The sequence below is a fragment of the Pleuronectes platessa genome, chromosome 20 (assembly GCF_947347685.1).
Source record: "Pleuronectes platessa chromosome 20, fPlePla1.1, whole genome shotgun sequence".
Classification (NCBI taxonomy): Eukaryota; Metazoa; Chordata; class Actinopteri; order Pleuronectiformes; family Pleuronectidae; genus Pleuronectes; species Pleuronectes platessa.
Window position 1 is genome coordinate 9,841,892 of NC_070645.1, and position 144,179 is coordinate 9,986,070.

The 144,179-nt window shown below is 42.6% G+C and overlaps 4 protein-coding genes across 6 annotated transcripts in view; all 4 read left to right on the forward strand.

The window, feature by feature from the left end:
* The first annotated feature begins 36,379 nt into the window (after nt 1-36,379).
* Nucleotides 36,380-100,758, forward strand: neto1l (neuropilin (NRP) and tolloid (TLL)-like 1, like). 2 transcript variants are annotated; one of them, XM_053412673.1, is made up of 11 exons: nt 36,380-36,465; nt 37,186-37,242; nt 37,344-37,478; nt 37,907-38,155; nt 79,994-80,035; nt 80,237-80,364; nt 87,829-87,911; nt 88,600-88,745; nt 95,231-95,344; nt 98,207-98,828; nt 100,671-100,758. In XM_053412673.1, exons 1-11 carry the CDS (start codon nt 36,438-36,440, stop codon nt 100,756-100,758), a joined length of 1,692 nt encoding a protein of 563 aa, XP_053268648.1. In that variant the 5' UTR covers nt 36,380-36,437. The 2 variants fall into 2 exon arrangements, with proteins under 2 accessions (XP_053268648.1, XP_053268649.1); XM_053412674.1 differs by lacking the exon at nt 100,671-100,758 and adding an exon at nt 99,655-99,715.
* Nucleotides 100,759-104,318: 3,560 nt separating this feature from the next.
* On the forward strand, nt 104,319-106,884 carry timm21 (translocase of inner mitochondrial membrane 21). The gene is made up of 6 exons (XM_053412342.1): nt 104,319-104,878; nt 105,361-105,423; nt 105,544-105,641; nt 105,749-105,822; nt 106,026-106,131; nt 106,297-106,884. The coding sequence occupies exons 1-6, from the start codon at nt 104,563-104,565 to the stop codon at nt 106,387-106,389; spliced, it is 750 nt and encodes a 249-aa protein (XP_053268317.1). The 5' UTR covers nt 104,319-104,562; the 3' UTR covers nt 106,390-106,884.
* A 794-nt stretch (nt 106,885-107,678) lies between these two features.
* Nucleotides 107,679-118,088, forward strand: si:dkey-118j18.2 (uncharacterized). 2 transcript variants are annotated; one of them, XM_053412208.1, is made up of 5 exons: nt 107,679-108,076; nt 108,324-108,428; nt 108,543-108,702; nt 112,720-112,852; nt 115,372-118,088. In XM_053412208.1, the coding sequence occupies exons 2-5, from the start codon at nt 108,409-108,411 to the stop codon at nt 115,590-115,592; spliced, it is 534 nt and encodes a 177-aa protein (XP_053268183.1). In that variant the 5' UTR covers nt 107,679-108,076; nt 108,324-108,408; the 3' UTR covers nt 115,593-118,088. The 2 variants fall into 2 exon arrangements, with proteins under 2 accessions (XP_053268183.1, XP_053268184.1); XM_053412209.1 differs by having other exon boundaries at nt 108,352-108,428.
* An 18,353-nt stretch (nt 118,089-136,441) lies between these two features.
* Nucleotides 136,442-144,179, forward strand: part of sema5a (sema domain, seven thrombospondin repeats (type 1 and type 1-like), transmembrane domain (TM) and short cytoplasmic domain, (semaphorin) 5A) — a 127,124-nt gene continuing 119,386 nt past the window's right edge. The window contains exon 1 of the mRNA XM_053412535.1: nt 136,442-136,705. The gene's annotated coding sequence lies outside the window, so the exon portion shown is untranslated. The remainder of the gene's footprint in view (nt 136,706-144,179) is intronic.

Here is a 144,179-nt window from a genome sequence, read left to right on the forward strand (position 1 = left end):
CGAAGGGGAAGCTATTACTCTCCCTCCATCCTGTGAGGGCCAGCCGAGCAGGATTAGGTGATAAAGTGTTTTAACCTTCAGTCATAAATAAAATCAGTCAAATGCGATTGCCTCCAATGATGAATGTATTCCATAATAACTCCATAATAATAATATCTGACAGGAATAAAGGAGAATGGCAGAGAAAACGCAAGAAAAAGCCTTGAGAGCGGGTGAAACGCTGGTTAAAGCTAGGGTTGGTGATCCTGGACAAATCTAGCCAGAGCAGGCTGCATGTAAAATATGCAACAGATACATCGAGACCACATCCATCTCTTCACGGCCGTGACCCCAAAACTCATGAGCGTGCACCGCATGACAACTTCTAGAGGCCGACTTTTCCGTGAATCGCTTGCTAACGTCTGGCATCATCATCTATCTGCTTCCTTGAGCTGTGAAATCAAGCAGGCAGGTTGGTTAGTGACTGATGATGAACACATTGGTCGTGTTTACCAGCTTATTTTATTTATTTATTCAGATTGGCCTCCATTCGGTATGGAATCACCTAAAGTCCAGTTCTTCAGTTCCACAGTGAGGCGAAGTGAACGAGTCAGATTTTAGGAGAATAAGTGTTGACGGGAACTAACGGACATTTAAACAATCAAAAGCAGGAGTCACCTCATTAAACCTGACTTCAACTGGATTATAATGAGAGGACATGCTGCAGACTGAGCCTATAACAGTTTCACTCCTGCATGTGTAAAGGACAATGGGGATGATTTCCTCTCGTTAATCTGCCATTCACCTTCATCTCCATCTCATGGTGGAGGGGTGGAGTTGTTTCTCTAGAAGATGTTATTGAATTTTATTCCCTCCAAATTCAACCCATTTTCTCTTTTATTTTTCAATGTGACAAAATTTGTTATAAGGTTTCAAATATTCAAATAATATTGATTCGTTGTGCTTGAATACATTAGGCCAAATTCAGATCCCCCCAAAAAATAAAAAAAATCTGATTACATCCGTGACACCAAAGGTTGAGCAAAAACATTCAGCTGATTGTGTTACGCCTCATTGTTCTTTGGGCGGTGATGGTTGAAATTCCAAGAAGGAGTCAACTATGTCACACTGGATGGAGGTACTTGAATTCAAGGATATAACTGAGTTTTTTTAAATACACAGTTATAAAAATGTACTTATAGTAAGAAGAGAGCAAACATATCTGGTTGAAATGGTCCAGTTACGGTTAACGCGTCCTGCAACCATGTGTGTATCGGTGTGTGTGTGTTAGTTGTCGGTGCAGCAGCAGCAGTGGTTTGCTCAACATTTCCCCGACTGAATATTTGATCGTTTTTGTGATACACCAACAAATAAATGGAATGGTTTGCCGACCCCTCCCTGACAGCAGCAGGCTGGTGAAGCTGTGAGAATTCCAGTCAGCAAAATCAGCCGGCTCTGAATCCGTCAGCTTCCTCTGGGAGGATGCAGCCTGCAGTGGTGGTGATATTCAAATAGTGCAGAGAAGGAGGTGGAGAGACTTCCCGCTCTTCTGAAGTTCAGAGCAGCGCATGCTCAGCAAAGTCCTGACACGGAATCCGGATGAATTCGACATATATTCGATCGGCTTCGCCCGCGTGAAATCTGACCAAGTTGATTTGTATCAAAAGAGGAGTGCTGGTGCTACCGCTTCGCCGACTGATTACCTTTAACGCCTGACTAAGCTATGGGCCCAAACATTTGCCGGCGCCTCTGGGGCGCTCTTTGAATTTCAGAGTGAAATTGAACTGTTTGAAAACATAAACAGGATTAGATGATTTTTCTCTTCTTCAAAACGGAGAGCGCAGATAACCCCCCTGTCCATTCTCCTCTGCTGGTTCTGTAATGATAAAGTGGGATTGATGTCGATCGTCTGATGATTTAATAATGTTACCTTGCCGGTTCTGACGTGGTTAAAATGAAGAGGGCAGCTCGCAGGCCTTGCATCATGGATAAACGAGTAAAAAATAAATATCGAAAATAGTCAATATCTGTAATATACATTCTCTATGTTGAAATGCATAACGTGGTGTGTGCATGCGCTGTGAAAAAAGTAAGTTCAAAAAAGTCTTCTGAATTATTTGACAGCTTTTCTTATTTCAAAATTAATATTAAATGCCCAAAAATACATTTATTACTTTTATAAAAAATATTGATCATAAAATATTAAATGTAATCCATAAATGATCAAAATCACATATTTTTTATAGGATTATTCAATTGCCCAAAGGTATTGAATATTTAATTAAAAAAAATATATATTGCTGAATGTGTGTGTTTGTATCTCTATTTTTGAAAAATAATGCTTATCCTCTGTTTATCAGAGGTTAATTAAATGTTAATGTGGACAAGCAGTTTTCTTTTAAGATACAGTGAATACAAATATTTATTCATTAATTATTTAGATTTAATATTGTGAAGGTAAGGGCCCAGAGATGAAGATTAATGCTGCACTCTTATCATAATACTCACAAAAACATGTGTTTTTAATGCTGTGAGTAATGCTGAACTATCGCAGACCGCAGAGCGTTTTAATGTAGGGATTAATTCAGGCCTTATCGTGAATTCATGATGGAGTCAGTATGAGTTTTTGTGATGAGTAAACCCTCAACGGATCCTGAATTAATGAATGTTAATTCACAGTTACCCGATAGGACTACGACCATTTATATTCCATCAGTTTAGCCGCAGATCAGTTCAATAAAAATGGGAAATACAGCTACAAGCGTTTGATCACACTCTGCTCATGAAAGCACAATATGACAGATTAGTATTTAAAATCTACAGGATGATGCATTTTCTAGCAGTCTGAATTCTACGAGCTACAGGCTGGAGTTTCTCTATCAAGAACGTATACACAGAAAATCATGTTGAAGCTCAAAGTACAATATTACCCCAGTAAAGCACGGCGCTCCCAGAATTCAGGCTGACTTAACGTTCCTGAAGTCTCCGAAAGTAGTTGTGCAGTCTCCCTTAAGAGTCGCCTTAAATCGTCCTTTTTGATGAAGGGTGTGTAGAACCATCTCAGGTCTTTGTTGGACCAGCTTGTGGATGTGCCGCTAAAGGCCCAGAGTGTCTGGGGACACATGAAGCTAACTGGACTTCTTCCCCTGGAGTTCTTCTGCTGTATCCTGCATAAATGGAAATGTTGAAGAATGCAGAATCTCGCAGTGTTAGAGAAAGTGAAAAAAAATGTAACCCTCGGATCCAGGATCGGCACCAAGATGTTGTGGGATCTTCCCTGACCCATATTACATCCTTCCAGCAAGTTTCATGGTAATCCATCCAGTAGTTTCTGCATAATCCTGCTATCTAACAGAAAGGCAAAGAAACGCAGACAAGAACATAAACTCAAGTGTGTGCAATCTGGTGAAGATCTCAACAAAAATAATGATCTAGTGAATTTAAAAGTTATAACTAAGGGCCATTCACGATCTTCAAGCACGTTTCATCCTCTTATCCTAAGGGTGATGCCTAAATATCAGATTTTCTTCAAAACAAAGCCTCACTACTTTTCCCCGTATTGCACTCTCCCTCCCAACAGAAGGGGGCTGAGCAGCACCGGCACGCTGAGCCTTCTCTTGGTTCAGTGGAGCTGAGTCTCCAGCGGAGGAGACGCCTCCTCACCGAAAACTCTTCTGGAGATTCAGCATTCAGCGAGGACTTTGTCTCAAAGCCAGCCTTTGTTTGTGTATTTGCTTTTCCGGTCGGTGACTAAACATGATGATTCAGTGCTGTCACTCGTCTGCTCGTCTGTTGTTACAATTTATCTGGTTCAACACGGAAAAAACAAATGAGTGAATAATTGTGTCTTTTCTCCCTCAAAGCTCTGCAGGATGCCGAGTTTACTCTGACGGGCACGTTATGCATCAAACGTTTCTGTAATATTTACAACATTACCACTACAATTCATGTAAAGATGCTTCACATGCACCCCCCCGCTTTAAATCCACTGATCTCTCTCTCATGACCTCCCTCGTAGCGGTTTGTGCTTATCTTAACTGACAAGCTCGACTGTTTTGCATGCAGGGTGGAAACATTAAAGACTGAATTAATCCTCCCTGATTCCTGCTGCTGTCACTCACACAGTCTGACGGGAAGCCACAAAATGTCCCCGAATCGAGCGGCACAGCGATCTGAGACTAAAAATATACGGAAATGCTCCGTCATCTGGGACCGTAATTGTTTTTTTTGTGGTAGCTGAGAGATTAAAAAGGGGTGGGAGGGGGTAAAATGTATTTATAAATAATTTAGGGAGCAGCATTACGGGAATTATATCAGTCAGTTCTACTCAGATCTTTAGAAATAGTTTATTTATTTAGTATGATATCCACAAGTTGGTCTCGTGGAAGGAAAAAGAAGCAGAAAGTTGAGTCATAACTCAGACAGAGTGGGTTCCTGCCCCTCAATAAACACCGGATGTTATGTGATCGAGCTTTAGCCTGATTATCGTGTCGATCATTCATCTAACTAAAAGATCAATTTCAAAATGGATTCCGCTGACATCGGTCCGTGGCCTCTCATTCGCATATTATGTTCTATTGCATTGCCAATAGAACGCTAACTAGCTCCGTGCATATGCAAATGTAATTTTGGCAGCGATTGGAACTGTGGAATCATTAAATCATTTGTGCTATGACCATAAGAAAAAAATCTTTTGCTACATTGTTTGTTGTAACTTGATTTACTGTCTATATAGGTGTTTTTATTTCTATTTAATAGTTTAGATCGTGATAAAAACTGAACTTTAGCCTGAAATGGCTGCAAAAATCGTTGATATATAAAAATGAAAAACTTGCTGTGCTTACAGTACAATGCAAAATGTCTCTTTCTCCCTTTTTGAACGAGGGCTCCACCCAACACCGCCTTAATGTATTGACCCGTCCATAACCTGTGCACAAAGTCTGCTCAAAGTCACACATTTAATGATGTGTCAGATCAAAAGGCTAAACCCACGCCGCCTTGACGTGTTTACAAATCCCCTGCTTGTGGATGTGGAAAAAAATCAAAGTGAGAGATAATGTCAAAGTGATGTGCGCGGCGCTCTGCTCGATACATCTTTGAAACTTGTTTATTCAGCATTCAGATTAGAAAGGGACACAGGTAGTATGAGGAAGTGAAGCGTCTTAACAGCAGCGTGGGTCACGAAAGCGTAACAAAATGTTTTTTTTGTCCACTTATCCCATAAAGTGAAAGAATTGAAGCCGGTGTTTGGTATTTTTGTCATCGTGATGTCCTTTACACTTGGATTAACTCGCTGCTTAACTAAAGGTTCTGAAGAATAACATCGTGAACGCATTTTGAGACTTGGTTTTGAAAAAAAAAGCTCTTTCCAAACCCATCAATTTCCACGTTGACAAAACCATCAAATCCAACTGTTACGAGAAGCTTTTCACTTTTTGGTGCTGAACATGATTTTCCTATCCATTGGATGGATAAACTCTCAGATCAATGTTTTCTACATCAGAACAAAACCACGCTGCTCTTCAGGCTGACAACGTGAAAACACCTCAAGCTGGCGTGAAAGGTTGAAATGAAGAGCTTAATATATTATAAGTAATTGAAAGAGGCGTCCGAAAGCAGCATTCAAGTTTAAGCTCAGTTATTACACCTGGCATTTGTTTTGCCGTGGTCAGATTTGTATTTTAATGAGCTTTCTTAATTTAAGTTCCATGTATATGTCAGTGAAAGGGCAGGCTTTAATTGGCAAGAGATATGTACAGAGCTCTGCCCAGGTACCAGCGTTCATTACTGGAACATCATGGACGATGGAGCATCTCCCAGCTCTAATTTCCTGATGCACTGATGATTGAAGGAGAAAAAATGCATGCCAGGCGTGATCGTGATGTAATATGACATCATGACCTCCCCCAGAGGTATCGGTCGGACTGCTGACAAGGTGTTTCAGGAGCGTCTGTGAAGGAGAGAAGGTCCTTTTACGTTTAGGCTTATTCACTACGCATACATTTAACATGCAAAACCTATATAAGGTAAAAATGTATAAATCCTAATGTCTCCTTCACGAATCTTCTCAATCCATAAGAAAATGGAAAGTCTAAATTTCCACCTTATCAAACATATTAAAGAGATTTGGTGAAGATTTAACATTTAACTTCATTTAGATGGAGCAGGAAAAAAAAACAGGGAAGCTATAGATATATAACTGACTAGCATGTGGCCACCATTTCAATTCTCTTCCTGTTTAATTATCTCTTGCTCTTTTCCATGATGTCTTAACTTGATCCAAACTTTAGAATAACTCTTTGAAATGCCTCAATTCGGACTCAATTAAGCAGGCGTCATCTTCATTGACCTTTGAAGACAAATCCTCCAGCGTCTCCGAGTGGCTCGATAGCCGCTCTGAGAGCGTCTCTGGTGATGGGCCAAATCAATAACCAGTTCTCGCACAACATTCATCTTGGTGTTTGCCTAATCAGCTCTAGAAAAATCACTGACACACTTCTCAACCCTCACGGGCCCCTTTCAGTAGCAACGCTGTGTACTAACGCTAATCTGTTACCTTGTGCTGATGTCTGCTATTTAAAACTACAGCTTTGTTTAGGGGAAATACATGAGCGTGTGCAAATGTTTTTTTGGGGAATTTAATTGGGGTTCACCTTTGGGCCCTTGCGGAGGTATGGACTTTACTAATTCCCATGCTAGTTATATTTTTGTAAATATTTAGTTAACAAAATAATTTTATTTACCTCCATTGAGCTCAAGTCATGTATTTGTGAATTACTATGTGTAGTGTATGAGAAGTGGAGTGGAAACATACTTCCACCTGCTTTCTAGGAACATCTGCATAGCACCCATTCAGTATAACACAGAAGACAAATCTTGTTCTTAATTTTCCCTCGTGCTTGTCGTCAATGCAGCTCAAGCTTGCAATTTGAGGGGGAAGTATCAGAGGAGCCATCTTCACCGGGACTTGTTGATGAGCGGCGAAATTGAACAAGGATGGAAACATGATGGGAAGCATCAATGCCGCAGACAGTAAAACAAAAACACATTATCGAGAGTGATTCTGCAGGAAGTGTCTGTGCAGCTGAGTATGGAAAAAGCTACACCGTCACTGACACATCTGTGAGTTACCTCGTGAAGTATGATTTGCATTTTTGCCCTGCTGATCCATTCGTATGTATATCAACGTCCTCTTCTGATCCGTTTGTCATCAGCATCAAGCCTTTCAACGCCAGGAGCCACTCGAGTTCAGTTTTCAATCAGCTCTTAATCATGGAAGTTAGCAGACGACCACTGATCTGTCTGCCAGAGCATCTCGAATGGCTCCTGCCGTCACGGAGCTCCACATGATCGATGCCTCCCGCTCTGTGCCTGTCGCAGCGGCTGAGCAAAGGTAATAACCAGACCATGACCCTCTCAAAGACGTTTCCCTTTGTCTTGAACACCTCCTAATCCCACAAACACTCAGGCTGCAACACAATGACAGCTGCACACACGCACAGGAGAGATATGCAGTGCACTCACGAGCACACGCCCCTGTCCTCCGGCGAATCAGAGCCGTGAGTCAGCTATTGGAAAAGTGGCAACTAAGGCAAGCACTTGATATGCAGGCATCTGCTTTGTGGCTTATCTCTACTGCTCAACTGTGCAGAGCAATTGCTGCTTGGCTGGCCCTGTGAAAAGCTTTCTCTTCTCTTTCTCTCTCCTTCTCCCCCTCATCATTTTCTCTGCCTTCCTCCTGATTTTCTTTTCTCTGGAGTTTCCCGTGGCTTTGCTACTCTTAATTTGCAATTTTGGAGAGACATTATACGAATCATCTACACTCGTGTCGGTCGCAATCCAATGGAAGATTTAACCCTAATGTGAAAGATGGCCCAGTGCCATTTCAAATTATGTTGGTGATGAAGCAGGGCAACTGATTGAGGGAGGGGAGAGGAGCTTCAGAGAACAACAATGATAGGAGGACTAAATCTCCAAGGTAATCTAGACACAATAACGCTGTAAGTGCTCCCATTGGACGGCACTAGCTGTTGATGACAGGGTATCCATGCCCCTCTGCTTTACCATCTATTTAACTCTAACTGAAAATGATGAAGACTTGAAACTAACGATTGAGACCATGACCACTTTCTGGACCCGCAGGTTATGTTCAATTTTATTTACAGTCTATACATATGCAGAGTCTGGTTTCCCTTTATTATTCATCCAGGTATCATGTCTGCATCAATCTCCCTCTCTGCTCTGTTTGGGATCTTTCATTCCTGTACCTGTGACAAAAAGCATCAAATGGCGATTGCTAAAAAAAATTGCATAAAAGAAATGGTCTCAAACCTTGAGTTTTAACATAAATGACTAAATAATTCCTCATGTAATCCAAATGAGAGGATTACATGATCATTGTGCCTTAGAGTGTTGGATTTCATTTGCTTTGCCGCGTCACATCGTTAATAGTCAAGGTTTTACTCATGAGGACGGGAGCATGACACAGTGCTCTGCATGTCGTCTTTGGCTGACTGGCTCTTCTTTGATTCTACAACCATTAGAGCAGCGGTTCTTTGATGTCATTGTGCGAGGAGCAGATCTGAATTCTCCCTGGGAGTGTAGGAAATGATACAACTCCGGCACGGGCTCAAATGAGACTCAACAATACTGAAGTGAAGACAAAAAGTTCCCGGTTTCCTCAGTATGAATGAGAAATGCAGAGTGCCCTGAATCTATTGACTTCTTGATCACTTCTCTGTAACACATTCAATCTGTTCATCATCATCATCATACGATATCAATTATAACAAAATGTACTCAGGCTCCATTGAGACAGAAATAAAGGAGTTAAAATTATAAACGGGGCAAAAATAACAGAGGATCCCCGTCTCTGACAGAATGAAAGGCGATGAAGAGCTGCTCCTGACAGCTCTTTTAATGTTTCCTGCTGAATGTCTTTGCTAGTGAAGAATCTTTGCTGTGGTTCATTAACTCGCCCTAAAGTGAAGAGTGCCTGCATTTAGTCTGATCAAACTGAACAGTAGTGAATAGTGCTGATTATTATAGTTAAATAACTCCACCTGTATTTCCAAACTAAACCTCAGGCAGGATTCGCTTCTATTTGCCTGTGCACTTCTTTGTATAACCTCTGAATATCTTTGTTTTTATATTCCCACAACAGCATAAGAAGGAGAGAGACTGTTTGTCAGTTATTCCCAGTTCACAACCATCCTGTTATTATGCTTTGTTTTATGACGGCTGCTGACACTATACCTGGTGCCCATATCTATCACTCCAGCAATAATCAGGTTGCTTGCACTGTCTATATTTGGTTTGTTCAATGTGACGTAAGAACAGGAGGAGATATAGATAGGTGTAAATCTAAAAGGGCTGTTAAAGCTGTGGTGTCTCCTTTGTAACTCTACACTCACTGATCGCTTTATTAGGAACACAATTTTACTGGACGGCCTATGTCTTTTCACTTTTTAGGTACTTATTTACTATTTATTGATTTATAATGATTGATTTATCTTTTGGTCGATTGATCTCTTTGTGGCTCTGTTTGTTGGAACTCCTGTTCGGACATTGACTTCTTGAATGTACCAAGAAAAAGATGAGGGGCTAATGCATGCTCCTTTAATTAACCTCTCTGCTTTGTAGAGCTTTTGATCAATGTTCGAGTGTGTGTGTGTGTGTGTGGTTGTTTGACGGATATGTTGTCTATACTTTGTGCTGCTTTGTTATTATCATTATTAATACGCCACTGTGTGACATGTTTTATTTTTCCTGTCTCCTTTGATGTAAAACTCATTGGATTTCTGTCATGAAAAGTGCTCAGTTAATAAAGTTGCCTTCCTTGCATTTGTTTTTTGGGATTTGAATCCGTTGTTTGGTCTTTATGTTTAGTTTCTTCCCTTTTTTTGCATATTTAATTATTTCCTGTTATTTCATGCCAGTGCACTTTACTTCCTGTGTGTTCTCCCGCCTTCACTGAATCCCTGTCTTGCCTTGATTGTTTTCCACCTGTGCCTTGTTACCTCCTCTATTTAAACCCTGTGCTCCTCACTCTTGTCAGAGTTACAGCATTTTCCTTGTGTTTTTCCCTCTAAGTTTCCGTCCAAGCTTTGTTTATTGACCTTTCCTTCCTTCAATGTTTGTGGATGCCTCAGCCTGTCCATGCACCAAACCTTCTTTGTCTCATTTAAGCTTCTTTTTGTATCTGTTCTCAAGTGTATCATCTAAGCTTCTTCCTCTGGACATAACAGGTAAGAGCCTCAATTCTCCGGTTATGGATTCTACAAGATGCTGGTACACTTCTTGATCGCTCTAATTTCTGCAGCTTTTGTCAGATGCACGTTCATGAATGGATCAAGTCGTGGTGACTTGGTGAAACCAGGTTGGGATCATTTTTGCTTGGTGATATTATTCTGCTGGAAGTTTAGCCATTGGGAAATAAGCAGTGTGTCCATAAAGCGATGCAGATGAGTTAGAAAGGCATATTAATTGGTATTAAGGGACCAAAAAGGAGCCAAGAAAAAGAACTCACACTATTAGTACACCACCAGCAGCAGCTTGGACTGTTTACAAAAGGCTGGTTAGGTCAATGGATTCATGCTGTTGACACCACATTCTGCCCCGGCCATCTGCATCCTCAGAGGAGATCTGGATTCATCTGTCTTCTGTCTTTAACAGTCTAGTATTGTTGAGCCTGTGTGCACTGCAGCCTCACATTTTTGGCATTTGCCGACAGGAGGGGAACCCGGCGTGGTCTGTTGTCATCTATCCACCTCAAACACCCCCCGCAACCAGCTATGAAGTCCTATGCACACACCACCGCATGAGGTGTGTGTATATAGATGGTGGAATAATTTCCTAGAAATAACTCTACTGTGGTCGTACTAGAGTAAGATCAACAACTTTGTCATCCGATCAGCAGCATCATTGTTTGTGTTTGGCTCAGTGGAGTGAACTCTTTGCTCAGCACGGATTCTTTGATTATGTCCACAAAGCAGACAGGCAGCGGATTCTGCCAAAGCATAGAAACAAAGTGCTCGTGTTTCCGTGCCTTTCATTTCCAGTGGACGTCCATTATGATGCCAACTATATAGTGTCCCTCGTTAGCCAACTTTAATTCCAACCTTCTAAAACGAGAACGGAAATGTTTTTGTGTTCAGTTCAGTTTGTTCAAAGGGTTTAAATTCATGTCAAAATCAGGCACCCTTAGCCTTTTCTGTTGTCATTCTGAGCTCCTCCAAGCAGAGGCTGGAAACATTTTGCACATCGTTACCATCTGACCCTTTGTTTACATTCTTCACTGATGTAGACGAGAATGAAAAGACTGCGTCAGTCAAAGCTCAGTGTTGTGAGGGAAAGACGTATGAGACAAGATGTGGAGGGTGAGATAGAAGGAGAGAGAGATGATGGAGATAAAAGAGGAGGAGCAGGCGCTGTCCAATGTGCCCAGGATAGGCATAATTACCCTCTTGTTATTATAATGGGCCAATTAAATATTAATTAAACCCAAATCTAGCATAATAATTATAGTGGCATAAAATGGTATTGTATAAAACATATTTTGCTTATAGTTGGAAAAATCTATAATTCACATCCACAATCAAACACAACAGTGAATTTAAGAAAGGGTTGCTATAGTTACAGATCAAAGTCTGGTTTTAATGCACAACAGCTTGAAAGGTAATATTATGCTACTTCTCATTGACCTGGTTTGAGGTTGCCATACAATCTTTGTACCCTTCACATCTTGAAATGCTAGTATGTAATTCATGTCCATGGCCCTGTAACCCTCTAGCAACCCCGGTTGTAAATGGTATTTCTAAAATGCGGTCTACTGTCATGAATTTTCCACTGGCTGATGTTGCTGTTGTACCTCTTAATCCTGTGACCATGACTTAAGTATTGGCTTCTTTTTCCCGATCTCCGTATGTAGTGAAGTGTTCATATTAGATTTCCAACTTTGCTTTCAGAGCAACTTTTCTGTAGGACACCTGGTAACAGCCCTCCCTCCCTCCCTCCCTCCCCCTGTACCTGCTCCGTCTCGCTCTCTCGTTTGACGTCAGTTATACTTTGAACCGTTTTTCCCAACGTCCCCTCTGATCGCTCACTCTGCCTTCATTATGCATGTTAAAGTCACTTTATCACTCTTTATTCTCCCATGCACACCGACATGAAACTAACTGAAACGACGCTCGGATTACCCTAAGTGAAGGTGGCAATTTACCCCCAAATATTGGCCCCTCTCACTGCTTGTATTGTACTGTAACGTGGTCATCCTCTGTCTGCCAGACTTAATGTTTGGAGCCGGGCAGAGAAAAAGGACATTGAGTTCCTTACTGCAGTCAGAGGGCCTAGGGAAGGCTAAGTGTTGGTCCAGTGAAGTGGCTGGTTGATAAATTGTCTGGCGAGCGGGGGTCAATATACCTGATGCTATCATACTTAAACGGACCACCCACATTTTAAACACCCAGAGGAGGTTGTTTTAAATGAAAAACTGACGGCAGAGATTTCTGTCCGAAGATGAATAAGACAATCAGCGCAGGTTTTTCACTGCATATCAATCCAACCTGCCTGACATCCATCCCGTTTGACAATGGCGGCGTGAAAAATGAGCCGCGGCCCAGCAGCGTGTGTGATTGATAATTGCTGTACTGTGGCCGCCCCGTCTGCCGTCCTCACCGCGGCCCGCCAATTCATCAGGCATCCCAGGCAGATTGGATTGGGTCTGCGTCTGTCTGTGACAAGCCACAGCTTCATGGGCTTTCTTGTTTCAGAGCCCCGACAGCGCGCCACTCGCAAATCTGGCTTATTAGTGAGCTGACAGTCCAGCCTCTTGGAAATAACCATATAAAAGGGAAAGAAGCAGTTTGAAGTGCCGAACGCTTATGACACTTATAGGGAGTCAAAGTAGCTCGGATCAGAGTCTTAAAGTTTGGGCTTCTCTGTGTGAACTTCACCCAAACTTCCAACCACGCCTCTTCAAAACTGTTCCTAAACATTGACTGCATCTATCGCCATAAATTAGCAGGTGCTGCCAGCCCCCCTTCTCCACACACCATCCCCTGTGTTAATTAGACAAGGATATGCTCTCTCTCTCTCTCTCTCTTCTGTTCTCCGCTGATTGGCTTCCTCTCTCCGTCCTTCCTTCCCAGATAGAGTCTGTTATTAAGCAAATGAGTTGCTGCTCCGGCGGGCTTTGCCATCAGATAGCCGTGACTGAAGGTTAATGACAGTGTTGTTCAGTGGGGAAGTCGGGGTGCAGAGGGGGGCTCGCCAAGCGCCCCGCCCCCCCCCCCCCGCTATGTACATGTGCCCCCCTGACCCGCCGTCACCCGTCCCATGATCTGGGTGCCGACTCCCCGCGGGCTCACATGTGGGGGGGAAAAGGCGCTGGCAGATGCTCGATGCTAAACAGCATCGACCTCATTAATCATGGCAGGGAAAGGTGTCCTTATAGTTTGCTTTTCACCTCCATGCTGTGTGTGTGTTGTTTATTACAGTAATGCGCAGCGAGCAGTTGTCGTACAGTAGAATTATCTGCGGCAGTCGAGGAGAGACGGGCCGACTCAGGGTTGTTTTTAAAACGGAACACCTTGCTAGACTGTAATTTACAACACAATCTCACGCTCAGGTGAGCACACTCCAGGATTGTACCTCACGTTTTTTTTTTTTTTATTACGATGTTAGCCGTGATATTTGCCTGTAAAGATGATGAAAATCAAGTGGCTGTTAAGTACGCAGTGACAGAAGAGTATATGACCTCGGAGCGGCTCTTGATATATCTTTCAAATTAATTGCTCTCCCTTTTTTGATTTACCGTTACCGCTCAGCATAACACTCCCTCTTGTCCTAATGTGTTGTTTGACGTCAATTCAGCTGTATGTGTCGTCAAAGCCATTTTTATCTGCTCTATAATAGTTTTTTCTGCCTTTTCGCCGTCAAAGAAAACAAAGCAACTAAGCAGCTAAGGAGTTCAGCTTTTTTCTTTTTTGACAAGTCCCCCCCCAAAAAAAGAAAAAAATCTTTTGCCGTAGGTTAATTGCCGCGTTTGAAAAGTCGACCCCCTTTGACTGAATCCTTTCCGTGTCTCCTGTGTGCCAAACCATAAAAAAGAAGGAAAAATAAATAAGTCGAATCCTTAGGGCTGGCAGTGCCAACAGACATTGTGCTTGGCTCGGTGCCTGGATTAAAGAAAAGATTCTTTCATTTCGCAGCAGGCTTTCCTCCCTTAGCAGGGGGATACGGGGGGGATAGAGGTGGATTTTCCCGTATTACACCAGAAAATCACTCTTTTAGGTTGAAATCTGTTTTTTTTTCTTATTTTTTTGTATCACTTTTGACTTCACTGGAGAAATATGGCAGTTATTCTCAGATGAATTGCAGTTTATACAGTTTATTTAATTTGGTATCCGAGCAGTTATAAGTAATGTTATTCCAGGAACAGCACACAAAAGTATGAAGTAGCCACATTAGGAGATTTGTGGGACTGTTACATGTCCAACTCTGTTTGTTTGTGATGTCAACAGCTCATGGTAAGAAATGGCTCATGTTTAAAAGCAGAGATTAACAGTTGCTCTCAGATAATCACTGCAAAACTTTTGGCCACAATTCTGTTCAGCCTTTTGTTGGCTTATACCTTTTAAAGGCTCATTTACGCTGCCTTCACATACAAACAAATATCTGTCAATGCACTGGTACTTCAATGTGTCCTTTATGTTGTATGCAGGGCAGTCCAGAGTATCTGACAACAAACACAACAATGGTGGAGGATTGTTGTGTTAACGTACCTGGTAAGAAAGAGTTTGTCCCTGTGCCATTCTCCTTTTCCTATTAATCAATGTTTGATTGTGTGGAAGACAGTCGTACGCATCACAGCTGCCTCGTGTATCCTGTGTCCATTTGCTGCATGTGGATGAAAGGGCAGATGCTCGCCATTGTCATGACATGATGAAAGGGCTGAACATACCATCTTTCTTGCAATTACTGCTCTCGGTGCCCTGATGGTAGAAGTAACCATTGGCTAACCTGAATCGAGAATACTCCAGTAATAGCGAGTTTATGAACGAAGTATGCTCACGATGCAGCTGGTTCTCTGCCCCCCCGAAGGCAAGTTTATCTCTGGAATTTCAAAATGCCTTGATTAACAGGAAAGAGTTTGAATGATGGTATGTACCTATATTGAGTTGTAGGGTTGTGATCAGGTTTTTGACGTGAGTGCTCCCCTGAGAATGGACAAAAGTGTGTGTGTGTGTGTGTCACATAGAGAGTGGCTTTTTCCTCCCCAGGGTTTGGAGGTTTAGTGTCTAAGAGCTGCTGGTTCATGAGGCTGAGTGCTGCTGTTGAACTCGTAGGTGGCTCTGTTGACACTAAAGCACCGGAGATGGCTGCTGTGTCAAACAGGCGTTTTTTTCCAGATGAAAGAGGTTTTAAAGGAATCCGCGCTCTCTTTCTGCTCGTTTTGACACCAAACACAGGCCGACGGCCAACAACCGTCACAGCTATTCAAATAAGATGTGGTGGGGGATTTTTCTCTTGCAGTGGGAGGAGGTTGACGAGAAAGAACATCTTGACAAAAAGTGTTTTGTTCCAAGAGCAATCACTATGATTGCAGGTGGAGCCCGTCGGTCAGTCCTCATCTTCATGATGGGAGCTTTTGCTAATTTTTCACCTTCAATCGCTGTTTTACATCTGCAGACCACTGCCTTCACGGAGCGTGCAGGGTCGGGTGTGCCCGCCACATAATTAACGACTTCCTCAGCGGGTTAATTAAAACAGATTAATAGGCATTATAAATTTACAATGTGATTAAGAGCATATTTACGTAGCACAATCAATAAGGCGGTTAATAAACAAATGAGAAAAAAGGTCAATTAATTAACCATTCAATCAATTATTCATTAATCTGGCTTTGGATCTGAATAAATTTCACAATTTGTGAAGTGGAAGTTTCAAATTCGTTTTGGAGCCGAACTTTGGTATTTGAATTCAACCATGTGAAGCACAATGAGCAGCCGCCTGTTCAAAGCTGACTTTATTGGACGAATTAAAAAGCGTGTTTTCTGTGTTGTTGTGTTTAATAGGAATAAATGGACGTGAACTGGCTTCAGGCTCTTTTCATTGCTCTGTTTAAAAACTCTAGCGTCATAATAGAGACTCATCATCAGTTCTGAAATATGTAAATGTACCTCTGGTCTCTTTCAGTAATGCATCTCATTATGTAAATGAGATGGACATTTATTTTGATGTAGGTCTCCTGTCTGAAATAAGTACCTGAGACACTTTTACATTAAAAGTCACAGCGGCAATGATCCCAGGTCAAACCTCATAACGTTTTCATTATGATTTCCCAGAACGTCGAGTGTTGAACCAAAGCAGCGCAAGGTTACGCAGAAAGAAATGAGACACACCTCTTGTTCACCTGCACACAGATCATTGTAATGACTGTCACACAAGCTATTTTTTTGCATCATGTCAGATTTGTCAGATTCTCTTGTACGATCTCGGTCATAGTGAGACTGTTTATCTCACTTCCTCTATCTCCAAACTTGAAACCCTGTCAACTGCACCCATGAATAAATGAATATCCAGCAAAACTCCTCACAGATGCTACAGCGTGTTTGAAGAAAGGAATTCAAGAAACACCATAAAACGACAAAAAGTTAAATTTCTTGCAGCCAACTAGTGACCATTGTCTCAGTCCAATCTAAAACTGAATGTCATGTAAATATTGTTGTCCACTCATTTCCAGGTCAGCATCAACTGCTGATGTGGATCATATAACCATAGACCATTAAATACTTTCATGGAAATTTGGTGCTTGATATAATATGCTCTAAACTAAACAAGACAAAGCCCGTTCTAAACCCTGTGTGGAATGGGCTGTTTGTTTGGCCTGTGGCGACGCTGCTTGCAGCTCAGCAACTGAAAAAAAGTGACCTGCAGAAATTGAGCCCCGGCAACAAAAGACCATCTGCAGGACTCGGTCCTAAGAACCTTGAAGCTGCACCACCGCTACTGAACAAATATCAGTTCACCTGGTTATTCACAGTTCAGTTAAAGCTCGACTCAGTAGGCAGAGCTCTGACCTGGGGAATCAGTTGTCTTTCTCGTGACAGACAATGTCCCTTTTGTTGATGAGTCCCAGCCGCCGCTGCTACAAAGCCCCGGTCGCCTGTTAATTCAAAGGTTAATGACACATGCCAAGCGTGAAGCCGAGGAGATGAACAGTTCTTGGATATGCGAGCCACAGACAGATTTCTGGAATTCTTGCATGGACTGATAGAGAGATAGTTAGATAAATAGATAGATAATAGTTTGAGGAATGAGTGTCAGGTCTTTGGGCAATGACTTAAGCTTTGTTGATTGATTTCTCATCATCGTACCTGATTTTACTCTTACATTTTGTTATTTTATCACAGGCCCATGATTACTACCTTTCTCACAGGGGATGGCTCCAATTATATCCACCTTTTTCAATTAGAAATTAATTATTCAGGAGGCTGATCTCAGTTAAATGCTAAACCTCGCCTGTCAGATAGTTTTTATTGCCCATCTGATTTGTGGTCGTTTGTTCATCGGCTTGATACTGAGTGATCACAGACAGCTGAGTCTGCGATTCAGAAGTTCGCCCACTGAGAGAGAGAGAAGCCCCGGGGCAACGATCATGTCACCAGTCATTGCACTTGTCTTCTTTCTCTCATTTCTTCTGCCCCTTCTCCAGCTGAGTCGAGCTCTCCAGCGCAACATTAGGGATTTGGCCCAGAGGTTCACATATTTTGTTTTCGCAGTGAGGAAGAGGAGCAAACAATTAAACCCCTTGATAAGAGAGAAGCTCAGAACCGAGGAGAGCGAGGCGGCCAGTTTCCTCATCGCACTGGGTTTACGAAAAGGTCCAGAGTTCAAAATGATCCTTCATCCCAGAAACAAAGTGTCCAGAGGTTTACCCACCAAACAATATGGACAGAATACACGTGTCACCCTCTGCAAGTATAACTTAATCAATTCAGTTTAAGGTCCCATGACAGCATGTTTCTTGCTGTTTGAGGTGACCTATTAATCACTCCTACTTTGGGCATTGAATAATGTCTCGTGTTATTAACGTTGTCTCCGGCAGGACAGTCGTTGCCCGTTGTTACCCATCATGAAGCGTTGTTCCCAATGCATCATTTATGCTGTACAAATGAAGTGAGATCAAGCAAACTAGCAGGGATTTCCAAATGTCGGTGTTATGTGGGTCTGCCTCATCCACAGAGACCATATCAGTATCAGATATGATAATCTGGGATAAGACTTTTACTCCGAAACATCACATTTCCATCCCAGAATCCAGTGTCCACTTTAAAAAACGAAGAAAAAAAAAGAACGTCTGTATCTAAATTAAGTCTCCACACTGCTCATACCAAAACCAATTTATTTCACAACTTCCAAGACAAATCAATTGAACTTCTCCTTTGTGACTCTCTTCCATGTCTCCTGAACCAAATCACTTTCAGCGCTTACAACTCCCATCCCCTGCACGGACTCAGAGCGGTATGACAGCCCGAGATGGGACATTAACAGAGACTCAAGAGTAAAGCAAAGAAAGTTAACACCAACGACGGGTGTAGCTTCAGCTCGACCTCCTTCCGCCTGACCCTTATTGCCAGTGTGTGGTGTGTAACCGTGCAGCATGTGCTCGACTCTGAGGGGGACACAGATACATGAGGGGTCACAGTAACAACATCAAGTTTTTATTAGCAGGGACGGGAAAGGACAGGCGGGGGGGCAGTTACGAGGCATAAAGCCTTGGTTTTCTATGTCTCTTCTGCAAATAGCCTCTCGTCTCTTTTTCTATTATGTAGTATTAATTCCAAGATTTACTCCTGCTGCAGTGAAGCCTGAGTGTTATCTCTCAGCTGTGAATAAAAGCATCTGCTAGATGACTTCATCTGCTCTATAACTGTGGCTGCGTGTTGGTTTCATATTTTTGACCGAGAACGATGATTGGGGATTCTGTGGGCCTGAAAGAAAGTAAGAGCTAATAATATATATAAGTATTTTTGTCGGAGGCACTGAAAATAACGTTACACTAGACGGACATCACCTTTTAATGTGAAAATCAAGGGTTCTGAGATGTTTGTAGGCCAGAGAGCTTCTTAACTACATCAACCAACATAGTCAGGGATATGAGTCAGATTCTCCTCTTAGCTTCCCCCTCCCAGAAGGTTCATGAACGACATGTCACTGTGGCAAGAAGCTTTACTCTCTCACTAACTTTAAAACTCAAAACTCAACATACATTGTCAGAAGTCTGCAAAAAAACATTTTCATGGATGATGCACTTTCTTTGAAGCCATATTTAATCCGAATGCTATTCAGTAGAGTGCAAACAAGGCATCATTCTCTGGGAAATGTTAGAACATATTAAATCTATCAAACCCATCCTGCCACTAAGTTGTGAGTTGTCCATGCAGTAGTTTGTGAGTAATTCTGCTGCAAATAAATGGACGAAGGAGAAAACCTACGTAATTGGAAATCATTTGAAAGTGAGCTATATTAAAAAGGTCATTAGAGGCTTACAAATTACATTTTAAATTGAAAATGTCCAAATAAAAATAATTGTGTCCTTTCTTCCACGGTCATTTTTAGCAATCTGAGAAAAGAATCGTCATATTTCCAGTATTGATGTGTACCTCATCTCAGACTATTTTTAGCAACCAGGAACCGCATTAGCCGCGAGACACAGGATTAGTGGGGAAGTAACGGGGGAGGGGGGGGATGTAAAGTTTAAAGTGTGGTTAAGAGCGAGTGGCTTGATGCTTGGAGCCTATTGACTGATGACTTCTATTAGTAAGTCAATTACAGGAACATTTGAATGAACAGCATAAAGTCTAGAGAGCTATTCATCATTTAGAGCTACAACGGCTCTGCAGGTAATAATGAAAATACCCATTCATCTTGAAACTCGCAGAGGAATAGGATGGTGTCCGGCCCACTCCAGCCTGCCACCATCCCGGCCGTCTCCAGTTTAACGGCTGTTTCGACAACGAGGTGGTTGTGGTTTAAAGATGGATCGAGTAGGTGAATTCTATAGTAATAATGTGGTGTCGTACGATGTGGGAGGGGACTGGGATTCATCGTGCAAGTATCGGCACAACCCATCTCTTCTGGCCATCTGATCAGGAGCTCTTTCTGTGCAACCTATTTACCCCATTGATTTCTCATTAGACATTAAATTATAGTGCTTCCACATTGTTTTTCTCATTTTCTTTGTTTGCAGTCTGATATTCTCTGGGGAGTTTGGTTCGTATTAATGAGCTCCAACTTCAGGGCACGATGGTGACTCACCAGGAAAAGCTGTACATCTGCATTGTGTGTCTGTGTGTGTGTGTGTGTGCGTGTTGAGGAGGAAGTAAGTAGTTGAAAGAGGGCTGACAGGAAGAAGATGTTGACGGTAACCACACACAGATATTTGTGTCTTGTGTTTAGCGGACAGGTCCAGCATCAGCCGTGACTCAGCCCTCATCATGATTTCAGACGTTCAATCCTCCACTGCTCAGAGGTGGTTTGCTCTGTAACCTAGTTACTAACGGCGGCATGGAGAGTGTTGCTTGTCTTAAAGAGCTGAATGGCTTACTGAGAAAAAGACAAACATTGTTGCACTGTCAGGGGAAATTCAAAGCACCATTGATCTGTAATCTGTTCGGCCTGTGGGCGCACTTCTCGGGAAATCTGGCATTTAACTATTTTGAAAATCCAAACGCATAAAAAAACATGTGTGAGCAATACAAGAAAACAGTTCAGTGTCCACAAGAAGAAAACCATCCTCAGGACCTTGTATGTAGTAAATGATCAATGTTACGATAACTCTACAAGTTGTTAAGGACTAAAAACTGTGTTTTAATTAGTTTGAACAAATCCTGTAAGCTTATTATTTGCAAAAATGGTAGTTTACCTCAAACCAGAAACACAATTAAGGTTTGCCCAGATGATGATCCTCAACTAATGTTGTAAAAACAGCCACTCTATAAGCAAGATGTTTTTTTTGCTAGCATTGCTCTTAAAAGATCAACAGAAAATTAAATCTACTTCTACTATTCCTAAAAATACAAATCCAGTTGTCATGTTTACCCATATATCTATGATATATGATATTCTGTATATTACCATAGTGCTTGTTGCATGTGTAACATTGTTTTTCTTCTCCAGGTAGCCACCATATGAAAATGTAGCCCAGCTGAGCTGCAGTAACACACTCACAGTAAATATGAATCATTTTATTTTAGTTGGTCGTGTGGTCACAATTCTAAGAGTAATAGCTGACTTAAAAAGTCACTTAGTTTCTTGTTGTGTTGTGTGTGTTTATGATGCTTGAATACGCAATTATCACATGGATCAACAAATACAGATACATTTGCAAACGGGACTTCTGTGAAAAAGTCAAATTATTTATGTCATAACTGATGCAGGAAACCACACATCCTGACACTAAAGTAAACATGGAGTGCAAATGAAAACAGAGAAAAGCAATTACTGCTCTAAAAATCTCTGTAAAGTCCTCGACAACCCCAACGCAGTTTAATGTGTCAGTTAATGTGTATGAGATAAGACCGTGTGTGTGTGTATGTGTACATGTGTGTTATAAGTACATGTAATTTACAACTGCCCCCACTCTGGGTCCTTTGGCCCCAATAATTTGAGTTTGATTGTGCGGCTGCTTCACTCAACACAGAGGTCTGCAGGGGTAATAAATATGGAGAGGAAATGTGGGAGGGGCAGCCACTCGGCAGCTCGGTGTCAGCTTTAATTTGTCTCCGGCATGTACACAACTATCGCACAAAGCTTTTCTTTAATCCTTTCCTTTCTCTCCTGTAGTCAAGCACCTTTTTAAATGGTGAGCCACTTGTCACTTTGTCATTTGAGAGACAGCAAATCAAAAGTGGAGCCTCTCTGTCCCTGTTGTGTTTAGTGAAGCTGCAGACGGGAAAAAACAGATGGATGTACCTCCGTCGCAACCTGACAGCCGCCTTCTGATTCCTGTCTGAGCCGCCATATCTCCGCTTTTGCTCAGATAGCCCTCAACGCTGCTATCAAAGGCCTCTGTTCCCTTCTCTTTTAATCTGCCTGTAATCGGATATTCCACATCACACATAAAGGGTGGAGGGCAAATGGAAGAATCCCTGACGACCGACTCGGGGTGGCTAATCACGCGCGGCGCTCTGGGAAACCTTCTGGACATGACCAGCGGCTCATACTGGCTGCAGGGGACAGCAGAGTGCTGGTTTCTGCTTTTTTTGGGGGGGGCTGGTGGGTCTGGAGATGCAGGGTGCTGTTTAATATGCGTGGACTCACTAATTACAGCCCCCTTACTCTAATGATGTGGCCTTGAGAGGAATGGGCTCAAATAAAAATGCACACACACACACATTCTTTCGTTTTCCCACACACGCGCACGCACACACACACAAGTAAGTAAAACACACGACACCAAATTCTGGCTGAGTTTGAATCAGTCTGTGGAAACCCTTTAGCAAATCAGCATGGTGGAAATTTGAGATAGTGGTGCGTAGGTTTGCATCGCACATATGCAGAGACAGCAGACAAATATAATACAAGCCTATAACTGAAATTAACACAATGACTTAATTGATGAAATAGTCAAGATTGTGTCACGTTATTAACAAATGTCAGCGAGTGATATCCAAACAGCAGATTTAAAGATTAGACCTGTGTTATATAATTGATTAATTCTTAATTAATCTCTTGAATTCCCTCCAGGGCAAATGATGAATGACAAATTAAAAACACAAGGCTAGCCAGTTAGCGAATTGGCTTTTTTTTTTTTTTATTGGTCACTCCAATGGATCCCGATTTGCCTTTTGCCTCAGCGACCTAAGTATGACACAAGAAATGGGGGTGAAGGAACCCCTCCATGACCCCACACTGCTCCTGGACATCATCAAATAAGATTGTCTCTCATACAGCTCAGTAACAAAATGCACACTTTCTCTCTCAGCAGTGTCCACAGGCACCGGGGGGAGCTCGCTGTGGTGGAGACATTAAACACACGGAAACAAACTATCCCGTTTGAGGCAGGGCGGACTGACACAACCCTGTCTGCAGCTCCGCTCTTTGATGAGTGCCCAGATGAAATTCAAAAAAATATTTTCCAGGAAAAAAACACACTGCACATTCAGGAGCTGATCACACAGCGAATTCGTAATTCGCACAGAAGCAAAACATGTTGTAAAATTTAAACGCCGCGTCAGTTAATCATGGAACCAGCTTCTTTTTTTGGTGGGGGTCTGGTATGGAGATACACAGGCAGTTCCCTGTTAGAGACCTCAGGCTGCAATTGGAAGCCAGGCCTCCTAATTGTCCCTCAGCCCTCAGCGGGGCTTCTGCTGCTACACGGCGAAAATAAAAAAGTCCAGAGCTCTGCGCTGCACCGCGGCGAGCAGTGGGGGAGATTACAGCCTTGTGAATCCTCACCCTGCTCGGCGAGTGGCTTTCACACCCACAAAATGGGTAAATTACCCAGTCACAGACACCCACCCACAGCACTCTTGCACAATTAACTCCGCCCGACACATGACAAGAGGACCGCATGATTCTTCAGCCGTGACAAACTATCTAAATGCACACCCTCTCTGTGTGTTTACCGACAAAACGCCAAAGCCGCCTTTTTATTTTCCGCTTTACTCGCACTCCCCTTCCATCACAACAGAGCCCATCTGTGACGGCCTCGTGTTTTAACAGTGCGGGGAGCGCTCTCTTAACTCTGGCGTATGTAGGAGTTTGACAGCCAAACTGTTTGGACTTAATTAGACGTGAGTAAAGCTCCAAGACTGAGAAGCACAGTTGTTTGCACAGTCTCCAGCGATGACCCAATTGCCAAAGTCACATTCATTATAAATGCTCCGAATGCCCCCTGTGGTTCTTCTCATGTGGTTGACAGAGAACACGATGTTGCTTTAATTGCTCTTTTGTTCTGCGCTGAGAGGCAGAGGACACACGGAGGCAGGTGGGGAGAGATTTCATAGATCAATGCTCAGTGTAAAAATGTGTGACACGTTGAACTTGTCCTGCTTGGAGTTAAACTGTGTTCACACGAGGGTTTCTGGTAAGCAAACAGAAAAGCATGATCAGCATATTCTAGTATAGCTTTTTTTACTTGGCTTCAAACATTTTAAATCCTTTACATGCACATCACATATTCTGTAATTCACATATTTAGAAATAGAAACAACAGCTGATTCAGCAAGTGTTTAGAAACCTTCTGTAAAGTAATACATAGTCATGTACTTTTTTCACTAATTTCAAGTTCAATTTCAAGGGGGGGGGAAGCAGCTAGCCTCGACCAAAAGAGCCGAAACACCTGCATTAACTTTGAAGTTGTTGAACTTGTCATTATACTGTTTGTTGTGCGTTTGCTCACTTGTCCGCCTTCCTTCAGGAGTTTGTGTAGAGCTCCAGGACGAATTCACCTGACCTGGGCCGAATGAATGCTGACTACTGGTTTATAAGCTGCCTGCAAATGTAACTTGTGAGCTTGTTGTTGCACAATAGGGAGTTGTGTACACAGTATGCTTTGCATGTATGTGATTGAGTCATGAGAGCACAACGCTATGAAATGATTTATTTCAATGTAGCATGCTCAGCAGCAAACGCAAAAAGGCATGACAGAGAGAAATTCGATTTTTCCTCGGACGTGTTAAAATATTCTCTGGAAACACTTTTACTTCGGGAAATTACTATATATTAAACTATCATCTGACAAAAGGTGCTTTTTGCTTTTTCAGAGAGTAAATAGGGAGAATGCGCACACCCATCCACGGACACAAAGTTCCCTCTGACGCACGGCTGCACCTTTCAACTCTGATTTTGCAGGTAAGGGTAGAACAGCGTGAAAGGAGGAGGAAGTGTTGGAGGAGAGGGAAAGAAGTTTACGCATTGAAGGACAAAGCTTGCTCAGCACTGTAGCTCCAACGACTATAGGTAACCTCATCCAGCTTTCAGGGTGATAGTCACACCACGACAACTTCTTTGGGGACAAACCTTCCAGAACAACTCACATTACTTGAAATTGACTTTTTATTGCCTGCCTGGATGTTTTTTTTTTTTTGTATTCATCCAGCAGATGTTGCAGAGGCTATCATCAAAGAGATTTATGCAAGCTGATTACAGCCAAAGAGTCGCCAGAACTGAATAAACATATTCCAGCCGGAAACAGACCCGGGCTCCTTCTGTAGTCGCAGAAGGTCTGGTCGCCTTTGGTCTGTAGATTAACCTGCATGTGCATGGAGAGAGGAAAAAGGTGGAAAGTCTGACGTGTAGAAAATAAGAAAATGTTGTGAAACTTGCTCAATCCATAACAAATCTTAAAATCAATCATGATACACAAACAGTCAAGTCTTGCTCTGCGTCTCTCCTTTTTCATTTTCTCTCCCGTGTAATAGTCTTCAACAGCACCACCCTAAAACCCTAAATTTGTCATCATGTCATCCCGAGGACTGCACTGTGTGGAAAGTTTGCAGTTTTACTCTCTCCGTGAAATGTTACTGATACACGCTCACGTTGTTCGGAAGATTTTACCTATTCCAGCGGCCCTATACACAGAATAACCAAATGCGACACCGCCATAAGGAGCTCAGGTCAAATAACGTCAATGGTGACGTCAACAAACCAACTTCCCGGCGTTGTAGTCAAATTCAGTTCTTAATTTCTCAGACAGCAGGCCTCTTGCTGTGTTTACTCACCCCAAGCAAGCTCCCCGCAATTAAAATGTCTGAAAATTAAATGTATTCCCAAAATACCTACACCGTAACTCCAGAATAACATCGTAAACTCCCCTATTTTTTATTAATAGAGATTATTGGGAGCAGCACAAAGTCTGGAAACTTGAACTACCCCATAAGCTTGATTGAGTTCAGGGCCAAAAAAGTCACACATTGACAATATCTAATAAAATGAGAAAAGTAGTGGGACCAAGAGTAGCACCACACAATGTAATGTGATTGTAACGCACTGATAGGTCAACAGGTTGTTTGTCTTTGCCTAAACACAATATAAGAAACTTCTGACTCGATGCCTCCAAATAATCTCCCAATGTCCCCCCCCCCCCCCCCCCCCCCCCCCTCTGGACAGACCAGTGACCTGACCTGTCTATCAGTATTCAGCCATCGGAAACATTCAGTCTGAACTGACACCAATTCATTACAGACAGGCGTCACCGCGGGGACCACCAACACCTCCTCTGTTGTCTCCTGGGTCCTGGGTTGTCCCCATAGAAACAGCAGCAGTGAGCCCAAACAGTAATTATTAACAAATAGTAAACATCTTACACAACCTATTTCTTTATGTGTGAACATTACTGTTACTCGCAGCAAGAACTGAAATCTTCTCCTACAATCGTTGGATCGTCAGTATAGTAATAAAGGAAAGAAAGACATTTGTATAATGACATGTTTTTAATTTCACTGAACTAAGCAGAGGTTCATTATCGTTCATTTGAGCACAACCTCTGACCAACTGAATGTCTCCTATCTGTGAGCTAATCTCTTGTGTCGGTCACTGAGACAACAGCGTCCTCCTCCAGTCCATTTGCCATGAGCTCTCACCCGGTGCCGAAGAGATTTACGTAAACAGCTGAATTGTTTGTCCCAGAGCACAATTAAAAACATTGATTTTCCTGAGGGCCGCTAAAAGGGATTTCTGTCCTCATTGACTGTTTGTCCGTTCCAATTTGTTGATTATTTCAATTGATTTGAAGCGTTGGTGTAATGATACCTCAGCAAGTGAAGTGCGGTTTGTGCATTAGGCTCATCAAATATTCACATGGGGAACTTAATCGGGTTTTTTGTAGGATGATGGTGATATATGGATTTGTTTCCAATACTGAAAGTACCAGGTAGTTGGTGTAAGGAATGGAAGAATCTGTCTTTTTTTCTGCTCTAAAGTATAAGCTAAAAATGCACTTTTTTGAAAATAACGTATCAAAATGTTTTCAATAATGTTCAGACTTAGGGAAACCCACAATTTTATTCAAGGTATACTTTAATTGAATCATATCCTCTTTACTTTACCCGTGGCTTTGTCCATCTCTGCTATAACTTCTAGGGCAAACGATATATGATGAGGGAAAAACCCATTGTCAGCCAGTTTGTTTTTGTCCTACCATTTTTTTTATATTGGTCACTCGTAATGAATCGCGATCATTCTTTGCCATTTGCTGCTTAACGTGAATAATACCTCAGCGGGGAAAATGATTCACGCCTAAGGGCCAATTCCTTTGTTTACTTCAGAACACTGCTTGGAGCTGGAGCTGATAGATGTTGAAGAGCAATTACTTTTTGATAAAGAACTGCAACGATGAAAAGAAAGACGTCGTGAATGTTCGTTGCTTCAGCTCAATTCGAAAAATGACGGCGAGTCTGTCGGACCAAGTCAGTTTCGGTTGAGAGACCCCTAGTGGCTGAAATTGGCTCAGTGGTTTGTCCTAATAAGGTAACTATTTCACATTGAATTATATGAATGCATGTAAGGGCTAAATAGACGACTCAAAACATCTGTAAAGAATATATGAAACTGCTTAAAATGAACTGAATATGTATTGTGTGATTGTGTTGCTGATCATTTTGCCGTATTTCACACAGTTAGTCTATTTTTCTGTGCGTATTTGCATCCAACGTGTGTCAAAACCACATGCATATGCTGTTTCCACACACACAAAAAGACACAAACACGCACGCACACACAACCACACACTCACTCACTCACTCACTCACTCACACAAACAGTAGTTGGATCTGAGTTGGTGCGGGTCTGTGAAGCGCCTGCTGCTCCCTGTGGTCTGCTGCTGGCTAAGCCTCTGTTAATTTCACTAACCACCTTGGCCATCTTCTCTCCAGTCATCATTAATCATCTCTCCTCTCCTCTCGTCCCTTCCCCCACATCATCTCGTTTATTTTCCTCTCCTCCAGTATTTTCCTCCCCTCCTCTGCTGCCTGGTGCTCCACTATGTGTGTGTAAGAGCTGCAGTGATGAGATAACACCAGCAGGCCTAATGGCAAGAATGCAAGAAGCTAGTACATAAAAAAATATACAGATAATGTTGTGCCTCACTGTTGTGGAACACTGTTGACTAGAAAGTGCTATAAACCATCTATAGCCAGAATATAAATCTTATTTTGTATCATTTTTATCGTGCGGGCTGTTAAAATTGTGCCACAGACTGAATGTTGAGTGGAACACATACAATCTCCACCAGTTCCAACCCTTTTATATTATTCACCAACATACAGTACAATGGTTTTTCTCATTTAATGGTCTTCAGCTGTCGTGGTCAGCATCTGCATGAAAACCTTTAAAAAAGATATTATGAGCAATTCACCGTCTACTCTTTATGACATCATACTGATCAGATGAATCATCCTTTAAACATTCACAGGCCATTATTCACACGCGCTACAGGCCAGGGAAATGGAAAAAGATCATTCAAATGAGAGGTCGCAGAGAAACTATTTGAACAGGATCTCTGGAAGTGTTGGTGGTATGAGATTAGGGCAATATGGCACAAGCCCACCACTCAGATTAATTATTGATCCGCCATATTGCAGCATTTGGGCAGGACTGTGAATCCATATGCTGTGAGTCCTTATTTTTTTTTTGTTGAAAATAACTGCATTCTAAGAAGTGGAAACATTTGCAAACATCAAAAACTCCAAAATTAACCGGATAATACAACTGTGTCCAAGAAGTGGATACTGATTGTGTGTTTGGACAAAACGGGGTTTAATGTCCTTGACAAAATGAAGTAGTCTCATTTAGCCACTTGCTAGCAACTGTCTATTTATCACCTCCTTCAAAGAGATTATGTTTCCATGTTTCATCCTCTTCTCCCATTAGAATCATTAGCTGCCACCCTGTGCCCCAGGAAGACAAATTTGTCAAACATCGATGGCCTGAAGGAGGTTTTGGACATTTTCAAATTATGGAGCTTCTACTGCAGAAGGTTTTCCGGAGAAAAGCTCTGGTTGAAAAATTAAGTTGTGTTACATTAGTAAAAAAATTACAAAATATAGTGTGTATGTTAGAAATTAACCACACTCTACTATCTTTTTTTACGTGATATTTATTCTTCAAAATCCAACATCTCCTATTTAATCGAAGCGTATTTGCCCAAGGTGGACAAACACTGTGACATTTTCCAAAGCAACATCAGAGACTGCAGGTTCAACTGAATGAAATGGACCGTGGACAAACATGGAGGTGGCGGACAACGTGGAGGCACAGCGGGGACGTTTCAGGTTGAGAGGCTCTGCCCAGCCGGGTTCTGTCTTCAAACATCGGTGGCACTTTAAAGGGTCACCCCCCCCCCCCCCCCCTCCCACAACAAAGAGCCCACCTGACATTTCAACAGAAATCCCCTCCCTCCCTGGCGGTGTAGCCAGCAGCGGATCTTTGGGCACGGGACAAGGAGGAATAGAATTTTTACAACTTAAAAAAGGGATGCGAACGTAAGGAAAATATATTATTAATGTAATTACCTCAAGATTTTGATTTGATTTTGTATTTCCCAGTTCTTCAGGTTATTTTGACATTGGGGTTTAGAGTCTTGACCAAGGGTACTTAAGACTGGAGGAGCTTGACCTTCTGATTGGTGGACATATCGCTCAATCCCCTGGGCCACAGAAAACAGCGCCTAAAGTTCTTAAGGGTTTTCATTATTTATAGACTTCCGTTGAGCCTCTCAATGGGGACCACTGGGATTCAAACCCAGGATTTCCTGTTTAGGAAACAGCCGCTTTAACCAGCTAGGCCACAGCACCACATACTTGTGAAGGTATATCATCTGAACTACATTCTGATGCGTCTTTTTAAATATTTTTATCATAAAGCACAAAAAAAAATATGGTTTGTGCGAGATGTGCATACAGCTTGAAAATTCACATTAAAAGCTACAATTTAGAGCAGATTGTCAGGAACTCTTATTTTCTTAATATGCTAACACTATATAAATGCACTATAAGAAAGAACATTATTTACTGAAATTTGGCTCCTGAAATTTCTACTATCTCTGACAGTTAGTGTAAACGCTAATGATTCAATGCATCTCCAAATGATTTTTTTTATAATTATTTAATCATCAAATGCTTAATTTAAAATAAATCCATCTAGTGGAAGGATTTTAAATAGGCTCTTTTTGGCTACAACACGACACTAAATCATTAATCGTGTTTCTGCAAAGGAAGTGTGAAGGTTTCTAAGTCAACTGCTTCATGTCTAGTCTGAACAGATAATGTTAATCAATATGTAAATAGGACACAGGTCATGTAACGGCTGGCAGTATTCTTCCCCCCCCCCCCCCCCGAGCTCTCTCAACGTGCTGCTTCCACTAAACTGCTCGTGTGGACACGGTGTAAGGTCAAAGATTCCTTTGCTCTCATGCATCCTCACCAGATGGCGAAGATGCAAACGACGGGGGGAAACTTGGCCTAGAAAAACATACTCAAATCCTGAAACATTAATATTCCTAAACTCTATGCTTCAATATTACAAGCAGAGATTGATCAGAATGAAGAATTGTTGATGGGGCTCCAGATTCTGGTGCAGTAACATTTCAGCTTCCCTCTGGTGGGTACACTGGTCCTGAAACAGTATTTTCCAAACACAACCTGGAACCCGACACTATAGATATACATAATAATCTAGTTAGCCTGGTTTACAGCTTACATTACAGCAGCCAAACTCTCATTTAAATCAATTTCGCACAACTTAAAACTCTTTAAATGAAGACCATTAATCCTCTTTAAGCTCCACGCAAACCGTTACAGCTCACAGTGAAGTCCAAAGCTTGACAGACCGGACACGCCTACAGTTACTGCTGGTGAAGTATCGGACGTTCGCTGTAGACACAGATATTTCTAATGAATGCAAATAAAATGCATGCAGCAGTCTCACCATTGTTTCCTACTGCATCTGATTTGAGCTGTATTTTCTTGGACGCCCCGAATAAACACAGGCTCGATCTATAACAAAACTGGGTTTCAGTGGCACTGTGACATTGGCGACAAACTCCCCCATCTAGTGGTGTCATGGCCCACAGAGTGTCACTCCGCAGTGTCCGGGGCACACCCCCCCCCCCCCCCCCACACACCCACGCACCAAGTGGCTAATGAGGTCAAATGACGAATTACACAGTCAGTTTAACCCAGAGGCTTGGGACTGCAGGTACAGAACAGATTGCTCTGTTCGCTGATATCCAGGGCACCTGTGATGCAGTGGATCGCGCGGACAGGAAGGCCGAGTGACAGGCCTGCGGAGGAAAAACATGAAAACAAAAGAGCAGCTGGAAAATGCTGGAGGGAAAAAATAGCCCTCTAACGTAACCTCTCTCTCTGTGTCTCTATGCTACAACTGTGGCAGAAATGTGCAGACCAGGCGCCGCAATTCAGCAGACGTTTAGGTTCATAGACAGTGCAGCTGCCTCTCTTGGGCTGAGATTAATTGCTGGATGGATAAAGCCACAGTGATTGACAGATGAGTTGCAGCATTGAGGAGACATGAGAGAGATGAATGTGCAGCAGTTCAAAGTGGAAACAGCATTGAGTGCTTTTGGATTTCCTCAAAAGAAAGTTTGCTGATGAAAATGTTGATTTTCTTTAGCTCCTGAGAAGTCGACCCACATCAGGGGGTGAGTTATGGATGTCACAGGTGCTCAGGCCTTTTTCTCGAACTGCAGACATCGATAACCAAACATCGAGAAATGTGTCATGTCGTGACTTACACCCCTGGAAACGGAAACAGATAGCTTTTCATTCATGCCCTTTTAAATATTCTATTGACGTTTATGCTCTAACTTTTACATCTAAGTGTAGCTGAAGAAAGTGTTTGATGACTTCAATAGTCAATCTTTTTAAAAGAAAGATTATTGATAATCTTTCTTTAGATTTTTTCTCAAGCATTAGTACCAAAAAGGAATTTCTAACTAGTCTTTTAGATTAGATTCCACTTTATTGTCATTGCACAGTACAAGTACATATACAACGAAATGCAGTTTAGCATCTAACCAGAAGTGCAAAAAAAGGCAGTTAAAGTGCAGAGTATTGTGCATAGTGGAATATGAAAAATAAATAGGAAGTACAGTTAGAAATATAAGTGGAATATGAACAGTATTAAGAGGTAAGGTATGATATAAGAATGATGAATACACTATGAGCAAGATAAATATAAATATGAATACACTATAGGCGGGATAGGTGGGATAATACAGTAGTATACAAAATAAAAATAATAATAACTCTAGTGCAAATGTACAAATGTTCAAATGTTCTAATGTTCAAATGTGCAAATGTTCAAATGTTCAGTGGCTGGAGGAGGGTGAGTGGCAGTCCAAGCCGGGGTGGAGAGGGGAAGTATAGTCACTGGATAAGGTGTGTGTGGGTGTGGGGGTGCGGCTGCTATCACTGTGGTGCAGAGTTCAGCAGGGTGACAGCCGCAGGGATGAAGCTAGTCTAACTAGTCTTTGATGATATATTGGAGATATTTATCTGTACGATGTATGATCGATAATGCCAACATTTCCATGCTGTATGATAATTTGATCATTTTATGGCATTTAGTATGATCAGTTGTAATCTGGATGGCAAAATATGGATTACGTCTATGCAGTTACCCTATATAATGGATTTTCTTGTACATAATCGGTCCACAAGTGGCAAATATATTTTATCTATTTGTTTTTTACTGTCATTTCCTCTTCGACGTGTGTATCTGACTTCTCTGTTTCCCCCCATTTGCATGGTCGAGTATTCTCTCTAAGACCACAGGGCTTAAAAGCACAGGCTGCATTGCAAACTAACTGAGGCACCTGGGTAAAGAAATGATACCACATGTGGCTCTCATTTGACGGAATTGTTCTCCCGCTGGCTGCAGGAGCAAGGTGCCAGGATGCAGGCAGCCTCGGAGACCCAGACACCTAATGTGGCATAAAGAGCAGCTCAAAATGTGCCTGTGGTCAGAGAAAGACATTCTGGTAACTGGGTCTCGCTTAATGAACTGCAAGGCGCCATGAATGACAAATAAATTGTTATATTTTTTATTTTTTAGGCCAACGAAATGCTCAATGCATCACTAATAAGGTTAATTTGAGTCCCAGTGGACATGAGGCATTAGCCTAAGTGTTTATCCGCCGGAGCGCTGTCCCCTGTTAGACTGACAAACAGGAACAGTGCTTGCAGTGTCATTACAATGGCACTAAGTAGAAGGTGAATGCCCAATTTACCCATCGGGTTTGAGCCAAATGAACAAGATTCAATCATTAATTACTCGTTGCTTCGTACATGCAAGTTAAAGTCTAGAGCATCCGTGTTTGAGAAAAGCGGCTGGAGAATACACATGCAGGAGTAGTAGTAGTAGTAGTGGTGGATATCCTCCTCTCTGTGTGTGGTGTATAGTTATGTATGTAAAATGCATGGTTCTCTGCCTGCATGTCCCATTTCCCTAAACTGATTACAAATTCAAGTGAGGCCAACGCGGCACAATAGTTATCTACGGCCAAACGATAGACTTCCTTAATTGCAAATGGCAGACCAGGAGGCTGCTGTGGAATGAATTATTTCTCTGCAATGCTCCCACCGCCTCACTGCTATTCAGTCAGACAGTTTGAACATGCCAGGGAGCTCAACTAGAGGCTGCTGCTAAATTCACCAGGGCTACTGTTGCATACCGTGGGCTAGATAAGACTCATTTGAATAATTCCCATACAGCCGTGCCGCTTTATCTCGGAGTTTACCCATCAGAAATGTTCGGTGCTTTGCTTATAAAGTGGTCAGACGAACGCAGCACCACTGTTGATCAATAACAAGCTCTGAGCACTACGTCCCGTTTTGGCTCCGATGCTATTGACATCCCCCTCAGACTTTGAGTTCTATAATAGGCTTTGCTTACGCAGGGAAATTGACATTTTGAATTTCTTTTCAGCCCATGTCTTTGTTGTGTTTGTGAAATTTTTGGGAGAGAGAAAGCCGAGGGAGAGGCAGCGCACCGCTGTGTGTTTCATGCTTCGTGGGAGTTGTGTGTATACAGTGGCGAGAAAGTGACTGCCTAAGCTTCAGTCCTTCGGTTGGGATGTGGATGGGGAGGAGGGAGTCTAAATCCCAAGCCCATTAAATCACTGTACAACAGATTAGCAGAAGCCTAGTAGTTGAAAAGAGTTCGGAGATTTCCTACTCCCGCATGTGCTCCCTGAGTCAGCGTGGCACCTTCACAGTTGTTGGAATCACCTGATAGGAAACCACACACTTCTCGAGTCCTGAGTTACAGCCCAGTCTGTGGGACAGGATGTAATTAAGAGGAGGTCGTGAGGGACGACAGTAAGTCTTTGAGTAAATCGTTGACATCTCCAGAGGGCTCGTGCACTGAGCACACAGAGTTCCCTCTGCGAGACACAGACGAGAGAGAACAGACAGTCATTGTGTATCGAGTCTGTCACTGCACTACAAAGGCGTTTACACAAGCATCTGCTATCAGGACCAGGTTATTTCAAGCTGTTTCGGAAGCGTCCAGTGGACTCGAGCTTGCGACATTTACTTACGCATTCACACGGACCCGGTCCAAGATTGCCTCTGCAGCGCGAGCATCTGAAGATGGATATTGTCTTGTGGGTGCCAAGACTATTTTGGGAGCCCCTGACTTGTCCCTGAGCACCCTCTGATCAGCTTTGTCATCAGGTGTGACAGCAGCTACACACACTCCCTGGATGCATCCCGACACTCAGAAACTAATAGGTCTCTGTCAGTTCTCTGTAAGGGAAAAAAAAAAGTGACAAGAGCAAAGAAAAAATAATAAGCACGCCTCTCTGCCGACTTTAACTTCTTCAATTCCTGTAGAAATTGGAAACAAAGAGTGGTAAGGAGAAAAACCTGCAGATGCCATTAATGATAACCTTGAAGTAGACGGCAGCTATAGAGACTTTACTGTGGCATCTCTATCACTATAATAACATGAGGAAGGTTTATGTGATAACCTTAAGCTGCAGACCATTGGCTATACCCCCATCACTAAAGGAACATCCTCAATGTTCTTCAATGAGTGAAAGTGTTTTAGATGTATTTAACCAACAGCACCAAACACCCCGTGGAAAGCATGATTTAATGGTTATTGGAGTTTATGCATGACAGTGATGCAACTCTCCATTTTACTATGCATGTTTTCCATGTTGGCTTCGTAGAAATTGGAGACAAAGACATAAATGGGGCAAATCTGGTGGAGCTTTTACTGTAGGACATTATAAAGGTTATTTTTAATACCTAAAACCAAGTTTTTCTTGGAACAAAGTTGTGCCTGGTGACCAAACGCCTGATGAAAGGCATGATGTGATGGTTATGCTGCGATTCTCCAGCCTATTTCATTCTGCAGACACTCTCGTTGACTCTTTGACGTGTCGTCTGTGCGTTTATTGATTGTTAGTTTATTCCGTTTCCTATCTCATTGCCTGTTTCTGCTTACCTTTCCATTTCCTTTGCGCGAATGATGCGCGTGCTGAGCCTGAGATGGATTCTGCAGGACGTGGTTATTGTTCAAACACGCCAGAGCACGCGCATCCACGTGCATATTAGCGCTTCCTTTCTCTACTTTTCTTTGTTCTTTGCCGGTGCGTAATGGCGAGTGGATGAAGTCGCGTCCTGGAGAAGTTTCCGATGCGTGCGTCAGGACAGTGGCGCATTGGACGGCAGTAGCAGAGCTGGATGCGCGGCAAGAGGAGGAGGAGGAGGAGGAGGAGGAGGAGAAGGAGGGGGATCATACATTAACTCCTGCTGGCTGCGGGGGACTCTCCACTTGATAGAAGGCAACGCGGAGAGGATGCTCTCAGAACAACACGGAGGAACCAAACAAATGAATCGCAGCGGAGATCTCACTTAATTTCTCTTCTTGTGGCTTCTTCTTGTTTTCCAGGGGGATTGTTTGTTTTACGCAGCGCAAAGAGAGTGGGAAGCAAACGCTGCGGAGATGAGTGTCTTGTGGTTTTACATGCTCCTGAAGGATCCCCTCTCCTGATACAGGGACCAAAGAGGACGAAACAAGGCTGCCCATGACATTCCCCAAAAGAAGAACGCAAAGGTGGAGCGATTAGAGAAGGGCTGATGACGGGACTATTAATCCTTTCAGTGCATCCAAAGCACCAACGGGTATTGGAATCGTTTGGATGGAAATCGGGCGAGTGTTTAGAACTGTTTCTGGCTTTATATGAAACTGGTGATTAATTGTTGTGGCACATCTGCAAGGATTTTTTATTTTTTTTAATTCTCACTGCCTCTTTTCTTTTTGTCCTCTTCCAACGATTGGTTTTCATGGTATGAGCGGCTCCCCGCTGTGATTTTCCAGAAACTCATCTCAATCTTTATTTATTTTTTCTCCTTTCCAGTATTCCTAAATCTAAATGGAATTAGTTGAGCCTGAAGCCGTTTGTGAAAGGAACAGACATGGTACATGGGCACAGCTTCCATCACGGTAAGTCATCCGTATTCATCAGCTGAAGCACACATGGTCACAGCCTCTTATTGCGTATGCTCATGCGCTACCGAGGAAGAAGTATGGTAATCCTTGAATCAGACTCTTAAATATCAGAGCAACAGATTAATCAGGGATTTCTTGGGGTAAAAATAAAAGGCACCACGAGGTGATGTAGAAACACTGCAACCTGTAAACTCATCCTTGAAGGTCACACTGCGAGTTCTTAGTTTTTCTTTGAATTCGTCATCACTTGGTTTTTGGAAAGTGATTTGAAACAACTTGCCTGTGTCTTTGAATGCATTTTAAAATAATTTGAATGTCATTTTTTTATTCTTTTTTTCAAGATTTATTGTTTTTAAGGGGTGTGGTGAAGATTTATGGCTGAAACACCAAAGTATGTGCTTGCACAAAGTTCTCTATTCACAGCCATGCCGGTTTTCATTTGTTCTTTAAATTGCAGAATATTTTATCCCAATTGCTTGTTGCCATCTTTATTTTCTGTGTTATTTGCTGTTTTGAGATTCTTCAGGTTATAAGGTTGCACAAAGGTCAGGTTTTAGCATATTAGCACAATGCTGATGTACAGTGCATGACATCCAAAACCTGAAATGTGTCCCTCGCTGACTCAGCTGAAGTCAAGCCGTGCAACACAGATAATCCTTTCCATGGCACAGTCTTCAACCCAGGATGTGTTTGTGTCTCCTTCTGCTCTTCCAGTAGTTGCAAGTCTTCTCATACTTGGGTTGTCTGGGGCAACAAAGAAGGATACAGCAGGTACTCTCCATCATCACAACCGCCTCGTCTTCTCTGCACAGATATGGCTTCTCCTCCACGCTTTAATCCCTGACTCTTCTCTTTTGCTTCGTGCTACTTAGCAAAGAACAATTCTGGAGTGAAGCCTGCAGGTCAATGTGGAACTTGGGTGAAAGAACCAGACGGAGGGATCTTCACTTCTCCCAACTACCCGAACAAGTACCCCCCAGACACCGAGTGTGTTTACATCCTTGAAGGTAAATATTCTATAGAAGCAGTATAGGAGAAAAAAAACAAAGGGATCAAGCATATTTATTCCTGTGGTCGTCCTTGGTGGGGGTGAGGGGGGTGGATCACAGTAACAGCTCAAACAATGATGAGATGGTTTATTAAACAGCAAGTGGCTATTTCAGGCTGTTATTTTTTTTTTACCACATACGGAGATGATGCTCGATTTATCGCCAAAGCTAATCAGGTTAGAATATTAGCAAAGTGAACACGGGAACTGAAGACACAGCTCCACTGCTTTAGAGATTAATTGACCAGCAGCCAGGACTGCTGGGGTGTATTGAGCGTGTGGGTGTGCTTAAATTGAAACACGGCGAACATTCATCAGCGAAAGCATGGCTAATATTTTACTCCCCGCTTTGTGCTCAGTGGTAATTATTTTCATTGTGTCTTCCAGCACCCCCGAGGCAGTGTATCGATCTGCATTTTGAGGAGAATTACTCCATCGAGTCCTCTTGGGAATGTAAATTTGACAACATCGAGGTTCGGGATGGACCCTTTGGCTTCTCCCCAATACTCGGACGCTACTGCGGTCAGAACAGCCCGCCCGACATCAGGAGTAGCGGCCGATATCTGTGGATAAAATTTGTTACCGATGGAGAACTGGAAGCGGTGGGATTTTCAGCAAGTTACAACTTCACTCCAGGTACATTTTCTTGGAATTGTTTTGTCCTACTGCATCGGTCAAAGCATTTCTTTCTTTGTAAGCATGTCTATCTATGCTTTATAGCTCCAACGGCACGGCTCCAAATGAATAACAAACGTCATCCAGGGAACTCGGCCTTGAGGGAGCCTCTTGCAGTTTTATTGATTGTCTGTCTGCAAACACTCAGCATTTCCATTGGCGATATACTGTCACTGGCTGGGCCACTCTTGTGACTGGTTGTTATTTCTTCTCCCCCTGTATCCGGAGTGATGGAGAACAGTGTCAGATTTTAATTCTCCTCAGTGGCACCTCTCCTCGGTTTACAGGGCTGGGAGAAGCCGGGAGAAGCTGAGAGAGCGTGGCAAAGTAATCTGTATTGTCGAACACAATCAGGGCAATTATGGTCATGTGTAAAACCTTGGCTTTCTTAATTTGCCTCATCTTCGGTTGAGATCCCATTACTGGAGCTCTGTGAGGGTTGATGACAAGGAATCAGAGCATAACCATGATTTAATATTCTTTCACCTACACTTGACTGGGTTTAATAACACTGTCAACTTCTTTAGTGTGTTTGAGGCTTGAAAGGCACCGTGCCAGGAGGTACGAACACTATGCCAGTTTGTTTCCACAACCCATGGACCTTCAGGGCCATTTTACCATTGGAGAAACACAGTAAGAGTGTCATTGTTTAGACAATAAACACTTATGCAGTACATTTCCCATGAAAAACTAAGGCTACTAGCTACAGGCATTTGGAAACAAAGGAATTGAGGTCGAGAGGGGTCATACATTTAGCTGTGCTGTCTGTGTGTGAGCTGTTATCAAGAAATCCGAACGATAAAGCCGTTCATTGGAAATTATGGTAAAAGAAAAATTGCAGACTGTAGCAATGAAATGTACTGAGCGATAGACCAAAGGATTTGATACCAAGGGCTGTTAAGCTGTAGTGCTTCTGCAGAAGATTTCTGGGACGTAAAAAATGTACTGAAAAAAACAAGAGACATCTGCTGTAGCTCAAATGCATTTCCTTCTAATCACATTGAAAGTTACAGTGTCAAATGTGATTTGGGTTATACAGTTCTAAAAAAGAACTTGGAAAGGGGAAAAAAGTGCAAGAAGAGACACAAAAGTGAAGAGCGTCAGGCGCTGTTGCGTTCTTTGCTGCAGGGATTGCTTTCAGCTGAGATGTGAGGCTCGTAACCTGCAGCTGAGTTTTACACATCAATTGTTCTGTCAGATTTGATAGAAGTTTCCATCTTCAGAAATGCACTCGTGATACCGGAAGTGTGTATTTCAGTAAGGCTAGTTGAGAAACTTAACTTTTATGAGTCACAAGATGGCATTCAGCTCAATGTTAACTATGCTAGCTATCAAAGGAATGAACCATTCATTCGATGGTTAGCATAGTGAAATTATGTATTTGCTTTTTTCCCAGTATTTATTTAGCCTTGTATTATTCATACAAATTTGACCATTTGATAGTTTCTGCAGGTTTTTTTTTGTTGGTCATGTAAAAAGTACACAGATCTTGGCTTGAAGCTGTTAGCTACACACTAGCATGACAATGTCTGTACGTTAGCTCAGCCTGATCTCAGAACTCCAGTTGATTTTGGTATTTACCTCCAGTTTCTGTTCTCTTTCTTCTCATTAATGTCAGATCATGAAGTAGACCTCAGTAAGTACAAAATGTTTTGGTCAATTTTGCCCTTAACGTCTTTCCATATACATTAATTTCCTCAAATTTTTGGGGGGGTTTTCATGACCTTGTGCATGGTTTAGATACACAGAGGTCCCAGAACTGGGCTAAGCTAATAGTGGTTGCATTTAGCTGCAGTCAGTGAAGTCCAGCTTGTCAAGGTTTGATACCAATTGAGCTCTAATTTCCTGAGTCTACAAAATAGTCCTTCCTACTGGATTAGGTACAGCACAAAACACCTTAAAATCTACATCTAGAAAAATACACACGAAAGAAAATATATGTTTCCAGCTTTTATACTTATAAAGGTAAAAACCAAGACTATATCTTCTCAAATATGTAAATTTCTCATATTCTTCCTCCTGCTTCTCTTTGGAGCTTCATTGACATTTTGCTGCGAGAAAAGAAAAAAAAACCTCATGCCTCTTGACTTGATAGGAAATATCTGCGGCGTATGATTTGCATAATTAAAGAGGATAAAAGTCCTGAATTCACTCGACTTGATAATGTGAAATCTGACAGTATGAATAGGGTCTCACATTTGCATCTGCTCTGTGAACCGAGCTAATTCACACAGTCCTCCACTGATGAATGAGAGTGACGGAGAAGAGGCATATGAGGCTGACGTGAATGAGCTCCTTTCACTTTCCCTCCTCAGTCATTTTCGGAGCCAAGTGATAAAAACTCTTACGTCTCTCCCTCGCATTCTGACACTGTTCGCTCACAGCCCTTGATGACTAACGCGAGTAGCATTAGTGAATGAAGCAGCAGTAACTGGAATCTCGCAACATCTAGTGCCATATTATACGTTGAGGTACTTCAGTGAAGCACATAAAGTCTGCAGGTGCTACGTATTCAGTTGATATGTGGGGGAGGAAGTAGGAGTCTGCGGGTGTAACAGACACTTGAGATTCACTCAGAACAGTGACTAAACGACTTTGGCTGCCACAGTGATGTGATGCGCAATTTATTTGTCAAACTAATTACACCCAGATGCCTCGTGCAAGGTCTCCTCTTACGTCAAAGCACAAAGACAGCAGTCTTTTTCCGGCACTGCAAAATATATTGCAGCTTTAGTTTTTTTTGAGGGTATAGAAAGTAAGAGGAATGTGACAAAACACGGAGAATCATACGTATCATTTCCTGTTTAACTAACTCAGCTACAAAGTCAAACTGCCAGTGATGAGACATGTGTAGCACCTGGATAGAGATCAGTAAACACAAGCTAACCAGGCCGTGGAGCCCATGTGATAAGCGGCAGGTGTGACTCTTAGGTTAACCTACTGAATGAGCAGGAAGCACCTCTGCCCACCTCAAGGTTCATCTATGCAGCCTTCACGTATGAAAAGAAATCTGCTCGTCCGATAGAGGGGGTTAGTGCTCCTGCAGCAGTCTCGCCCGGTTCTCCACTTTTCATCACTACCGTCCAACTGGCATTCAATCCCTGTGCACTCTCAGTCCAGCTGTTCTGCGGGAACAGGTTGCCCTTGTGCTTTGGCAAATTAAGTAAATGTGTCCTATAGATGCCTTTAGTTTCTTACCCGCTCCAAAGTCTTTTCTCAGAATTGTTTCATGGTTGAAATTTCTTCCTCCCGTGCCCCCAGTGATTTCCGGTGCTGCTCTATTTTTGTCTGTAGCTAACAAACCCTATTTTATACTGTAGATCCTGACTCAATACTAATTTATAGTATTCAGTTCTACATTCTGGGGAATAAAGTTATTCAAAGGTCAACATCACTTTTGATTTGCCTTTACGGTGAATCTGAAGGTACAGCCATCAGCCACTAGCTTAGCTTAGCCAAAAGACTGGAAACGAGGGAAAAGCTAACCTCACTTTGACTGAAGGTAAGAATGTCAGCCAGCAGCAACTCAAAATCTCACAAAACACCAAGTTTTGTCATTTATGCATTCCGTAAAAAAAAACTTAGAGTAAAAATAGAACGTTAGAGGAGGGTTATTTCTCCATGGGTGTCATGGCATTGTCACAATGGCTTGAAACCCGGTCTAGAAATAGTTTTACCCAAAAAAGGTCTTTTAATATTCTTTGTATCTATTAAACCAAGAAAGTATAGGGTTTTAAATAGGGACTCTTTCAACAGAGCTGGGCTACTTGTTTAAGCCTGTTTCCAGTATTTGTGCTAAGCTAACCGGCAGGCGGTTGTGCTCGCAGGAGCCTCCCATGTTACGTCTTCTGATCTAACTCCCAAATAGAAACCAGGCATTATGGGTGTAAGGTGCTGTAGATTTAACCTTGACATATTATCCTTGAACAACTTTGAGGCAGCATGCAGAGCTCTTCTGTGAGTGTATCACAGAAGTCATCACGTTCTACTGCTCAACTTTTGTGTCCACAAATAAAAAGGCAGTTCAGTCATTCTTCATTAAGATAGGGAAGCCCGAGACAGAGGAGTAAAGCTGTAAACCACCCACGACAGCAGTGTTGACTGAGAGCCCCGGGCCACAGAGGAAAGACTGTGTTTGCAGAAGAATTCCTTAGATCATTTTTATATCGTTTTTTTTTATTTTCTTTGTTTCATCCTCTCTCGCTTCCTGGTTATTTTTGCGCAAAGATATTCACAGTGAAGCAAGGATTGTGTTTTGAATTTGTTGCAGCTGTGTGGTGGTGTCATGTCTTAACAGCCCAAAGCTCCATAAATACATGTATATACTATATATATATATATAGACACACATACAAAGTTGCCTGCCCTAGATTCACCTCATCTCTGGAGGTCAGCAACAAAGCAGAACAGTTGGACTGTGACATTGTGATATATGCAGCCATGTACCGTAGTAATGACACGATATAAAATAGCAAGTGTTATTTCACGTGGATAATGTATATGCACAGCAGGGAAACATATAGAGTAGAGATCCACGGTGTGTTAATTTCTCTGCAAGGCTGTTTGAGCAGACTTGTGGGGTTCAGGTTGTCCTCGGGCGCCACGACCTCGGGAACCCTGTGGACTGGTAGATTAAGTGGTGTTTCAGCACCTTAAGCCAAAGCCAGAGCAAATAGAAGCTGCAAGTTCTCCCCCCCATCTTGCTCCCTGCACTCTGATCATTGAACATGCTGTTTGCAGAGCCAAGACCTGGTCCTGAGGCAGATGCTCTCACATGAAAAAAAAAGTACATCCTATATTAGATATGTGTCGATTTATACCTCTTGTGTATTAAGTTTAAATGCGGATTTTTCCTAAATTCAAAGTCATATTTACTGCTATGGAAAGATGGATCCCTGGAACAGTTACACAGATAAGATTAATGCCATAAGGCGACTCTATGTTTTCTACTCTAAGAATTTAGGCCATGACTAATGAATCTATAATGAAGACGACTCTGATTGTCCTTAACGCCTTTTCGCCGCTCCAAGCTCCAACCGCATTGAGAATCGCTTTGGAATGAAATGAGTCAAATGGTATTTATGATTATGGCTTGAATAGGATATATGGGCCTTTCATAAAGGAGGCAGAGTCACGCGATTGAACCGAGATGGGCTCAAACTGGAAGATTGAAAATTGAACCGAAAGAGATTGACTCGTCGCTCTTGGAGGGAACTGACTGCACGGCGGCACCACCGCAGATCTGGACAGAAAGTGCAGTGACTCCCCAGTTTCACCTCCGTCTCCAAAGCCTGTCCCCGGCTGCAGCCCGACATTTAATTGTTGGATTGCTGTTTGCATCCACCAAACACTGACATTCACGTGGTTGCCAAAGACAGACATAGGGTATCACAACATAGGATCGTTGCCAATCACTGAATCATGAGTTCAAATTGACAATTCTGTAAACCTAAAAAATACAATAAGACATATGTCAGAGGGAATTTGTCAAAACATGGGCAGTAGCATGCAAACAGCCGAATCTTAATGATCCTTAAGTGTGAAAAATGCCATGCGGCTGCAAAATTCATGACACGCAGTTAAACGACATTTCATGTTCGTAGACACAACAAAGCTCACGAGATTCGATCTGGATTTTTTTCTATTGCGTTACCTTTCAACTCAAATCCAATAAAAACACTGTCAAAACATTGTCCCATGCTGCGATCACACCTACGGCACTGGGAGTAAAAATTCATTTTCTGCGCCCCAACACTGGTAGGGGCTCGGATTCACCGCGGAGCACAGAGAGAAGATGAAATTCATGGGCAGACATGGAGAGCGAATTGTCCCGCGGTGCGTTTTCTTGTATTATCCCCAGATCTCTGTGAGGAGTTTGTTTGCCCGGAATGAGCGACTTGCATGTAGTCAATCATAATAAATCTTAAAAGGACAAAAGAGATTCTCTTTCCAATGTTTTGCTCTAATGCTTCTTGTCATTAGTGCTCCTTATAGTGCCGGTGACATTCCCTGGGCGTTTTCTCCCTGATTGTTTAGCACTGCCTTCTGTTTGTGTGATTGTTATGGGTCACTCTTTTATTTTTTCCACCGGGGAAGATGTGTAGGGGCATATTTATCACAGCACAGGGGTGCTTTTATGCAATTTCCCCAGTGTGACGCTATCAATTGAATTACTTTGGCACAGGGGGAAATAGCTGCATCTCTGCTTGTGTTTATTTTTCAGATCACTCATTTCAATGTTACAAAAGGTCATGGTTTAGAGAAATCCGACGTGGGTTTAGAGATCTGGTCGTCTCTTTTGGAGTCCCTCACCTTGCCTGGTGGGTTTGAGATCCGACTGCCCGCACCAATCTCCTTTCAGAGAGAATTCTTTTGCTCGAACGTGGTGAGGAAGACTAACAGTTGTTGCGTTTGAGCTCAGGCGGCACCCTTCCCCTCACTCTGCCTCTGTTTTAGCAAAACGAGATGGATGAAGCGAGTTAGCATTGCAGGCACACCACTTGCAGCTGTGGAAGAGGTCGGTCACACCCTCGCTCTCCTCGCCCATCTCCCCGTCTCTCTCTGTCTTCATCTAACACTACCGTTTTTCTTCTCTGCTCCCCTCTCTCGCCGCCGTGGCCGAGTGCATGCTTCCTATGTGTGTCACACCCGATATATATGGAGGCTGAGGTGTCATTTGTTTCCCTTGGATAACCCAGTTTTTTTACAACCTGGTCATAGATTCTATTGGGAATAATGACATGCACAAAAAAGGCAAGAAACACAACCAATCAGATGATCACACAGGTTTTAGACAAAAAGACAAACAAAGATAACAGCATAACCGAAACAGCACACCTTCCACATCCAACACAAAAAGAGACACAAATCTCTTGAAACTTAAAAATCCCACTTGAAAGTACAGTGTGATAAGAATTACACAGAAAAGACGGAAACCATCTATAAGAAAATGTATATAACGTGTACTTTGACTTTTTAGTTTGGTCCATGTCCCATCTGCTAACACTTCAGCCAGCCACCAGGGGATAAGATGTTTTGGCTTCAATCCTCGGAGCTGGCGAGCTGTCATTTTGTCCACCATAGTCAGCACATTAAGTTTTCCGGTACACACACATCACTTAAACATGGAAGCTTTTCGTTGTTTTTTGTTGTGCCACCAGCTTGTGTGACTGACCTCCCCCTCTCCGTCTCTTTCGGTCCCACTTGTACTCCACTCCTCCCATCACCGCACCTCACTCCCTCCCGCTCGGCACAGAATGTTCTCCAGCTTATCAGACAAAGAGCCTTCGCTCGGGGGACACCCAGTCAGAGTTTATCGTCCGGTGCAACTTAACTCACTATTCAGCAGGATGGCTGATATTTACGTCCATTGGTTGACTCAGCCGCTCCTAGCCAATTACCCTGCAGATCAATCAGAGGCTCAGTCTGCCTCCTGCTTCCATCCTCCGTGGCGGTTTGTTAGCCAGGCCTGCTGTTCAGCTACAGATGCTGCGCAGGTCAGGGTACCTCTCTGCCGCAGCTGCAAGCCTGCAGTAATATAAACCGTGGTGGGTGTGGGGTTATTTTTGTTGCCTGTTTTGGGGATTGTGAATGTGTGTCGACTGTATACACGCACCATATGTGTGCATGCAAGTGGCTGGTACATCTGTGCATGGGTTTGTCTACATCATCTTGGCTGCTTGCCTATTCAAACCTCGGAGTCCTTTCCTGCGCTGCACACACACACAACAGATCGACCCATTGTGTATTCCCAGTGTTTAGTGTACACATGATGCATAGGGTCTACGCTCTCTGAACTGCATTGCAAATTAGCTGGGCTGTTGCTACTGCACTCTTTTCCCTGCAGCTCCCGTTCTCTGCGGGCACAACAGCTCGCCCTGGGCTCTTTGTTTCATTAGCGTATCATCGTGGTGGATCCTTGGCTGTCATGCCGAGCGCCTGACTCTCTCCATTATGCTGTATTAGGCAGCGATGGGATTGAGCTGTGTGCGTTATCTCCACACACATTAAGGCCTCAACCCATTGAAAGTGTCTCAGAGAATTATTCTCCGCAGGGTTGATTGAAAAGGTCTCTTTGGTTTTTTTGGGAAGGTGAATGAGTTTTGTTTGCGAGTCGCTGCCGATCTGTGTTCCTCTGATTTTGAAGGACATCACAGAGCAGATTGCTCGCCATGCTTGACGAGTTTTGTTTTTGTTTTCATCATCCCATCAGTGGGATACTTCCTGCGGGGGGGGCTGGCGTATTAACATACCGGGATAAAAAGTCTTCAAAAGGAGTACAAATGATGAATGTTGTGTTTTCATTACCCAACAGTCGCTCCCCCTGTTTACTTACATCCTTTGTGGCCTCGGATTGGGCTCTTATCTGATCATCTCAGAGCAAATGATTCCAAAAGAATCCAAATCACAGTCGGCATCACGGTTATCCAATAGGTAATGGCAGTTTTTTTTTGTTTTGCCGCTGGGAGAGTGATGTCAACGTTCAGCGATGAAGCCGGGCAGGACGATGATGGGATTATGAAATGCAGAGTTTGAGTAATCCTTCCGACATCTCGGAATGATAAAGCAGTTGTGAATTTAAGCGGACACCCACAACAATCTATAATACTCTCTTGTACGAACCGACAGTGAAATTTGTTGATAAGGCATTTCATGCAAAGAAAGAGCAGCCGGGGTCATATAATGCCTGTCCCTTCATATATACTGCTGGGACCATGTTGGAGGGTTAATGCATATCATTACCATTTTATTGGCTTATGGGATCACCAAGACAAGTGGTTTATGGTTTGCAGCTGACTGTAATTCTCCAGCTTCCCTCAGTCCATCATATTTTATTTATTCAAGGGTTCCCCAGGTTCAACGGAGGAAGAAATATCCAATGTAATAATAATGCAACCAAAATTGTGTACAGAGCAGAACAAAATGGCCAATATGGGTCTGTATCTGTGCTGGATTTGAAGTGATGCCTTGTTTTGCAGCTTATTTATGACAATAACAGCAGAATCTCCATGTAGACCGACCAAGACCTAATTTTGCACATAAAGACCTGCTTGGTTCGTCTTCATTTCCCCTCTGTGTGTGTAAATGAGCTCCACCACACCCAGAGGATCCATTAGGTGAGCTTGCACGCTGCTAAACTGTTTCTAAAGAAAAAAAACAAGTCAAATGTGAATGTTTACTGTTCAACGTCCTAATGTTGTGTGTGACATGTGGTGTCCTGGAGGTGTGAAACAGTTTGTGCACTCGTTTCAGTACATGTTGAGCCATTTCGCTGGAGGTGTCGAGCATTTTCTTGGCTCCGAGACCTTGAGACTCAAAGGCTGAAAATGTCAGGACGCCCGCACAACTGACATAAACACACTCTTAGCGAGGTGTTGGTTTCCAACAGCTTTTTCTCTTTTTTTTTGTCGTCTGTCCAGCTTGTCAAAGCTCAAATCGCTCATCCATCTGTGCTTATGGAAGGAAAGGAGGGTGCGAGGGGACAACTTTAATTTCCCACTCAAACCACTAGACTGTACACCAGTGATGTCCAGCGAGTCAATCAGGACCATCTACTCCTATTGGACCGAAGTCTTGCTGGTAGATTGCCAAGAGCAAGGACCTGGAAAAGTTCGAAAGTCGATCATGTGTGTTCATCTCAAACCAACACTAACAGGCTGCTGGACAGCGTGGCCTCGCTGGCATTTCATTTTCCACTTGGCAAGCTCGATTAATCACAGCGCTCCTATACAATGCGACGCACATGGCCACCCACTAGTGCTGGCTCTCATTATTCCCCTATGCAGGGAACTGTACAGCAAGGGGAAAGTGAGGCAGGGAAAAAGCAAGAGGAGCACCACACTGCTACATAACTGCATCTACTGTATATATATATATGAGCAATGAATGTGACATGAAAAAATGAATGAGAGGCAAAGACTGACGAAAAGAACACAGGATTCGGAAATGGAGAAACAGATTTTGATTGCTGTGAGTAGGTTATAGCCATGCTGTGAGGAAGACTGATAAAAGATTGGGACTGCTCCATGTCCCCTCAAGGCTCGGCTTCGATCTGAATATTCAGCGAGCTGACACTGGCTTTTCTCGCCACCGTCTGTAAGAAGGACGCCAATTGGCTTTTACCTTGTGGCTTCTAATAAGCCGCTGTGCCTAACATGCATACAATCGACTCCTCATAATACCCAGATGCGCCGAGTGCTTCTTGCGCTTCTATATAAACAGCCTTAAAAAGCTTAAAGAGCTTCAGCTGTTTGCTTTCTGTATGTTGAAATTGCCGTGCATGAAAAAAGGCTTTACGAGATAACAGTTTTTTCTGTGACAGTTGTTTGGCTTCATATCTTCAAGACTGAAATTGAGACTTCCTGACTTTATCTCCCTCCGTGCATGCACCGTGATTGTTTATTCATTCCGTATAATGAAATATCTGATCTGCTGCAGGGGGAGATTTTTTTTTTTGAAAAATCCTCCTGTTTGACATAAAGCTGATTATTAATCAATTTCAGCACATTTTATATAACTTGCATTAACTGATGTTGTGGATTGTCAGGTTTTACAGTAAAGTAACTGTTAGAAAATTATTATATTGCACAGACAACTGAGGCCGAATCTGTTTTCTGTAAACATCTGCAAATTAAACATCCCTCAATGATCGCGCATACTGAGAGTGTCTGTAAACAAGAGAGCTAACAGTTGTGTATGTGTGGGGGGGATTAGTTTTGTTTAATGCATGCTCACTGTTCACATACACCGAGCAGCAAACATGCAAACACACAAAGCGCGAGTCAAGCTGGATTTGTGGAAAAACACTCACATGTGTATGTTTTCTCCTAATCCCTACGCACAAACACAGACGTGCACACTGCACCTCCAGCTCCTGCATCTGAACCCTCACATCAAAAAATCCATTTCATTTTGTTCTCCGGTTTGTTTGCAGGGGTCACGTTTGTTCTCCAGTTTGTGTGGCAGGAGTTAAAACTGGCCTGTCAGTAGAAGGGAGAGAAATAACGTCAACTTTCCACATTCATGTCGAAAGATTCACAGCACATACTTCATATTCAGAACCACCCGCACCATGTACAGCAATCTTACATATTCAGGCTTAATCCTTCTGGGCCTCTTCTGGTGAGATGTAGAATTCAAGTGAGATTAAAATCACCCTCCCTTCCCTCGATAGCCGTGTGCCACGGGGACATAATTTTCTTTTTCTTAAATTAGAAAAGATTAGGTTGAATCTGGGAGGCTGGGCTGAGAATTCTGTCGCCCTCTGGGTAACACTTTATTTTCTAGTATTCCAAAGTCTTCCAGCTTCACCTTCTGATTAAGTCCCTATTTCACAGTTTCTCTCCGACCCTCCGTCTCTTTGTTATAGAACAGGCAAAGTGGGAAGTGGACTGATTCATATACCCGGGGATTTTTTTTTTTTTTTTTATACTTCCCTGTGTTTCTAATCACACATCTGTGAGTTAATGTCCAGACAAACACCAGACAGGGGAATAAAGACAAGTGGGAGGTGGGTGATGCTGTTGCATGATTAAGTTTAAAACCCCTTTTAAAAAAACCTCATCGTGTGTTTGGAGTTTATAGGAGAGATTGACTGATCAAGAGCGGAGTCTGACTCATTGATTTTTATCGTGAGGAAACTTGTGGCTGAAGGAGCTCAGTGGAAATGCTTAAACTGAGTGTGTGCGTGTGTGTGTGTGTGTGTGTGTGATTGTGTGTGTGTGTGTGTGGGGGGGGGGGGGTAGAGAGGAAGGGCTTTGGTGTGGCTTAAATATTAATTTGATGGCGGCGCTCGCTCTGGAGTGAGGTTTTAGCTCCGAGCTCTTTTGACACACAACTTGTGAAACATCTGTGGTTCTTTGGCCCAAACAAAGCTGTTATAAAAATAATTTGACAGTTTAGAGTTAGTGTTTTCCTGTGAAGAACGAGGACTGTGCCGCTGCTGCCACGCTCCGAGGGAGAACTGAAACACACGCGACATATTCCTCTATTGCCTCTCACGAGCCTGAAGTTTGTGAGAGGCCATAAGGAGCCTGTTTAGTCGAGCCCGTTGTTTATATACTCAGTTCTGAGTGGACAGTAATTCAAGTAGTTTATTTCCCCGGTGATGCATTTTCATTCATTACATTCAAGTCACGAGCGCTCAGTATAGTTCTGTTTACAGAATACTGAATGGGTAAGCTGTGGACTGTCTTTTTCGTCTCTTGTTTAAAAAACGCTTTTACATTGAGATGCAGCAAAAACAGCTGGGGATGTAAAAACTACAAAATTAGCTGACACCTTCTCCATGTCGCACCAGAGAACATTATTTGACAGCTCCATACACAATGGATGGCATTTTGTCGCTCCATCTGCATGTGTGCCGGCTGGGGTAGTATTTCGCCAATTTGTGTTTAGGGAAAATGCACGCCTCGCAGATTCTACAGTGAATCAAAGAAATGTAAAGTGAACTTAGTACTGAGCGGGTCGTAACAACTTCTGATTAATGTCGGTGTTTATTGGTTGAGTGCAATATGAGCGTAAGTCAGCGAGGGAGTGAGCAGGGAGGATTCAAGGCTTCTGCCCTAATCCTGAAGTGGTTATTTGTGATAAAATGTACATGACCTTATATGTGAATATGTGTTTCTGTGAATGGATACGTTTGATTGTGTGTGTACATGTGTGTATTCCGATTAGTTGTACTGCTGCACAAGGTTAACAAATACATTTTATATTCCAATTCTGATGTTTTATGTCTGTTGCATTGGGAATTAGCAGTTGTTTCAGATGCTGCGATGCATTGCAGTTGAATATTGCTGTGATTATCTTGTCTATGTTCCTGTCAAACAAGTAACGAGGGTTAATGCATGGTAGCTTTACACTAATCACCCCTACTACAAGGAAGAACCGCAACTAAAGCACTTGAAATCACAAGTACAATCTCAAGGATCCCTCGCTGGCTTCCCGAACTGTGAGCACTTCCAGTCGTCTTTGTTTAAATGCGAAACCGTGACTGAATTACAGTTTGTCTCAGGCTCTGTAGTGGAGGTAATAACCTTTTCCTGTACATGCAGCCCTTATAAAGCTTTACTTAAAGGTGAAACCCATAACTTCCCAGTCATTGCTGCTGTGTACGGCAGCGGGGGGGTAATTGCGGTGATGCTGTGCAGTCGTTGTGATAGCCAGGTGAGGTGTTGCTATGGTTTACTACTTCAGGCGTCAGCTATGAATGGAGAATGTGCCAGCGAGGGAAGTGTGTTCCAACTATTCTTAGCACAGCAGAGGAAATGTACTCGGAGCTCTCTGCCGCTTCATCATACAAGGTGAAGTTGTCCTGCCTAATCCTGTATTTGGGGGTTTGTCCCTCAGATGAAACCTGTAGGAGTGGCAGGTGTACTGTACTTCCATCGCCATGGCAACACTAATCGGCATGAAGTCAATGTTGTGAAATGGTCATGGTGTGGTGAGGCACGACTGGGACATGTGCATGTGCAGGGCGTGACGGCCGCTTCGCCGATCCGCTGCATCTTGTGTCTGCTGCAGATGTGATTGATGAGGTTTCTGGTATGATCGCTGTACTTCCTCTAATAAAAGTAGGACTGTGTACTTAGATGCCAGGGCTCTAATGAGGACATACATCTTCCAGTCCTGCAATAAAAATAAAAACCTTGCAAAACAAATGAGTGGATTTAGTGGACAGAAACCCTGGAGGCCTTTTTACTTTGAAACAGGGACAGGAAGTGTTTGTGTTTTTTTTTGTGTTATATTTGTGTAAGCTGCATATTTGACAGATCGCCCTTGAAACTGGTGAGACACAATTTTCATTGTCTACTTTACTGTGCACGGAAAAATAACGTGGCTGTCTAAATGAAGTCCAAAATGTTCTACGTTGCACATTCAGTGCAGCCAGGGCATTCGGGTTAGGACGAGTACTTCCTTAAAGTTTTAGAACCTTTGTCGTGATACGGGTGTAGAGCGGCTGTGGATATCGCGGGAATCAAACGCTCTCCCATGTCGAAGTCCTGTGTTCTGTCAGCTCACTGGGCCGTCCTGACCTTCTCCCACTGCAGACTCTGTCATTCTTCCTCATCTAAATTACTACGGCTGCTAGAAGTCGTCTAAAAATAAAACCTAACTGTGTGTCGTAATAAAACATTTGTCCAGACGCCCTTTGGGATTGTTTTTCTTTCACAGGACGTTCTCATTAACCAACATTTCAGATACAGGTTATTGTGGGACATTGCTTTTTTTCATCAGTGAGTGTAATGTTAATTTCCACTCCAAGCTCCAGAATCTCTTTGGGGGTGTTTGCAGTGCAATCCTGATTGGGATTGGATTTATTCATTTCATTAAATGGGAGAAGGATTTCATCAGCTTGAGGCAGAAGTTTGCCTGGGGTTCAGATTTGCGAAGCAACACAGATGATCGTACTTTCCTCTAAACTAACAGATGGGATTATGGAGCTTTAGACACTGAGCGACAAAGGAGTTTACATGAGGGCAGAGCAGGAGGAACCATCAGTCCTTCTTCTGTGCCAGAATGTTCATTACATGTGTTATAACAGTGAGTTCTTAATGACTTTCCCAGTGCCGTCATCGCGCCTTTTTCTCTTTTTTTTCTTTGAGCAATACTGTACCGCAACTTGGCCAACGTGATTAGCCGGCACACCATAGAGCGGCGTTTCATTCCATTGGAGAGAGATCCTTATTTGATCCTACTCCTGTAGCTTATTTCCCTGTTAATACCCCTTCTGATGTCTGATTAAAACTCTCACATGCATACAGCACCCCCACCCCCCCCCCCCACCCCACACACACACACAGACACACACTCACGCACACATATCCCCTCCATCAGGCACAAAAAGCCAATTTGAGAAAATTAAAAGTCTTTTAAAAGGACGTAGTTATCTCGCCCTTTTTCAAACGGACATTTTTATGTAACTCAATTGATGCATGACTGCCTCCATTAACTCCTGATCCCTCAGTTGGTATAAATACTCTTTTCAATTTAGATAGTGGCGAGTGGTGAGTGGGGCGTTGCGGCGGCGTGCATGTAGAGTGCCGACCTCCGCGGACTTCTTGACGAATCATTCATTCTTTGGTGATCACGCTGATACTCACCTACTGCTGCACATCCCGAGACCCAGATACTCATCTCTCAATCTGTTCCGGTGACTAAAGCCTGAAATTGCAATATCTGAATCTTTTGTAACACTACCCTGTGCCGCCATCTTGATTTTTAGTTTTTTTTCATCCAGTCGCAGTCACCGCAATCAATTTGCCTTCAAGAGGCAAACTGTGGTTATTCCTCTCCTCCGTCATCAACTTCCTCACTCACTCACTGACTCGCCCGGCAGCGTCCGAGCCGCCTTGTGTTTTTCCTCACTCCCATTCCTCTGATGCTCGTACTCGCACCCGAGGGAAGAGGGGAAAGAGAAGGAAATAAAAGAGAGAAGGGGAGAGATAGGGACACTGTAATGGGGGTTTATCAAAGTCAACCTGAATTGTCTCACAGTGTGAGGCTGGACTTCAAAGCCTCCTCTCCACTCCACTGCCAGCTACTCCGGACATCCATCCACCCCCCCGCGCAGGGTCGAGAGCCTAAATAGACTAAATTGGACGAGGGAAATGTTTGTATTGTAAAGACAGATACTCTGATGAAGGTCTAATCCCGCGCGTGGCGGCGTGACTGAACGAAGCTGACGTTATGGGGAGTTGAACTCGAAGGTGTCACATGAAAGAAAGAAAAGAAGAAAAAAGCGAAGAGGCAGTAGTCGTCCTCACTGGTAGATTATGCCAGAGCGCTGCGAGGGCCGCTCCAACATACTTGACATGCTATCGATTCGAGAGAAGATGAAAGGAAATTCTGTGTGATTTGATTTCTCATTCTGGGGTCTTAATTCCCCCTGATACGCGTCGACGAAACAGACTGTCTTTTTGATTGCAGTGAATCTGACCAACAGGGTTATTCTCACTGGGAGATCAGAGTGTTTCTCCCATTTTTATTAGACTTCAAAGGTTATGCGCAGAAATACATGCAGTGTATATACAGTGTATGTAGTCGTATTTTTTTAGAAAGCTGCGGACACACTTAAATCCATCATGCATCTGTGTCCGTTCGGATGCAGAGCAATGTTTCTATACTTTCCTGGCAGTGATGAATAAAGCTCTATTTTAATAATGATCATTTTAAAGGAGCGTTGGCGCTTTGCATGGTAAACCCATGTTGGGGATGAAAATTCATTATGTGAAATGCACTTTGCATCCTCCACACGTCACAGAGGCAGATATATTTGCATAAAGCTGATCATGCTTCACTTTGAACTGCACGGTGACAGATCATCCTCTGAGAAGCCATATTGCCCCAGTCTTGAATGGAGCTCCCTCGTTAAGTCCAGGCACCAAATAACAAAGGCTGTCGGTGTCGTGCCGCTGCCGAGTGAGATTGCAGTCCCACGTCTTTGGTGTATTTGTGGCTGTGATATTGTGAAAGGAGAAGTTAGATGTGAGATAAAGGGGATATATTGACCTTGTGCTTCAGTTTGTAGCTGCTGAGTTCAACAGGAAGCTGCACTATTTGCAGTCATAGACTGTATATAAACATGGACATCTGCTAATTGTTTGTTGCTGGATACGTAACGTTTTTTTAACCTGCATTTGCCCAATTGAAACAATTAGCTAAGCAATTGCCTTGAATATAAAGATGGCTGTTATTGGTCATAATTCCTGCCTCCTCCATGTTAGCAGATTACATCAAATGCATTTTTCTCAAAGATGGCATCTATCGTGTCAGGTAACTCCTGTTCAAGTGCTTTTTTTGTCAGGCAAATTTGGTTGTAATTAGTTATTTGGTGCAATGAAACTGAATAAAATGTCATGATAGCATCGACCATCTTTATAAACATTCTATGATATATATATATATATAGTGCTTACAAGTCAATATATTCGGATAGTAAGCATGGCATCAAAGCCTCATACGTCTCTAAAGTTTGTGATCAATAACAAGATCGATTTTATAAAAATTCCCGAATCAATGTCGGTGTCTGTAACATGCCGATCTCCACACAACATTTACGATCCACTGAGCCGGGCAGCTAGCGTCGCTAAAAGTTACAAACAAATCTCCTTGTGCACAGACCCTCCCAGAATTCACATACTATATATTTGTTCCCTCTTCCACATAGATGCAGTGCAAGAAAGCCGCAATGGCCAATGCACCAGTGTCACACACACATGCACACAAGCAGACACACACACCTCAACTGTGTAGTTATTGATTGCTTCTCTCTCTTTTGCTGAGACCGATGCTGTTCCTTCGAGGATGGTGCTGGACCACTTGGCTCACTCTCCCCCTCTCTCGCTAGATAGTTATCCTTCATCACCACACACTCCCGGCCACTCCCACACAGACACACAAACACACACACACATTACCCCGAGTCGCCACATCACTTGCTTCTGACTCGCAGTCCTCTCCGCTTGTCTTTTTTCCCATCCTTGTCTGCGTCTGTCAGGCTCGGTTTTGACCCACTCACCATCACTTGCTTTTCCCATTTATCACCACCCTTTAACAGCATGTATTCTTTCACTTCCCTCCTTCCTTCCTTTATACCGCTCCAGAACCTCTCTGTGTCTCTCCTTCTCTCACCTCACCAACACTCAGGGCCAGTTTTCTGTTTCCCACGTCAGTCTCTGTTTCACCCCTGTTCCTGGCATTTGTCAGTGGATATGTTGTGACCTGACTCAAGATGCTGGACATGTTCTCGGCTACACTCACCTTCCTTTGTCACCGTCTGTCACTTCAGATGATTCACTACGCTGATGCACACAGTGTCTTCTTTTTTTTAATTGCTTCATTGCCGATCTTCATGACAGTTTTAGCAGTTATGTAGTCGTTATTATGTTATGGCTTCTAGGAACATCATCTTCTTTATTGAGGAATCGGTTGTCCTGTCTAAATTCCTAAATTTAAGTGATACATTAAACTGTCTGACTGCTGTCTAAAATCCAATTACATTCAGTTTACAACATATATAACGGAAACAGGAGAAAATCCTCACTTTGACACATTTGAATAATGGAATTTGGGGAATTTTTTACCTATCAAATGAATTAAACTCACAGAGTTTTTCCCAATTATTTTTACTAGATATTAAGTAACACATTAATACAAATTAATCAACTCTTTTCAATTGCAATGTATATATTTCTTCCTATTGATCAAACAAATAAATCCAATTATTACGTACATAGACCCCTTGTAATTATCTTATGTTTAAACTTTGTCATTCACTTAAGTTACACGTATGAACAGCCACAGTCTATTTTTAGCTAATAACACAACATGTTTTGTCAACTGCCACCAAATAAGGATTTGAGCAGTAATTAAATCCAAGATTCACTTACCTTTTCCACCAGCACTCAAATTAATTAACCAATGTTTAATGGATGAGTTCATAGAGAAGAAATAGTGTAACTATGTGTGTTATTAGCATAAACACATTATGTTTGTTTGTACATGAGATCATTTTATCACAAATGAATTTAGAAAACTAGGTCAGTACAAAGGCTTCTCAAAAGTGTTCTTCCAAGTGCGTCCGCTATATTCAGACAAATTGTCTTTCTCAGCATTAAAAACATATTCTCGTATGATTTTGGATTGAAATAATTATATTGAGCTTTATCCCTGTCACGGACCATGGCACTATACAGAATGCAACCTGTTTTTTTGTACAGTAGGATACAACTTCTTTTCTAATCCAAAGTTACAGTGAGAACATCTTCACATACCGTATGTCACAGTAGTTCCCGGCTTAGTATCTTTCCTTGAGAGTTACTCCACCAGCATGTGAATCGCTGATTGCTTGTGACAGGTATATCCAGACCTAGCTGCAGCTCTCACTTGGTTCAGCACGGGGGTTACAGAGCACTGCTGTGTCTTTGACACATCCCCTGTTAACAGTCAACTCAACCAGCCCTGTGAGTTAAGGCAGCTATATGGCATATGTAGCTTTTTGCAGTAGTTATTTGGGGTGCTTGGTCTAATTTATGACCCAAATTGCTGCCAGCCACCAGGGGGCTATTGAGTATGGGCTTTATTTTTGGGAGCAGTTATATATTGTCCATCCTCGACACAGACCAGGCTGCGTTAGTGTTTGACTGCAAGTACAATCTTTTTATCCACACTTCTTATCGTTGCTGTGGCTCAGGAGACCGAGTGGGTCGTCCACTGATCAGCATGTCTGAAGCTCGATCACCAGCTCCTTGATTGTCCTTGGAGACAACCCCAAATTGCCTCTGGGAGCATAAAGTCACCCTGCATGAATGCTGTGTGAATGGCTGAACGTGACTTTGTATGGTCGATAAGACAAGAAAAGCAATTTATTAACCCAGTCTATTCACCATTTACTTTTGCTTTCAGAGAAATAAACAGGGGAGGCAGTGGGGACTCAAATTAATATTGAATTTGGCAGCTTGACCACTGTCCTTCACAAACTACTATTTGATGCTGCAAAGTTGTTTCAAAGTCGGTGCTTTCGAAAAAACTCTGACCAGTTATGCAGCAGGAGATGATGTCGGCGGCATCCGCCTTGTCCCCAGAAAGCTTCCTTGTTTTTCGAACTGTGACCTGTTGAGTAATTTGGTTGTGGGAATCACAGTTGGAACAGATTAACCAGCACTAATCTCCTCATCTGCTGTGTCAAGCACAAGTGGGCTTTCTCTCACTTATTCGTTGGCACCCATCAAAAATAGATATAGACTATTTTTAACTCGGCACCCGTGAAATAATGCATGCGAGGGGAGGATAATGAATGATCATAGCAGGTGTCAGAAGTATTCTGGTTTAAAGCCTAAGGGCTGGGGGGGAAATTGGACAGATCTTGCTCTGTTTATTTATTCATGCCCAAATCTGGCAGACAAGTAGCAAAAGCTATGTTGTGCTACAGCCTCCCTGCTGCTTAGACCCCTACAGCTAGTGCTGAGAGCTAGTGCTTTGGCTAGTGTCCTTATTCCTGCTTATTGTAGTGGGTGCAGGCGAGGGTCCCCCCGCCAAGTAGGCCTTATCCTGACTTAAAGCTGCAAGTATTACGTGGGAAAAAAGAATCATCACTGCTTTAAATGAGGTTGGAGCAAATTTTAACTCCTTCAAACTCCAAAATCCTGACTTTCAAAAGGAGGACAGAGGAAGAGTTTGAATAGTAATCTCCTGTAATATTGCTGTAGCTTTAAATGAGGAGTATGCATCAAGCATATTTTTGACACAATTTAAGCGTTTCACTTACCACTGAAAGGCAGATAGCAGAGAAACACATGGATTTTTGCCTCGCACTAGTATTCACAAAATGAGTTTAATTAACAGCCTAGTACGTCGTTACTGATTAGGGTTGTCAGTCTTTATTTAAATTTAAACATGAGGGGGAAAGCTCCTGTTAAAACTGTAGAAGCGCATAGGACCATCTGAAGTGGTTTGCCTGGTACTCCAGCAGAGGGCGGTAACTATGAGTTTAACCTATTTTGTGCCTTCTCGACCAATTGGTAAAGTAAGTCAGTCAAGTTATCTAGCTAAGAAAATGGAAGACGCTAGCAAGAAAGACACCGAAGCATCTGAAGCTGTGTGTTTTGAATTCAACATCGTAGACAGCAAAGTAGCAAATAGATTTGTTCGAACTTGATGTTCGGAGAAGGATTAGCATCAAGTTTGGGTGATCCATGCTGGTGGGTGATTGGCTGAATCTGGATCAACTGTGAACTCAAGTGAGGGATACGACAATAAGAAATGTGAATACACCCACGATAAGACAGCTTTCATTGGTCCATGTTTCTCATGATATTCTATTGGCTGGGTAATTTCCACAGGGTAATTTCACAAAATCTAAAAGCGAGAGTCTGACCATCTCAAACGGAAGCTCAGGACATTTGTGTGGTGATATCGGAGCTTCTATTGGTGCTCCAGCAGAGGTTGTTTGAGCGAGAGGGCAGAGCTTTGAGGGAACGCTTTACAAAAATCCGAACATGAAATGAAGAAATAATGCTCTCAAAATGAAAGACCACGCTCTCGAGTAGAAAAACAAGCTCCATATGCTTTCACATGCGCCCTCATAAAGCTCTTGATGTAAACTCATAAACTAAGACTAATATAAAGTTGTTGGCCTACACTCGGCACTGTGATGAAAATTTTATGAAATCAAAGTGCACTCACATCTTTGTCACATTTGCATGACTTGTTGGACTTTATTGGTCTGTGAGACTCATTTGGAGCTGCACTATTGGCTCTATACACCTTAACACTGTACGCTGTAACATATGCATTTGAATGTAAATGTACAGTAAATAATATCCAGGTTTTGGCCATTTTTAGATGTATTTTGTGTTTATGATCATAATATCATAGTCACAAACAAATGCCTGAGATTCATCCATTTGGCGTAAGGAAACCATTTTAACTGACTGACATGATTTAAGGGAAGTTATCATGTGGATTTTATTCAAATTCTGCCATTGCCAGAGTTTGTGGCAGTAACCTGGAATCAAATGCTACTAAAAAATAACTTTGCACAGTTTAAATATGCAGAAAAATCTGCTCTGCAAATAATTTATGAAAAAGGGAAATATTGTTGAGATGTCTTTAAAAGATCAAGGACACAGCAAATGAGTTTTGGTGAGTAACACTGACTAAAAATAAAACTTTTTGTTTGTTGACAAGGTAGCTTAAGTCGTACATCTGGAGTTAGAGTTTTTCGTTTATTACTTTGAAAAAGAGAAATAGTTTCGGAGTGGGAAAATATTTGGGATGAAAATGAAAATTGCAAACAAACTTTTAAAACACTTAACTTCAGTTTGTGGCTAAATCTATTTGCTACGCGGGATGCTAGACAAATAATGTTTATTATTATATCGTTCTTATAATTATTATTATGTTAATATGCAAAAAAGGGACATTGCAGTTATTTACACTGTACATTTGCCCAGGCCCTGTTGAAAATAACATCTGATGTGTGAGTGATAGTGTGACTGTGCTTTTGCACCCCTGTGCATCACACTGACACTGCTGCCCATCATGTTGGGCGTCTTGACGCAGTTGTCACATTACTAACAGCACGAAGCTCGACATCCCCGATGCACAGTGATGCTCGAAATGTGTGTGACATGTTGAGATGATGCGAACCTCAGGGTCCGTGCATGGTGTCTATGTTTGTGGGCCGCTCTCACGAGTCCTTAAGGCTGGTGACCTTAGACCCTGCCAGTGACAGCGGAGCGCAGAGACCACAGCCCCTGACACCTACGCTGAAACTTCTTATGTCAAACACGTTGAACTCCAGCATTTGGAGCTTGGATGTTAAACAGAAAGCAGTGGAATGCATGCATCGGGGCAGTACATTTGACGGGTGACAATGTTGACAGCGTGACATACAGTGGTACAATGACTGTCTGTTTGACATTTCCATCTCGAGAATGATGGGCAAAGGCAGAGAGATGAAAGAGGACGAGGGAGACTTTTCTAACCCCTCTCTGTTCTGCACCATGGGATGGAGAGCACAAGTAGAGAGAGGTTGACAGCACAGGAGAGAGAAAGAGAGGCATGTTGACAGCTGCAATCTCTCACTCGCTCTCTTTCTCCATCACACACACACAAGTACAAATAAGTGCAGTATAAAAACATAGGCAGAATAGGGGCTACTTTTAAAGGAATATATGTATGCACCCTAACTCAATTTGTACCATCTAACTCTTTTCAGAGTTATGGCGTGTAGCGGTTTAAAAAGTAGCCTGGATGAGCACTACCCCCTTGAAAGTGAACATTAAAGTTAGGTTTTAGGAAGCAAAAGTGTGCCAGCAGCTCCCCGAAGAGCACTGGGAACATATTTTAGAGAGATAATATTAAAAGTGTACCGCAGGAGCTGATAGAGGACAAAGCTATCAAAACTGCCCAGAGAGGATATATTGCAAGAATCATTATAGTCTTTTCTTTTTTTCATTGTTTTCCAGATTAAAATCAAACTGAGAATGGATGACAGAGAGGTTTTAAAGAAACCCCAAAAAAACACAGGCTGAAGACTTACACTTATGACGTATTTCTCTAATTTAAATTGCAGTGTAGGCTGCAGTAAAAAAGCTGAAATCTAGATGGCTTTATTAATAACCATATCCAACTCTTTTTTTCCCTTTCATCATTACAAAAAGATGACGAAGAGATGAACTAATGAATCGGTTTATTCATTTACTCCACTCAAATAAAGTCTAAAACATTAAGAATTGACATCAGAGGCTCGCCCTTCACATCACAAGATGTCAGCAGACGCAGCCAATGAAGGTGTCCTTATTATGAAACCAACACGATCTGGATCAAATGTCAACAACGTAACAAAGACCGAGCCCAATGTTAATGTTAACAGTTAACAATGGTCTGGTGTGAAATAGTCTTCCAGGCTGACAAATTGCCTACAAACGGATACTGATAAAGAGGTAGATCAAGGCAAAGACAAACAGGATGTGAATAAGATCCAGAAGAAGCAGCAGATCAATTCAGTCGTTAGACCTTTGCCCCTAACTCTCAAGCCCCTAAGTCCTCTGAGTATCCAGACTCTGCGATGCTACATCCCAGGGACATCCTCAGCACCAGGGACACATATAGATTAGTCCTCAAGGGCAGTCTCACACTGAGCCCTTGGTTCTGACTGATTATAGATTCAGTCCGACTGTTCTGCTCCTGCTACCGCTGACGATGAAAGGAGACAATTCTCAATGACACTTGATACCTGGCTTCCTAAAGTCACAGTCAAGTGTGCTGGTAAATATTTCACCGAATGATGTCACGAGTGTCCTACCTTCACAAGTCTGCCAGTGTGCCAAAAGCTTTTCCTTTGCTACAATTTATTTTACATTCAAAGCCGGTTTTCTTGCTGCCGGCAGTTGGTGGAGTGGAGAGGGTGTTAGCTTCTCTAACCTGTAGCCCACTAGCAACTCTTATTTTAATTCATGTCATCCCATATGGAAACATGACAATAATCTACACTTATTTGGTAGGCTAACATTTAGCTACAAACACAGCTAATGCACACGTCATTAGTTTTGCAATAATTAAATCCACCCAATAGCTGTAGAGACAATTCACTCAACTATCAACCTTGTGGTGGAGCTACAAGAAAAGTCTGAGTATGTCCAAAGTTGTTTGGATTCATCCTCTGGGCACCACGAACTGAGCCACCAAGAGACCAAGACACCTCGAGTGTTACATTCACACAATAACACAAGACAATGGTGTTATATTGCTAGAGATATCATCTGCTCATGGTATTTCTCTTCATTGAAGACCGTGGTGTAGATTGGAAATGAATCCACTTAATGTTAAGAGAACATTTTAGAACAGATCTTCATGAAAATTGCACTGCTAGGCTTCTGATATCTGATATATATTCTCAACAGAACAGAAGACCTTTAGAACCTCAAATCAATGGCTTTGTTATTTCAGAAATGAGACCTTGAACCCCTGCCTATATCTTTCACCTATTCATTATCTGTATGAATGCAATGCATTACGCTAGCAATCTCTTACTGCTTGAGGAAAAAGGAGCAACCATTTCATTATCTTACGAGGTGGCTTTGCTTTTTATGTGCTAATATGGTAGGACTGAAAACACTAAACAGAGCTCGCATGTGCTCGTCCATCAGCGCTGTGCCTGGCAGCAGTGCCGTCCTATTAGGAGGCATTTCCGTGGCTGACTGAAACGATGAGTCCCTCAATAAGGATGTGTCCGATTGACATATGGCTTTTATGTCAGAGCAGTCATAAAAGCAATCAACAGCACACAGTGAGACAAAATGGAACATCTGGGCACTTACAGCCAGGCATGCGTGGAAATGCACACATTCAGCCACAGAATTGGATGCAGGGACTAATATATGCGCGCTTGTTTCCATCACATACGCACAGATCAGCCTATATAAATAAAGACATCGTCCTTCATCCTCGTCCTGCGGGATGATACCTAGGGTTTGATTGACCGCAACACCATAACAGCCGCATATCTCCCCCACCTCTCAATGAAATCTGTCTGTACTGACAGTGATCAGTCATATGCCGGGATGAGGGTGTAATGAAATCTGATGTGTGAGAGGCATCTCTTCCCCTTGCAGCCTGATGACGGGGAGACTTGCGTGTGAGTAGGGAAAGATAGACCCAGTGGTTTGTAGGTAGTTTTCAGCTGATAGTTGTGGGCATGCTGATATTTGTTGCTGTGCCAACAACTACTTAATCATACATGTCACTGCGGTGAGTGGAAAGATATTTACGTGTGCGGAATCTATTTGTGTCTGTGTGAGACAGTGGTTCGATTCGCTGTCTTGTTTTAGTTGCGGTGAACACATCTCTCGTCTCCTCTACTGGGAGGCTGTTGATTTAAAGGAACAGTTCGACAATTGGGGAAACGTGTTTGTTTGCTTTCTTGCTGACAGTGAGCACAAGTCAATATCAATCTCGTGTCTGATGGTGAATAATAAGCTAAAGATTGGAAATGGAAGGAAACCTCGCCTGGCTGTGTGCAGCGCTGGCTGAATCAAAGAACCAGCACCTCTGAAGCTCACTCATGCAGCTGGCAGACATGCACTGGTCTCCAGACATTCTCCCCCGAAATTTTCCACAGAGGCTGCATGTGAGAAAGCAAAAGCCTGGGTCAGTTGCCCTGGACTGTAGAGTTCGTCCTACCTGACCCCTAGTAAAATGTCCAGAGAATGTCTGAATGTCTCATTTGAGAATACAGCAGGACAATGTCTGGTGCATTCACACCAAGAATACAAATATCTCATTATGAAAATTAGGTGCCATACAAGAGAAAAGGAGCTGACGACGGATGGGATGTGCTGAAGACATGTATGTGTTGTTCCCGCAGTGGGAATTCATGTCTTAATTATTTATTATGACCAGTTTTCATGTTAAGGTGTAGGCTAAGCCGCTGCAGGCAGTAGTTAATATTTACTGGCCTCACAGTGTATGAGGAAGGTATTGATCTGTTCCTCTGACTCCTGCTGAAAAAAACGACACAGCAGTTGTCCCTAAACTGCTGTGCCTTTAACAACATCTTCCGTCTACCTATCTCACTTCATGGTAAAAACAAATTTATCCTTTTATGTTCTGGGTGCTAACAAAGCTATAAAGCAAATAACATCCTCACTCACAACTTGCATAAAACCCCAGACATTTAAAGCTGTCAAGGAAAGGTATCTCTATAAGCTCGGGTGCAGGTGGGTTTGCGCTGACTTCCACCACCATCAATAAGTGAATCTGCAGTCGCTGTTGATGAAAGCAGAGCAACCGTGACTGCAAGTGTACAGAAGAAGTGCTGAGCTTTTGGATTTGGATCATTATGATAAAGTAATTGACAGGTACTCAAACATTCTGACCTTCTCTGGTCCAGTGAGCTCAGGTAATAAGTGCTTTAAGGCAGCCTTTCAGCTCTGTGCAGTTACTCTACCTTGAGATACAAATGCTTCAGGATGAAGGAACAGATGTAAAAAGTCAGATGTTTGCAGTGGCCTCCTAAATGGTTAGTGCGTGAGTTAGCCCTCAGTGGACAGTTAGTACATACAGTATTATTAAAAGTGTGATGTGATTGTTTAATGCTCGAGTGCTGGTGCTTTGAACCTTCTTCACCGGAGCAGGAAAGAAAGCTGAAAAACGATAAACGTTCTTTTCCTTTCATTGCATTCCGACTTCATTTGTCCATGCGTCGACACTATTGGCCTTTAAAAAGGAATAAAACGGAAATAATCAAGGAGTTCAAATTAACGAAACACTTAAGTGTCTGAATTTCTAAAGCAAGTCTCATTTCACTTCACTGTTCAGGCATCTTGGCTGTTTAATTGTTCCCCAATAGCTGGCATAATGCAATCCGACAGTGTGGTCACCCTCCATTACCTCCTCGTCTGCTCCGCTGGGAGTTGTTTGGAAAAGTAAAACCTGAGTTTGCGAGTGTAAACGCAGTCTTCATTGTGCAGATACCGATTTAATTTGTATTAGTATGTGACTGCAGTATGACCCCTCCCTCCTCCAGCCCCCACCCATCCCATCTCTCTTCCTCGGTTGATTGCATTTACTTATTTGGATGTAATGGCCAAGGCTTGAAAAATATGCTACTGTATGCTGCAGGGAAAAGTCCTCAGGCTGGATATCTGCCATCATTACTTTTAACCACACTGGATGATTACTTACCTGGCAATTTCATCCGATTTCATACTCAAACTGACATTTTGGGAGAATTGACACAAACTTAAATGTATACGGTGAAATATAAAAAAAAATCAGAATATCATGCAGTGAAATGAATTTTCCGGTGAATATGAATACCCGATGCGCTGGTTATCTGCCAGTGACTCCATCCTGTATTATCCCCAAGAATAATTTGCGGACTTGTGTGTATGCATATATTGTTTTGCTTGTTATGGCCTTAATGCATTGGTTGGCTAAATTTAGAAGGCTTAAGTGTTTTGGAAATAAACTGAGCAGCGAGAGTCAGGGAGGGTAAGAGCAAGATGGAGAGCAGCGCCAGCGATGCCAGATGTTTTAGTCCTTGAACAATGAGTATGGTATATAACTGATTTTACGAGCTTATGATATTGTAGAGAGGAAATTAATCCAACTGAATCCAATTCAAACTGATCAGACCTACTTTAACCATTCATAAAGCGATGATTATGTAAAAAATATTACGTAAAACAGCAAATTAAATCGGCTCAGTTTGATCAGATTTAAACAGCAGATTGAATTAACACGAAGGAAAAGAATCGGTCCCAGTGCAGCAGCATGGATTTGATTTATCTTCTGGGTTCAGTGGAGAGTGAGACTCTGTCGGACCAAACACGGGTAACACAACACACTGAATATTTCCAGTGGGATTCAGCCAATTTAACCTGTTGTATCCCAACAGGCAGGGGTCAAAAATAAAGGAGACAGAAGATCGAAGCTTGTGGGTTTGTACATATCAAGGTCCAGCAGCTTCACTTCATCTTTCCCCCTGTCATGCTCGCTTGGCCCGGCTGCCCGCGGTGTTTGTGTGGTCACGGGGGCCAGTGCTGGGGCATGAAAAGGAGCTGCATCTCAGCGGTGTCAACAGAAGGCAGCGAGTGGCCGACATTTGTAAAGAGAGAGTGTGGCGGTTATTAGTTTTGAGCCATTAGGGGTGTAGCTGAAGTCTTGTCACAGCTTAGCATCGAATCAGGAGGAGAGAAGCCGTAGGGAGAGGTCGGAGTGATATTATAGCTCATGGCACTTTCAAACAGCGAGGCCACTATATCTTCTCCAGAGGGGAACTGTTAGTTGACCTGCAAGGCTGCAAACCACAGGCAGGAAGTTAGCCCCAATTGGATATGGTGTCAAACTCCATAAACCAGCTTTTTCCAGGTGGATGTTTTAGTACGAAAGAAGTGCTTTTGCATTGCACTTTGAATTGTAAGAGACGGCTTTAAATGTTTAAAATTGGTGCAGGAGAGGCCAATATACTGTATCCTGACATTTAGCTCCAAAAATCATGAATCCTGCAGTTCTCATAAACTATAAGCACATTTTCCACAGACCTTCCCTGTCCGGCCAAATGCTTTATCTGTCTAACCTCAACTCGCAATTTTGTTTGCAGGCTTTCGGGTAAAATTGATTAGACTTCAAATCTGAGCAGAAAGAACGATTGGAATTTTATTTATTTTGTTGACATAATGAAGCTCCTTTAGGAGACACCAAGTGCATATTCCGTTGAGCGCCCCTGTAAATGCTGACTGTACATTTTGGGACCATGTGCAGTTGAATGAATTCTGCTCGTGGTCTCAATGATTAACTTATAATACTCGTCTTTTTATTCACCACTGGTGCGCAACATTTAGGGTGATACCGTCTTTAAAGTGATAAAGATGTATTTTCAAAAGCCATTCTTCAGAGCCACTGTCTAATTAAATTGTTTCATATCATTCTCTACTATACACAAAGTTTCATTCTTGATTCTCATGTATTCAGTGTTGTAAATCTCTTTAGATTAATCCCCAAATAAAATGTGTCATTCTTTAAATATCACCCGGTGAACTGCAGTTCATGCTGCCGGCTTAGTTTCTAGTAAAATATATTAAGAAATGCGTGTGAAGTCGTCCACGTGTTGTAGGGATTATGTTCTCAAAGGAACATGAATATTAGAAATGTATCCAGTACAGCTGACAGTTAACTTTTTAGGTTTGCTCAGCCTCCGGTGTAATGACCATGTCCCTTCAAGGCTGTTGTTGTGCTGCACAGCTGCTCTGGTGGTGTAATATGCTTAATGCAGTGCAAATCCTATTACGGTGCTTTTCAACAATTTGTCAATCACTTTGGTGCTGCCAAAGTAAAGGAGACTGTGGAGCTCAGATGCCGAAATCTTTCTCTACATCTTTCTCTCTGTTTCTTAATCTCTCCGTCATAATCTCTCTCTGCCTGCCAGTCGCTCTCCACAAGCGATGTTTCCTCCCTTTTTTATTTTTCCTCTGCTTGCTGATTGAGAGTTTATTTTAAGGCTAATACTGAAACACAATTTCACTTTGAAATCGAATTATTCCCTAATCTTAAACCGTGTAAATCCGGCACCAAAATTGTAACCGCGCTAACACGGGCAAGTTGTTTGTTAGTTTAAGAGTGTTTGGCTGCGGTTTATCACCCCACTGGGTCAAATCATAAAATTGTTGCCAATTGTTGGCTTAGAAAAGTGTGTGAGCCGTTGATTCCCCCCCGGGCCCCCTGCAACAGATGCGGGGCGGCCGTCAAAATAGCGACAGGGTTTTGCTGCACCTCATAATTCTATTACAGGGGAAATGAAACACTATCTCAAGAAAGCAATCAGACTCTCAAATTACCCTTTCTCTGGGGGGGAGGCTGTGGGAGGGGCACTGTTGGCAAATCAGCAGAACTGTCGCTTTGTCCCTTTATGTCCCTTTATCTCTCTCTCTCGGCCCCTTTGCCCCTTCAGACACTGTGTGCGGTAATGAGTGGCAGAGCGGGATGTTGTGTTGATTTATCGCATGGTTGCCCAAATGGAACCTGGATGGAATGTGTCTGTCAGTGGGCGTCACTTAGAAAAGAAACACCTGTGATGCCTGGGGACAACTAACTGCCCCATCAGGAATCGGTTTTCGCTGGAGCCGTCAACGTGTCGTACACGCGTGCACAATGACACAGTCAAGTGCGCACACGGATACACAGTTGCAAGCACAAGCAGGAAAGAAGGGAAGGAACGCCTCAGTGGGACGATGCATGCCCTGAGTACCACTTGTACCACAATCAGGCACTGTTTTCCTGACCATCTCTCTCTCATTCACACATACTCACACAAACACATTGACCTGTCTTGTCACAGCCACACTAACCATCGGCAGCACAAGGAAAAATCCCAACCTTGGTAGTGAACCGTCAAAACATCCATGAATGTTTTACCGTCCTCTGCAGGCAGGCAGGACTCAGCATAAGATCAGTGGATACAGCTTTGAATAGTGTGAAGGGTAAATAGGAACTTAGTTTTGACTGAGCTTCGTGGGCACGCACACAAATGTATTCCTGTTTATTTGTCTGTCATGGGAAATGCTCAAGTACTGTAATTAATTATAGTTTTGAGGAACTTACTTCACTTTATTATGTCATTGTTTTGCCATAATTAAATTATAGTTACTCATCTGAGTGATGCTCTGTTTCTTTGAGTAGGTTTTTGTTAGACCATAAAGTCTTGTTTTCTGTTTGGTGTTAGATTAAAAAAGATGTTGTGTGTGGTTTTGGAGGAGTTGGATGTGTTTAAAGGAAACTTTCGCCTTTGGCTGAATAATGAAAGCAAAGAATAGAACAATGTAATGCTTTGGTCTGCATGTGCTGCCGAGTAAATTGTAATCAAATTACTTTTTCAATCAGTGACGTGCAATGAGTACATGATTACATTCTTCAGGTAACTCACTGAGCAGTGAGAGATTTTAGTAATTGCAGACAAATGCTATTCAAAGCAAATGGTATGATCATCTTACAACAGATTTAAGCTGTTACTACAACAACACAACTATGAAGCAGTGAAACCTCCGCATCTCACCGACATCAACACAGTGCTTAACCATAGATACACAGAGGATTGGGGACATTGTTCACAAGGTGCTATAGTAGAGTAGTTTCAGTATCAGCTTTGTGCCCTTGTAATTGTTTCCCAGGGGCATTCTGGGAGGAAGGGAGGAGGAGAGAAGGAGGAGAGAAGTTAACAGCTTGATCAATGGAAGAGATGGAAGAAAACACACTCTCTCACACACACGCACACACACACACACACGCACACACACACACACACACACACACACACACACACACACACACACACACACACACACACACACACACACACAGATGTGGGTGCACACAGTCACAAAGCCATAAACAGATTTCTCAAATCCATCACTGTGAATAAATGTGCAAAATGAAGTGAAACTCCATCCCAGAGACCAAATTCCCTGCCGTCCTCCCAAAGCAGGAATCTTCATGGACGCTTGTTTTCGATGTGGCATGTGAAGTAGCTAACTGCAGAATGAACCGAGCTAGCACACCACAAGGGGGGGGGGGGGGGTTGTGGACAGGGGTTGATGAATGGACAAATCAACAGATTATTTAACAATTAAGAGGTTTTCTCTTTCAACACCAATATGCTAAATTGGCTGGAAACATGGGTGAAATTATCCTCACTGTAATCAAAACTAATGAGGAAAGTAATTGAACAAAATACTCATAATATACACCATCACATCACATCAGTACAATTTCCCAATACAATGTATTATATACTGATTAAAGCAGCGATTGCCAACAAGGGGTACTTGTGCCCCAGGGTATACACGGGCAGAGTAGCTCATCAACTTAAATTTAAAATATATCCACATTCTGAATCAGCTGGAACACCTGAGCAATGAAAAGTGCATTAGAGCCAGTTAGTTATCAAGTACCTAAAACCAAAATATCCCAGACACTAACATCTCCATTCGTTTCAGCCCTTTTCAAAGAATCAAACAAGTTTTTAAAACCAAACGCAAGAACTATCCTGAACTGCAGAACAATCTATTCGACGTGTACCGTTTTATCTATTTTGATCAATCTTCCATCCACGGATATGGAGGAGTTGACATTTTTTTCCGCTATAGCATCCACCCCCTAAATAGTAATAAAGGATTTTGGATTTACTTTTAGGGGGAGCAGTCATGTCGTCCATCTTTGGACATCCATTTTTGCACAACATGACGATACTCAAACTGTTAGCAAGAGTGGAAATTGGAAAATATATAATAAATATTCCTACATATCATTGAAAGTAGAAGTGTATCTACGTACTGAGTCAGTTGTAGGTATAAGGTAGATAGCTAAATGGTATTGATCGAACAGTTCAAACTACAAGCTGCAGACAATGGATAAACAGTTTAAAATCAGTTCAGGTAATCACATTTAGAACGTAACGTGTTGATGAAGGGCTGCTGCAGTGTGTGGAGCTTACAAATGAACCACATGACCCTGAGAGTCACGTGTGTTCTCTGCTGAGGTGTCCTTGAGTCCGACACTGTAGCCCTATCCGCTTCGAGAGCTTTTCTATAACTGCCTTCCTTATGGAGATCAATACTGTATCACATCATTAGTACGCACACAAGGGCAGAGATCACAGTGTTTGTAACGTATATGCCTCTGAGTTGCTGTTACAGTCCGTCCTCCGAATGCTGACGCACCTGACAAACGATCCCTCTTCTTATACCAATGTTTCTGGATACTGTACACCTCCTCTAGAACACACTGGGGTTAAGTGCTTTGCTCAAGGACAATGGCGGCTGACGTAAAGGTGAGGATTATTTAGTAGCTTTTTATTTCCCCCCCCCGCTGATAATTTCCCATTCGAAGGCTCGCCTCACTGAATCACAGGCGGCACTTTGAATTCAGTGTGTTCATTATTGGTGGCTTTTGTGATGAATAGAGGTCAAGGGCGGGTTGTGTGTTGGAATGTAAAGCAGAGTTAACCTTGCCTGGATTTATCACTTTTTGCACCATAAACACAAGGCGCGCTCATTTTATTCCCTCTCTTCTCCCCCGTGGTGACGCGTTCGGTGCAGTTGTTAGCCGGGCTCGTTGGTGTGTAGCTGGTGTTGCTCGTGGCGTGGCATCGGGGGTACACGTCGCCGCTAATCGCTGTTCAGGGCACGGGCCCAGCTCACTGGCCGTGACACCCATGCAGGGTGCGGTGAATCCTATCAGCCGACGGCAGATCCTGTGGCCTCCTCTCTTCACAGGCACTGTCCCGTGGAGCAGTGTTGTCATCTGCGGGGTCAACAAAGCACCGGCGAGCGGGTATTAACTAAACGGCTAATCTCTCACGGCGCCGTTTGATCAAAAAGGATTTTTCACAATGGCCTTTTAATTTTTTCTCTGGCAATGTTCTCTGAATAGTCCACTATGTAATGTGTATGTTTGCTTTGGCAGCTGAAAGCTGGGTTAACGGCTTGATTGAAAGCCGCAGATACACAACACAGTCAATAAAAAGAAACAGTGAGAGTATGACAGCGACAATCACCTCTACCAGAAGTGTTCTTTCGCTGTGATGGAAATGGCTGGAAGTCATCAAACTGAGAAAAATGGTATCTTTCCCTTCTCTACCTCTCTATCCACCTCTTCCACTGTCTGTCTCTCAGCTTCCTTCCACAGCCGGGGCCCCAGTGATTAATGGCAGCCATTCATTAGCTTGATCAACCACTTTAGCGGAGATTATTTATCAGATGCTTATTTAAATGTCACCGCCGAGCAGCGGAAAGGAAACGAGGCCATTGGTAAATTCAGTTGTTTTCTGTGTAGAGGGCCACTCATGTGTGTGCGTGCGTGCACTCCACATGCTTGCGTCATTTGCTTCCTGGAGAGCTGCCACATAATGATTACCATGAGCCTTATTCACATGCTGCTTTACATACATTGGCTCTCAGCAGCTCATACTGAAAAGAGACGTGGCAGTGAAGCCTAATGTTCAATTCCAAATGAGCTGCATTGAGCCTCATTAATAAAACAGTGCTGTGTTTGAATTCTAAAGAGCGATACATTACTCAGGCCCTTTCCAGACCCGGCGTTAACCCTCCGTCTCCAGTGATCCAATCACAGGACGACAGCTCTAAGTACGTCAGTTCACACCTGACATTAGAATGCGTCTCCACATCCGTCTCCTATGACCACTTGCGATCGGATCTCACTTCCTCGCTCTATATGCAAATAAACGTGTGCATCGTTTGTGTTCGCAAAGACCAGGTTGTTTTGTTTTTAGCCGTTCTGATTATGACAAAGGGGTTGGTTGTCAATGAGTTTGTGTGTGTGTGTGTGTGTGTGTGTGTGTGTGTGTGTGTGTGTGTGTGTGTGTGTGTGTGTGTGTGTGTGTGTGTGTGTGTGTGTGTGTGTGTGTGTGTGTGTGTGTGTGTGTGTGTGTGTGTGTGTGTGTGTGTGTGTGTGAGAGAATCAATGTGCTCTGTGCAACTCTACTATGAACTTTTTATAAGATTTAACTAGGGATGTTTATTCAAAAAAGCTGATGCTCACTAAATGAACATTAAAAAGTAAAGTTAAAATGTATGATTTAGATATCATATATATATAGTATATATTGAAGTACTATTTATATATGTGTATTTTATGTATATAAACATTCACTGCTGTCAGTGGAGTAAACCAGCAGTACATTTTTGCCAGACATTTTCAGGGACACAATACGGAAACATATTTTTTCAAACTTTTGGGTGTTTTCACAACTGAACTCAGATCTGTCCACTGGTGATCCGATGACCTGCAACTGATGTTAATAGCAGGGCTGAATGGGCCTTATGTAACCGGGAAGTTATTACAACAGATTACAGTGTGTGCGTCATCAATACAACCACACCGAGCTAATTGGCTCTTACTCATCATCTGATTCAGGTTTTTTTTGCCACTATTTATTTTTAATGATTTTTAAAAATTTTTAATATTTTTCGGTCTGTCTGCCAAAGTGAATCACCACTGCTGGTTTCATTAACATGTTTTTGAAGCAATGGGTTGAGCAAAATTTGAGCTCACACTTACAAGCTGCTTGTGTTTTCACTTTCACTGAATTTGTCTGAATTGTATTCTCTCGCTAAGAATCTCTGCAGTTTTGCCGGCAATATTTTAATAATGCACTTGGTGTGAGCCTATATAGTTTTCCTTTTTGTGTCAGGATTACGTTATGGAGAATGATGCTCCTCAAGCGGCTCCATATGTGCATGAGCAGCGCTGCTGGTGGGGAGCTTAAAGTCTGTGTCTTGTGCTTTAAAGTGAGCATTTTTTATATGTTGCACATGCAGGGTAAATACAGTAAGCCCCACAAGATTACACTCTTAGTGGGGCTTTATGAAGAGGGGAGAGGGTGTGGCCACGTGTGGATGTGCTCTGAATTCAACTCGCTCTGGCAAAGGCGTTTACACAATGCAACGGAGTGAAGCCATGCAGGCACCACAGAGAAGCTGCAGAACACGAGGACAACACATTTTAAACCAACCACGCACAGCAGGGGTTACATTTCTATACCTGTTTACTGCGTTGGAGTATTTTGCATGATTGTTGTTATTCATCCTTTTGAATTGCGAATCTGTCACCAAAAATGACCCGGCTTAATAACAGGGTGAAATCACCTGCTGTGGAAAGAGTACATGCACTTTATACAGTTCATCAATCATTTTATCAATCCATGTAATTGATTGAATCGAATAATCAAGGAGGTCAGAGCGGGAGAGGATGGTGATTGATGGCGGATGCGATGGAGTCGGCCTGATTGAAATTCAGGAGCCTGAGACTAAAAAGGTCAAGGGTCGCTGGAGTGCCATTTACAGGCAGAGCAGCCTCTTAGTCGGACCTTTGTTCCAATGTTAATAATAGCCTTTATCAAAAGATGTGTGTGTGTGTGTGTGTGTGTGTGTGTGTGTGTGTGTGTGTGTGTGTGTGTGTGTGTGTGTGTGTGTGTGTGCGTGTGCGTGTGTGCATGCACATGTAGCTATTCCTCAGAGGTTGCTTGGCCTTGTGACAGTGGGGGGTAAAAGATGCCAAAGCATAAATCTCTGACGCAACCAGCACAGATGACCTGAAGGTCACCGTTTCATTAAGTCTCTTCCACTTTGATTTTCTCATGAATCTCATCCCTCGTGCCTGACTGTTCCCCCGCGCGACTACCTGCCCACGACACGCGTGTTTACATTCCGATAAAGACAACATTCATAGACATGGATCAAGGAAAATACAAAGAAATCCATGAGCGAGAAGCGAGCATGGTTCTGCCCAGAGGTTACAAAAATAAAAGTCAACTAATCTTAATGCTAAACTAAGCTTTGGACAGATCAATCAATCAAACTGTATTTGCTTTAGCACCGTGCATACAGGTTAGTGCTGCTCAAAGTGCTTCACAACAGACTGACGAGGCAATGCCTAGACAAAACAAATGAAAATGCTGACGATAAAAGAGCAAATTTGTAGATTTCCCAAAATATCAAATGCCATAAAAACTTCAGAGAGTACAATAAGTAGAAGAAATAAAACGTAATGATATATCATCAAAACAAACTGATATTATCTGGCAGATAAAAAACACAACATAGCAGATGCAGTAAGATAATGTGTAGACAAACTGAAAGCCAGGTAAAAGGGATATTGAAGGTTTTAAGCTTGTGTTTAAAGTTTTCCACACTTCCAGCAGCTTGGAGAACAAAAGCAAAAGGTTGCCTCACCAAAGGTTTCTGTTCCTGCACTTTGGAACAGCTTACTGGTACTAAAACCAGAGGCCCTGAGGAACTGGACTGGTTCATACACTCTGATCATATGAGACATGTGTACTGGCGCAAGACCATACAGGGATCGTGGAGAATTTCCAAAATGTATTGCTTCTATTGCTTTAAACGATATACAGCTGAAATGATTTGTTGAATAATTAATGTATCGTTTAAGTTGTAGTTTAGATAACCACAAAATATATTTATTTTAGTGGGAATAGTTGTGGAGAAAAGGTCCTAGCGAGGCAGAGAGGGCTGGATTTGTTTGAACAAAGCATTACTTCACACAAAAGAGAGACCAGAGGAGTCACTTGTATTTACAAACGAGATGACATTCAGCTCTTTACTGATCGGATCATTTGGGCCTTAGTTGAAAGCAACAGTGTATGAGGAGGGAAACGGATTAAGGCTGTAAGCTCGTTGACACTGTTTCTGAGTTCACACAAATGTTTTACGACATGCCGCTTGGTGTTGACAGCACCGAGGACAGAGGATTTTTTTTCTGCAGCCAGGTTCGATTTGCCACAGGTATTTTTCTCTTCACTGTACGGTGGAGGTTCATCTCCTCCGAAGCCCCAAGACAACACAACCGAAGTCAGGCCAAGAATCTTTCTGCTTTGATTATTGGTTTTTATCCAGTGAATGTCATCATCAAACGCACTGAGTACTCCTTCCCCCCCAAACCACCGTTTCATTCTTCTTTTTTTCTCTCCTTTATCTGATGTTCACGCAGCGTTGCCAGGTACATGGGATTTGCTCCTCTTGTCCATTGCACGCACAGCAGAGCTCTGACTCATGTCTAGACGGGAAAATTAGGGCATACACACAGACAGAAAAGAAAAGAAAAACAGTGACATTTTAGACAAGGTGTTCACGCAATCAGAGCTCATTTTCCACACTGAGCTCAGTCAGCGGCGGCCGTGTCTCGATTTGGCGAGGAACAATCAGATTTAATGCGAGGCCTTTTTTTTTTTGTGTTTCCTATTTCCTCGGGGTCTGTGCTCAAATGAATGCAGCCCCGGAGCTCCTGGCTAATGGCGTATCTTTGAAAGCACAACCGCTCGTAGGTTGGAGTCAAATGGAGGCCCGGAGTTTTTATTATTTCAAAGACAAAACTGTAAGTCACAGCATCGGTGACAAGGTGACGCCATTATATTGGAAAACAAGCTCAGAAATGAGTCAAAGAACAATTATCCTGCGACGACTTCATTGGTTTTCATTATTTTTCTTTCTTATAACTGATTGTAAAATGTGGCTGAGCTATTTGCAGTCTTTGAAAAGTGACAGGAGTGCTCATAGCAAGGAAATGTCTTTGTCTCTGTTGAGGTGAATTCTGATGGCAATCTTGCTCCATTTCAAAGGTGGTTTAAAACTCATCCGGGGCACAGACACGCACAAGGGTCCCTACAAAGCACATGTGCGGAAATGGTCGTGAAAGAGCAGCGGAGACGGATCAAGAGTCATTTTGTGTCGTCTTTGCAGTGATAGTGAATCTCTGGAGATGTGAGAGGAGACTGTGATGACGCACAAGCGAGCAGAGGGAACACACCTCAGAAAGGCCCGGGCTTGTTGATGTAATTTATTGCAACATTAGACAGAACGACTGCTTTTAAACTTTTCTGCTTCAAGCTGACTTTCAAAACTTTATGCGCTTCCTTTATCCGATTCACTCGACAAAACACACCAACTTAGCGCCGCTTTGTTCAACTTCCGTTTTTTGTTCTCTGTGTGTTTGGTTGAGGATTAGATTCATAGTCCCCAGCCGTCTACAAAAATTCTCTGAAACCTTTTGTTGAGGATGTTTAAATAATTCTGCTCTTTCATCAATCTCTGTTAAGCTTGATTTCTGCGTTGTTCTGACGCTGTTAAACAGAACAGAGATAGAACTTGCAACGGCAGTTTTAGCTTGTATGGTGCCCCGGGTGAGGCCCTCCTTCAGCTTTGTCATTATACGCATAATCATAACATTTACAAACACCAAAAAAAAAGTAGGAAGGATACAGTTTATAAATATGCCAGAGAATCAAATTGTTAAAACTAGAGCTGTGAAAAATAACGCGTTAACGCGTTATGATTAAATTACAGGATTAATTTGTTTTTTTTTTTAACGCATTTAACGCATGCGCAGAAGGACCTTCCAATTCTGCCGCCTCTGCACTAGTTGCCGCTCTAATGCAGTCAGACGGCAACTGCCATTCAAACAAACAAACAACATGGATAATTCCAGAGCTGCCAACTCTCACTGGCTGCATTAGGCTGCAGCTGTATGTTTTTATTTATTTAAAAATAGGGTACTTCTTATTTCATACATTTTCCACAAATACGGGGAGGACTCAAATAACCCTACAAAGGTCTGTGTTTAATTTATTTCAAAGTAGGCCGACACTTGCCTGTGTATTTTCTTCTCTTCATAAGCGTTTGGTTTTTCCTTTGTTGTAACAGGTAAAAATATCAATCAAATGTCAACAGTTTTCTTTATTGTTGTTCGATAATTTCATAAATGCAACAAACCATAGTTTAGTATAGTATAACTTTATATAAAACTTTATTAGCTTTGTTATCAAATATGTTTTGCGGCTCCAGACAAATTTTATTTTGGGGAAGAGGGTCCATTGTGTTGCTTAAAAAGGCTACTGTTTAAGCACTTTATTTGTTGCACTTTTTTGTCTGATGGAAAGTGTGGTGGGAGGCGAACATAAATCATTAACTGCTCTTAAGAATACAATTATTTAAAATATAGGTTAGGTTTCAGTTCAGAATTAGTTGAAAACCATTGTAATCAAAATGTCAATCAACCTACCTTGGTCAAATCTTAAACAAAGGTCTATTAATTAGGCTATATTGTGGTCATTGAGGCACAACAATAGTTTTCTGGTTGAATGTTCAGCTCAAGGCTAGGAGGCCCTACAAGTCATGATCAGAGGAACATGAATCAGAAGAAGTTCAGGTATTGCACATCTTTAGCATACCACCCAAAAATCCACTAGAATGCAGGAAACAACATCTACTTAAACCAACATTTCCTGGGGGTGGACCTTCAGCTATGTCTTTGCGTCACAGAATGTAACCAATGTTGTCCATCTCCAGTCGGCCGCTCCTATCAACGACTTCGGGCCCCAAAGGCCACCAGAATGCAGCGAACAACATGGATACAACGCCAATTCCAACAATTCCCTGATATTTGAGCCACCAACGTGTGTGGCTGTGTGCGCGGCAAAATGTTGGTCACCCCCGACAAAATCTCACTCCAAGGTTTTTTGAAAAGTTGGCAGCTCTGATAATTCTGATGAACCTGAGGACCTTCTGGACGGGAAGATCGTGTTCCAAAAAAACAAAGATCGAACATTCAGTAAAACCAAGGTGATATGCACACTCTGCGAGAAGACGTTATCGTTTCACCGTAGCAATACCCGCCTAACCACCGCAACGCGAAGCATGTGTTGGTCGGTGAGGGGCGTTCAAGCGGAATGCGACAAACCAGACTCACTCGCAGGACACATTGTGCAAAAGAAGCGGTCAGCTTTACTGTCAGAGAATTTGAACAAGTTAGTTTGCCTCACCAACTGGCTAAAGACCGAGTAGCTAAGAGGGCCTTTAGAGGCATTAGATTGTATCATGGTGTGGTTAATGGTTGTGTGACAAAAAATATAAAAAATGTCAACCATCCTATGGCTAAGAAGCTCAAATAATTTCTGTTTGATTTAAAAAAAAAAAGTTTTATTCAACCACACAATGGCTAAGGAGCCCGAATATTGTTTAGAATGAAGATTATATTAATGTTCCATATGGAAAAGCAATGATAACTGCTGAAGAACTGCTGAGTTGCAGCACAAAAGAAAAGTTAAATGTCATAAATCTTGTTTTCACAAAAATATTCCGAGAAAATCGGTAATGTGATTAATCATGATTAATCCATAGAAACCTGTGATTAATTTGATTAAAAATTTTAATCATTTCACAGCCCTAGTTAAAACATATTGCAAATTAAAGGGAAATACAAGTAAAATGCACAAATCCTTTATCACACAAATACATAAATATAAACACACTGTTAATGAAGAGAGAATGATTATTACACTATTGTAATTCAAATCAGAAACACTTTTTACATTGGCTGTGTCGCCCCTCTCCCACATATCGAAATGTGACACTGCCCTTTTCTATTCTAAATGCGACTGAAGAGTATCATGTGTACTGTAAATCAGCAAGTCAGCTGCAACGTGACACTGACCTTACTGTCAGGACTCACGCCTCCATCTTTGATATATGATACCTCAACGACTGTGTTCAGCTGGTTTACACAGTTTTGATTTCATACCAGTGATTTTGACCGCTTCTGGGTCCTCATGTCTTCAATCTACCGACGCCAATTAAACCAAATCACTGTCAAAGTTGCTCTGACACGCGGCTGAACATTTTACTGATTACCGTGTGGAATCAAACCCCGAGAGAACATCTGCGGCGTTAAGGTCTGACCTTCGTCCTCCCAATTTGCTTGCAAAGTCTTAATTGCCGGTAAATTTGGTCGACTCCACTGTGGCTCTAATGAGGGTCATTTTACATGTTGTAAAGTGCGGATTTTCATTCTCTTAATTTGTTATACAATAGAAAATGAGCAAGTCTTCGTTTAAGTTTTAGCAAACTACACTATTAGATTAATAGGGTGGTTTTGGGAAGTCTGCAATCTCCAAAGAGTTCAACAATCATGTGTCACACGCCTGAAATAAAGCATCTCCCTCTCAGGAGCTCGTGTCCTATGAGCACACGTTTTTTTTCCGACTTGTGGGCACGACAGATGGTTTGTGTAACAGCTTTTGTTTAGGGGGTGCCAGAGAAGAGTAGCAAAGCGTTCAAGGGTCCCAAAATAATTCCGGAGGAAGAGCAGCTCTTTGTGGGAAGTAACCCAGTACCATGTTACACCTGGTTGTTTTTGCCGCTGTAGAAGAATCTGGATTTTGTAATCGTGTATTAAAAATGAATATCCCCTCCTCTGCTCTCTCCTCAGATCCGGACTTTGCAGACTTGGGAGTTCCCCCACCTCTGCCCTGTAGGTATACTCCTCTCTCTCTTTCTGTCTCTGTTTCTTCCTTTCTCTTTGTCTTCTACATTCACTCTCTTTCAAAACACTCTTTCCATCTCAATAAAGGTTATACACTGTTTACTCCAGTTATATATATATATATATTGTGTGTGTGTGTCAGATTTGTGAGACAGTGTGTGTTTATTTGTTTTTCTGTGTTTGTTCCAGCCTGTCAATATGACATGGTCGGTCCAGAAGGTATCGTGGAGTCTCATCAGATCACCAGAGACGGGAAGGCTGGCCCTACCGAGGCCGTCGACTGCAAATGGTACATCCGTGCTCCGCCACGCTCCAAGGTTAGTGACATAAGCTTCGCTCGCGTCCCACTGTGTATTCGATTTAAAGGCGGACGTTGAAATGTCAAATAAAATAAAATGGAAATGAAATTGCGTGCTCCCATCAAGCTGGGTTGATGACAGCAGAGCGCAGTTACGTCAGAAAGCAAATCAAGAAGGAAAATAGAGGCTGTAAGACTTTTGTTCGTTTTGACAATCACCATCATCTTCTATGGAGGACGGGTGTTTTTTTTTCTCATTAATTTGCTGTTTCCGTCCTGCATCCATCCACACATGCAGGGAGATCACAGGTTACATCAGGAAGCTTTGATATTGCATGGTTTGTCTCTAGCTGTCAGCAGGATCCCAATGTGAGTCCTTGTGGCTGTGAGGAGACTTGTTCCCCTGTTGGGTCAGACAGATATGCAGAAGGGTTTACTTGGAGTCAGGTCCATTTTTTTAATCAGCAAGCTGTTGCCAAGAGGAATGGAGGGATGGAAGATAGAGGGAGAGAGAGGAGAGGGAGTGGTTGTACACCAGGCAGACGGAGAGAGGGAGGCTGCGCTGATGAAATAGTGTTGCCATGCAGTTTGACCCTAAGGCCTTCCACCACCCCGTATTTGTTTTCTCTGCTAGTGTTGTCCATGCTGCCCTGCATGCATATACAAATACAGACATGCACGCACACACATACACGCACACACACACACACACCTCCCCTACATATTCTACATATTAGACACTCTTCCTTATCTACCAGAGGTACCTGTGCTGCATTAACTCAACGGGATTAAAAGTTTCCCAAGGGTAGAGCAGCAGAGCAGGAAAAGGCAACTTTTTAAATGCCATAACTTTCCATGAGTCTATACTGTACGAGTCCATCATATACGTGCACACACACACAGTTCAATAAGGGTTGCAGTAAATCCAGTGGTTAAATGCTGTTAGCCCTCTTCTGGGTGCATTTAATTTAACAAAATAAGACCACATTTTTACTTTGACTTTTATGGTTCGAACAATTCTTCCAAGGACAGGAGGTATTATGAAGCTGTTAACCGAGGATTTAAAAGGTTTGGCCACATTTATGATACTGTGCCAGTAAATGTGGAGGTATCCTAGGCCTCTTACTTAGATATTTTTTTAGCATAAAGTGTGAATATCTATCCACTAATTCCAGAAGTCTGCAGCCGCGTCTCGATTCAGGGGCTGCATCGTTTGGAGGATGGCTTTGAAGGCCGATTGCTTCATTTCAGAACGACTAGGCTGTCCCATTCGAAGGCTCTGACAAATACAGCAGACCAATGCATTCTTCCATCCCAGAAGAATGAGAGCTTCAAAGGTCCAGATCCTTCTAGGGTCATCCTATGGCGTCGGCAAGCAAAATTACGTCAGATGCTTGAGTATCAGGCTTAAATCAACCAAACAGCCAACGGTACACTTTACAAATCAAGTGGTTCCAGCAGTGAGGACTGAACATGCTATCAATATTGCAAAAGCTGACATCAATCCATATCAAATATTGACTTTTGTATAGTTTTTCATTATGGGACCTATTTGTCTAAATGTATGCATCGTGCCATTACTCCCAAGTATGAGATAAAGCTGTGCAGCTGAACCGTGTCACTATTTGTTTCACTAATTCAGCGCCTGTTATTGCTACAAGATGTTATCCTTTCCTATTTGTGGCCACCATGGAGATATCTTTAAACTCATTACACATTAGCGAAGCCGTTGAACTGTGTTCTGTCCCAGATGGAAGCATTTATTTGGTTGGCAGTACGTTTTTTCACGCTGGTTTTTCATATTGTGCTGCAAGCTCTTTTACTTTACACACACACACACACACACACACACGCACACACACATGCACACACACACACACACACACACACACATGCACACACACACACACACACACACACACACACACACACACACACACACACTCACACTGGTTTATGATATGACCGGCTGATAATATTGGAGGGGCCTGTGATTCATGGCCATGGCAGTTGCTCTTATCTGGCATATTCTTGGGTTGCATATTTCCTGCTGAAGCCCCTGGAATATAAGGTCTATTTCACCTGTTATTATTCAGAAATGTCCTTCAGATTCAGCTGCTTTAAGCTCCAAGGCCACAGGAACTGTACGACTCCGTCACCCACCTTCAAACATTATCATTAGCACAATAAGTTTACTCTTGAACAGGTAATATCCACTTCAATTATTGACCCCCAAAAAACTGCACAGATTCCCAAATCTCCCAAGTGGCATTGTAAACATAAGGAGAGTTTTCACAGATATTCTTTGCTGTAAATGTAAACACACCCACAATACAAGATTAGAAAGTAATGGCACATTTACACACTACAGTATATAACTACGATTATTGCTCCAGAGGCAGCGATGCACCACGTCTCTCAAGTGACCTCATGGGGAAGCAGACGTAAACAGAATGGAGAGTGTTGTGGAGGGACATCTTGCTCTAGCGTCAATAAGCAAAAGCAAAAGGGTAATGAGGATATGTTCTGAAAGACGCGGTCAACACAGGTTAAATCTATTCTTCTGGTGTGACCCAGACGATTCTGCAGGCAGGTCAGGAGGTTGGAGAATGGCTCTGTAGCCCGTCACACCACCAGATAATCCGGGCCGAACATCAGCACTGACCAAGGTTCCAGACCACATTTCTCCTCCGATGGGGTTTAAATCAGCCCGAAACTCCTGCTGTCTGAGCTCAGTAGAAGTAAAGTGAACAAGTCAGCCAATGCATTGATGCTTCTGTGCCAAAGGGGGCCATAAGTCAGTTTTGTGGCACATTCTTGAATCCATGCGTGTGCAGCCGAGGCCGGGGTCCGTGCATGAAAGAGCAAAAGAGTGACTGGGCCCAGCAGGGTGATGATGTATTTCACCTGGACTGAATCAGTGTCACATTTGGCCCTGCAGGAGCGCCTCACAAGGCGAGTCGTGGGGCAAAGGCTGACAGTCATTGACACTGATGGACAAGGGAGCAAATACATTTTTTATCTATTACACAGCGGCCCGGAGCTCTTATAGCCCCGTCACAAGCGCTCACACCCAGTTACACATAAAATATATAAAACTTACAGTAGCTCCCTTTGTCTCCACTGGCTCCTCACGTCTTCTCTCTGTCGAAGACATTTACGCTCACATGTTACTGCAGTGAAGGATATGCACATGATACCCCCCCCACCCCCCCCCCCCCCCACCCCCCCCACCGCCACCGCCACCATCTCTCCATCACTGCGTGTGCATGCATGCAGGGCAAGGCTTTCATTTCCCGATGCTGATACAGTGCTGCACTGTACCCAGTGTGCCAGAAACAGCAGAGAGATAATGACATCCTATACCGGCGGCTCTAATTAGACTGCACCGGAGAGCTCCGGAGAGGAAGAGCCGAGGAGAGGGGGACAGAGGAGGAGGAAAAAGGGGAAAAGATATACTTAATAATGCATTTTATTGGAGGTCTGAATGTATAGAGAGGGAGTTAAGGGGTGAGGCGGCAGATGGCAGAGAAGGGGTGGCATGAGAGTTGAGGACTGAGTGAAAGGTGTACCTGCAAGTAAGCAATAATGGCCGTGTGTTGTTGCCAGAAGTGACGGCACTGCACCAATTATAATGCCATCACGTGATCGCTTTACATTTCCACGTGCTATTTTGATGACAGCTTTACAGATAGATTTCTCAGAAAGAATAAAAATAGATTAACTGGTTAGTAAGTAATGCAAAAAAACAACATGCAGCCGGTGGCAGCATTTTGGCCCTTTTAAAGATAGCTTGTGAGTACATCAGGGAAGATAAAGGCATAATTGCTGCTTTGACAAATATAATAGGATTCTAAGTTTGCTATAATCACACCTCTTGTCAACTTCACTCTGTTTTTTTCTCGTAGTATTCCTCCTCTGTCCTGTTTGGACAGCTGTCCGACTCCAGCTGACAGTTGTTAGCTGGAGAGGAATATTTTTTCACCTCCCTCATTTGGACTCATAATGGTCAGTCCCCCCCCCACCCACCCACCAACCCAACCACCCTCCGCCACACCTGCCTGCACCGCCTGACACCTCCCGTTTCTTACCCCCCCGGCGATAATGGCCCAACTATGGACCTTCATTCTGACCGTAATGAACAAGCGCGGACGCTGTTACAGGCGCCTTTTTTAACAGAGAACAGTGAGAACATATTCTCCGGCAGTCAGTGATGGATTCTGTGCCGTTATTAGATGCCGTGGAATCAATGACGAAACAGGCTATTTTCCTGCTGTGGCCAATCTCACGCCTTACAAATTGGTGATTGTATCTATCTGATCCATTGCCGTCACGTGGCTTTGAGATGCCATCTGCACTCTGATTTTTCTTCATCGCCGGTCAGTTGGAGGACTTCATCAATGGGAGCTGTAAAAAGAAAGAAAAACCTCTGAAGCTTTTGTATCTGTTGCTCTAACTCACGGAGAGTTACAAAGCTTTCTTTAACACCTACCCAGTCACGTGTTTGAGGTTTTGCTTTAGTGAATGGAAGAGATATCACAGGGATGACATTTTTTTAGTTATTAATAGGTATGTGATTTTAAAGCATAAAAAGGTGCGTGTAGGTGGCAACTTGATGGATAGGCTTTTTCCTTTTATCTGTGTTACTCTGCCGATGTAGCGATAATTGAAATCGCTCCTTTTACTTTGTTCTATAGCCTGCAACTATTAGCACTCCACTTCCTCTCACTTTCCAGAAATGAAGATGAAACAGCTGGGATACGAGCACTGCCATCTTGACTGTTTATTGCCAGAGTAGTGATGGTTAGACGCTATCGAGGCCCAAATAATTAATTAAAACCAAACTTACCGAAACACTTGAATAAACAGCAACGTGACAACAATTCCCTTTGAATGACAGAAATGATCTGTGAGAAAACATCATCTAACGTGTACTTTTACTCTTGCCCATACCCTATTCAGAACATTGAGGAGGCTGGGTTTATGAGCTAAACTGCAGCCAGCCACCAGGCTTCACATCTTGGGAGCAGAATTTAATGTTAACCTGATAATTAGTAAATTGATCAGCTATGTCATAATTGTCATAATTTGAATGAATGCACAAACAAATCAGTTTTGACCTGATGTTGGCAGGAAGTTATAAAAACAGAATGTCAGTACGATTCCTATGCAGAGGACCATGAATGTCTGTACACCTTCCGCTTCATGACTCCTGCTACATTCAGTTATGATGGTCATGATGGGGGATTGTGCTCAGTAATGAAGGTAATTTCATTACTTTTATCAGCCATTAGCACCGAATGAAGTCTATTAAAAAACGAAGTGTTTTATCAACAATGTTTTTCTATTTGTAATTAGTCTCCCCTGATTGAATTCGCTTTTATTGGTTACAGACTACTGCATTTAATGCACTCTTGGTACAAAACTCCATGTCTAATTTGGCTTCAATGGAATGACGGGGCCAAGTGTCCTAATTAACATAATCATTGGTACTTTTTCCAATTACTTGCTTCTTGAACTTTAACACAAATGGAGGGAAATTCGTTGGAGAGCACCTAACCACAACCTTAACCTTGATTTATGACCTTTTATAATTTCACATTAACTTCTTTGGACATGTGCCATTTTCAAGCAGCATTCACCCACAGCAGCTACTTTTTGCTAAATCCTTAATACACGACAAATCATGGAAAAGATGTTTGAAAGTAAGCCGAGTGAGGCAACACCTCCATCTCGGCAAAGCATCTTGCAGGCAGATATTCTGACCTTTAAAAGAATCCAAATAAATAACATGTTCAGACTATCTTGACCATCACTTACAAGCTGTAACATTCACATCTATACAGATCAATAACTCAACTCATGCATGATCAAATAAAACTCAATCATTACTGCTAATGAGAATCACGGCATCCACAGCTTTGTCAATAACTCTTTCTGTTATTTGAATTATTTCTATTGCCATGAAATATGAATACAATTAAAATCTCAGCCCTTGTGGTGTAATAAGATTTAATTTCTCGTAGCTAAAATAAAGAATCAAAACATTTAATAACATTATGACCTTGATCCAATTATTTTCAATTTCAATGCAAATCCTTGTTCTGCACACTAGTAACACTACGCCCTGTAAAGTCGTTTAGATTCTACCTGTCGCGTATTATTCAATTTCTTTTCTCTGATGTTTTAGCCGGGGTATCATTTCAGTATTGGTATTGAGATATTTAGTCAGGGATCATATCTAAGTCATCATTTTGCTATTGTGACAATTCCACTTTCCTCTCAACTCAGTGATCTAATCTCTGTTTCTTTGACTTAATCCACTTTGCTAAGAAAAATGATTTTGGACACTTAAGGATGCACCATCTCGAGCTCTCCATCACATTTAAAGGCGCAGTACTGGAAACCTAAGCACTCCCCGGGGACATGAGCTAAAAAATGTCCGCTGAGCCTCTTCAATCTTCTGGCCCTCCCTGCAGGGATCAGCACAGTGATATCCATACAAGCCCATGAATTCTGGGGCACAAATTAAGTTTCTGAAAGGCAGATTTTCCCTGTGAACAGTTTATACACGTCTGCTTCCATCTCTGCAATGACACTGGACAGTATTTCAATCCACTATCTTAGCAAGACCAAACAAAATGCCCTGTTTCCTGTGACGGAGCACAGGAATGCTAATTTAGCCGACATAGCAGCAGAATAAGACAGATTTTTTTAAGTAGATGGAACAGTATTGACACCAGGAGGAGACCTCGGTGGAATTGGCGAGGTTGTTCTCACCCTTCGATCCATTTCGCCCGTCATTTTGGAGCAGACGTTGCACGATCCATTATCGTGCTCCATCTGCGGCTCTTGTCTTTGGGCATTTAAAGCACCACATTTCCCAGTCACACTTCGGGAGTGGTCCGCTCATTAGCCGTAATGATGGCGAGCGCTGTGTGCAGCCGACCAGAACCGTTGCTGTGATTGGGTGATCTCGGCCTGATGAATGAGTGACAAGCAAGGATGCCGAGGCCACTGGGACATTGAGGGTCAAAGTGAATGGACAAGGGGGCTGTTTGGGTCCGTGGACATTTTGTCCCCCGAATATCCAAAGCTTGTGGTGAAAATGTCCCACGTCTACGTGAAGTTTAACGAGGGTGTAGGTTTTTTGTGTAATGTTTAATCTCAACAAATATGGATAATGACTTCAAAGCTAATAGACTCTGTCTGCCTACGAGTTCGCATTTGATATGCGTATGTAATGACTTTGTACAAGCTGCAGTCTGTCAGTCTTATTCCATTAAAGAGCTGCTATATCAGGCACTGGGATAATGAGTGAGATGCACAGGCCATAATAGGAAAGAGCTGAAATCCCTCTCTTCTTCTCTCTCTTTCGTTTTGTTCATGTCTTTCCAGTGTGTTGTCACGTCCTTCAATTTCCCCCTCAATTAATCTCTTCTTCTCCTCCTTGTGCTTCCTCTCCTCTCCGCCTCCTGGACAGATCTACCTGCGTTTCCTCGACTATGAGATGGCCAATTCCAACGAGTGCAAGCGCAACTTTGTGGCAGTGTACGATGGCGGCAGGTGGGACTTTCTGACATTTCAATGAATATTGGACGATTCAGTTATGCACGTCTTGTGTGTGACTGACAGTGAGGGACAATTGGAATGCCAATCACGGTGTCCTATTTTTTGGGGAGGATTTAGCTCACACTTAGCTCTCTCTTTATTTTCATTTCTCTCCCCATGTGTCAGGGGCCCGTATCATTCCAGAAAGACACGTGCATTGAATCGGCAGTGGTGATTATCCTGCTGTGTATAATGTGTTAACTGATAAAGCTGCTAGCGGTTCCCAGTCTTTGTTATGCTAAGCTAACCAGCTACTACTGCATCAACAGCTCAGCAAGCAAGCAAATAAGCATATTCCCCAAAACATTGGACTGCTGTATTTCTTTATTAAAATAGTAAGAATATAACTTCTTGAGACTCCTATCTTGAAATCATGATCATTGATAACATATTTGTTGTGTTGAGATAAGGATATAATGAAGTAGTGAGCTGCAGTGTTCTTAAAACAAAATATGAGCCCCTCAACAATCTGATAACGACAACATTCACTTGCGATCACTGGATAACGGGACTGAAATATGCATAACGACCACGGCCGCTTTGACATCCTGTTAATTGATGGGAATTATTGAAAAGCACAGCACGCGTGGGCTGTTATGCGATACTTAACCATGTGTCTCTTTCCCGTCCCGTCTCGCCTCAGCTCGGTGGAAGACCTCAAGAGCAAGTACTGCTCCACGGTGGCCAACGACATCATGCTGGTTTCCACGCTGGGCGTCATCCGCATGTGGGCGGACGAGAACAGCCGCAAGAGTCGCTTCCGCATCCTTTTCACAACCTACCAAGAACGTAAGGCAACACCCGCAAAGCAAACACCCGCACGTGCACATGTACTGGCTATTATAAAGACGCCAACTGAAACTCTGCTGTCAGAGGTTTCCATTCAGTTTTATGACCATTTAAACAGCACCAAGCAGGACCTGATTTCCACTATAACGGATATCGGCGCTGGGTGAATATGAATATGACATTATTGTTGGATAGAGTTGAAGTGTGGAAGAACCACAGGTGTGCTGTTTATTCCCCGTATTTTCAAAAAGGTAAAGCGATTGGGATAAAGAGAGACCACGAGAGAGAAACAGAAACCGAGACAAAGGAATATTAGGACGAGCTACAATATGCTCACATCTACCTCTTTGAGCCAAACACCTGGGAGAGATTAAAATTCATCCCCACACACACACACACACACCGTTGTCCTCTCATTCACATGCTTCTCAGTGACAGAGCGTGTCGTTTTGACAAGGGTTGCAGAGGGCATTCTATGTACTAGTGAGGTGAATGCCGATGGTCTGAGGCTTATGAGTATGGCCTGTACATCATGTCAACATCACTCAGGGTCTTTAAATGCACCAGATACAAAAATGTAGTAAGCACACAACCCCAACACACCCACAGACACACACACACACACACACTGCACAACTGAACATTTCATCTGCAATTTTGGAGCTTGAAAATAAAGAGTAAAAGTGTTTTTATGTGTTTAATTGCTACTGGAACATTGTAATTTCCCTTCTGGGATGAAAACATTATCTATCTATCCATCTATCCATCTGTCCAATTAACCATCTGTCCGATTAACCATATGCCCATCTGTCTATCTATCTATCTATCTATCTATCTATCTATCTATCTATCTATACATATATATATATATATATATATATATATATATCATACAGGCGATATATATATATCGTATCTATCTATCTTTCTCCCAAAGCAAACTGTGTTAGATTCAAAATATAGGTCAACAGGCTGCAAAAAAAAATCTTATTAACTTATTTAATTATAGGAATTACATTGACTTTATTCTTAGATGTGATTCGGTCTTTTTACTGTATTGAAACCAAACCCAATGCCAGATGCCTCCTCTCAGAAGGCTCTATTTAGTGCGTCACTTTGGGATTAAGGTTGTTGAGAAGCAGTAATAATGCATCTTCGATAAAGTCATGTTCCTAGACCGGTTATTTCAAAGTGCGTTCAGTTAGTTTTTTCCTTCATAAGGACGCAGCTGATTGGATTTATTGAACGCCACAAAGTGCAGCCACACCAATGAGAAATCATGAAACCCTGAAGGACGATCGGCCCGATGCTCCTCACCCAGTCCTGTATATCTATCAACATACATGCCTGTGGGTTAAAGATATGACGGTCGTGTGACTATCTACGGAGCGGGTGACAGCAGCAGCTGAGTGGTTTTGCTTTGCGGAGTCACTGTCCCCCTTTGAAAGGCCGTCTCTCTTTTTTCTTTTTTTTTTCGCCAAGCGGAGCCAGGATGTGTTGTTGCCGGGGCAACGCCTCTGCCTAAGTCACTCAGGCGATCCCCCGGCCAGACCTCAGCCTTTAGACTCTAGAGCAGCTCCACCACCGCTCAGCAGCACTGCACCAAACCTGTCAGAGCTGTCAATGAAGCAGGTGTGTGTGAGCGCTCCGGAGAGCACACACCGTAACACCAGTAACTCCCGTCTGGTGTGCGCTCTTACCTCGTTGTCATAGCAGATTTTTTTTTTTTTGTTTGTTGTTTTTTTTTTTTCAAGAATCCTGCAAAAGTAGCACACAGCACTGTGCATGGGTACATGTGGAGCGATGCAGCTTATGGGAGTATGCAGAGGGATTAGTTTGGAGAAAATCCCAGTGAAACTAAATATACATTTGTGTACTACGTGCGATTGCATTTTGTATTTTTTAGGTATTTTAAGAGCCAAAGCTATATTAAAGGACTTGTGTACAAGGTGTGATTACATATACACCGATAAGCCACAGCATTAAAACAAGTTACCTGGGGGAAAACAACCTGTATGTTGTAGATGATCCTTTTAAATATTATGTACATCTTCATATAGATGAATGTATGTACACCTATCCATGTTTATGTATGATTTTACCGATTTTCCTCATCTGCTTGCGGAAAAGTTTCGGGCTTTGAAACCAAGAGCATGACCCGGGGAAGAGAATTTGATTTTGGTGCAGATCCGGATCACGGGGCAGATCCAGGAGTTTTCTTCAACATTGTTAAGCGGAGCATGAAAAAAGGTCCATTCATGGATCTTGATGAGAAACATCTGGCATGATAAGAGGACTGATATTTACGAGTGTACAAACTTGAATGCAAACAGTAATAGGAAGATTTAAAGCCACTCATTGCACCAACCTATTGCTATTCAAAACGTACTCTTTGGAAATTAATTTGGGAAAAAGCTTTCTATGACAGTTTTATCAGCAGATATTCACTCAGAAAAACACAGTCATCATTATAGTGTGTTTGAATAGTAGGTAGTTCCAGAGACGTTGTTGAAAGATGTTGAAGAAGCTCGTAAGAAGACCTTGGGTTATGATTGTCTTAATAATATATCACTGCATGTGGTGCAGATGTGTCCAATACTATGATACTATGTACTACAAAAGCATTGTAAGAAATTACCACATTCCGTTTACCCACGTGAAAGGAAATTCTGTAACCACTGCCTGTGTGTTGTGGGTGTGTAGGCGTGCGTGTGCGTGTGTGTGTGTGCATGTGTGTGTGTGTGTGTTAGAGGTGCACTAACTGGATTTGCAGCTTACAGGGCACTTCTTACAATAAGTGTTCCCCTGCCACAGTAGCTCCTGAGCCTTTCTATATTTTTTCCCAGCTGCTGGTTCCCAGTGGGACCAGCAGCTTTTAGAGGACCATTCAAAGCTGCTGACTCCCAGAGAGTCGCTATGGTGGGAGAGCAACATTCCCAAACGCAAACTTCCACTTTTATCGTTCACGCAGTTTACACCTGCTCATCTCACTTTAGTCCGGAGCTCACTTTCACAAACACACACAACTATACGCCAGGTAGAAGAAAGCGAAACCTATCTTTAGCCAAGAAGCAATTATGTCCCGGGTGATATATTTGCTTGTGAGACGTCTCGGCTGTCAGAATCGTTACGCCTCATCGACGGATACCTGTCTCCGGAGCTGCAGATAGAAATTCTACTCTGGCCCCGATACACACATCATATCCCGTCGCTTGTCAAGCTTCTTAATTGTATGCACGGAAGCATTGGAGAACAACATACTGGGCTGATATTTGTTCACGGATGGATCTTTGCTCTTGTCTCAGATCAGATACATCATCTCGATGATGTTTTCCTGCACGTGGCATCTATTGCACTTCTGTCCGTCCTGGGAGAGGGATCCCTCACGTGTGGCTCTCTCGTGGGTTTCTACGTATTTTTACCCTGTAAAAGGTTTTTTAGTAGTTTTTCTTTACTCTTGCTGAGGGTTAAGGACAGAGGATGTCACACCCTGTTAAAGCCCTATGAGAAGAATTTTTATTTGTGAATATTGGCTATACAAATAAAATTTGATTGATTGATCTCTGCAAACCTGTTATCTTGGTTGTGTTGGGATGGAGAAGTATAATGTGCACTAGTTATTAGTTAACAGAAGATTGTAACAAATATTAATAAAAAAATAGAATTTAAGATTAAAAAAATGGTGAGTAAGATCTTTCCAAGGTCCACCCCACCTCTCAGATAAGCGCTGTGCTAATGGATGGATGGATGGATGGATGGATGGATGGACGGATGGATATATAAGTAAGTCACATTAGCAGACAATCTTAATTTTAATATTAATGATGAATTGCCTTTATGAGACAGTTGTAAAAAAAGGTGGTTAATTTAAAGGTGGAAATAAATGGAAGCAGCAAAGGCTCTCTCCCCTCTGGGGCATGTAGATATTGAAGGTCTCTGGAGATTTGAGATATAAGCGGGTGCTGGTCCATGCTGTGCCGTAAAAACAAATAAAATAATCTTTAAATCTATTCTACAGTATATTTCACTGGTGACAGATGAAGGGAGATCAGTTCCAAGTAGAAAGGGTCGGTCTTTTAAGCATCAATTAGGAGCATTTGTAGGCAGAGTATAGGGAAAACCCGGTATTTACTATAAATCCTATTCATTGTTAATTATTTTAGACAATGATGGCAAGAAAACCAAAAACATATCATGAGAGATTACAGTGCTCGCAGAAAACTATATTGATAACATCAGAGTAGAAATAGTCTAACTGCACTGCTACAAAACAAAAACACACAAAACAAATCTATGGTGATTATTTGAGTAGAAAAATTCATTACACCCATGTGAAGCTTCCAGGCTTCACTGCAGAAGCCCCCCTTCCCCTCCGCTCTGCAGAGACACTGAGACTATTTTCATCAGCCACTCAATAAGGAGTTAATTTATGCTGCCAGCAGTGACTGTGAATGTCTCTGTGCGGGCAAAAGGGCACATTTATTACAAAGTCTTGAAATTAATTTTGCAAGAGATTAGTGTGGATCGCGCTCTTTGTAGCATCGGGTCTCACCCTGTGGTGTTCGGAGGAGAGGGGGGGATGTATAGCTGCAGAATGACAAGGAGTGAGCTCCCTCTGGTGGTTGTGAGTAAACAAATGTTACAGTTTTTGGCATATCCTGTAAAAAAAAAAAAACAGAGGATGAAAAGAAGAAAAAACTGAGATAGTGGGGAGAAAATGAGAAGAGGAGTATCAGAACGCACAGCGAGAGCCCATATAGCCCAAGAAATTCTGGCAAAGTCCCAGGCTGGGACACAGAGGGAGATAGAGATAAGTCACTCTAATTTGGTGTGTTATTATTCACTTGGGATGAGTGCTGGGCTGAAAACAGCCATACATCACGGTGGTAACACTGTCAGATAGTCCCCAGCGCTGCCATACCACTGGCAAGCTGCTTTAGTGCACAGTGCCAGTGCTGTGCAGGAGAGAGGGGAGAGCGGGAGATAAAGAGAGAGAGAGAGAGATTAATAGAAAGAGAGTGAGAGGGGAGAGGACGTCTCCTCCAGTATCAAACAACTATCAACAGGATAGAGTTCTCCATTACATTCATGTCATTGGGAAAAATGGTAACTCTTGGCAAATGTGCAAATTGGAGGTGGTTTCATACTTCCTCCCCTGGGCCAATGGTACGTGGTTTATTCTATACATCTGCAGTGGTGGAATCTGGCTAAATAAATTTGCTTAAATACAGCACTAAACACAATTTCTACTTTATGCTACTGTTCCTAACCCAATTTAAATGACCTCCTCCTCCTCAATCAGCTTCACATTAAAAATGTTGCTTACACTTTCATTATTACTATTATTACTTTAACTTATATAGATGGAAGGAAAGAAGGAAGGAAAAGAAAAGGTTCAACTGCAATTCAATTTAAAAAACTTTAAAGATAAATATAACCAGAACAAAAAAAATTCAGTTTCTGCAAATATATGAATCCAAGACTGTCATGTTATCACTACTGCAGTAGAACTGAATATTTCAAAGAAGTAATTCCAGCTTTATAAATCCTATAACTAGAAAGGCCCAACAGTCCCCTCATGAATCCACATTTATATTTTTATTTGAGAAAAACTGAAAAATGTAGACACAAACATGGCCGCTACCTGGGAAATGATGCTGTAGAGTTAATGGGACAAGCTATTTTACCCTATGGTTCACTCACAATGCTCTACTGAGATTAACAGGGGGGAGCTACTCTATGAATTGACCAATCAGGTGGTTTATGCATTTATCTGATTGGTTGCTGAGAGGAAAGGGCACCTTGGGTCTAAATTATTATGTTGCCATATGATGATGGAGCCTGAAACATTATCACTCCGATTTTTACGACCATGTTCTGCTGATGTGTGACTCACGGAGGCGGAGACAATGGCAGCTTTATGTCTCCAACAGGCCTCATGGCAAGGGCAGGTGTCATGATGGATGGTGTGTTTGAGGACATGCTCATGTTTATTACCTGGTTACGTGCCGACAAGGGCTGCGCACCGAGGACAAATAAACATCATCTCGCATAAATAGGAAGGATTTGTTGTGGGTTTGTTATTTGTGCGGATGATTCTGAAATGTCATTGCAATCTCTGCAAATGCCACAATAACACACACACACACACACACACATTTTCCAAGGAATTCAGTCACATCCTCGCAAGATGCCTCTGCAAATGTTTGAAGAGGGGCTTGAGGATGAAAATTCATGAAGAACAGATGGGTTCATGGGGAACAGGTCTGATTTGAGTAATTCCCATTCAAATTTATTTCGTCAAAATCTGGCACACTGGAACTTCTCTACAGCTGTACTTCAAATTCAACAAGTGCTCCAAGGGATATTCACTCAAAAGTAGTTGAGCAGTTTTTGCCAAACAGTTTTTATTGCTTCTTGACCTGGTAATCAATACATAATAAACTGTCAGGACTATCGCGTTGATTTGCTTTCTTCTTTTCCAGCTCCTTGTGATGCTGATGCCTTCTTCTGTCACAGCAACATGTGCATAAACAGCACACTGGTGTGTAACGGCATGCAGAACTGTGTCTACCCCTGGGATGAGAACCAGTGTAAAGGTGAGATGTTATATTTCAGCTCATTTGACCCTTTTGTCTCACATGAACCAATGGTTTTAATGGTTTGAGAGAAAGTTGCAGCACCCTGGAAAGAGACTTCTGCTGTGTATCAATCATCCCATTCTTACACTTGCTATCTGGAGTGCTTAAAGTTGTGCACACTGACAATTATAACAATATGCAGAGCATTATCACTGCCCAGATGGTGCACTCATAATAGTCAAGTTTGAAATGCTACTCATGACACTCATCACCCTCAGCAGTTGCCAACTTGGCTATGCAGCAACATTTTCTTTTTTCTTTTGAAAATGGGGCTGAGAAAAGAGGACACATAATGTGTAAAATATGTAAATTGGGAGCAAAGCAGCCGGTAGATATTGTCCTGTTGAAATTCTATGCCAGAGAATATTCATGATCATAGTGTACTACTTGTAAGAGTACAGATGGAGGGAGAGGCGGTGGACTAGTGGCAGAAACTTGGACTATGGGCAGAAAAGGTCTCTGGTTCGACTCCACGGAAAAACAACAAAAAGACTCACTGCTCTGTGTGTCCTGCACCAGATGGGTCAAAAGCAGAGGTTAAATTTCCCTGCGTGCCTGTGCATGTCTGTGCATGTGTTTGGGACTAATAAATGCATCTTAATCTTAATCTTAATCAGAGTTGAGACATCCAGTACTTTTGAATGTTTCAGCACCATGGACAGTGGCAGAGTGTTAGAGCTTGAACCACAGGCTGCATTTAAAGATGGACGACACGAGTCTGCTCCAGAGCACTGAAGCCAAAGCCTCTCTATCTGCTATATCAGCTGCTGTAGAGGCCATGAACCCCACCTCCTCCATGTTAGTAGACGGAACATGTCTGTGATCATTTTTGTGGTTGTATTCCCGGATCACTATTGACTGAGCAGACTCTGGCTCTACAAGCAAAAGATGGCAGCGTTCGTGTTCGAGATATTTGGGCTTCATTTCTGAATATAGAATATATCATCTCCTTGTACATAGTCTTTGGTTTAAACTGGGTGTACTTAAGAAAATCTGTAGTAACTGCTGATTCAATGAGACCCTATTTCCTACAACTTTACTTGATGGCAGAACCAAACAAACCACAGAGCAGTCATTCTGGTTTATATAAAACGATGATGAACAAGTTATAAAACTCAAACTTGCTTCATGAAGCTCATCACAAACTTAATTCATCTGGGTCCAGGTTGATGTATAAGAACTGCTCTCATGTCTCTGTTTTTGTTCTTTGAAGGTGGCTCAAGCTGAGCGAGGTTGTTTGAACTTCCTGAGTGTGTGATACTATCAAATTCTTCTTATCCACACAGAATTTTAAAGCCATTGACTACATACCTTTATACAGTACTGGCACATTGTGCAATCATCAGCAGTGTGCTCCTGCACTAGCAGAATAAACCGGTACAGAAGGGTTAAAGCCAGGCGAGATTTTACACTAATTAATCGATCGTGAATGGCATAATTCTCTTGGTCGGATACAAGCATTGCTAAAATGACGTTAATGTAAGCGGGTCGCACACAAGTCAAATCTCTGTGTTAGAGAGATAATGCTGGCAGCTCGATAATCTGCACCTCTTATTTGAGATTTTCCTTTTTGCAGCATCGACATTTATGATTCTAATCCAATATGTCAAGACTCTGGGGATGAGCTACTATAAATTTCCAATTAACCAGCTTTCTGGTCCTTGACCTTTACCGACCCATCACCTCATCCCAATACATATAAGATGAGATCTATACTGCAGCTCCCCTGATCCCTCATGCATCCCAACTCCCACATCAATTAAATACGTGATTTTGATTATCATTAACGTATGGTTAAGATGAGTTCTTGTCAAACTCACAAAACACCAACTGTCTGACCTTGTATAAAGTCTCAATCTACTTTCCCACAGTAAGCTTCAGCCTCAGCGTTCCCCTCATGTCTTTGAATCAAAGAAAACAGTTGTACGGAGATGATGTCTGTGTATTCTGTATATTCTGTAACTATCTCTCTCTTTAAGCCAAACCAATGACAAATTGCATCAATTAAGTAGATCCTGCAACTCAGCAAGGAGGCGGCCATGTTTCTCAGCGGTTTACCCTGCTCAAGTAATGCATAGGTTCACCACAGGGCCCACATTTGTCCTCATTAGTGGTAAAATGTCAGGCTTTATTCCATCCTGCTTTACGCCTCTGAATGTATCCATTTACTGTCGCTGTGCTACAAGTTCATCCAGTATTAAAATGTCACACGTCTCCCCACAGATTAGCCCCACGCGTCCTTACAAGTCCTTGTACTGTCTCTGTTAGTTGGTGCTCCTCTGTGTAGCTTCCTGTGTGATAAAGAGAGCACAGCTGTGATTTATACAACCTTCTTGTTCTGCTTGAGTCCTGATAAAAGTAACGGCCTTAACCTTGGACATGACAGGTCCGGGCTGTAAGGAGATATCTTTACATGTGAGCTATGGGTTCTGTTTCTTCCACACAGTTAAGAAGTAGTACACAGGTACTGGGCTGGTTGTGAACAGGGTTTATTTTTCAACACAATCCCTTAAAATAAAGTAAGATCAAATTCCCCCATCCTTGGAGGTAATGCTTTGTTTGTTTACTACTTTAGGTATTGGTTTGACCTAACATGGCACCATGAGTATTTAACTTGCTAGAGCCCCATGCGCACTTCATAAACTTGCAGAAATAGGACCATACCTAGTCTTAGTTGGTGACCAAGGAAATACTAATGGTCAGTAACTGGGCATACAATTGGTAATCTGTTCAAGTTTTTCAGCTATGCTATAGGGCAATATAGGTAATATTCCCATGTGTTCTGTCTCCTCCATGCTCTCTCTCTCTAAAACTTTACAGAGAAAAGGAAAGCCAACATCCTCGACAACCTGAACAACACAAACGGGACCATCATCGGTGTCACCTGCTGCATCGTCCTCATCCTCCTCATCGTCTCCGTCATCGTCCAGATCAAGCAGCCACGTAAGAAGTACATCCTGCGGCGTGAGGACTTTGACCCCACCATGTTCCAGGAGGTGTTTGAGCCGCCTCACTACGAGCTGTGTACATTACGGAGTGCCACCGCAGCCGCAGCGGCATCGGCAGACTTAGTCGACCTGGCGGAGGACTTTGAGAACTACCACGCCCTTCGCCGTGCCTCCTCACGCTGCATCCACGACCACCACTGTGGGTCCGCCTCCAACCCCGGCTCCGCCCACTTATCCCAGCTGTCACTGAGCGGACGAGGAAGCCGCGGGAACTTGAGCGGCCGAGACGGAGGCACCCTGCTCACGGACCTTCCACAGCCGCCCATGTCAGTGCGGCCATTGCTGCCGGCCACGTCAAACCGCAGGAGCATCTTGGTCATGAAGCACAGCTACTCACAGGAGGCGGCGGACAATGGATGTGACCTGGACGACGACATGGAAGAAGTTCCCACCACCAGCCACCGGCTTTCACGCCACGAAAAGGCAGTACAGCGGTCAGTATCCATAGATTTCTGATGAGGGAAGAACAACAACCGTATAGTTAACTATGGGGGTGTTTGAAATGAATGTGGGATAAACTACATTTATTTTGTTTTCATTATTTTAGCTTTCTCCCTCCTCCTCTCATTACTTTTGTAGAATTAGGATAAGCTTCTCTGTTTGCATTGATCCCTGTTATTTGTCCCCTTTCTATTTTCAATTTTTTCCACAAAGGGCTAAATTACACTACCTATTGCATGCTCCTCCTTGAACATGTCAAGCACTCCCTGTTAGCTTTCCTCAAACGGGGATTTATAAGTTATATTCATAAAACTCGACTCTACTTTGAGGTTTGTCCGAAAGCTTTTGAATACAAACCTCAATTTAAGAGACATAATCAGTCCAATTTTGACTGTTAAACACAAGGGCTTGAATCGGGGCCTGATAGTCATAGAAATTACAAATTTCATTGACATGAATGCAAATTAACACACAAAATGCATTCATATTTTAACTATGATACTGAAAATATATGACCTATATAGCATCGCAATTTGGCATGAGAGATTTACCTATTAACAAAAAAGTAATTTAATGTCTAATTGCACTGCTTGAAAAGTAACTGTTTACAAAAACCCAAGGTGAAGGAGAAAACACTTTGCAACTTTCTCCTGCATGCCCTTTTCTATGCGAGTGTTCTTGACTGTTTATCTGCATGCGAGGCTCCCATGAGACCTAACCGAGCCCTCATGAAGTGTATTGCTGTCGTGTAGCACAATATGAGTTTCTGACCTCTCTATGCAAAATTTGATATTAAATGAAAGAGCCATGACATTTCAGGTTCTGCCTCATTGGCTCTTTGAGCAAACATGAATCAGAGTACAACACAACTAGGGTCTAAGAGACAATCTCAAGGTAAGCACCCTTATAAAAAAATCAACATCTCTATATGTTGTTGTGTAGTCATCATTTACCCAGTCAGTATATACTTTTCTGTATTTTCTTTTCCTTATTCTGTGATTATTTGCACAAGTTTATATTTTATTTAAATGTTTTTTTTATTCTTTTATTTCCCACCAAGATGGTTTTCTTGCTTGCAGCCATCTTGTCCTCCTAGTGAGTTTGTTTGACGTCTTTGTGATGCTTCAGTTTATGTCCTCTTTGCCCGAGGACATACATCTTTATCACTCAGTGGATATCTCATCAGCATGGACCTTTGTTTGACCTTTAATTGAAGCTGTTCAATCAATGAATGTGTCTAACCTCTTTTTTTATCCCAGACAGCAAATCATTCATTTCAAAAAATGTAAAAGTAAAAGCACAAATTTGAAAGCAAACACGATCCCAGGTGTTTTCATGGCAATATATCAGTGGGATTGATTTTTGCACACATTGAAAAAAAAAGCACACTGAGATAATTTAAATATCTCATTAATCTCTAAAATCTGTACTAATCACACACGTATCCAGACCTTCTCTGTATCTCTGCATGATTTATGCCACTTTTAGTGTTTGATTTCTGTTTTTGGTTAATTGTGAAGCATAATATTTGCGCTTGTGTGTAACATTTCACGTGCACGCTCCACAATTGTGCTTTCATGAGGTTGCTGTAAGCACGACTTGATAAAATAATATAAAAAATGTTGCATGAATATGAATTGATAAGAAGCTCGTTAGTATAAAGTTAAAGAAAACTTAATGTCTGCATATGGTGGAGCAGTCACATGAGGTGCTACCCATTGTTCTGTCTTTTCGTGTGCTGTCCTGTTGGGTGTGTGTGTGTGTGCGTGTGTGTGTCTGTGTGTGCGTATGTCTGCTTATGTTCTACATTATGTTGCATTGTCTCCATCATGTAGACTTCTTGAGAATAGTGAGATCCTGGATCAATACGAACGGGCGTCACTGACATATGAAAGAGCGGAGCGGAGATTTACACCAGCATGATGATGCTGATGATGATGATGATGAAGGGACACTGTGACGACTGAATGTGTGTCCATGTGCAAAGACCAACACAAAGGACAGCTGCGACGCTGTTAAGCTCAGCTCTGTGCTCCACGTACTGTAGGCAGTCCAGATTCTTTTGTGCTGCTGGTATAATATGGACCTTTACAATGAACGTGATTATTGACATTTCAATTTGGGACGTTAGTCAGGATCATATCTGTCATCGTCCTTGCTGACAGCAAAGTTAATGTGGTTAAACATCTTCAACATCATTTCTATGCATGTCTTTTTCAAATGAGTAGCATACATGCTTTGATTTTGATAGCGAATTATAGAGGGAAGATTTACATCATAAGAGAAAATTGGAGTTAAACTAAATAATTGACTAACCTAATTAGATTTTAATTTTATTTGAATAACCAGAAGCAGTTTAATTTGAATAATTATGTGAGGTCCAGTTGGATGGCTTGTGCATGCCTCTTTTATATCCATTTAACCAATAACATACTAAGAATAACATATGAAAGGCCCCCATCCACTAATACATGCATCATATGGGCATTAGAAGTGTTCAAAATAAAGCATCTTAAAAAATGTATTAATTGCATTGCATGCAGTCGCGTTGCTAAATCATTAGATTAATAAGATAATTGAGCAAATAAATATCATTGTTTTCATTTTAATTCAAATTCCCTTTTAGTATATTGACTAACATTCTGACAGCAGTTTCATTTTGGCAAAGAACAGATTTTTGTTATTTCCTTTATCATCTAACTCTTCTACTGTTAGAGCTTAATATCTTTGTATTGAAACAGACTTTTATACTAGGGCAGACTTTTTACAGGTACTCAAACTATCTTTCAGGGCTGATTTTATTGATGCTTTGTAAAAAAATAAATAACAATAAAGCTTCATCTTTTTCCTCTGTGTTATAGGCTTTTGGTCAGAAGTTTCACTGTCCCATTAGCGTGTCCTCAAACTGTCAGCAACACGACATCCACGTCTCCCAGTCAGGCTTTTCTCAGATGTTGGTCTAATTATTGTGGCTGATTTGCTTTGGAGGAAGAACAGAACCAAACCAAAAGGATGAGCGTCATGATACAGGACAATAAATTGAATCCTAGTCAAATTAAATAATCCCAGGATACTGACAGACAAGTTAAATTACATTTTCTGTTTGTCCTGATGATCCTAACTCCATATATTTACTGCAAAGGGGAAGAATTATCTCTATTTTTCAATTAATACTCTGTGTTTGGAGGCTGGTTTTGTAGGAAGGAGAAGTTTTAAAAAACAAACTGCATTTTGTGAAAAGTTAGAAAAGTAGATCAGCTCTGAATAGAGTGACATAAAAACATGTGACTCATTCACATCTGCATATGACACATTTATTTTTCTTCTGCTGTCATTGTCAAAGTACCTGTTCTTTTTCTTCTCACTGTGTAAATGTTGTATTTTCCATTATGTGCACGTTATTTTCTGTATTCAGTGTAAAGTATGCTTTCTTTACGTCCACGCATTCCACTTTGTTTTCCTTCCATTAACCCACAATCGTACACGGACTCATGTTCCTGCAGATTCTGAATAAAAATCGTTCTTTTCTTTTCTACACAAACTTTGTGGTTCTCTGTGTTGTGTCTGGTTCACAGCTGCGTTAACACGTCTCTTTACGGAAAAGAAGAAACTGTTAAAAAAACGTTCACACACGTACATTTACTCCTCTTTCTCTGGCTCCGTTTTTCACTCTCTTACACACAAACACACAAATCACCCGCCACCACGTAGATGGAGGAAGACACCTCGGTAATTAAGTCTGAGCCAAGACGGCGGATGAGAAACGTGTGGCGCCCGGGAGAGACCTCAAGTAATAGTGTTTTCATTTCTCTGCAGATACATCAGACAGATGCATCATTCCGCTGCATCTTGCCAAGTTTGACTGCATTCGGAGCTAAGGTTTCTCACCTTAATGCATCTCGAGCGAACTGTTGCCTCGTGCAACTTTACCAATGTAGAGTGTTGTGATCAGAAAATTTAATTTTAAAGAAAGAAAAAAAAAAAAGGATTGTGCTTGTATGCATCGGGTTTAATGTCTTTGCTTTGGACCGCTGAGGTGCTTCCCCCCCCCCCCGACCTGTGCTCCACAATGACGAGCCATGGAACACTGATCCTTTCAGATACCTGTCTGGAAGTTGTTTTGTTTTTTTCTGAGAAATCGAGAACCTTTAATGTAAAACTGTGCGTGGAGGAAGAACAACAGAATCAGGTTTTTTTTAGGTCATATTCATGTGAGCATTAAAATATGAAACTGCATATTTCCGCCGCTGAGTTTGAGTTCTATTTGATCTTATGTCGATGTCATGCCTTTCTAGTAGAGTATCAGGTTGTTTTTAACTAATAACTTAAAGCCCTGTGAAGAAGGAAAAGAAGAGAAACAGGATGTATGAAATAAAGTGATGTGAAACTTTGATCAATGACTACTGACCCATCAACTAACCTTCATTTATTCCCACTTTACTGATGTCTGAGCATTCCTAATTTATGTTTTTGTCTTTGTCAATTAAAAAAAAAACCATTGCTGATTTATTTCATAACACATAAGAAAGAGAAAATGAATGACAGAACGTTTTCAATAAACTAATGTTTACTGATTTTATTGTGAGGATTTTTTTTACCCGTCCTGATTTTTTTCAATTTTGTTCTTTATTGGAAATGTATAGGTTTTTCCAGCCTGGTAGAACTTATTTTAAGGAATTTCAGCTATTGAACAATGCATGGTGAATACCTATTATAACTCAGATCGATCCCAATACTTTTAGACATATTAGAATAGATGCAATATTATTTTAGCTGTACTTATTGTAAATGTGACTGCCTTTAGCTCATCAAACAACACAATAAAGGAGTATGTGTTTTTTCACCAGTTTGCAAGTACATAAAACGTGATTATCCAAACACTTAAATGTGCTATAATGTATATTTTGTTTAGTAACTGTGGATCAAATCATCGTGTAATGTTATAGCGGCCGCTAAAATATCACACTTAGAATTAACCTCTGATGCTTTCAGATTTACAGAGCTCTAGAACATTGTTTTCCTTGTTGATTTGACTTTTGGAACTCTGAAGGTCAGCACACACCTCGCTCAAAATGAATGCTACTGCCTGGTTAAAAAGAACAAATCATTTAGGGATAGAAGTTTCCTATGTTCTTCCTAAGATTAAATTCCGACTTGAGAGTGTGCTTCTGTTGCAACTTCCCACTCCGGGGTGGGTAATTCCAAACTCTAAGGTATAATGGAACTCGGTTTTATGACTGTACTGCAACCGGCCACCAGGGGCAGAGTGAGAGGCTTTGGCTTCACTTTTGGAGAAGCTGTCATGTCATTTATCTTTAAAAACGATCTAGAAGTGAGACATATTTTCCCTTTAACACTATAAATAATGAATCCTCTCCAGGCTGTGAAGAATGTGTACAGCTTTTTGTAAAAGGGGAAGTGGCAGCTTCTGTTTCCTCATACAAACTCAATATCCCATGAATCATCTGGATGATGTGTGACGACACAACTATGCGCCAGGATTGGTTTGACACACACCACCCCTGTGGCACAGGATCATGTACAGTATTCGAGTAGGTTAGTAGTAGATGTTTATATGTTGATCTCTATAATAACATTACATCCCTATTGGCTGCGTTAGGTTACTTCCTTAGCTTTAGCTTTAGCTTTAGCTTGCTGTCACGCTGTTAAAGAATATAGCACCAGAAGTTGCTAGCTGGTTGCACTGATTACATTGGAAGGACAATCATGGCTTACACACAGCTACTGAGAGCCCTGCATCGGGGGTTCCAGTCCTCGGCCACGCATCAATACGCGGTGCACGCGTGTAAACTCACGCAGGTCAGCTTGTTCGTCCACACCCACCGGACCGTGTGGACCCCGTCCTTCACACCGAGCCTCCACAGCCGAGCCGGGGCTGCTCCGCTCGCCTTGCCCGCTCTGTGCTGCCTCTCCCGGCAGAGTCTCCATGTGGACATCGCGGCCAGAAACCGGAGCAGCCCCGAGGACAGGGACAGATCCGTGTCCAGGTTTCAGGGCCAGACGACTTCAGGCGCACAGAAAGGTAAACAAGACCCTCAGAGACGGAAACGTGTCCTCTGTGCCTTAACTATCGTTTTTAATATGATCAACTGGTTTCACATGTTGAAACGTCTACTGTGAGTGAAGGGTTTTGATGTTTGAATAGTAATTGAATCACAGTTAACTTAATTATGTATACAACTTGGAAATACAGATGCCAGTGTTTTTAACAGCACCTGGTAGTAACGCGATACTACCGCCTGTAGGGGGCGGTAATTCACGTAAACATGTTTGCTAAGTTTCATTAACAAACAAATTAGAAAAGTGTTATAATAACATCATATAATTTCATGTGATATAATATAATATTACATTCATTTAACATTAAACATGATAAATAGAGATATTAACTGATATGAAAATGTTGTATCTAAAAAATATGTAACGATATTTAGCCATTGTTGTTGTTGTATTTTTATTATCATGGCCACAGTTGTAACCTCTTTCATCTCCAATCTTTTACAGTGAAGGAGGCTGGCAGAGACTTCACCTACCTGATTGTTGTACTAATAGGACTTGGAGTGACAGGTTAATGTAACATCATTAAATGTTTCCATCTAATTTCCATCCCAAACAGATGTATCACAGATTTATAAAGTTGAAATGTTTTGTCCTTTGTGTGTTTGTGTGTGTTTGTGTGTGTCTCAGGTGGCCTCTTATTTGTGGTGTTCCAGGAGCTGTTTTCTTCCTCCAGTCCAAATAAAATCTATGGGAAAGCCTTTGACAAAGTCAAGTCACATCCAGAGGTAAGAATGAGATCACTGACTGCTAAGGTCAAACAGTATCCGACTTCTAAACTGGTCATCACTTCACTGTATGCATGGATTTATTTACCTGCTTGTTGTATGTGTAGGTGATCGGTGCATTCGGGGAGCCAATCAAATGTTATGGTGAGACCACACGTCGAGGAAGGAGACAGCAAGTCCGGTAGGAATTGAATAGATTTTCCAACAATGGGTTGATTGGTCTTACGTGTGGGTGTGTTTTAATATGTCAGTGACTAAATATAACAATCCCTCCTATGTTCTGGTTTTTCATTTTTATATAAGTTGTACGGCCCTTATGTAAACACCTGTGTAGTGGTAGTACCGAGGTATTATCTCAGATGTGTATGTTTGTTTCCATCTCAGTCACACAGAGTACCTGAAGGACGGACTGAAGCATCTGCAACTTAAGTTTTACATCGAAGGCATTGAACCAGGTCTCAAAGGAACTGTACATTCAGAGTCAAAAGAGGTTGGTATTATTTTAATTCACTGTTTGAAATCATCTTTCAAAATACATGTGAGATAAATGACAGTAAAAGTAGTACAGTCCTTTTTTAACTATGATACCTAAAAATGATACACTTAAAGTGACGGTTACAATTCCACGGACTTATAACTTCCTGTCATTTTACAGAACAATGAAACAGGGAAATACGAGTTTCGATACATATTTGTGGAAGTGGACACCTACCCAAGACGGTCAATCATTGTGGAAGATAACCGATAAGAGAAGATGTGGAACTAGCTGAACAAATGTGGATAATGTGTTTCTAAAGCAGGTTTGTGTTATTGGACAAAAAGCTATGAGTGTAAACTGTAATTTACGAATAAAACGCCTTGTGTCAACATCGTAGTCGATTGGAACTTTGTTGCAACAATCTTCTTGAAATTGATGAAGAGCTTTGCTAAGCAAAGTGTCTTGTCCAATTTAACATGAAGTTGGCTCTTTTGTTTTAATGTAATTTAAAAGATTACCCGAAAAAAGCATATTTTCTTGTTTTGGTTTTTATTTTGACTATCAGACGAATGAATTGTTAAGTAACATGTAATCAAAATTATTTTAAATTGTAATAAAAAGGTTCTTATTTTCACAGAGACACAAATACAATGTGTGCTTATATTTTTCTGACTGTCTGATTGGTCTTTTGTCTGTATCAAATTGTACGTTTGGTTTAAGTTGGAGATTTGGTGGCCAATTTAATAAAACAGTTAAAAAATAAAAGGGGTTGAAGATTTTTTAAATATTGCATATACATTTGTTTTTGCTTGGAAATAAACACAGTCAAATAGACGTGCTCTTTTTTCTGATTTGTCCGCTTTTTGAAGACATTCACAATTATTTATTTATTCATTTATTTATTTTGCATTATTCTGCAGTTTCTCTGAACTGCTCTGTGGAGCTGTGACCACTAGATGGAGGCATAGAATTGAGAGACGGAACAACCTGATATGACCTATGATGATTATTTCATTATTTCTCACTCACTTATATGTTTATACTCATTTTAATGGGTGTTTTGAATGATTCTTCAATATATATTGAAAGATTTTACAGACAGACTTCCTCAGATTCCATATGAGTAAACAATGAACACGGTATTCTTGGAATACCGTGTTCATGTTATATATATGTTGATAAATGTATGATACTGTTATATTACACATAGACATTACATGTATGTGCACATTTTGTCACATAATATCCAGGTTGTCTGAAGAATCATGTGCTACCTTTACAGACCCTCGGAAATATTACCATTTAAGGCCCAGATCAGTACAATCACTAGGATAGATCAACTCTTCACCATTGCTCCTCTGATGGTCGATAATTTGTATTACTGTTCACAGTCATTCATCAGATGTATTTTTAAAGTATTTACACCCAGCAGCCATATGTTAGTTAGAAATAATATCACCCGACAACAACAACAACATACCCTCTTTCCATAGACTGCCTCTATCCTGTTAATTACAACGGAAGTGTTGAGGGGTGGCCGTTTTACGGGAAACCCTGAACGCAACGCACCACTCGAGAACACCTCCCACTGTGAAACGAAACGCAGCGTTGAACGCGCAGAGATGAGCTAACGGTGCTAACTCACTTTAACCCGAGCTAAGACTAGACTAGTTGTTTGTCAGATGCGGAGTGAACCAGCAGCTTCCCGGGTAACTAGCCGGTGACTCTGTGGGTTACAGCTGGAAGCCATGTGTATAACACGGGTCAGTTCCAGCTGTTGTTTTGTTCTCCTCCTGGGTTAATGTCTGTTGTTGTTAGGCCTGCTTCACGTTAGCCTAGCTTAAATAGCGCTTAGCTTCCGCTGGTTCCCGGAGCTCATCACGTCCCACAAAGGGCGAGGGGGAAATGACAAACCTCGGCAGCGGATAACTTCACACAGCCGGAGTGTCGCCAGGAAGTAAGTCGAAAAAGATCACTCTTATGGGTTTGTGGTAACAAAGTTTACGCTGGAGTCGTCGCGATAAAAGTTATCATCTGTTAACGTTTAGTAAAAGTGCCTGCGGGTTTAACTCGTGTGATCTTTAAGGTTTTAGATTTGTTAACGTGTTTGTGAATAACAATTAAAGTATTAAATAAAACTAAAACGTGGTAGTGATCTCCTTCTCTTAGGTTATTTAAACGATACAAAATCTGTTTGTTTTCAGGACAACTTGTTGTTGTCTTTTTGACCAGGGATCAGCGAGTTATTCCCCAACTATGAGAGCCTCAGCTCAGTGACATCACACAAACATGGAGCTGTACTGGTACATGTGAGTATAACTTGTGCATTTCCATTTATTTATAGGATTATATAAAGTATATACATGTTTGCTAACATCTATCTACCCCTTTTCCTATCCAACCCAATCTCCTCTCCTCCACAGAGTTGTCATCATATTCATCATCATCAAGATATTCTTCTATGTGTGCTGGTACCGATCCAGACAGAGGCAGCTGGCGGCCTACCTGAGCAACCCACGCAATGCCCAGATAGTCATAGTCGGAGGAAGAGCGTACCTCCATCAGATGTGTGAGCGACAGAGTGTAAGTTGTGCACTCAGTGTGTCTTCCATTTTAATCACATGAGCTACTTGTCAACCGCCAAAGTGGTTTCCTGCCTTCAGGATGTACATTTATTGTGGTGGGGTCTAATTATACACACTTGGGATCACATGTTTTCAAACACTTCTATTGAATTTACATATTTTGAGATTGTGAACACTGTTCTATAAAATATGAACATAGAACAAATAAATAGACAAAAAGTAATGGAATCTTATACACAACATTTTATCAAATTATTCCGTTCAATCAACATCAGCATTCATTTTCTTTCTGTAAAGGAAATGAAACTGAGTTTGGAAACTTGACAAGACAAGTGTGTTGCTCTGGTAGTTTTGAATCACTTCCACCTTCATGATGGCGGACGTGACTCAGGAGGTAGATCCCCAAAACAGTAGCATGTCGATTTCCTTCCCTTCTCCTTCTAAGGGCTATATCTGTGGTGTTCATTAGAAAAAGCTTTGCAGAAAGTAGGGCTATCTGAAATTGTGTGAATGGGTTCGTGCTGTGAGTGGTTGACAGGACTAGTTAAGTTTATCCCAAACCTCCATGAGGTTTTAATCTGGAGACTTTGCTGCTCTTCCATAATTTGAATAAACTGTCGGTTATTTGGGTCAATAACTTGTAGTAGGATGAACCCCTGATTAACCAGTCTGTCTTCCTCTCTCACCATTACGATATATAAATATACCACACTACTGCTTGCAGTGCAGAACTGCCCTAACAATGCATCAGTGTATTCCCACACTGTCTTTATAAAGATTGTACTTGAATTGTAGGTTCTTGTAAAACAGAATCGATGTAAGCTGAGAGACTTGAGCATCGCACACAGAAATACAAGGACTAAGCAAGAGAAATTCTAATAAAAGCCACAGCTGTGTTAAATTTTTCGTGGAAGAGTTGTTTGCTCTCTCTCTCTCTCTCTCTCTCTCTCTCTCTCTCTCTCTCTCTCTCTCTCTCTCTCTCTCTCTCTCTCTCTCTCGAGGGCATGTGATTCTCAGTCAGTCGCTTTCCCTGCGAAAACGACAGCCCAGGCTGCATTACACTTTCAGTTACCTACTTAGTGAAGTATGCTCAGAAGGTGCACGCCTCTGCTCTTGCTTGCACTTGGGTGTTGACATTTTTTCTGTGAAGTTTGTTTGACCTTGTTGACATCAGAGGTCGGGCAGGTCCCAGCTTTGACAGTTCTACACTTACAAAGAAGTGTGTGTGTGTGTGAGTGCCACTTTTTAAGCATGTTTGTAAAACTTGAACCATGCCTGAGAGATTTTTGTGTGTGTGTGTGCAAATATCACTAAAGATTGCAAGACAGGCCAGGACTGTTTCCAAGTATTATTGTTGCTTCCTGTTCTTGTGGGTAAATGGTAAGATAGATGGAAAATAATAAGTCTCTTCTAATGATTAATTGGCTTGACATAGTGAATAGTGTTTTGTCCGGGCTGCTCTTTAAATGTCACACGCTCATTGAAATAACCGCCACAGTTTTCTTGTAGCCTCTCTTTATCTTTGCAACTCGTGCTCTTCATTTATCTTGTGTTTTGAAAAAAACGACTTAAAAATGCCGGGTTCTCTTTTTATTGCCCCCTTGACTGTAGCTTTATCTGTGTTTATGTTTTCCAAGAGCTCCAGAACTGTATTGCCTTTCCAAAACATCAGCTCTTACGGCGTTGATTCTGTGGGCTACGCCACAGGTTTAAACAGTCATCATGTTCGTGCTTCCTCCAGGGCCTTTGTGCTTTACTGCCTCTCCCGACCACCTGGAAGCAATCGCCATGATTCACAACCTTCTTAAAATATGCTCGGTGAATCGTATAGAAAACATGTTTCTCTTGTGTTCAGTTCTAATGCTTGCCCACTTTGCACAGTTGCTGGTAGATTTAGCAAAATATTATTTAACAAATAAAAGAGGCTAACTTGTGAATGCATTTTGTTTCTGAGAGCAGGTTCAATGAAATCTAATTCTGCATCAAAATTCATTTAAGCCCTTTTCTATCATCACTCGGCCTCAGTCAAATGCAGGAGGCTCAGGCAAAGATATTTCTAGCTTTCATTGAATATTTGTGAAACAGGAAATAACCAATTCACTGGGGAGTTGAACGGTTTTTGGCCTTAGATTTCCAGTTGTGACATCCTGTTTGTTATTGGAAATGTTTGATTTCCAAAAATGTCCCTTCAAGCATGAGATTGCAATTCTTGGTATCTTATTATCTGACATATACTGGCTTCATGTCCAGTAACAGAGAAGGTCTCCAATTTCCTTCTTGCAATCATTTTGCAAGAAGGAAATTCCTCTTGAGCATCCACCAGGTCGTACTATTTTCTCATGCAGAAACTCCCCAGTTTGCTCCTGCAGCCATCTCCTTTCTCCTCCTCTGTTTTTCTTCTTTGCTCCTTCCTTTCTTCCTCTCCCTCTTGTTCTCTCCGCTGTTTCTGGTGTATAATGTTCCCTGTTTAGATTTTAATGGAATGTGCAGCAGGGAGGCCCCACAGTCATCCATTACTCCGAACCCTGAATGTTCTCTGGGTGGACGCCAAGACGACTCGAGTCTTGGACTTAAATGAATCACACACAGTGGGGGGAAAAGTCTTGATGTAGTACCACTCACTAAGCCTCTTGGACAATCTTCTTCTGGGCTACCTGAAGAGACAAAGTGAACCCCGAAGAGTGGTGAAGAAAAAAAAACGTTGATACATTCCGGCTGGAGATAGAGATTGGAGAGATTTATGGTACTTTTATTAGTTTCTTTTCATCTTTTTGTCTTATTCTATAGACAATAAATGTTTGTTCTTTTTAACGTGATGGTCTATTGGTAAATTTTGAACTAATTAAGTTATCGGTCTATCATCGGTGACCTTCCTGCCCGATCTGCACGCGTTTGCTTCCTGTTCCCATCGCAGTTAGCTGACTAACAAAAGTAAATAGCTGTGAGAACTTCTTCAAAGGAGATCGAGGACATAAGAGCCAACTGCTGCTGTAATGCTTGCCGATCTCGCTAAAGCAATTTTGAAGAGACTTTGTCTTTCACATATGAAGAACACAGCATGAGATTGTCTGGGTAACAACTGGAAAATCTCCGTAGCCATCAGATGATGGGTGGCGCCTGGGTAGAGCGGGCAGGACATGACGTTTAAATTCCACTGCAGAGAGCTCAATGTTCTTGTTTACATCACATCAGCACCAGCGTCAACCCAAAGTTAACATCTTCAGTCTGTTCCACATGCGTGGCTTTTTCACCCTGAAGTATTTGCATTCTTTTGGGTATTTTTGTTCTCTAGCGTTTTCGAAGTAAAAATAGAGAATGTCTACAGCAACTAACCCCGCTAGATAAATTCAGATTGTCTGGAGTTCATTGCGTGTCTGAGAGCAGCTTCAAAGATCATCTGATAAAACTGACTGTGACGAATGACAGAAGCTGCAGGCTCTCCTTCATTCTGAGCCTTGATTGGTTCATGGGTTGTGGTTGTAATGTATACAGCCACTGCCTATTCATGTGATGAACTGTAAGGCCTCTAACTCCTGCGTTGTGTGTGTAAACAACTTTATGGGGTTCAAAATTGTCCTGCAGGTTTGAGGTGAAAGTGTAACCTGCTGGTCATCCGGGTGCTGAAAAACGACACATCAAAGAGTTGGAAAACGGACAGTATCTCGCTCTTCTCTGCGAATACTGTTGGCTGTTAAGTGATGTTTGTACTTCCCTGTGTGTGTATGTGTGTCCTGAAGCAAAATATTTGAAGGGAGACTCACAGGAAGAGCATATTAATGAATAGATTTCAGAAGCACTGTCCTCTCCAGAGCTGTGTGCAGAAAAACCAGCTCACTTAGAATCAAGATAGTGCCAGAGGTGTACAAACTCTTCACTCCAGCTCATGGATCTGACTGTGTAAACTGCTGCGTGTGTAGCAGCAGATGTGTGTGTATATTTGCTCTATGTGTGCTTGTGTGCACTTCTGCATTTCTATGTGTATCATTAACTACGTGTGTTTCCCTTCCCTCTGTAGCAAACATCTGTGTGGCCGAGCTGGTATGGTGTTCAGGATGAACTGTCAATAGAGGAGCCCTCCACAACGCTGCCGCCCACGTCATCCGTCTCCCACCTCGACATGCCGCCACCATATGAGGCAGTCTCTGGAGGTAGCGCACGCATTTAAACACACACATACTCTGCATCTGCTCCTTCCTCATTCATCCAGATGATTAAAGATGAACCAGAAAAACTTCTACATTCTTAGTTTTTTAACCCATAACTTCCTGCAAGCCACAGTCTTCCACTGCCGTGACTGACCCATGGCATAGACTCCATGGCACAGGTTTACATTAATAATTCATCGCCCAAAATAATAAAATAAATGATCCAGCACCATCATGTTTTAGTGACATTTCCCATAATAACTGTGTTTACATTTTTTCCTTCTCTTCATGGTGTAAGTAAGAGTAGAAGAGTCTGTGTTGACTATACGGCCGCTGTATTTACACTGTTTTATTTACTACGATTAAGAGCTGAGGTCACTGTGAGCAGAGGGTTTGAACTGGAGAAAGAAACCCACATTTGGTGACAGACTAGAAACACGTGCGCCTAGAACGATCAAATTCCAGTTTATGGATACGAGTTTTGTGACTAGGCTCATAGATCATCGTCTTCTAATGTTATGGAAATGCTGTGAACACATCCCTCAAGTCATAGCAAATACAGCTTTGAATGAATTTACAACTTGAGTGGTCAAAACTACAAGTTAGTAGAAAAATGCAAGTTACATCATTCTTAATATCTACTCATTGGTCACTGCAGGCTGTGGTAGGTGGTAGTTCATAAATCCTTGCTTTCATCCAAACTTGTTTTGAACAGTTTAATATTATTAAATTTGTCTGCATGTTTGATTCAGCTGCTCAGCCCTCACATGCTTGCCAGCTTGTTTTGCCTGCAGGTTTAAGGTTTGGGATTCAACCCTGACTAGGAGCAATGGTTAAGCAATGAATTTGAGTGTGTGAGTCAACACACTGGCTAAATATTGGCTAACAACACCTTTTCACTCTGCTAGCATTGTCTCTGTAAATACCCTGCTGCAGGGTTTAGGTAAAATAAACAACATGACAATAAAACTTCGGTCACAGCCGCTCTTATTGAAAGTCATTAGCTTTATTAAAGACTTCAGATATTATGAGTAATAAAGGGGCTAAAGTTTAGTGTGATAAGCTGATCAAAGTCAGTGGCAGTACACAATCTATAAAACTCAGAATCTCACTTTGAATCATAAATTTAGATCTGTTATTGGTGTTCAGACAAGAATTGAATTATAATTAATAAACAGAAAATGTAGAACCATCAAGAAGTTGAATAACAAACTGTTGGATGGGAGAGAGAAGTAAGTTGTGACTTTAAAACATTTAAAGGTTATGTCTGTACTCACTCACTCATGACATAAGAGAGGATTTCATAGATGAATAATAACCAGAGAGGACTCATCTTTTCAATCAAACTCCCAAAGACACTTATAAGTATGTGGTGTCTGTCATAGATCAACACTGAAAATGTCCTGGATAAAACGATCTCGCTAGAAGTGAGTGGGAACCTGCTTCACCCTTAACTACACAGAGAGAACATATTATTAACCCAGGTACCTGCATATTTAGAGGTCATTACCACAACCAGGAAACTGACACCAGATGGAGTCTAAAGCACGAAGCTACTGCACTTCTGTAAACTGACAGGAACAGTTCTTCTGCTTTAAAAAGACAAAGTACACCAAGTGTCAGTAACTTAATCAGAATGAAGTTTTTTTTTATAAACACCATGCTATGCCTTTTGTGTACTGCTCCTGTGCCAGTGCAATCTAGAGTCAACTCATTTCAAAACTAGTAATAGAGAAAACAGTATCTTCTGTTCATATCTTGGCCACTTCCTACTGTTCCCTCTACGTCACTCTCATCCATTTATATATTTTTCAATGAATTGCTATACTTGGTCTCCCTTATTCTTAACAGGAAGGTTTAAAGGAGAGGAAAGACAGTCATAGTGTTTCCATTTTAACCAAGCCACTTTCACATCACTAACGACCGCTCAAGCTTTAGTCTCTACTTTTGCTCATTCAGCAGGATGTGGTTATATGGTCGGAAATGGTGTCATTTCACCACTGATTGTAATACGTCACAAGTGAAGCTTTTTCCTATCACTTGCTTCAGGGGGTTTTTAGGGTTTGCTCTTATAGATCTGTTTTTATCTTGCTGATTCATCAAGGTATCAGTACTGTAGGAAGGCCTTTATTTCCGACATAATCAGGTGATTTCACTGCCACTGACCAAGATGCTATTTTGAAATGGTTTTTTTTTTTTTTTTTTTCTCCCCTTAAAGGAAAAAGTAATTAACTTTTTATTTCAAGGTATCTTAGTGACATATTCACAGTGTTGCCATGTCTCCCTCTTGCTGTGCATAAATTCTAATGTGGAGTTATTTGTTTCTGCACCTTCCGGAGAAATTGGGCGTATTTGTTTTGATGCAATCGATCGTTGTAGTGCAAACGCAACAAAATCTTCGTCACATAAACTTTAGATTAGATTGTCATTGTATTTTGTTTAATCTTGCAGCCCTGATGTTATCACCTATTTGTCCTTGTTTATATATTTTCTCTGACTTTATCTCCTCCTCTTCCTTTCAGAGGACGACCTCAAGCCCCCTCCCTACAGCGAGTGTGCTCTAGTCGACGAGACCGACGCCCCCTGTCCCTCCCATTGCACTCCTCTCATTCCTGAGGAAGGAGACTCGTCCAGCATAAATGAAGCCCCGCCTCCCTACACAGCGTCCCCCTTCACACAAGTCAGTCTACAAGACGGCCCTATTAGCCTAAGTGAGTGCGAGTCGGCGAGCAGGTCCGCTTAATCGATCCCCGACGCCAGTTTGCCTTTTCCATGCACTGCCTTCCTACTTTCAACCTCAGTGATCGTCGCCAGCCTAACTCTCATCACATGAGAGCAGAAGTTTATTTGGACGCAAGTGTGTGCGTGCATGTTTGGTGGTTTTCAGAGACAACTTGTTTTTCTACTTTGCATTGTTGTCATCAAAAAAGTGGTCATCTGACGAGCGTGGCGAAAACAGATGACAACAGCGAGCCTGTGTGCCTCAGTCAGGACCGCAGAACCTGCCTCCCAGCATGGATGAGGATAACACCCTCGACTCAAAGCTCCCAGGAAGTCGCCGAGCTACAGATAAGCAGAGAGAGACAGAGACTTTAGAGTGTTTTCTTTTCTTTTTTATATTTCTTTCTCCCAAGTTTTCTGTTAGTCTGAGGCCACTTCCTTTCACAGATTAATTCACTTTTAAAGCGGGGGGGAAGTTGGCGAAATCAGAGGCTTGATAGTTGTTAGTACTTGCTGCTGTGCTACACATTACTTGATGCTCGTGTGTTGACACTGTTCTCAAAACAATAACTAAACAACAGTCTATGGTGATAAATGAACAGTCTCAACTTCTTCAATCTGTCTGCACATTTGTTAATGTGCAGACAAAGAAGTATTTAGTAACAATTGCACTGCCCAAACTTAAAGATTGACCTCGTTAGCATCACTGCAGTTGTTTAATACATCATCTTGATTATCACTCTGGGACATAATCAGGCGTCCCCAGTGCTTGTTACGTCTGTGAATGGAAGTGAGCGAGGGCGAGCAGGAAAGGGGAACACATCGATGAAATAAACGGAACACATTGTGGCAGTAGACAAGAGATTGTTCTCTGTTGATTGTCACTGTTCCCGTTTTGTTTCTGTTCCTGTTCCTGCTCTCCATTAACACCTACGTGCCAGGATGCAAGGTTCTGTCCAAACATCTATTTAGGTCTTTCTTAAAGGGTCCCTTTAAGTTCAGCCCTGGTATCAACATCCGTCCTGTGAGTTCTGATCCCACGTGGACGGCGTGAAGGTCGTCTCTTCATGCCTGACTTTAAATAATGTCCTGAACGCGTCTCCTGTGACCACTTGTGATATGATCTCACCTCCCCGCTCTATATGCAAATAATCATGTCATTTCTGTTCGCAAAGACCAAATCATGTTGTTCAAATCATGTAAATATGTTTCTACTTGTTTATGTTACATCTTTAGGACCCTTTTCAGACTTGACCTCATGGAGACCAAAGCCTGGTCCTAATGAGGCCAAATGTCATATCTAAGGTCCTGGTTAAGGTTTGGTTTATCATGTACTTTGTGGTTAGGGTTTGGTATGAATTATTCAAGGTTAGGTTTAGGTATATAGGCTTTGGTTTGGCTGCCCACAATGATTGAGAGTCAATGCATCGTCCTAAGGATAGCTGCACTATCGTGTGTATGTGCATGAGTGTGTAAGAGAAACCACTGCACATCTTTACAAATCAATCTGATTCTAACAACTGCCACATGCGTCCCAGATCACGCCCCAATGTGATCGGATCTCAAATGTGACCTCAATGCTTCTGTATGCGCTCACATCTGTATTTAGAGTTCATGATCAGCCATTACAGATGTGACAGATTCCAGGTCAGAACAGTTGAACTCGCGACGACACATTTTCTGGAGTGGTTCACCCAGTTGTCGGATCAGATTTGATGTTGTGAATTGTAATATTCAGTTTGGATGATGTGTTACAAACCTGAAACAAAAAAAAACGCACAGCTTCCTGCTTATGCTCTAAAGTCAAAACTCAGTTATCACATTTTTTGTCCTAAGAAAATGAAGCCATCAGCTTCTGTTCCTTGTCTTCTTCATGTGAATCTACCACAGGCTGGTAGAGGTCAGTCCGCCAACTGTGTGTGTTTCCTCTCCTGTGTTCTCTGTTATAGTATTGCTTTTGGAAAAGGTTATTACTGTGCTCTTTGCTTTTTATGTGTCACTGCATTTCAGATAAGTCTGTATAATGATGATGCTCCACCTCATGTTTTGTTTGCGCAAAAATATAGTCTGTGTACAGTTTCTGATAGAAAAAGAAAAGCAATTAAATGCTGTATAAACATACGTTTGGGCCTGTCGGAAACTTAAATATATATATATATATAAAAAGAATCTGAAAAATGTCACCACGCAATGTGTTACAATGATAATCCTCCGTATTGTGATGACAAATCGTGGAGCAGCCACAATCTCTCCTGTGGTTATACAATCTGGACGATGCAACTGAGAAGCTGCGTTTATACGACACTATAGCAGCAGCACGATGAAGACTGACCACCCAAACTTTAGTGTTACAGGCGTCCACTGTAACCCACGACCTGTTGGTCCACTTCATGTCCATTACTGTGGTGGGTGACCTGTCCAATCTCTTCAGTGAGTAGCTTTGTGAGTTGAGGGGATTTTCTTTTTTGTCTGATTTTTGGGGAATTGTGTCTTCTGTATTAAACTGTTGTTCATAATATCGCAAGTGTTATTTTGCTTTACTCTTGGATGGAGTCTCCTCAGGACATTATACGTTATTTACTTACTTCACTTGTATGTCTTCCCCAGGTAAACTTTATGTTTATCTTAGTCGTATATATCTTGGTAAACTATGTTAAGGAGCTCAAACCTTAAAGGGATACAAGAGCAATTTGACTCAACTCAGAAAAAGACGGGTGTAAAAGCAGGAATCGTAATTTTTCGCCTCTCGGATTGGTCAAGCTCCAGGAACACCGATTCCTACATTTCACATATTTTATCTTTATTATTAACTTGTGCTGTCCCCCCACCAAGTTTCAAGAAAAAGGCTTCTGCTGAAAGACAGAAACGGCAAAGAAAGCATAACCTCCTTGGCAGAGGTAGTAAACAATAAATAAAAGCACATAAGTACAGTTACAGTTCAATGTGTCTGGAGTTGAACCGAATTCAACAAAAGTAATAAAAGCTCTGAAGACAAAGTAATTAATCAAAAGCACAAAATGACAGCAGAGGTTCTAATTTATATGTGAGGGGGGGCTGGAGTTTGGGAGCATTTGTCATCAGGAAGTTTTGTGCAGCATCGTAGCTGATGATAGTTTCACCCTGTTCGGTTCTGATTGGAGGTTCCAAACAGAACATTCCCAGATTGTAACATACAGATTTGAAGTGTTATCATTCCGAGCCGTAAATGGGCCGGATGAAAGTGTGACAGTGTGGGCCAAACACTTTGCCACAACTCCTAAAGACCTGTTCAAGTTTATTTATATTATACATTATTAACAAAGATCAAACATGTACTTGAGATTGTTCAGTGGTTTCTAACCGAGGGAACAGAAGAAGTAAAGGAAATCGGGCTGGGGTTGTAAAATCGCTGTATTTTTTGTCCGGTGATAACAACTGTCGCTCTCCTCTAAGTCTAAATTACAGTCTGACAAACTGGGGCAGCCCGGGTCACCGCACTTTCTTCCACTCTGTCTTGATGCCTCAGAACTGGGCTGGGTGCAGCGGGACGGAAAAAGCAAATACTCCAAGGTGGTATAGATGGTTTCACTTTGCTCTGATGTCCCTGGAGATTTCTCTCTGTCATAAGACTGAGGCTCATTCAAGGTCTCTGACACGCTGCGTCTTGTCTCCCGTCCTGGGCAGAGGGAGGAGATGCAGGGGGGTGACATTGGTAGATACATTTCACTCACCCCTAAAAAAGACATCTGCTTCCAAATGGATCAATAAAGCGTCGTGGGTGGAGGAGATGCAGGTTTGGAATGTCAGCTGAACGTCTCAACGCCTCAGTATTCAAGGAGCTGAGTGATTCGATAGATCTGTAAAGTCTCTTTTCACTCATCCTCTCATCTCATTTAGCAATGTCATTGGTTCGGTGATATTTGATATTTTCCATAATTGAATTATTTCCGTCACGTCACAGTCTCCTTGGGAAAGCGTCAACGTTTTTTAGTATTCTCATCGCTTGCGCCTTTTACATCTTTTATGTCAAAGTTACCCACATGCAGAGTTAACTTTCCCCCTGCAGCCTTTTAGCTTTCAGAAACAATCTGAATCCTCAAACTGCTGTGTGAGGATGAGAGGTGATCCGTGTCATCTGACGGGTGAAATCAGGGTCGGGGGGCAGCAGGGCAAATCTGCTCTCAATCTGCAGCTCAACACAACAGATGATCCCTCGTCCAAAAAACTGCTGCCAAAACACTTCATACTTCTTCTTCTCAGGGTGAAGTCGGTACCGTGAGACGACTGACGGCGTCTGTCTGCCAACCGTGTGGATGGATGATGGGACGATGGGCCCCTGGAAACAGAAAAGTATCTCTGTAGCCGGTGTGCATCTGTTTGTAGTTGTTTTTGAGTATTTTGTGGTTGGTGTGTATCTCTGTGGGTGTTGGAAGTTTCTATGTGGTGGTTTTGAGTCCTTTCTTCATCTCTTTGTTGGCGTTTTGCATGTCTTTGCAGTCAATCTATCACTTTTTGTAGCAATTAATTGACTTCATGCATCCAATCCATGATCCACCAATGCCCAACATCCACATCTTCTCTGCTTTCTTTCTTTCTTTGTTTCATTTGAGCTGCAGCTGCGGCAGATTGTAGAAAAGTTTACTCTTATTTCGGGAATTAAAGGTGACCTTTTACTGCATTGAGTTTTCAAACAAGTGGAGTTTCTTCATTTTAATCCAAATCGACCTCTGCTGTGTTGAGTTTACTCAGTGTTGAGAAATAAATGAAACAAAGTGCAACAACAGTCAAATGCCAAAATCAACATTTAACCAGATTGTGGCTGCTGTGGTTGTTCCTTCTCCGTCCAAAACTAAAGTGAATAACGGAAGAAACACAAGGGCTAACTCCCCCTACCCTTATTCTTTACATTTCAGTTTATACCGTTTTTTTTGTGTTCTTTTATTATTCTTATTTGTGTGTCCTTTTCTTTATTTCCACTTGATACGTACAACAGAACCACTGAAGCCTTATATGAGAAAGAACGTTGGTCCCTCGTCTCTTCCCAGTCACTGTTGACATGAAGGATGATTACAGGGACCTCAGAGCTGAAATGTTCATATTGTTACGTCGATATTTCTGAGCGACAGGTTCACATATTTCCCCCGATGCGCCACTAGAGAGCAGTGTTGCACCACTGAAGGTTCCAGCCCTACGTTTGTCAGCTGCCTAGATTGATGTCTTTTATTACACGTTTTACTGACAGGAAGAAAACAAATTGCATTGACTTTTGCTCCAAAACTTGATGCTTTAGATGGAAAAAATTATTGGGCACCATCAAGATCAATTGTGCTGCAGCTCTATGTAGAACGAACAGCGGCATACATACTCAAGGACTTTCATTTTTCATATCTCAGCCTCTCAGCTGCTGCATCACTAAGCTGCATACAAATAAGCTGAGCACGGGCAACTCAACGTGCACATAGAGATTTCTGGTCCAAACAATATGGGATGTGAAGCTCTCGTGTGATAAATGGAAGTAAAATGGTCATTAATGTGAATATTAGAAACATTATTATATCTGATTAATCTGATATTATTCTATGTTTGCAAACGGTTATTTAAATCACCTTTAACATTTAATTCAGTGACCCATGTGTTCATATGTCTGTTAAATATAATATTAACAATTCTATATACAGTGTATTTTGCTTCAGGGAAAATATGAGCATTTTTGGATACAGCTAACAATGCATTATTTGAACCACCTTACATATCATTACATGTCTGTAAAAACAGCTGTATATAATTCACACAGTACAAAACACTCCTCGAGGACTTGCACCGAAGCTTCCTCAGGATCATTGAGGTCTCTGTTGTCTGTCAAAAGACGTGTTGCACTTCCCAGCCTGGCATTAAGGTGCGTTACCAAAGTATTCAGAGGCTGGTATGCCTGCAGTGGCCATGACACTAAAAGAAAAACGAGCACCACATCGTTTGAATTCAGCAGGAAAGCACATTCCAGGCATGGGTGAGGATGGATACGATGTCATAAACACTGCTGCTAATACTTCTGTTGGCCTCAATCATTTCAGACCGGAATACCCACCACTAATGTGACTAAAGATTTGTTTTTTTCAACGTTATTTTTTATTATGCTTCAAATTCTATCATCAAGGAACCTAAATGAGTTTTGCAGGTCATTAACTCAACAGATTTTCTTCATTTCTCGGCCTCCGCACCAGCTCTTCCTGCTCTAATTTCTTTCTTTGCTTGTTAACTTGGTTCATTTTTATTCAACCAAATATCCAGTCAATTGCTTTTTGGAATATGTAGTCAAAGCGTGGAAAAGATTGAAAGATATTTACGTGTGGCAGTGATCTGCAAAGAGGCACGTCTCTGATATGTCCCCCCCCCCTGACAAAAAAAGTAAACACAGAGAATGTTTTAAATATAGATTTCTGAAGCACACCTTTGTTTTTCTTTGTTCATTTCTTCTTCCCCATGAATCAAATCACGACCCCTCAGATTCGTCTCGGCTCCCCTGGGAGGGGGCCAAAGTCTTTGGCTTGGAAGAGCCAGAACTAAAATAGCTCCACTTCGCCCAGCTACAAAGTGAAAGGTCAGCATTGATAACTTCATAATTTAATATAAAATCCATTATAACTATACTTACTTCTACTGACATTTCATCATTTTACAAATCGGTTGAATACATCTCGCTGACGCTACATTTGAACATTTACTTAAAAGATTTATTTCAAGACCTTTAATTTGTAATGACGTATATTCACATTGTTTTATTAAGGATCTGAGAACATCTTCCACCACCGATAAACAAATAATCTTGCCGGGTTGTCTGATCTGTTTTCTTTTATTATCCATCTTGGGTTTTTCTAAAGGGCACTGGTGTCAGCAGCCGACATGCATTAGTTATTTCATGTGGGATCAGAGCCTTTTTATTTAAAAGGCTTTGATAAGTGATGAGGAAAGAAAAACAAGACTATCAGAGAAGCACTGACTGTTTCCCTCAGTAAAAAACCCTGTCGTCCTCTCTCTTGCTTTGGTTAACATCAGGCGTTGAAAGCATGATAAGCAGGTTCAGCCTGGGCCCACTTCTGTCTTTGTGATGAGAGGCTAAGTGAGGATGTCTGAATGTCAGAAAGAGCATCTGGTGCAGACTGGGCATAATGACGCTGCAGCCAAGATAGAGGGGTTGTTCAATTTTAACAATGTATTTTTACGTTTCTGGATTTAATCATCATACATTTTCTTAAAGACTCAGTGTTGATGGCTCCAGCACTTATCTTTGCTAAGTCTTTGCTAAAAGAAGCAGAGTTTCTCCCGCACTGTCTTGAATCTGCTGGTAACTCGGTTTGGAAATGTCTTGCCTGTCTAATCACAGAAAAAAAAAGTTCTGCAAATGGAAAGTCGTCATCCGAGCATCCGTCTGTGACTCGCATCCACCAGTGGCTTCGTCTGAATGACGGAGGGTAGAGATACAAAAAACACACCTCACCTCCTGGAGGACCTGCAGCTCTCCACAGCACTGGTCTATGAACAAAAGCATTCATCTATCTATCTATCTATCCATCCATCTATCCAGCCATCCCTCTGCTGCTCCCACTGCACTGTCAAAAAACAAATCAGCTGAGACGCGCTGCGAAAACAGTCTGGAAGTAAAACATCTCACTCAGAGAGATGTCGTAAGTCTTATCTTGATTCAGCGTTCCGATGTGTTGCGTTTCCCCCTCGGTGGGTTGGGTTTGACGTGACGTGCATCTCGTTCTACCGAGCTTTTCAGAGTCGGATGAAATGTGTCAGCGGCGTCTCGCCACTTTTTGCGGGGTTTGTCAAAAACCCTTCAAAGGTGCTGGCGCTGAGCAGATTGGGTTTTTTCTTCGGGAGCTGTCAATACCAGACAAAGACCTGCAATCCACAGAAGATTGGAGCCGTGCAGGAGAAGTGAGGGAGTCGGCAGAGAAAAGGCGAGTCTGTAAATCCCTCTGAATGGCCTGAAATCCTGCCGACCTTTGACCCTGTGTGTATTTCCCCCCCAGCAGCCCGCGGGGCCCTGATGCTCAGCTGCTCTCCCGAACATCCACTTCCAGGTCTCTTTGTGAGAAGTCGCCTCCTGTCTGGGGCCCGACGACCTGAGAGGACGGCTGCTCCCTGTTTATCAGCTCAGTGAGACTTCACATTTTAATTGAATCGTGATGTTTGAGCTAAACTGTGCCTGCTGCGGCTTGGCGGAGCCCCTTAAGAGAAGCACCTTGCGGGCTTGAAGTGCGAGTCTGAAGATGACAGCCAGTCAGAGCCGCTCACGTTGACGATGCAGAATTCAACATCATGTGCCAGGACTGCTCACGCTGTCATCACCGGGAATACTCTCCTTTTTTTCTTTTCGATTTTGGTTGTGCAGAAATATCACAAAGCTACAGCTGGGCTGGACGTGTGCGTGTTTACACATCAGTTGTTTGTGTTTTCATGACTTTGAATGTGCCAAGGTTTTTCATGCGTCCATTGCCAGAGATGTACTTGGAGCGTGTGTGTGTGTGTGTGTGTGTGTGTGTGTGTGTGTGTGTGTGTGTGTGAAGACAGCAGGGAATTAGAGTCGTGCTCAAGGTGTGTGTGTGTGTGTGTGTCTGTGTTCTCACATCACTCACAGCTCAGTGCTCTCTCATACTAATGAGGATGGACGCGTCCACACCTCCACTGTCTTTGATGTGTCACGTTGGCCGACTCTTCTGAGAGTCTGTCTGGTAAGATTTGAGATAAAAAGGTTTGGAAAAGTGATTCGTCAGCAGCTCCTGCCTCGTCCACCTTTTACATCTATTTAGAATATTTTATCAGACGACATGAGGCCGGATCCTAAAGCTAATTTTGCAAAGATTCGTGGTTTTATGGCGTTTACAGTATTATAGTTGTATGTACAGAGATTAATAATAATAATAATAATACATTTTATTTGTAAGGCACTCTTCATCCGAGAATCTCAGAGTGCCACATAGTTAAAATCAAAGTCTTAAAAATAAACAAATAAAAAAATTAAAACTCAACTCAAAGTAAAAACGCCTTCTTGAATAAAAAGGTTTTTAGGCCAGTCTTAAAAGAGTGTAGGGTCTGTGTTGCCCTCAGGTGGTCAGGGAGACAGGTTCCATAGGCGGGGCGCAGCTGAGCAAAAGGCCCGGTCGCCCATGGTGTTTGGAACCCGAGGGAGCGAGCTACTTGTAGATCTGAGGGTGCGGGTGGAGGTTTGGGGAGTGATGAGTTCTTGTAGGTAAGGAGGTGCATGTCCATTTATGCATTTATGGGTGAGGAGTAGGACTTTGTAATCAATCCGGGTTGAGACAGGGAGCCAGTGGAGTGGCTGGAGAATTGGAGTTATGTGCTCATATTTACGGACTCTCATCAGGATCCTGGCAGCGCTGTTTTGAATGAATTGCAGTTTTTGGATGTTCTTGCCAGTGATCCCAGTGAAAAGTGAATTGCAGTAGTCCAGTCTAGAGGAGATGAATACGTGGACGAGCTTCTCTGCATCTGACAGGGTTAAAGTGGGACGCAGTTTGGATATGTTTTTGAAATGATAAAAGGAGGTTTTGCACAGGTGTTTTATATGGTCATTAAAGGTCAGGTGAGGATCAAACCTAACTCCCAGATTAGTGACTGTGGAGGAGAGGGGTATGACCTGACCGTCGAAGGTAAACTGAGTTATGGAGGCTTCAGTTTTGCTACTGTTTAACTGGAGAAAGTTGCTGCTCATCCATGTCTTTATCTCCCCAAGATTTGGGTCGTTTAAATGTATTTTGGTCGTAAAGTTCCATGTTTTTATTTCTATTTTTTCACAAACTGGATATTAAATATACCCATTCATTTTTAGCTTTTTGTCTCTGGAAAGGGTAGGAAGTGTAGGAGCTGCAACTTATTTTTTTAAAATATTTATCTTATCGATTACCCTCACTTTCTGGTTCTTTAAAATATAGATTTTTCTAAACTCAGGGTTCTTCATTTTATCGTAATTTCTGAAAAGTGCAAATTTGTTACATTTAAGAAGCATGAAACAGTTAATTTATGGCATATAAAAAAAGGTTTATATAATTGGAAGGATTTGTCAAATATTAAATTATATAAGTTGTAGAACATAACTTTTTCTGCAGTGGCCTTCGCAAATTGGTCTCACTGTCACTAAACTTTGGTCCAGACTGTAAAAAGTTGTGCATAACATTTATTGTACCATTCACTTTAAATAAAATCCTTTCAGTCTTTTCCCAGAGAGCAAACATTCACTTCTGGCCTATTTGTGGCCCGGACAAAATGGTTGTGAGCCTAAAGTGACCCACTAGCAAATGTGGCCCAAATATCCCAAAATAAATGTGGGCCTTTTTTTGGCTAACATGCTTTAGGCAAGGTGTAGTCTGGATGGGAGCAAAAACTGGCTCATGTATTAAAGGGGGAATATGGCCAAAACAGTGAGAAAGAAAAAATATCGGTCCACCTTAACAGGAGCAGACTGCCCAACTGCCATGTCATCCCATGCCATGTGTGGGCGGGATGACAGTGTGGGGCCCATCTTGGCAAAAACCATTTTACTCTGCAAGTTAAGATATTTGCTCATTTCACATTTTTGAACGATGAAATCGTGTGAGTAAAGCTGCTGCAAACTGTTCACCATTGTTCTTCCAAGACCGAATCAAGTGAGACTCCTCCGGTAGAGAATGAATGTTAACTTTTCTCATTTTCTCTTTCCCTCTTTCTTAGAGGTACTTTTATTTGTTTGTGACTTTAATAGTAGGAACCAGATAAAGGACTTTATTTACTCAGTCTCATTTGCACTCGTATGGATGGAGGCTGAACCCATTACGGCTCAATTAAAAAACTAATTTCAATGGTTATTATAACATTATTTCCAGACTGTGGAACCTGCAGACTCCGTGTCAGCGCTGTACGTCGTAACGAGATAGTGATTGACTGCTGCAGAAGAATCCGAACTGAAAAGTCAAGTGCACGAATTGAGCGACAGACCATCAGAGCCAGTTTCTCAAAGAAGCCATCAGGATCCGGACTAATTGCATCAAGTCCGACCTTCCCCTCTCATTGCTCCAACCCGAGCCAATACATGTTCTGCTCTCCGCCTTGACTCGCCTGCGGGAAGGGGAAGTAAAGTTGTGGTAATAAATTGTGGCGGCGACATTGTAACTTCTGCTTTGGTGTGACACTGGAAGTGTTATCGTTGTAATTGTAGCGCTGATAAGGGCTAATTAACTGATAGTGGTACTCCATTCACTCAGATGAAAGTCAGGGGATAGAAAAGAAAGGAAATATGGACGTTCTGTAGATCTCAAGGAAAAGTAGATCCTTTTATTCCCCCTGATTGAGTTTAACGTTGAGAGGGCCTAAACGCCAAGAATGCTGAGTAATCTTTAACACGGCTGCCACAACAATGACCTACACCAAGTAGGATGAATTTCATCACGTCTGTTTCTATTCAAATTACATGACAAGCCTCTCGCAGGAAAACACTGCACCTGTCACACCGCAAGCTTTGATCTCGCGATGATGACCTCTTTTATTCACTCCTACTCTTCCTCCAGAACCCGGAATAAGACTGAGGAGCAAATCGATAGCAACAGCATCCTGGAGAAGAAAATAAAAACTGCTGTTATTATGTTTTTTTTGGGGGGGGGGGGAGTAAACTTAACGAGCGAGCAAGAACAGCGCAAATCTTCCTTACCTGTATGCAAAGCTTTTGATCAACTTTCCAGTCGGGCTGGGGGGTGGGGTGTGGGGGGGGGGCTTTATCGGCTCTATCCTCCTCTCTCACAGATGAGAAACAATGTGCTTTATTCCATTACACAGTAAATCCAATCTCATGCTTCACGCTCCGCGGAAGAGTGGCAAAAAAGGGAGCGAGTGAACGAGGTGGCACGGGGGAAGTGTTGACACAAATCCCCGCAATCCCTAAGGTGACGCGGCTCGGTCACCGGGGTACAGTTGAGGGATTCTGAGCAATTAGCCAATCAATTAAGGGTTTTGATCGGGCTCCCGCGGAAGCCGTTGTGGTATTACATGCGCCGTGTGATGTGAGATGTGTGTGCGCTTGGCTCCACAAAGCACCAAAATCTGGTTGTTTATTCATTCGGTTGCCTGTTCCCACCAAGAGGTCACACTTGGGAAATCAGCGGCCAATCCTGCGGGAAATCTTTCAAGTCTATAATCAAGAAATGATTCGCATATTGCGGCTTAACATGTGGCGCAGGGCACAAAGAAATTCCGCTAATATCACCACGGAGAGTCCTACAACTCATAAAATCAAATGAGCGCTTGTGAACATGACTGGTTTGAGTGTCTCTAGAATTCCTCCATTACTGGTGTTGACTCCCCCAGACATCTGATGAACGCCTGAATTAATAATGGATCACGAGGAAATAAATATTTAATTCCTCTAAGTCTGTTGCAAACAGCTCGTAATAGTCACAGATCTATCGTCTGCATGACTCACAGAGAAATTTAAAGCCTTTAAAAAGGAAAAAGGTTCATGGAGTCCAAAGCAAGCTGGTTTCGCTTTTATAATATTCCAGACTGTGGATTGAAACGGCTCTTTTCTGGTTAGTAGCCATATTTTATAATTATACTGTAGAGACACTAGTGTTACATTTCCAAATCCAATATGAATATCTAGCCATGTAAGTAATGTGGCTCCATGGATGGCTTGTCTTTGAGAATTTGCAGGGACATTCATGGTCCCCAGAGGATGAAACGTAATGGCTCTTGAAATATCTTAAAAATGAATCCTAATCATTTTGGGTTGTACTACTCTTATCTGGTTGGGTGCATAATGATGTCATGCATGTTTTCCATATTCTAATGATCATCGTGCCATTAAGACTCTAGTGTCAACAGCAGGTCTCCATTTTTGGCTTTCATTTTAATATCTGCACAACTATGGGAAGAGTTTCCATGAAATTTCGTTCAGCCATTCATGGCCCCTTCTAACAAGTTTAGCATTTGATCTTAGCATTTAGCTCAAATCGCATCACCGATATTGTTAATATAGCTTAATAGAAAAATATTGGACTCTCCAGGATAATGAATTGTAATCAAAGTTTATGAAAATCATTTTGACTTTAGAAATAAAGTTAAAAAAATCATTGTTGCTATAATTGCATTCATTCAAAATTGACCAATGTAAACTTAATTCATATCGCACTTTTAACCCGATTGCTAATGATTTAATTTACCAGTCATCAGACCTGATTAATTTAAACCTAACACAGCCTCACTCCTCTGCTCCTAGGGAACTGCCTTTTTACACATTTTCTTTCAGCCTCTGATGATTCTTTTTCTTTTAAGTGCAACATCTCTCAATCTGGCCACTTCCATTATAAACCGCCAGCAGCCCCTTGTTCTCCTTTAAATTCCGGCTTTTAAGGGCACTTTACTTCACATAAGCCGTCCTCACACAGTTTGTCTCACACACCCTGACTGAAGTGATCAGACGTTGGCTTTCATCTCGTCCAAAGGTACGCCTCAAAGATGGGAAGAGGTCAACGCCACTCCCAGGGGGGGTGAAAAACAGGCATGTTCAAAGAGCCTCCTCCTTTCTGGCGAGTGGCCTAACCAGAAGCGAGCGGGGGCTTCCATCTCATGATGCCATCTTCACGGTGCCCGTTGTGCCGCGGGAGGACGGGGGACGCTTTCCTCAGCTCACGGCGTCCATCAGCAATCAGAGCAGCTCTTCAATAAAAACTTCAGAGAAACGTCTTTCCAAACCTTTCCCCTCGTCATCACCCGGGTGTGCAGTTATGTCGTCTTTGATAAATGGAAACGTAAACATCAGACTCTACCTCCTCCACGCCGAAGAGGCCGCCGCTGACTTCTCACCTCCAGACAGGAGAGCCGCCGGTAATTGAAATTAATTAACTTGTCCAAAGTGAGGCAAAAAAAAAACAATTACCCAGGCTCCATCTCGCTTGTCAACAACAGCTCGTTCCCGAAGAGAGGAATGGGCGGCGTGTTCCAGACCCCCGCACTTGGCTCCTGCAGGAGACGTGCACACATGATGGATGTCTGTATTTCCAATCGGTGCCTCCTTTCTAATGAGTTCCTCTGCCTTATTGCCGGCTCGTTATGATAAAACCGGATCGGCTTTCCTGAGAATAATAAGAAATGATAATATCTTGCTAATGACTGTGATTATTGTCAGTTAATGCAAGTTTTGGGGACTGTTGTGATCTTTGCTTGCTGTTGTCCTTGGTGCAATTCAGCGGTTTTGGTGAAAGTCAGTGATATATGACGGATACAAGGATCAGCTCCGTGAAATACAAAGATGCTACGTTCAGAGAGCAGACATAGTTTAATATGAGTTAAACATTTCCTCTGAATCCGCTCTGTCTCTTCAGTGTTTGTGTGTGTGTGTGTGTGTGTGTGTGTGTGTGTGTGTGTGTGTGTGTGTGTGTGTGTGTGTGTGTGTGTGTGTGTGTGTGTGTGTGTGTGTGTGTGTGTGTGTGTGTGTGTGTGTGTGTGTGTGTGTGTGTGTGTGTGTGTGTGTGTGTGTGTGTGTGTGTGTGTGTGTGTGTGTGTGTGTGTGTACCTGTTAGACTGGCTGACTGAGAAAAAAAGGCCCTGAGATATTTTGACAATTTCTCCACCGCAGACAAACCCACGGAAGCAAGAAGAAAAAAAATCAACTTTGGCAAAACTCTGGAGATAGAAACGCAGCGTAGCGAGAAAAGAGGCGACTTGATTTCCTGTGCACTCCTGCTCAGAGTGCACGGCGGTTCAGGCAAACACAAACACCCTGGGTCTGAGGGGTGAAGGTGTGTTTTTCTGTCTGCACGAGAGCCCGAGAGGGACGGAGACAAAGCAACAAAGTGTTTGCACAGTCGTGCACTTGTGCGCATTAATCAGCCTGGTGTTTGTGAATGCAACATTAGCATGTGTCTGTGTGTATGTGATACCCGTGCCCTCGGTTAGACTTGAGAGAACAGACGGTTCTGTGCGGCGAGAGGCCGGCGGAGTCACCCTGAAACATGAGATGGTGTCAAAAGAAAACAAATTGCTTCTGCTGAGTTTGAAATTGGAGGATTTATTCCGGGTTCCTGTGATGGTCTGGTCAGCGTCGGTCCCCTGTGGCCACGAGGAGAACAGTGCGAAACTCCATTTGTCTGATTAATCTGTGATGTTGCATCGATGTAAACCTCCACTAGGGATGAATGGGGGGATGGGGGTGGGGGGGGGGCTGTGTAGGTGCCACGTGGTCGCGCTGGACAATTTCAACCTTTTAAAAAATGAAATATAATTTTATTTCGTGGTCTGCCTTCAGAAGATTACAGCACACAGGAGATGGGGGTAGTTCTCCCTTCTGCAGCTCCTCTGGATTATACGTGCCTTGAGTACTCACATAAGTGGCTTTATTTTTCTATCCATTTAGCCATGGGTGGCTTTTGCCTACTCTGTCTCCACTTAAATTGCTTTTTTGGCTGCTGAAAATTACCGTCGGGGAATAAAACATCTTCTTAACTCCAAAGAAAATCAGCAGACGGCACTTCCTCACTGTGACCGGTGAGCACCATGCCCAGGAGTCACATTCATAATTGTCCTCCTCGGCCTCACCCTCTCCACATTGACATTAATTAATCTGAAGCCCTGAAACTGCCCACTGGGCCAAGACCTCACGCCTCCAACACTCCAACTTCCCAAAGCTGAATTCAGAGGGTTCATCTCTCCGGCCCTTAACTTTTGCCACTTTGCTAACGGTAATCGAAAAAATAAATAAATAAATATAAGACACTAAAAAAGAGCAGAGAAAAATTCTCGCCATCAGCCGTATTCTTTTTGCTATCCATCACCGGCCGTAGAGGGGAGGACAAAGACAAATACAGGCGGCCAGAATCTGGGCAGAACGCGAGAAAGATGACCCCGCTGGACTGCTGCTGCATTTCATTATCTCACTCAGTCCATTCATTTACTACCTTTGGATGAACTGAGCTCCAGGAACACTCTGTCATGCTGGACAGTGCTGGGACTGATGTGGACTAACCCACAAGGAAGAGATGAAGAAAACGTTTGTGATGATGTTACAAGTGAGAGAGCAGGAGGGGGGGGGGGGGGGGGGGGGTATATCGATGACAATGCTAACTTACCTGTACTTGGCAGTCAGTTGTTTTTCCGTGTTCACAATCTTTGTAGATCTTGTTAAGATTCCGTGTTGCTAACTGACACAAAAAACAAAGTGCTCAGGTCACAAAGCAACCTGGACATAAATATCATAAATATCAGTCCCCTAAACATTTCATCAAGATCCATCAGTTACTCTGATAAATCTATATAAATGGTGAGAAACGCTCTATGTCACACTCTCGTCCATGAAGTTTTTACCATCCATGCAGACAGTCAGATCTTAGAGTTTCAGCTACAGTTGTGCGCTGACCCGTAAGTTGAATTATCTCAATGCACTTTACATGCACTTTCACTCTTCAGTCTCTGTAGCTGTCACTCTGAACCTGTTGCAGGTGATAAACTACCTTTATGCAGCTGTGCATGCACCTTCTGTGGGAAACGCTGGAAAGAAAGAATGTCATGGTAGTAAATTGAGTAGTTTCTTGCTGACTAACAAACAAACAAAGATGAAAACAAAACTACCATGCAGGATGTAGTAGGTATCATCTCATGTGTTCTGGTAAATTAGTACCTCTGAGTCATTCTTTTCTGAGTTCATCTCCTTTAGAAGTGCAGGCCCTCCTGTTGCAGACACACTTCCAGGCATCGTTGACCAATCCCTCCTCCGGTGGAGTGAGGCAGTGAAAGTAGATGTTGTGGAGTCCTGGCACTGTGAGGCCTTGGGTGGTGCTGCTGCTGCTGCTGCTGCTGCCGCTGCAGGGGCGCAGTAAGGCTGAGTAAGCCTGAGAAATCACACGACTTTGGCCCTGCTGCAGCGTTTGGACGGCTCATTGAGTCTGCAGGTATGGATCAGAGTGAGGAATGACTGCGGTCTTTCACAGCTGGACAGCTTCTCGCTCTCTCCCCATCTTTTCAGTCTATTCCTCCATCTCCCCCTGACTGCCCCCCCCCCTTTAATTCCCCAGCTTCTCTTCTCCTGGGAAATGACCAAAACACCCTCCTCTCGCTCACCTGTACTCTCGCTTCACTGAGTCAGTCAAGCTGGCAGTCCCTCCTGCACAAATCGCGCATGCGTGTCCGGAGCTCGACCTCCACGTGTGAAAATGTTGCCTATATATGACAGAGAGTAAGTGTGTGTGCCTGTCCCAGTGATTTCTGCTATGCTGGCTGTGTTTGTGAGGTGTGCGCTGACCTGGGGCTTGAAGCGGCAGAGAAACTGGATGACAGATGGTGTGTTTGAAGGAGAGATTTGGAGGTTTAGCAATGGTCAACTGTGGTTTGGCCTGTTGTAAGTGTTTCCCTTCCTTCGATCACTGTGCACAGACACACATAAGACAGACACAAACCACTGCACACGCACATTTTCATTATGAGGGAAACACAATAAACGCCAGGGAATATTCTTGAATCAATATTTTGTCTTGTCTCCTAGGCCTTTGTCTGGCAGCCTATGCCCACCCACTGTTGATTGATCGTTTTAATTGTTGAATGTGGGCGGGGTTAAACACAGATTGATTGGCTGCTAGCTGTGAGCACTGACTCATGACTCATTCTCATTGCATCGAATAAGCAATCAAATCCAAACTTCCGAAATATTATCCCTCAGACACACTCAAGTGTGGAAGGAACTGCCTAAAATGTATTTGATGTGTATTTTGAATTTTTTGTTTGGTCCATGTCTCATCTGCTAACATGGAGGAGGTGGGGTTTATGACGTGTACACCAGCCAGCCACCAGGGGGAGGTTGAGACATCTTGGCTTCACTTTTGGGGAGCTACATGATGTCACCAATCGTTGTATACAGTCTAGGGTTACAACCCATTAGTTGACATTTAACCCCGCCTAAATTCAACAGTGACCCCAATCAAATCACAGCAGGTGACAGTAAAAATGTAACGTCAAACCCATTTGGCCATACAGTATGAGTAAAAGAATGATATAACATTTTAGTTCTTCAAAAAGAAGAATTCAAAACACTGCAACAAACACACACACACTCAGTGAAACACATCAGGAAGCGCACACACAAACACAAACACACACCCTGCTGAGATCATAAACAACCAGGTGAAACCTAGCAGGCATTTTCGGAAACAGAATTTTGTGGTTGCCTGGCAACTTGAGTTTGTTAGTTCGACATCAAAACAGGAAGGCTGAACAACAAAGGTGGACACACACACGCACACTCACACACACACACACACACACACACACAGGACACAGCTACAGTTGTGTGATCAGACTTCAGAAGAAGTTTCATTGATTTACAATCATTTCCCAACAGACTGACTCTTCCATTAACCATAACTACTGCTTGACCCTAACTTTACCATCTTTAACTTTAAATGGGAAATGCTTTTTATCTCCACACACAAACCACGAGCAGTGATGTAAACAGATTTCGGTCCCTACAACATGATTAACACCTGGACGACACACACACACACAAGCCGTAGGGAACCTGAATACAGTGTCGGTTTAATTCATCTGTCTCAGGCCTCCCATCAGCTAATGCACACTCACAATAATCCATCACACACACTGATGGCTCACTCAAAGACGCTGCATCTGTTTTTCACTGGAGGAACTTGCAGTGCAGCTCACACAGCTCGAGCCGGAGCTCTGAAGTCGAGCCGGGGCTCTGCAGGTTGAGCATTTGGCCTCGAGCGAGTAAAACCTTTATTGTCGGCCAACAGGAGAGCAAACCATGCAGAGGGAGAGAGAGAGTCTTAAACTCCTCGAGCGAGCAGGAAAAAGTTGTGGAGGTCACAGCCCTTTCGGGGGAAGGAACTACATTTGATTGCTGATTTTCTGAAAAACAGATTGGATTAGTTTGCTGTATCGCAACTTAGTTTATTGTTTCTTTTAGTTTCTTCAGTGTGCACCAACAGCGCCTATGGCCATGCCATACCTCCACCCAATCTGCTCCCATATTTTAAGAAAACAGATCTGCTCCCGCCGTGTCTCCCTGCGCAGCAAGAGAAAGGAAGAGGTTACCCACGCGTTTCCCAGAGTTGCACGGAGGCCACTTGAAATGTAAAGCTCAGCTTTATGCCTTCCCCCCCCATCGTGGGTTGCTACATTTTTATGAAAATTACCTGATTTGAATTTAGATATGTGGGTACACGGGAGCCGAGGCATTCACCGAGGCACGTTCCTGTGTAACGAAGAGGCGTATTAACAGGCTGCTGTTGCCTCTGCTGCGTGTCTGTCAAGAAGACAGACACACACTTTGTGTCGCAGCCCCGGAGCTGTGTACGCCACTCTCAGGGCTTTTGGTGCTTGATAGAGGCTGCGTTCATTCACCGGGGGATAAATAGGTAATTGCAATGGGGATGTCACTAAAATACACAAAGGCACACTAACACACTGCCAGTCTCTATTTAGCCCCCCCTCTCCACACATTCTGGTCTCTCTGTAGTTGTGAGGACACCAGGGAGGTTCTTTATTCATCCCTGTGTGTTTGTTTGTTTGTTTGTAAGCAAGATTATGCAGAAACAACAAGATGGTTGGAAGGGTGTTAGGTCAATTTTGATGTGGATCCAGATCAGTGGATCCAGATTAGTGGATCCAGATCAGTGGATCCAGATTAGTGGATCCAGATCAGTGGATCCAGATCAGTGGATCCAGATTTTTGATCACGTTCTAGCGAGATCAGGCGTTCCTTTTTTTTATCTTGATGATCCGTGTGCTCCATGTGCATTCTACTGAGTCTACCGAATGGAAGACATAGTGGCCTTTTCGACCAAGTGAGTTCCAGGGCCAGTTAGGAGCCAGTACCTTGAACCAGTTCTTTGTGTAACCCATAATGATGACAATGTCAGAATGTCCTCATAACATTAAAATGTCCTCATAACATTAAAATGTGGTTGAAATGTCAAAATATCAAAATGTTCTCGCAAGGTCAACATTTTCCCTAACGTCAAAATGTCCTCAAACATATTGATGTTGTGAGGACATTTTGACAGACTCATGACATTTTGACTTGCGAGGACATTTTAATGAGGACATAACAATTTTTGACATTTCAAATATCTGCATAATGTCAAAATGTTTGATTCCTAAAAGGACAAATCTGCTGTCGTTGAACGTTCTTTTAAACTTTGTTCTTGATTAAAAACTCTTTTTGGATGCACTGCAGTAAAAAAAAAAACACTTTATCAAAATGTTCTGAGCAGCAGTGGTTGCAGATGCATGACAGGGTTCAAGCCCCACTCCCACTAAGAATCCTCTCTGCTGAAGTGTCCTTGGAATTGACTCTTCACCTGCCTGCCACTGGAATCACTCGGGTTTGGGGGGTATTACGCAGGTGAGAAGAGGTTAAACTGCTCCTCGAATCGATGTTGCCCCATTTCGCCTTCAGATTGAAAATGTCAAAATAGCCCAGAACCAGCCCAGTCGTCCCTCATCCCACTTGTGGCTGCAGGTTAGTGGGGCTGTACTCCTCTCCTCCACCTGCAGGACAGCTGTGCGCCGCTGCCACGTCCCTCCTCACTGTGTGAGTGGACTCGCAAAGTGGGGGGTGCACTGCTCAGCCATCACAGCGCAGCCCGGGAGATGCGCAGCTGTGACTGAGAGCAGCTTTTCTAGGACACAACCACCTCCACTGCTCTTTGGCTCTCTCTTTTTTACGCACAAGCACCGAGTGTTCCAGCTGAAGGGAAGTTTTGTGTGCGAGTGTTTGTTTTTTTTCTTCCTCCGCGCCGTCGCTTTTACGCACCCGCGTCCTCCTCCTCCTCCTCAGAGCGGAGGCATATTGTCTGTGGCGCAGCTCGACAGTGCGGGTGTCCGATTACAGACCGTGCGCCGTGGAGCCGCCGGCACAGAGCGCTCCTCCGTGGGGCAGAAAATAGCGCAGGGACATCGGAGAGAGCGCAGGGGAATCGCTGCGGAGAGAGAAGGAGTTTTTACAGAGCTCTGATTCTAGCCAGTGAAACACCAGGACGGAGGATATTTCATCTTTGATTTTGCGAGTCCCCCACCACACACCACTCTTCTCACCGGGACCAGACACGCAGCTTCGCTCCCTGCTAGATGAACCGGAGTTGGGCACCTCATTTGGTAAGACGATGCGCTTTTGTATTACGGACTGTGCACCAGCATTTATTTATAGATGTGACTCAGGCTTCTGCTGCAGGTTTCCAGTCTCCAAAACGCAAGAAGGCATTTGTTTCCTCCTGAAAACAACCCAGACACTTCTCTTGCTTGTTATTTGGGGTATTTTCACATAAATTGTTTAAAGAGCTTAAAACCATATCACGCGTAATGAAGGGAATTGGAGCATCTTGCAGGAACCACGCACCAACCCCACAGACCCCAAACACCTCTAACTGTAAATAATCAGTTTTCAGAAGTTTTGCATTTCTTATTTTTTGTGCAACTTGTGACCACTTGGTGGTGCTGGCAGAGTGCAACCTCCACCAGGTCCCTGTCTGCCTGAGAGCTTCCATCAAATCTTTCTATTCAGCAAACTCACTCCACAAACACTGCCTCCTCTCTTGTCTGTCTTCTTTTGTGATAATTGATCAGTGTCTGGCCTCCGTCGCACAAATCCTCTGACATTCACCGCAGCAAGTGCACAATGAGAGAAGATTGGAAATTACAGCTGTGTTTGGGTTTATGAAAAGAAAACGGTCTTGAGAATCAGTCAGTGCCTTGACAAGCCACATTTAAATTCACACTCCAGTGTTTTCTGGTTATTTGTTGTGCTTTGTATCGGTTCATTTCTCTTTCTCCTCAACAAAGCTGTGTTTTATTAGTGGCTGTGAAGCATTGTCCCTGCTTTTAAATGTGACTTCTAAAGTGTTTTCTATTCCCTCTCTACCCTGCATTATGCTTCAAACCAAAGATTTTCATTCAGTTTGCTGTGGAGTCATTATGCCAGTTTTCATTGCTCAATGGACGTGCACAAAGTAGCTCCATGCCCTTCACGAGACATGGATTGTGTTCTGTACAATACAGGAATTTTACATTTAACGGCTATATAGATTTGCAAAGCTTCTTTTATTCTGCACCCTCCTACTTGAGGTTCTCCGACCTTCCAGCCATACTCATCACACTCCAGGCGTCTCCACACAATGCCAGAGCCACAGCCAAGTCCCTGAAGGTTTTTCAACCTGCATGGTTTGTGACCTTATTTGCACAAAGAGAATCACTTGAGCTTTTTCTTCTACTCAAGAGTTCAAATTAAACTTCATGTAGCGTTTGCCTTGAACAAAAGTCGAACTGAACCAGTATCAAATGTGTGTTTTTTTCCCCCTGGATCCTAGAAGATTAGACGAGTGAACTCCATGATTGTAAAAAAGCTTCATGTGTGCTGGAGGTGAAAACGTGACTGGGAAGGAGATAATAAATGTGGCTCAGGTGCTTAGTGAAGTCTCGGCCCGGCAGTTGGCTCACGGCTCTGTCCCTGACTCTCACCGTCCCTGCAGCAGGTTTGTTTGAACGCTTACCTCCGCTCCTCATCACGCTGATTACTGCACAATTAAAGGAACATAAGTGTCGACTAACTCACTTACTCGCGCTTGTGTTTTTTTTTTATTCTCTTCTTTACAGCCTGGGGCATGCATCTTTTTAGAAAACATGCAAATTTGTCCTCAGATGTGTCCAGCTTATCAAGCACAGAGCAAACTCTTTTCCATTCCATTGGTATGCACAGGTGTCCGCGGTTGTTTTGCCCCTGCTAGCTTTTGGGATTTGAAAGCCGTTGTCTTGATGAAGGCAGTCAGCTCTCTCTGATCGCGTGGCCTCGTCCCGACAAGTCACACTGTGCTCTCCGATGGATGGTGGGGGGGGGGAAAGTGCCCCTCGTGATCCACAGGGGAGAATCATTTTCGACTCACATTGTCCGGGCCTTTATTAGATGTCGGATGCGGAAATTCCTGGGGAGGAAAAGAGATGAGAAAGAAGAAGTAAATGAGGGGGAGAGCGATGGGGTTGAATCAAGAGGAACTCGTGTGACATTCTGCCTTTTGGCAACGGTTGGTAATTTATATCCCAGCTGAAGCGTTCGAGGCGCTGGGGTCTCAATTATTGGATTACTTGATCAAAAAGATGAATCTGCAAACACTTTGATTATTTTGATGAATTAATGAGGTCATTTTTAAGGTACTTCAATCACTTCGAGTGCAGCTTCTTCGGTGTGAGTGCTGCTCATCGGCCGTATCTTAATTCACTGAAAACTGAATGTATTTGGGTTTTCGGCCTTAAATTGTAAAAAAAAGTCAACATATTTAAAAACAACACATTGCATTCTGGAAAACTAAGATTGACATTTGTTGTTAATTTATCTCCAACTATCTTTATAACTGATTAATCATCCAATTCTTTCAGGCAAATCAAGAATAGCACGTTTAATGTAAATGTAAATATATGCAGATTTCCTCTTATAAGTTATTCGTAGGGAATTTATCATCCTTTGGTTTTGGGCTCCTGGTTGGATAAAACTAAAAACGGAATGTGCCAGCTTTGAGAGAAAGAAGAAGGACAAATCAGTGATCGGGATTTGCTGACATTTCCTAGACAGAAATAATCGATAACCTAATCAACAACGGCTACAATCGTTAGTTGCGGCCCTGAAGAGCATTAACACTTAAACTCCTGGTGGATTCACCACAGAGAGGAGCAGCGGATCCAGATGAGCCCGCACTCTGGCAGCCAGCGCCACATGGCAGCGCGGCATATGATTAGTGTGATTGATATTTGCACTGTGTTGGGAATTTGCCCAAGAGCTGACACCGAACACCGGCACAAACACGGCAATTAGTCCGGACCAAGGAGAACTCCGCGGTGACACCGACCCCCGGTGGCCTCGGAGGGCTGTGCGATCGCTATGGAGACCCACAGAATGACAGACCCATTGTCGTTGACCTTTGTGATTCGAAGTCCCCTCGGGGGTCGATCCCTGCCCGGGTGCGAAAGTGAAAGGCATTGTCATGCACGTGTAAACCAAACAGCCTTTACCCTGTGGCCCCCCTGTGCTCTTTAAGGCCCTTTGGTTACTCATTTATCCGACACCAGTCAGATGGGGCGCTGGGAGAGTTTGTTGAAGTACACGCTGCCTCACAAAAGATCCGGCTTTATTGGCTGTAAATAACCCAGAAGCCCTGATTTTACAAATTCTCCTCAGCGGATGCTTTATCGCTTTTTCACGCAAGCAAAGTGCGAGACTCGAACAATAGCACGAGGTTGTTTGCTGTACTTCCCCGCTCCTCTCACCACCACGGGCTATTTATACATCACAACCACTTTACCATTATCTCATTCCTTCCCTTGTTCCCACTGCCACTTGTGATTTGAGGATTGGAGCGAGGCTGCGGAGAAGCCTCCCACATGTTCCAGGACTCTGATTCAAAGTGTTTGGGTTTCATTTCTCCTGCCTGTTGAGCTTCCGCAGTGATTTGCGTGACTGCAGCGGGCACGTTCGGATACATTGCCGACCTGTCCCTTCAGAAGAGAGAGAGTGTTGTCTGGGGGGGGGGGGAGTCGACAGCCCTCTCTTTTCTTCTTCGACCGCTCCACCTCGCTCATGCGGCGAGATGGTGGGATGTTGCTATGGCTACCTCAAGGTTTCCCTTCACAAAAGAGAAAGAAAACGCCGGCAAAAATAAAAGTTTATCATCCCTGCTACTTGTGTTCTGTAAAGGGCAAAGTGTAATGCTGGGTTGCCAAAGAGATTGTGAGGAAGCTTTCTAGAGGGACGCACAATGCAACCCCACAGCCTCTGTTGTCTAGTATGAAGTGAAACAGGTTCGGAGCCCTTATGTCGAAACATATTGTGACTTTATTTTCTGTAAAGAATAGGGTTGTATCACAAATGTTGTGCTTTGTACAGTTAAACAAGGTTGTAACACAGGTGGAGTATCGGGTGAGTTGTAGTTATCCATCCATCCCATTCATAATCTATGCTGCTGATCCTATGAGGGGCCGTTGGGGGCCGGAGCAAATCCCAGTTTATCCCAGGGCCAACATACAGAGACACACACACGCACATCTGCTGTCGGCCCGAAACCTCTCTAGACATCATCATCGTGTGGCAACGATATTTGTACTCATACATTTTTGATCTGTTGTGTGTTAGAGACGGCATCAACACGCCCACATGCTCGTGATGAATCCTGCAGAGGATCTCCTGCTGTGTTCTCATGTCGGCTCATTCGTAAAAACACTGAAGTCCGGAGTCTCTCACTCGGATATTTACATTTTCCACACACAGCCCCTCAGCAGGATATCGGGGGGGGGGGGGAGTCCTTGGAGTTCAGTGCACATCTGACACGTACACACCGATGAACAGTTTCATAGCACCTGTAAACGTAAGCCCAGTCTTCACGTCTTTGGACTGAGGGAGGAATCTGGAGTATCCTGAGAAAAATCCCCCCCCAGACGCAGGGCGACCATGCAGAGCGCCACACAGAAAGACACCATGGCCGAACCGGGATTCAAACCCGGAACCTTCCTGCTGTGAGAAGACAACCAACGCCCCCGAGTTAACAAATGGGGAAAAGTGTTGTGTGCTTGTGTGGAAACACACACATCAGCTCTCACATCCTTGTAAAACAAGAAGGGGAAGCCGTGGTAATTTCACACCGCATGCTAAACAGCAGAAACAGCACAGAGGCAGGTGTAGGGAATAATGTGAGTTCGCGGTGCGGCAAACCATATGGGATCCTGGCTGCACCATTATTTCTGCTGCTCGGATCTGAGACGGGACCGTCTGCGGTTTGAGTGACAGATCCAGTTTCACGTCTTTACGTCAGAGGGAATTAGCACTTGCCAAACCGGCCGCGCTGATCCACTACATTAGCTCCGTCCCTCTCTCCACTACAACCTCAAACCCCACTCAGGCAGCAGAGGCATCTGTCTTTTTCTACCGCGATGCACAGGAAGACGGGAGAGACTCTATTTGGGTCACGATTAAATAATCCCCAAAGCCTCTTTTTCACCGGGGATGAAGGCGAGAGGATGTTTGGAAGGTTAAAGAGAGACAGGTCCAAACTTCCTTGACAAGAGGAGATGCTATTGTTGTAAACTCCTTTTAGGTTTGAGGTGTGCCGGCTCTTTGCTGGAGTATGAGCGTAAGAGGGGAGCGTGTGTCGAGGTGTAATGAGTCGGGGGAGAGGAGGTGAAAAGAGGATATTTAAAATAAGCGATCGAGGAAAAGGACGAGTGAAGAGGCTTCGCAGGTCTTTGTTTATTGACTGATCGAGTGCCACGGGGCCCATGTGAAGGGTGAAATGAGTCATGAGTTGTCACCAGACTCACACAGACACACACACACACACACACACACACATAGGTTCTTTTTTTGTCTCTGGGCCGTCACCGAGCTGTATTTCTCCCCAAGATGAATGAGTGTGAAGCATGAATGAGAGGATCATTTGATAGCAGCGCTCAGCTCGTATATTTCTCTCTTTATGGGAGCGTCTTCTTTTCTCAGGCTGCGGCTTGAACCTCTGAGGCGAGAGTGAAAGTGGACTGGCTCCTGTGAGACTCTGACACTCTCCGCTATCTATAGTCGCAGCCAAATGAGCAGCCAGGGCACTTATTGCTGAAGGAGGCACGGCTATGTGCTCTCTATGTATTTATTTATACGTCACGTGATGTGTTTGCCATATGTTTTTCCCATCGGCGATAGGAGGCCTCGCAGCCCGAGTCTTTCGTGAGTTTTGTTCCCTCCTCGTGGGACGTGCATGACTGTGTCTCATCTCCGCGGAGCATATCATTACCAGATAAGAATCTCTTTTGATGTGATGTGCTTGGGACTCTCTGGGCCGCCTCGCTGCACGGCAAACAACCAGTGAAGCTCTAATTTGATCAGTGAAAGGATATAAATACGGAAAATCCTTTAATCTCCGGCAAATGAAAACATTTATCTCTACTTTGAAATCATTACGAAGGGGTAATCAGAGCAGCATCCTCACACACAAAATAAAAAAAATATCCAAGTTGCGAGAGGATCTTTCCCTCAGTGGATGAATGAGAGAGAGAAAATTATCGAGCGGGCCATATGCTTTTTATCCGACCTTATATGAAAGTACGTGATACCATCTGAGAGATAACGCCGCCCACTACTTGTAGTTCAGTCATGCTGGAGAAATGGGAGCGGAAGGAGAGATGAAGAGGGAGATTAGGGGAGAGATATAAACAGAGAAAGGGAGATTGGACGGAGCAGATATGATGTGAAAAGAAAAGAAGTGAAGCTTCCCAGACAAAGACGGGGAGATGTCCGCTTTTGGTATGGAGGAAGAGAAAGGGCAAAAGAAGAAAAAAAAAGAAGAGGAATCATGAAGAGATAGAAGAGGCGATGAGAGAGTTTACGGAACGGGTCTGAGAGAAACTGTTAAATATATATACAAGGAGGACCGTCTCTCAGGAGGCCACGGGCCAGCCCATGCATCTTTCAACTGGATTCATCCATCAGGGCTCGAGGTCCCGACACAGGCGTGGACAGAGAGAAAGGGACGGGACAGGCAGGAGCAGGGAGCAAGAGAAGGAGGGATGGGAAGGAGACAGGAGATCTGACAGCAAGGTGAAGTAAGAGGAAAGGAGGCAAAGGGGATGAAGGAAGGAGACTTGCCCTTCATCACTGTTCAAAACCCTCAGACTCTCCTCACCCATGGTCTCTGTTTGAAACCCCCTCACAGCTTCCTCCTGCAGTGGATCCCAATGTGGTTACTACCAGTGATGCCGGTAACGCGCTACTTAGTAACGCGTTACTCTAATCTGACCACTTTTTTCAGTAACGAGTAATCTAACGCGTTACTATTTCCAAACCAGTAATCAGATTAAAATTACTTGTCCAAGTCACCTTGCGTTACTATTTCGGTATTTGTGGTTAACCCGCTGGGCACGTCCTGCGGCTGGGGGAGCAGTCGCCCCGTCGCCCTCCTCACCACGCCGCCGGAGGCTCGGTGTGCGGCACGCCTCGACGTTTTTTTAGGGGGGGAGGTGCTCATCCGCGGTGCGGGGGCTTTCCTTCTAGTATGCCGCGGGGCGGTGTCCGTCGGCGCTGTGGAAGGCGGGGACCGGTTGGAGGGGACCGGGTACGGCGGTCGGCGGCAGCGACTCTGGACGCGTGTCGAGTCCCGTCAGATCACCTCAGCTACAGCGCCCGTTGGGGGAACCCTCCGTTCGCGCGGGGGGGCGGGGGGGGGACCTCCGGCGGTGTCTAATAAAGTTAGTGTTGGCAAAACCGGTTGTCATTTTTATGTTGAGGCGGCGGGGGTGTTGTCGGCAGCTGCTGAATGTAACTAATAAAGTAACTTGTAATCTAACTTAGTTACTTTTAAAATCAAGTAACTTGTAATCTAACTTAGTTACTTTTAAAATCAAGTAACTTGTAAAGTAACTAAGTTACTTTTTCAAAGTAACTATGGCAACACTGGTTACTACTGAAGTCCAGAATTGGTGATTACTTTCGATCACAACCTTTCACTCAGGTGATTTGGGGGGTTTCCTCCTCTTAGGCTACAAACAACAATGGAGAGCAGCCAAACACATTTACTCAAGTGCTGGGTTTACGTGCTACTTTAAAGTA

What these genes read in the sequence shown, in the direction of transcription:
- timm21 (XM_053412342.1), top strand. Translation starts at nt 104,563, where the DNA reads ATGGCTTACACACAGCTACTGAGAGCCCTGCATCGGGGGTTCCAGTCC. An exon ending in GACTTCAGGCGCACAGAAAG is followed by an intron (nt 104,879 to 105,360) that starts GTAAACAAGACC and finishes AATCTTTTACAG; the next exon opens with TGAAGGAGGCTGGCAGAGAC. An exon ending in TACATTCAGAGTCAAAAGAG is followed by an intron (nt 106,132 to 106,296) that starts GTTGGTATTATT and finishes GTCATTTTACAG; the next exon opens with AACAATGAAACAGGGAAATA.
- neto1l (XM_053412673.1), top strand. Translation starts at nt 36,438, where the DNA reads ATGGTACATGGGCACAGCTTCCATCACG. An exon ending in GTGTGTTTACATCCTTGAAG is followed by an intron (nt 37,479 to 37,906) that starts GTAAATATTCTA and finishes TGTGTCTTCCAG; the next exon opens with CACCCCCGAGGCAGTGTATC. An exon ending in TTTCACAACCTACCAAGAAC is followed by an intron (nt 88,746 to 95,230) that starts GTAAGGCAACAC and finishes CTTCTTTTCCAG; the next exon opens with CTCCTTGTGATGCTGATGCC.
- si:dkey-118j18.2 (XM_053412208.1), top strand. Translation starts at nt 108,409, where the DNA reads ATGGAGCTGTACTGGTACAT. An exon ending in AGATGTGTGAGCGACAGAGT is followed by an intron (nt 108,703 to 112,719) that starts GTAAGTTGTGCA and finishes TTCCCTCTGTAG; the next exon opens with CAAACATCTGTGTGGCCGAG. An exon ending in ATATGAGGCAGTCTCTGGAG is followed by an intron (nt 112,853 to 115,371) that starts GTAGCGCACGCA and finishes TCTTCCTTTCAG; the next exon opens with AGGACGACCTCAAGCCCCCT.